Source organism: Akebia trifoliata, chromosome 12 (assembly GCF_017979445.1).
Source record: "Akebia trifoliata isolate Shusen 1 chromosome 12, ASM1797944v1, whole genome shotgun sequence".
Classification (NCBI taxonomy): domain Eukaryota; kingdom Viridiplantae; phylum Streptophyta; class Magnoliopsida; order Ranunculales; family Lardizabalaceae; genus Akebia; species Akebia trifoliata.
The window spans coordinates 16959827-17094015 of NC_141386.1; the positions used below are offsets into that span (position 1 = coordinate 16959827).

General features: G+C 35.2%; 1 protein-coding gene, 2 long non-coding RNA genes and 1 pseudogene across 4 annotated transcripts; 3 read left to right on the forward strand and 1 right to left on the reverse strand.

Annotated features, from left to right (window-relative positions):
* The first annotated feature begins 46884 nt into the window (after positions 1-46884).
* On the forward strand, positions 46885-105137 carry LOC147388964 (GEM-like protein 5). Its single transcript, XM_086418727.1, has 3 exons — positions 46885-47032; positions 103505-103779; positions 104723-105137. Exons 2-3 carry the CDS (start codon positions 103546-103548, stop codon positions 104936-104938), a joined length of 450 nt encoding a protein of 149 aa, XP_086274853.1. The 5' UTR covers positions 46885-47032; positions 103505-103545; the 3' UTR covers positions 104939-105137.
* On the forward strand, positions 97085-101730 carry LOC147388965 (uncharacterized). Of its 2 annotated transcripts, none has more exons than XR_015171031.1 (3): positions 97085-97383; positions 99077-100403; positions 100528-101730. It is a non-coding gene; the product is annotated as an uncharacterized LOC147388965 (long non-coding RNA). The 2 variants fall into 2 exon arrangements; XR_015171030.1 differs by lacking the exon at positions 97085-97383 and adding an exon at positions 97433-98933.
* A 1332-nt stretch (positions 105138-106469) lies between the features above and the next one.
* Positions 106470-110720, reverse strand: LOC147388966 (uncharacterized). The gene is made up of 4 exons (XR_015170830.1): positions 110286-110720; positions 108990-109110; positions 106908-106988; positions 106470-106785 (listed from the first exon to the last, which is right to left on the reverse strand). It is a non-coding gene; the product is annotated as an uncharacterized LOC147388966 (long non-coding RNA).
* Positions 110721-129034: 18314 nt separating this feature from the next.
* Positions 129035-131628, forward strand: LOC147388967 (homeobox-leucine zipper protein HDG2 pseudogene; annotated as a pseudogene).
* Positions 131629-134189: the final 2561 nt, after the last annotated feature.

Consider the following 134189-nt stretch of genomic DNA (forward strand, 5'->3'; position numbering starts at 1 on the left):
ACTGATTATGGGTGTTCCCGGGTTGCTTTATTCAATCCAACCAACAGGTAGGTGGGCAGACCGATCCAGAATAATCAAACAAAACCCACAATATCGGTCCGACCCAATCGATGAAATGTACCGATTAATTTGAACCACTTAAACCAGTTGACCCAATGGACAAATTGATCAAACTGATCAATACCAAATCAGTTGGACTAATTGGTTTCACTTTTAAAAATCCAGACCACTTTGTATAGAAAGATTCGATCTTAGGATCAAATTAATTTGTCTGATCAAATGTTCGATCCCAATCAGGGGTAGACCCGCATCTAACCTTTCTTATTTTCTTGGTCACTATAACTTATAGTGTATTTGGATTCGGTATTTCCCACCAGAGGGCTAATTTATATCAAAATTTTAATCATGTGGTTAAGAGTGAAACCTTCAGAATCAATGATTAATCTTAGGTGCCCCTTAATGTTCTAAACCCTCATCTGTGTTATTTTGGATACGTCAAAAGAGTCATCTAGTCAAAGTATCAATGTTAAGTCCAAGTAGTCCATCCACCCAGAAGGACCTTCTCTCTTTGTAGATAATTGTCCCTTAGTTTTCTTTGAGTTTCAATCTAGTTTTTGTCAGTCTTTAAATCTAGTAGTCGAATTTATCAATCTATGTTTTTCAATTCCAATAAAATATAGAAGCTTTTGATTATCATGCGTGTAATAATGATTTGAGCACAATATCTAACATGAGAAATGACTTAAAGCTCACTAACTGAACTTAATAAATATTGGAATTAAAGAGTACACTCAAGAAGTGCAAATGGGTATTACATTTTCCTTAAAAGAACATGAGAGAGTAGTAAACTTACTTGAGAAATTCAACAATGTTTCTTGCATGATCTAATAAGGATATATGGATGGATTGTATAAAAATATAGATCAAGACATAAAGTCGAGTGATTTCAAAGTCAAAGATTATTGGTCAAAAATGATATAGTTGAAAGCATCGACAAAGACACTAAGACTTACAAGTGGATCTACCAGGTTTCTCACTCAAAAGAGGAGAATTTCATTCATAAGAGAATAAAAGATTTTTCGAAGTTTAGAGTTAGAAAACTCAATCATACTCGATTTCACAAAAGAAGACTGAAGAATATTCATTCTCAAAAGAAGACCTTGCTCGACAGAGCAATTCAGATATCGAATTCTTGAAACTTTGACCAAGTCAAGCAGCATTCACCAAAGGAGGCCTTCTTTGGTCGAACCATTTTCTTGTCTTACCAAGAAAAAGAAAACCTTCTTTAGCCCCTTGCAGCCTCTAAAAAAATCAAATAGCCTATTTCTTTCTAAACCACACCAACCAACCTTGGGAGGGAATCTTATTATGAACTACGTTTTGACCTGATCCCAAAAGGAAAAAAAGAAATATTTGGGGTACGTAGGCAACCTGAGAAGTTACTTCAGGCCCGGTCATTAAAAGAAAAATGTATTCTCTTAAGGAAAGTGTCATCCAAAAGAAAAATCTACTATTGAAATGTTCAAAAGAAAAGAATGCCAAACTAAGGGCATTAGAAAAAAGAATCAAAAGAATTGATAAAAAGAAAAAGAATGCCAAACTAGGGGCATTTAGAAAAAAAATCAAAATAATTGATAGGAAATAGAGAATATCAAACTAGGGGCATTTTGGGAAGTTGAGCCTTATATCTTTTCTTTCTAAACCATATCCTAAGCCCACCTATTAAGTCCTCCTGAAGGCTAATTGACTCGGTTAAGGTGCAGGGAACTGAGAAGTTGTCGAGTTGGTTATACAAGATCATCAAGAAAAAAAAGAGAAGCCCGCTAAGTCGAAAACCTGAAAAAGCGACTTAGGCAAAATTTAGGGCATAACCATAAAAAAGAAAGCCTGCTAGGTTGAAAACCTGAAAAGGCGACCTAGGCAAAAATCAAGGCATCATCAGAAAAAGAAAAACAAAGCCCGCTAGATTGAAAACCTAAAGAGGCGATCTAGACAAAAATTAGGGCATCATCAAATGGGAGGAAAGGTCCCGTCAAGAAGAAAAATTCAGAAGGAAGCTTGTGCAGAAACTGCAGAACCATTCAAGTCACGATATTTATCTTTTAGCCAAGAGCTCACATCCGACAAAGACAATATTGAAGTTGAAAAAATCAGAAGTCATCTTGAACATTGTAGGATCTTCAAAAGTATGTTTACTTGTTCAAGTGTTCGCTAATGGAAGATGTAGAATTATCAACCACTTTGAAGAGGAAGATCTTTTATTCTAATATTTATCAAGATTTTTTAAGTCCAGCTTAAGCATTTTTCAAAAGAAATTCGAAAGAAAATGATCAATTCTTTATTGCACATATGATAATCTTAAGAGTCTTAAATTTAAGAGAATGTCAGTTCTTCTATCCATCATACATCAGAGTTCATATTTTTCAAGCGTAATCCATTTTATCAGTCTCGTAGTCAAGTTCCAATTAAAGCCAACCTTGAAACTAGGGGCATTTTTGAAAGTCATTTAATTCCAAAGTTTTGTTCTTAATCACATGATAAAAATGAAAATCTTATTTAAAAGTCCGATGAAGTCAATGATAATTATGAATCCAAATACATGATAAGCTAATAAAGGCCTGATCTTTCAAACTTTGAGCTCGATTTTGAATCATAGAATCAATTAATAGGATTGTTTAAGTTCCTATAAACTAAGCCCGAGAAATGTGACTTAGTAAGTTCGAGTCTGAGAAACGAGACTCCAATTTTTTGAATCGTAGAATAAATAGGCTTTTTGAAGTGCCTACAAACCTAAGTTCGAGTCCGAGAAACGAGACTCCAACTTTTTGAATCATAGAATGAATAGGCTTTTTGAAGTGCCTACAAACCTAAGTTCGAGTCCGAGAAACGAGACTCCAACTTTTTGAATCATAGAATGAATAGGCTTTTTTAAGTGCCTATAAACCTAAGTTCGAGTCCGAGAAATGAGACTCCAACTTGTTGAATCATAGAATGAATAGGCTTTTTGAAGTACCTACAAACCCAAGTTCGAGTCCAAGAAACGAGACTCCAACTTTTTGAATCATTGAATGAATGGGCTTGTTGAAGTGCCTATAAACCTAAGTTCGAGTCCGAGAAGCGAGATTCCAACTTTTTGAATCATAGAATGAATAGGCTTTTTGAAGTGCCTACAAACCTAAGTTCGAGTCCGAGAAACGAGACTCCAACTTGTTGAATCATAGAATGAATAGGCTTTTTGAAGTGCCTACAAACCCAAGTTTGAGTCCGAGAAACGAGACTCCAACTTGTTGAATCATAGAATGAATAGACTTTTTGAAGTGCCTACAAACCTAAGTTCGAGTCCGAGAAACGAGACTCCAACTTTTTGAATCATAGAATGAATAGGCTTTTTGAAGTACCTACAAACCTAAGTTCGAGTCCAAGAAATGAGACTCAAACTTTTTGAATCATAGAATGAATAGGCTTTTTGAAGTGCCTACAAACCTAAGTTCGAGTCCAAGAAACGAGACTCCAACTTTTTGAATAATATATAGGCTTTTAGAAGTGCCTATAAACGTAAGTTCGAGTCTGAGAAACGAGACTCCAACGTTTTGAATCATAGGCTTTTTGAAGTGCCTATTAACCTTAGTTCGAGTCCGAGAAACGAGACTCCAATTTTAATAGGATTGTTTAAGTTCCTGTAAACCTTAGCCAGAGTCCAAGAAACGAGACTCCAGCTTTGTTTGAAATCATATTGAATTAATAGGATTGTTTAAGTTCCTTAGCCTGAGAAGCTTGGCTACAATAGGCTCCTATCCGATAAACGAGACTCATACTTTTTCGAACTCTAAAAAAGAATTTCAAATAGGATTTAACGAAGTTCCTACATTGTTATGACTCAAATTACTTTATTGTTAAACCTTGCTATGATTGTTTTTGTTGCATAAGCACATTTCAATTTTGAATCCTTATTGTCAGTGAGAGAAGATCTCTAGGACCTGACACATTTTTACTTAGTTTCACACAGTACACACACTCACACTTGCATTTTTTAGTCAAGGAGAATTCCTTAAAATTCAAGGATCTGACACTGTCAGTGAAAGCTCACGCTTGAGGACCTGACAACCTTTTAGTTCGGGGAGAGTTTTACGCTCAAGGATCCGAACACCCTGACGAATTGCTAAATCAGGCTGCAAAATGAACTGTCACTAGCTTTGGCATTCGGATATCGCACTATCTACCAAAATAGATTTGCTATCTAGTTTGCTTCAACCCTCTACCAAAAAGGGGCATCTGTAGACACCCCATTTTTGCATCCGCCTGATTAATCAACTCGTCAACCCGATCGCAATGATTCCCAATGATGGATGTGTATTCCATTGCTTTACTTTGTTACCAGATATGTTTCAGAAATCCGGATGAGGTATCTCAAATTGACAAAACCTTAGAAATCACGCTACGCTAGGAAAATACGACCCCAGAAACATAGAAATCATCATCTTGCAGACCAAAAAGAAGCTTCACGATAAAAATCACTAAAAATGATCAAATTACTAAAATACCCCTAATCTCAAAACAACCCTAGAGCCTACGTTACGCTTAGGAAAACTCTCTCGAACACATAAAATAACAAATCAGAACCAAATAAATCATTTCACTAATTTTAACAGAATTCGACAAAATTACGAAAATACCCCTCATAAAGTTCACAATCATTTCACATAAAAATTTTCATAAATGATACAAACCAACATTCTCATTGAATTCCTTACGAAAAACCGATTCTAAATCATCCTAGAACATTAAAAACCGACTTAAAACGTGAAAAGTCCTCTCTGGGGGCAAAACGGTAATTTCACAATTTTCATAATTAAAAAATTTGAAATTAATAAATAAAACATTAAATAATTAAATTTAAACATTAATGAAATTAATTTAAAATTTTGAACCTAAAAAATCGATTAATCGGACTCTCAGGCAAAATTGTTGAGGGTTCGTGGGATATTTCTTTAAGGACCCCTCCATTTGGGAGTCCAAAGAATTAAAAATATTTTAGAAGGGGGGTTCTTTAAAAATCAAAGTAAATCAAGCAAGACTAAGGTCAAGGTATTAAAGTCAATCAAGTGAGACTGAAGTCAAAATTAAAGTCAATTAAACAAGACTAAAGTCAAGATATTGAAAGTCAATCAATTAAGACTAAAGTCAAAACATTAAAAGTCAATCAAATAAGACCAAAAGTCATAATAGAATTATAATTGATTAATAACTCTATCTAATAGAGTTCTAACTTAAAAACAATTCTACCTAAAACAATTCTAATTAAAACACAATTCTACCTAAAACAAGTCTAACTAAAACACAACTCTAATTAAAAGAACTTTAATTAAATACTAACTCTATCCAAATCAATCCTTAAAAAATTCTATAAATAGAGGTGCTCACACCCTATTTTCGTATCAAATCATAAACCCTAAGAGAAGTAGGTCTAGAAGTTCCCCTAGCCCCCCATAAACCCTAGTTTTGGAGCCCCAACTCCTTACCTAACATCCCTCCTTCAATTTTAGTCTAGAAAACACCTAAAATCCCTCCAAAAACACCCCCAAATTCGCAACAAACTTGAAGAGTTCAGATTCAAAAATAAGGAGATACCTTGATCTAGGAGATCCGAAGTCAAATCCGGAGACAGAACGAAGTAAGGGAATACAGTACAAGGAGCTCTTTTGTCAGATCTGAGGGAACAAAATCCTTGCTATCGGAAAGGTATGTAATTTTTTTATTTTTATCTAGGTTTTTAGCAATGTGATATATTTGAGAAGTTAGTAGAGACCGGCTTTGGCCGGGCGGGGTTGGTGCCTAACACCTTCTAACCCCGTAACATGATCCCCGAATTCAGATTTTTTGTGGTAGATTAGTTCTTTTTATCCATGTTAGAGTCAGTTTGGTTCCTAGACCATAATAACTAGGTGGCGACTCCCAAACCTCAAGAGTCAAAAGCGGATCCGCGCACCCCGCGGATCGAGGGCGCTTTCAAAGAGAAAGGCGTAGAGTGAGAGTGAGAGTGAGAGATTGTTCGGTGCTGTCGAATGTCTCATTTGATTGATCGGTGTTCTCTAATGCTCGTTTGATCGATCGGGCTTCAATATTGACGGATTTGTGAGTTTTTGATGGAAATGGGAGATTGAGAAGAAATTCTTGTTTTCCTTGAGAAAGAAAATCGAATGGGAGATTCAGACAGGGATTTGTGAGTCTTTGAGAAATCGGAGATCGAAAGAGGAGGATTTGTGAGTTTTCAAGAAAATTTTCGTCTTTTTATTTTGTTAAAAAATGAAAAATCCGGTGGTTCGTTGGGCTTAGCCCGTCGAATAATTTTGTTGGGCTTCCATGTGGATTTTGGGGCGGCCAAAATAAACGTGAGACTTGGGCCGTCGAATTTAACGCTATATTAATAACGAATTTTAGCTTTTTTGAGGGAGTGATAGAGGATGAAATTAAGTGATCAATAGTGTGCATTTTCAATGTAAATAGATGGGGCAAATGTTAGATTCAGCATTTTGTGCAGTAATATACTATTGCTGGAAGGAGCGAAACCAACGAATATTTGTAGAAATTATATCTCCAAAGAAAATAGTGTTGAAACAGGGGGAGAGGCTAGAAGAATTGTTTTGATGGGGCAGCTATTGAAGATGACTCCTGAGGAACTAATGTGCAGATTATGAGAAAATGGAGCTGTGGTTACATAGTTGCAAAACCAGAGATTAAACATATCTTTTGGGCAACTACGGAGGAGAACGTGGTGAAAATCAATACAGATGGGGCTAAATCTCAGCATGTTTCAGGATTCGGGTTCATTGGCAGAAATTATGTGGGAGAAATTCTTTCTACGGGATGGAGCAACACGTTTGCAGAAGATATAATTCAGATCGAACTTCAGGCTATCCTAGAGGCGTTGAGATATGCAAGATTAAAGAGTTTGCAAAGAATCATTATCTCCTCAGATTCCTTGTACTCAATCAAATGCATCAAGCAAGAGATTGGGCCCTCATGGAAGTATTGTGAAATACTGCTGGAAATTTTTGAACAGGTCCAATTCTTTGTTGAGTGTTATTTTGAATTCTTTTGGGAGAGAGAATTCTGGTGGCAGATTATTTTTGCCAAATTGGGGTCCTATTCAGATAATTTTTTAGTTATTGAAGAGCAGTGCAATGTTCCACAAGAACTAGTAAGAATTGTAAAGGAAGATTTATCTTGTAATTACACTCGTTAGTAGTATTTCCAGGGCGGGGTCTCTTTAACTCCAACTTATCAATCAAAATTTTTGTTTTTTATATAATTTGAAACTCTATTTCAACGTGAAAGATGTAGTATTTATTAGTAAGACTTTCAATAAAATTTTAATTCCCTTTAAAGAATTCTATCTCTTATTTATCTTGTGGTAGCAAAGATATGGTGTGATTGTCATATGATTACAATAAGAGATTTGGTATTTGTTTATGAGACATTTTATTGCCACACCAATTTTTGTTAATGCCAACCTATTTCATATGGAAATAAATCACCACAGAATTAGTATATTTGTCGTGGCATTAGCAAATGTTCGTGTGGCAATAGAAGCTCTCTTGATTAATAACTCAATTTTTATATTATATCTCTTCTTTACACCCATTGAGCACAAAATAACCAAAGGCAACCCTTATTTTTTTTCCCCAATAACTCTAGCTTTCAAGGGTTTAAGAGGTTGAAAATGGGGAGGGAGGATCAAGGGTTTTGCCAAGTTGTTTGCATATAAGTCGTTTTTTTATTAACCACTCATAGAAGACCATGCTCAAGGGATCTGTCATCAATTTGAAATAGAGGGCTATCTAAAATATTCAACAAAACCCCTGGGATATTGTTCCACATTTCACTTACAGCTTTGCCGGTCTCAGTTAGATTGTTCCACATTTCACTGATCATCTTACTGATTTTCCAATCTTTCCCTAGATGAAGAGGTTTTTGCCTCTCATCCTTCCATGAAAGTTCAAGGCAACGAAGAAAGTGGGATGACTGCATCGTGATAAATAACTCCGGGATTATAGGTGGAATTCATGGCCAATTGGAAACCTCATATAGAAGAAACATTTAATGTCTAGGAAATATTCCAGTTTGTATCAAAATGCTCTAAACAAGATATATATATATATATATATTTTTAATCAAAATATTACCTCAAAATGAAATTTTAAATTTAATTATGTGAAATAGAAGGCTTTGCCACCCTATCACTTTGGGATGAGTGCATCGTGATAAATAACTCTAAATAGATTCGGACTTACAAAATTTATCACGGCCAGGATCTTCTTTGATCTAGGGATCATATTGAAAAACATCGTTGGTGTTTTGAAAAAATTGTGATTTAATCGTTAAATTCTCGTCTACAAATTAAATTACGTTTTTTTTAAGAAACCGGTAATTTTTTGAAGAAAACGGTGATTTTTTTATTGAAAACACGAATAATTGCGAAGAAGCGTGGGAATTGCAGGTTTTTCAACTTCCCGCCTCGTGGTTTCAGTTTTCACGCAACTTTGTTAAGGGACTTTTTAAGCAATATACTATTTTATTAGAAAAACACTTTTCTTACTAACTTAGTAAGATTTCAATCCTACTGTGGGTTGTTGAGCTTAAATGGATTGCCAAATTTCCAATCCAACACTACAAACCTCTAGATTTTGTGGAAAAAATTTCAGATAAAACAATGAAAAACAATTTATTTTGGATTTAATCCAAGGTTTTGAAAATGGATGGCTACTAACTCCTAATCTTAAAATGAAAATTCCGTTCTCAAAAAAATATTTTTTTGACTTTTTTTTTTTTTTTTTAAGTTCATAAAATTGTGTGAGCTTTATGTCATTTGCTTATGCTGAAAATTTTTAGAATGACTGAAGAAGATTGTGGGCAAACCTTAGCAATTTATCTACAATAGATCCATGGATTATAATGGGCGACTTTAATGCTGTTAGATTCCAAGAAGAAAAACTCGGAGGGAGACTTGCTTCATGGAGATCAATGCAGGATTTTAATGATGTTACAAACTTGATTGGAGTTCAGGATTTGAGGACTACTAATGAGTGGTTTTCATGGAGTAATAAATCCACAGGAGCTCGTCGAATTCTATACAAATTAGATAAGGCGTTAATTAATAAGTCATGGATGGTTAAATTTCCGCATATGACGTTGAATTATCTGCCTTACAGAGTGTCGAATCATGCCCCTTTAAAATTGGTGTTTCCAAAGAATTTTGCTAGAGGTCCAAAAAATTTCAAATTTTTTTCTTTGTGGATAGGGAAACCAGGTTTTAGAGAAGTAGCCTATAATACATGGAATCAGGAAGTAAGGGGTACTCCTATGTTTAAACTTACTAGGAAAATTCAGTTAATTAAAAATTCTATCAGAGAGTGGAATAGGAATTCCTTTGGTAATATCTAGAGTCGGAAAGAGAAAATTAAGGAGAACATGTTTCGAATTCAAATTCAGATTCAGAGACTTCCGATGTACAACAATCTTCAATGTCAGGAGGTAGAAGCTTTGAGGATCTATAATGCTGAATTAGAAAATGAAGAAAGTCTGTATAGGTAAAAGTCGAGAATTCAATGGCTTCGGGAAGGAGACAAAAATACCGAATTTTTTTATTCTTTGGTGATGACAAATATTGCTAAACATGGAATTATGGAGCTAGAAAGGGATCAAGGAGAATTACTTAATGATGAATAAAGTATGGGAGCATGGGCAACTCAGTATTTCTCAACAATGTTTTCAAACCTGAATCCTACTGTAAGTTTGCAAGTGCTTTTTATTTCTAAATTTTCTAAGGCAAATGTGCAAATTTTATCGAGTCCTATTACTGAAGAGGAAATAAAATTTGTTCTTTTTAACTCCCCAAAAAATAAATCTCTAGGACTGGATGGATTTGGGTGTGAATTTTTCATCAAGTTCTGAGATATTTTTGGAGAGGATGTTTGTGTGGTAGTGTTGGATTTCTTCAAGAAAGGGAAATTGTTGAAGGAAATGAACGCCACATTAATTTGTTTAATTCCTAAGGAAGAGAATGTCAATCGTTTAGACCAATTGCCCTTTGCAACTTTATCTAAAAAGTTGTCTCCAAATAATTAGCTAATAGGCTAGCCGGCTGTCTTTCTAAAATTAGTTGGATTTTGTTAAGGGGAGAAAAATCCAAGATAATACTCTCCTTGCCCATGAAATTGTTCATAATTACCATAGCCCAAAATCTCCAGAGTCTTTTTGTGTCAAAATTGATATTAGAAATGCCTATGGTTGTGTTCTTTGGGGTTTTTTGAAATCAATACTTATTCAACTTGGATGCCCTCCAGGTTGGACAGATACAGTTGAGGAATGCATGTCCACTGTAAGTTTTTCGATCCCTTATAAATGGCACAGCATATAGGTTTTTCAGAAGTGGATGGGGTCTAAGACAGGAAGATCCTTTATCTTCTTATTTATTTACTTTGGTTATGGAAGCTTTTTCCTATATTCTAACTTAGACCAATATCTCAAATAATCTGAGTATTCCTAGCATTTTGGGCATTTCAGGAGTGTCCCATCAGATTTTTACAGACGATGTTCTAATTTTTGCAAATAATGATATTTCTTCAGCTTTGTCTATTCGAGATGTTCTAAATCTATTCTACAATATTACTAGTCTTCAAGTAAATGAATCAAAGAGTCAGTTATTCTTTAGTGAATCTTGCAAAAATCAAAATATTGTTCTTTTTATCTTATGACTTTCAAAAGGTAATCTCCCTATCAAATATTTAGGCCATCCTTTATTCTCTTCTAGATTAACCCATACTCTTTGTCAACCTTTGAATGCTAGAGTCATTAGAAGGGTTGAGGGGTAGAGGGCAAATGTGTTATCTTATGCACGAAGACTTGAATTAATTAAATCGGTGTTATCTAGCTTCCAAGTATATTAAATCGGTGTTATCTGTCTTTTTAATGATTTTTTTTCCAAAGCTTCTTTTTGTCTCAAAAGGAAGATTTCTGTGTTTTGAGTTATATTTTCCTAGGTTAGCATGATTTCTAAAATTTTGTTTGCTTGAGATATCTCATCCGAATTTTTAAAACATATCTAGTAATAAATAAAAAACATTTAATATTAAATCTGCCATTAGGAATCGTCGCAATCGGATTGACGAGTAGATTAATCAGGCGAGTATGAAAATGGGGTGTCTATAAATGCCATTATTTGACAGAGGGTTGAAGCAAACAAGATAGCAAATCTACTTTGATAGATAGTGCGACATACGAATGCCAAAGCTAATGACAAATCATTTTGTAGCCTGATTTAGCAATTCGTCGGGGCATTCAGATCTTTGAGGGTAAAACTCTCCCCAAATTAAAAGTTGTCAAGTCCTCAAGCACGGGCTCTCACTGACGACGTCAGATCCTTTAATTTTAAAAAATTATCCCTAACTAATAGAACAAATGTGCAAGTGCATGCATGGGTCTTGCCAAGTTGTTTGCATATAAGTCATTTTTTTATTAGCCACTCATAGAAGACCATGCTCAAGGGAGCTGTCATCAATTTGAAATAGAGGGGTATCTACAATATTCAACAAAACCCTTGGGATAGTAAAGCTAAGGTGTTTTCACTTACAGCTTTGTCGGTCTCGTTAGATTGTTCCACATTTCACTGATCATCTTATTGATTTTCCTATTTTTCCTTGCATGAAGAGATTTTCGCCTCGCTTCCTTCCCTGAAAATTCAAGGCAACAAATAAAGTGGGATGACTGAATCATAATAAATAACTCTGGGATTATAGGTGGAATTCATGGCCAATTGGAAACCTCATCTGGAAGAAACATTTAATGTCTAGGAAATATTCTAGTTTGTATCAAATTGCTCTAAAAAAGATTGTTTTTTTTTTTTAATCAAAAGATTACCTGAAAATGAAATTTTAAATTTAACTACATGAAATAGAAGGCTTTGCCACCCTATCACTTTGAGATGAGTGCATCGTGATAAATAACCTTAAATAGATTCGGACTTACTAAATTTATCACGGGCAGGATCTCCTTTGATCTAGGGATCATATTGACAAAAATCGTTGTTGTTTTGAAAAAATTGTGATTTAAATTTAATCGCTAAATTCTCATCCACCAATTAAGTTCCATTTTTTTTTTTTAAGAAACTGGTAATTTTTTGAAGAAAATGATATTTTTTATTAGAAACACGAATAATTGCGAACAAGCGTACGAATCGCCGGTTTTTCAACTTCCCGCCTTGTGGTTCACGCAGCATTGTTAACGGACATTTTAAGCAATATATTATTTTGTTAGAAGAACACTTTTCTTACTAACTTAGTAAGATTTCAACCCTTCTACAAGTTGTTGAGCTTAAATGGATTGCCACATTTCCAATCCAACACTACAAACCTCTAGATGTTGTGGAAAAAATTCTGATTAAACAATGAAAAACAATTTATTTTGGAATTAATCCAAGGTTTTGAAAATGGATGGTTACTAACTCCTAAACTTAAAATGAAAATTTCGTTCTCAAAAAAATGTTTTTCTGACTTTTTTTTTTAAAGGTCATAAAATTGTGTGAGCTTTATGTCATGTGTTTATGCTAAAAATTTTGACAATGGCTGAAGAAGATTGTGGGCAAACCTTAGCAACTTATCTACAATAGATCCATGGATTATAATGGGCAACTTTAATATTGTTAGATTCCAAGCAAAAAAACTTGGAGGGAGACTTACTTCATGAGATCAATGCGGGATTTTAATGATGCTATAAACTCTATTGAAGTTCAGGATTTGAGGACTACTAATGAGTGGTTTTCATCTCTTTGATCTCCTCTCGAGTCAGACCCCTTACAGGCTCCACTCAAGTAGTTGTAGTTGCAACTTTTGTCTCTCCTTTTTCTGTTGGGATCAACGGTTAAGCTCTTCTTTCTGTATTCGTAGCAATATCATTTTCAATAGGAGGCTGAGGATCTCTCGGTGGGAGATCTTGTCTCACTGACTACTGGTTCTCGAGACGCAGACTTAGGTTTCAATTATGTTTGGTTATGTCATCCATTTTCTTCTGCATCTCTTCTTGGTATTTTCTCCTAGCTTCTAGTATTGCCAAGAGCTGAGCATCTACATTTGGTTCCATGGGTAGGGGTGCATTAACTTTGGTAGTTCTTGTGGGTCTCACAATTTTTCCGACTGAAATCAATATGCTATTAGTTTCCCACAGACAATGTCAGTTCTATGCAGTCAGAATCGAGTGGACGGTGCTGATGGACTTTGCCTCACTGATTCAAAATTAGTCTTGTTACCTTCCTCCACATGTCAGCGTGGTACCTACCAAAATCACTCCGACTCTCAAGTTAGAAAAGTAAACGAAATAATATAAAGAACTAGTTAGACGTACAATCCGTTTCTTTTATGCTAATTGTGCTATTTATGGACCCTTGTTGCAAATCGCAGTTTTCCCCTCTCATGGGTGATGATCTTGGGGAATTCCCTAATTCTATGGATCCACAAATGGAATGAGGACTTTTTAGATTGGTCATACTATACTAGAAAGATCTCCTTCGAGATTTCTAGGCTTGTCGTGCACATATTAAGATTATAGGCATCCTTTGACTAGGTCTCATCTGCTTGGTAGACCATGTCTTATTTAGTATTGTACTGCCCTTCTAGCCAAACTAGGGAGATTTTTGTTTTGACTTGCCCTATTATTGGGTAGCGCCCGTGTGCTGATATACATATGATACCACTTAACCAGCCTGGACACGTATATGGCTCAGATAATTGTGTAGTTATTTCCCTCTACATATATAATAATAAATAATATATTATATAACAATATTTATATATTTTTTAATTACATTCTACCCCTTTTACATTTCGATGATTTCAAAATCTAACATTTTTATATAAATAATTATAATTAAACCTAATTTTTAATAAAATAATTTATTTTAATATTTTAATAATTAAATATTATTTTTTCTTATATTTTTCTTTTTTCTGTTATGTCCATTACACTAATACCAATTCGAATTGTATATCTTTGATTTTCGAAATTCCTCACTGATTTTTCTCTATTGACAAAAATATCCTTTATGCCCTAAGTTTTCTTGATAAAATTAATATTTTCATAACTTACCATATTAAACTCGAATTTATGCATGTTGACAGTTTAAACTATATTTTTTGTTGCTTTTGAATTCAACAGTTTTGTTTTTCTAAAAGAGCTTCCTATAAAATTTTGATTTTATCTACTTCGACTAAATGTTTTAATTTTTTGATAATAATTGTGATAAGGTTCTCCAAATTGTACATTTCATTTAGCAAATTCTCCTTCTAGATATTGTTATTTTAGATAGACAATTTCATGATTTATTTTTTAATAATTTGTTTATTTTCTAATAAGAAAATAAGTGAATATAGTTGACTTAATTTCTTGATATACACAATAAATTTCATGACGTTACACTGTATGTTTTATAAAAAAAATAAAAAATTAAAAACTAAAAATGTATAATTTGATACTAAAAAACAGTTAAAGGTTCTTTAAACATGCTCAACAGTTTTTTACTTGTTTTCTTTGTTTTTATACTCATCAAAAATTTTTTAATTAATGAAATAATGTTCATTTTGATACACAATTTCGACGTTATTTATATTTAAAATTAATGTGTGCATTTAGCCTTTCAACCTATCTTCTTTTGGTCATGTCATTATATATAACTATATAAGGAAAATGCTAAAGTGATTGTGCAAGACACTCCATTAGACATTGAGCTGTTGTGGAAGTGTGCATAGAATTATAGATGTTTTTCCTCGAGAGACATGAGAAAAACTCATATTTGACAAACCAAAGCATTGAATTTTTCATTGTCTACTATTTTTTCTTAACGGGCTGAAAGTGGAGGACGAGAAACATTTGACAGCTCCAAACCGTTGAATATCAAGAACATCCAAATTTCAACGGCTCTAGATTGACAAAATTTGATTTCTATGATTCATGGGCCTTGGTCCATCAAATTTTCATGTTGAATTTTCCAATTTTCACATAGGAATGAAAAGCATATACAATTAAGTGGTCACCTCCATGTTATCCCAATGTCTAATGCAGTATCTTATGCCGTCACTATAGAATGATTTTATGTATGATCACCACCTTCTCAAACTGGATGGTTTTAACATCATGAGCAAGATGAGATGCTTAAATAAATTGGGGTTTATTTTCTTCTTATTCTTCAGTTTTTAGTTTTTTAAGTTCAAATATCTTAATGAAACTTAAAAATCGTTGGAAACCCAAGGGACTCAACTGAGTCATATTCGTGAGGTAAGAGTAGAGAGAATCAAAACAGGAATTTACAACTTATGGATCCACCATAACCCTAGCCTACACCTAACATCTAACACCTCAGAGTTAGACCTAACTTTCTCCATCAAAACCACTACTCACTTCTTCCAAGGTTCTTTTTTTTTTTATTGATAAGCTGGGGTTGAAGGGTCCCCCTCTCTAAAAAGCACTACTAAAGAGTATAGATACAAGCATTATCTTCTTCAACAATTCTTAGAAGATCATGAGGAACATTAGAATTATTCTGAAATATTGAAAATCCATCCGAATCAGCCCCCAATGTTGATAAACAATGCGCTACCTTGTTTGCTTCTCTCCATTGAAATTCAAAAATACATTCATCAAAGTCTCGGGCTATGACTGCAATCTCCATCAGCATTTCAACATGCTTCCAGGAAGGACTAGTCTCACCATTTATGCACTTAATAGAATACAACGAACCTGATGAGATCAGAATTCGTTTGAATTCTTTCATTTTTGCAAAACGCATTGCTTCAAGTATCGATTGGATTTCAATTTGAATTATGTCTCCTCCCTCGCTATTACTCCAAGCAGCAAAATGAATAACCCCATTTTTATCTCTCCCAATGAATCCAAAACCAGCCCCTTGACTTGATAATTATCCATAAGTATTTATCTTCAACATGTTGTCCACTGGGAGAATCCACGAGAATCGCTGTACTACATTTGGTACCAAAGAAAACCCACATGACGAGTTCTTCAAGATTTGCCGCGTTACATCTGTATTTTTATTGACAACTTTCATCCCATCAAGCGAAGCCTCACTACCTATTCCACCTGTTTTAGAATTACCTCCTTTGGAACAAATAATTCAGCAAAAAACCGATGATTTCTTTCTTTCCAGCTGAGGTAGATCACTGCACAAAACGTTAAATACAACATCTGTTTAATTAGTTTTTCCTGAAATAAAATGATGTTAATAACCTGTACTTCTTCCTCAATTTCTCCCATACCAACTCTTATTATTCCAAACCTTTGCAAACATTGTTTCCATCTCCATCTAGTATATGGACATTGAAAAAAGATGTGATCATTCATCTCCTGATTGTTATAGCACAATACACACCTAGATACCCATTTAAAACCCCTCTTATTAAGGTTTCCACAGTCAATAATTTCCTCTTGATTGCTAACCAAGCAATAAAAGAATATCGTGGAATGCCCTTATTACTCCATATAATTTTTCTCCACCCCACTGACTCCCATTCTTCATCCAACACTTCATAGGCTGTTTTTAAAGAAAATAGACCATTTGTTGTTAATCTCCATACTATTCTATCTTGTAATAGCATCTTAGAGACTTGAGTAGCTGAAATAATATCGATAATTTCTACCATACGATCATCATATGGTCTCGGAAACACCCATCTATTCTCTACAATGAAATCACGAATCACTGCATTCTTATGGCTATCGAAGTGATTAATAATTCAATTTCCAAATCTGGAAATAATACTCCCTTCATGCAACCAAGGATCTCTCCATATTTTAGTGTCTTCACCATCACCAATCAAGAATCGAACATGCTTCCTAAAAAACTCTCTTTCTTTCAAAATACCCCTCCATGCCCAAGAAGCATTATTTGGAGAAAGACATCCCCAAATATCCTCATCTCCTACATAACGAGCTCTCATCTATTCCGCCCAAAGAGAATTATTTTCCAACAAGCGCCAAAATAATTTAGCCCTACCAATTTTATTGATATCCTCAAGTCGTCGAATGCCAATACCTCCCTTATCAAAGGATTTGCAAATTTTTCCCCAACTAATAGGATGGATAGAACAAACCAGGGAAGGACCACTCCACAAGAAATTGTTAAGAATAATCTCAATTTTTTTCAAGACACTCACTGGATATTGAAAGAAGCCAACCAATATATTTGGAAACTCGATAGAACCGATTTAATGAGCTCTAATCTCCCTGCATAAGATAATAATTTAGAATTCCACCCTTTTGGTTGACAAAGTGAATGAGTTAATCTAGAGGAAAATAAGGGGAGACCCAAATATTTAATAGGAAAGTTCCCCTTCAAAAAATCAAGAAGTGAAAGAATATGATTCTGGTTTTTGCAAGATTCACGAAAAACACTTGACTCTTATCCTCATTAACTTTAAGACCGGAAACATTATAGAAGAGATTCAAGACATTTCGAATAGAGGAAGTTGAAGATACATCATTATTTGTAAATATCAAGACATCATCCGCAAAATCCAAATGGGACACTCCTAAAATGCTTGAAATAGTAGGAATACACAATTGATTTGAAACACTTTTTTGATTTAGAATACAAGAAAAGGCTTCCATAACTATCGTAAACAAATAAGGAGATAGTAGGTCTCCTTGACGCAACCCTCTCTCACTCCTAAAAAACCCATGGGAAGATCCATTAATAAGAATTGAAAAACTTGGAGTGGAAATACATTCCATTACTCTATCTGTCCAAATAATTGGACAACCTAATTGATTAAGAATCGACTTCAAAAATTCCCAAATGACACAATCATAGGCTTTCCTAATATCTATTTTAGCACAAAAAGACTGCGAAGAAGATGGACTGTGATAATTATGAACCATTTCATGGGCTAGCAGAATGTTATCCTGAATTTTTCTACCCTTGACAAAAGCCGATTGGTTAGAAGAGATTATCTGAGGAAGACAGGCTGCTAATCTATTTGCTAACAATTTGGAAATGATTTTATAAATGAAGTTGCAAAGGGAAATTGGTCTAAATTTTTCAAGGCGATTGGCATTCTCTTCCTTAGGGATCAAACAAATTAGCTTTGCATTAATCTCCTCTAGCAATTTCCTTTTATTGAAAAAATCAATCACCGCTGTACACACATCATCTCCAACAACATCCCAAAAACGACTGAAGAATTCCACTCCAAACCCATCCGGACTTGGAGATTTATTTCTTAGGGAATAAAAAATGATAGAATTTATCTCCTCCTTACCAACAGGTCTGGATAAAATATTCACATGATCCATAGAAAACTTAGAAATAAATGGCACTGTAGTACTTACAAACTGATTCGGATTGCTGAACATTGAAGTATAATACTGTGTTGCCCAACCTCCAATATTATCTTCATCTCTAAGCATAACTCCTTGATCTGTTACCAACTCCACTATATCGTTCCTTGCAATGTTTGACGCCACTGAAGAGTAAAAAAAATCTGGTATTTCTCTCCCCCTCTTTGAGCCACTGAACCCTCGACTTCTGCCTGTACAATTGTTCTTCCGTATCGAGTTCCTCATTATAAGTCTTCAATGCTTCCACCTCCTGATTCTGCAACAAACTCTCCATAGGCTATTTCTGAATTTCTTTTTGAATTTGATACAGCTTCTCCTTAGCTCTTTCTTTTTGGTCATGAATAATAGCAAAATATTTTTTGTTCCATTCTCTGATCGAGTATTTAACCATCCAAAGCTTCCTAGTGAGTTTAAACATAGGAGTACCCCTAATATCGTGATTCCAAGATTCAAGTATCATCTCTCTAAAACCTGGTTTTCCAATCCAGAAAGTGAAGAATTTAAAAACTTTGGGACCTCCCAATGAATTATTTGGAAACATAAATTTTAGTGGAGAATGATCTGAAACACCACAAGGCAGATAGCTTAACCTCATCTGAGGAAATTTAATCAACCAAGGTAGATTGATTAAAGCCCTATCCAATCTACATAAAATCCGTCGATCGCCCACTGATTTATTTGTCCATGAGAACCAATCATCATTTATCATTAGATCCTGCATTCCAATCCAATTAATAAAATTATTAAAATCCTGCATTGCACGGCACGAAGCAAGTCTACCTCCAACCTTCTCTTCTTGAAATCTGACTATGTTGAAATCACCCAAAATAATCCATAGGTCTTGAATGACAAGGAGACTAAGATCATTCCACAACACTCTACAATCAATCTCATAATTTCCCGCATAAACAAACGACATACAACTCACAAATCCATCCCTCAACCAAGTTACTTTGCAATGAATAACTTGATTTGATTCGAATAATTTTTGAACAAAGAAATTCAATGGATTCCATCCCACCCAAATTCGTCCATAATAATGAGATGCATAATTATCGATGAATTTCCAAGATCTACCCAACCGTTTATGAAATTTCAAAGTATCTACCTCCTGAACTTTGGTTTCACAGAGACCTATCAGCTCAACTTTCTCCTCTCTAATAAAATCACAATTTGCCTTCATCTTTCAAGAAAAATTTAACCCTCTAACATTCCACATTATAACAGTTTAATCATATTTCCCTCAATAGGGGTGGGCCTTGAACGTGTGGACTTACTGACAGCCTCAACCACATGTTTTTTTTTGGCGTTTTTCATACTCTGTTTTTTTCCAGCTAACAAAGTCATTCTACAGCCAAGCTCATTGTCTTCACTCTGTAAATCTATCACTCCATTGATGTTCTCTTCAGCCATCAGAATTGGGTTAGCCTGCTATGTTACATCTTCTTCTCCTAAAGCCTGGAAAGCCTTTGAGATCCTCATAGGTTGGACGTTTGAAATTACCTCGAGATTGGTATCATTATTTGCATTCTCCTCAGCCTTATCCGCTTCAGCCTGAGTGCCTAGACCCAACCCAGATTTCTTAGTATTGGAGATCGACCCAAGTCTGCTAACCACGTTCCACCCTTCTCTCGTTGGAGAAAAATCAGGCTAGAAATCTGTGCTTTTGACCACCAACACCGATTATTCCTCTTCAATCGACCCAACTTTTGAATTTGAATTCAAAACACCTAAATTTTCGTTATCTGTTTTTGCCATGTCATCGTCTTCTTCCCCAATAATCTCAGCTATGCCTACGCCTTCTGTCATGCCTGCACCTTCTCCTTCCACCACGCCTTCACTAGCTTCCTCAGTCAAACTTTCACCTTGCTTTGGTTCTTCTTCCACAACTTTCTCCCCCAGAACACCTTCAGTCTCACCCGTTATCTTAGCTGACTTTGCAGCCCATGTCGTATGAATTCTAGCAGGATTAATCTTCTTTTATTTCGGACATCGATCATGATTATGAGCAAAAGTTGCACAGACCTTGCAAGGTGTAGGCTGCCATTCATAATTAACTTTTTGATTAAATTTCTCCCCATTCTCCCTTCCTAGAATGACTATCTCCGAAAAAACGCTAGAACAATCAATCTCTACACAGAGACGTGCAACGCCAAGTCGAGATTTGTTAGCAGTTGCAAAGGTATTCCAATTCGACTACCTATTTTGCCCAAACATATCAGAGACCAATACTAAATTGGTAACTAAGGAAGTCGAATCCATATAGGAATTGAAGAGAGCATTTCACGCATAGGTTTGACATTCACCGACCATTTTCTCATAATTAATGGCCTACCTCCAATGCTCCATATTGATGAATTCAGCACCATATTACAGTCCTTAGAATTACTAAACTTAAATAAGAAGAATCCATCTTCCATAGATAACACCTCCATGTTACCCTTAATTTTCCACATCCTTTGAACCGCCATTTTTAATCCTTGGAAATAAGGACGTTTCGCCAAAAGATATCCAACCAAAGAGTTTTCCCATCTTAATCCTTTAGAGATAATTTCATCCTCTAGAAGTACAATCGTATCCCCCTATAAAGATTGAGGAAAAAAATCAAGGGACTTATCAATCGATGAATGATTTTTCCCTTTTAAAAGATCTTTCCAAGAACCAGCTGAGAAAGCCGGCATGCTCTCCTAAAGGAAAATCTACACACAGAAAGTATGGAGATTCTTCTATCTTCTCCCACAAAGGGAGATGATTGAATCTTCCTAAACCTTTCTTTTGGTAGTTTCTCTCTCTAGAATTGCAGACTTTCTCTCTCTTTCTCTATCTAGAATTGCAGACCTTATCTCACCCACAAACCCTAGCCCATATCTTGATCTGTCTCTATCTCTAATGTTAACCAAGTTATCAAGAAATCTTAAACTCTGTGAAAGGCTTGGGTGAGGATCGAGTGATTTTTCCGTGGTGAGTCAATTTTCTTGATCCGATCTATAGTTTTTCTATATCATTAAATGTTTGGTTGTTGTTTTGTTAATCAAAAGCTTCTTCCACGTATTTCTTAATTCTTGTACTACCAATGAATCCTGAACCTGATTTAGCCTATCAAGTGTTCAAAACAGGGTGAAACAGAAGAAATTTGATCGTTAAAATATAATTTAACTATCGATTTGGTTTTTAATAATTTTTCTGTAAATTCTATTTTCTTTTATCCCCAAAATATGATGATCTCACTAGTTTAAAGTAGTTAAAAACTGAAAAATATGAGATCGTCACTTTTATAATCTGTGAGTTTGTCAATTTAAAAAACCTACAAAAGTTGATCATGGTTATGGAAATTTCTCAAAATGTTATATATGAAGTTAAAAGTTGCTCTCCATGTCTCAAAATCTTCTTTCACGGTTTTCAGCCTAGATGTGTGTATTTAATTGAACTATTTCTTAATTCCTGTATTACCAATAAATCTTGAGCCCGATTTAGCTGATTCAATTGTTCAAATTAGGTTGAAAAACTAGAACTTTGATTGTTAAGATATAATTTAACTCTCAATTTGGTTTTTAATAAAAGTTTTTTTTTTTCCTGTTAGCTATATAAAAAAAATAAAAATATCTTTTTATTCTGATAAATTAGTTTATCGGAGACAAACATTGTGTTAAATGTCTTTAGATCTTGAGATATCTAGCAAAGATGCCTTTTAATAATGCCTATGCTATCTAGTTCTTTGGATCCTGACCTTAGACACCAATTTTAAATTTATTTACTTTTTCATTGCTGAAAAGTGTGATCTTTATTAAATTTTGTGTTTGTAGGTCAATTGAAGGATATTTTCATAAAGTCCTTCAAGATGATAGAGCTAAATTGGATGATTTGCACTGCAATCATGAGGTCATTAGTCCGATCCAAGGTCCATAGGTATTCTCGGATCAGCTGTTACAGCTAAATTTTTAAAAATATGAATATATTATGTTCTTTTTGTCATTCATGCATTATCATAAATCATTGAAACATATCGAAAGTTACATTTAAATATTTGAAATTCTAAGTATCTCGTTTTGCATTCTATATTCATAATCATCAATTGTTTGACTGGATCATAATCATTATGCAAAAACTCAAGTAAATTACAAGATTTGAGAAAATGGAACTGAGGAAGTTGAAGAAAATATAATTTAGAGAGGGTTTTCAAAGAAAACACTTGGTCAGGATACTTTGGCATAATATTATGTTTAACTATAGCAAATGGTTCATTTTGATCTATTACTTTTATTTCAAGTTGCTTAGGGGATCAACTAACAGTCTTGAGATATTTTACCATTTATAAAAAAAAAAGAAGAAAAACACTAGTATCATTTAACATTATTATTTTCATTACTTAAATTTAAAATTCAATTTTTATTTTAAAATAATTTTTTAATTGTATGCAGTGAGACCCAACCCCTTTTGAGGAATCCAAACAACTAAGAAAATATGAGAGAGAGAGTTCTCCTAATCTTGAAACTCTCATCGTTGATTTTCATGAGCTGTCAACTCCCATCCATGCCTTACATGTTCAAACCTTCGTAAGCTCTTAATTTGTTTGTTGATTAGTCATGTTCTTTTAACACTTTGAACTTTTTAGTCTTTAAACATGAAGGGGGAATATTCAAGATCAAATAAGATGATATTATAGTTCCCAATTGACCATGTGAAGATGGTTGAGATCCTTCACTTTGGTTGATCAACAAAGACTATTGGGTTCAGGCATCTATGCATTTGGGATCAGATACTCTAGTTTTCATTGAAGTCTAAATTTTAAGGATAGACCTCCAAGCTATAATTAGAAAAATCAAATTGAAGTAGTTATCATCATTGAAGAGAATGCCTCATTTTGTAGATATAAATATCTGTAAGTTAACCATTTTCAGTTAACATATCTGGCCTGGTTCTACCTATAGGAGGGGTGCATTGACTTTTAATCCCTAGCATAGTGACAAAGTACCAATTCAGGAATAATTTGAAAAAATTAATAATAAAATTATAAATTTGCAACAATTGTAAAAGTAGAAAAATAATTAATTGAGATGAATAGCATGATCGGCGAACTGTGGAATAATCTGAAAGAGACAAAGAAAGTTGTAAGTGAAAATAGCTTTACTAATTTGATATATATCGCACTTGTCAAAACCATAAACCACCCCCCACTCACCCTTTTCATCCTTATAAACCCTTGAAAGCAAGATGTTTAAGGGAAAAAACAAGGTTTGTTTTTGATTATTTTGTGCTCAATGGGTGTAAAGAAGAGTTACAATATAAAAATTGAGTTAATAATCAAGAGAGCTTCCATTGCCACACCAACATTTTCTAATGCCACCATATGTACGCTAATATACAATTGATTTTAATATCAGCTGATCCGAGCTATCCATCTAAAAAAGTTGGAATCACAACATCACTCCATCATGGACACGTACGATGTTAATTCAAGACATTGAAGAGCTTAAAACTAGTTTCTCTAGTATTAACGTTGAGTTATCTTGGCACGAATCGAATCGGGCTGCAAATTGATTAGCAGGAAAGGGTGCTTTACTATTAAATGACTTGGTTGTGTTAGATGTCTCAAATACTTCTCATGATCTATCCCAAATTTTGTTAGAGGACTCGTATTGTACATTTTTGAGATGTTAGCGCCTTTTTTAATGAATCAGGTGGGGGCCTTCGTAACCTCTACTTACTAATAAATAAAAAAGTACGCTAATTTTGTTATGATTTAGTTACATATGAAATGGTTGGTATTAGCAAAAGTTTGTGTGCTAATAGAATGTCTCTTAAACAAATATTAAATTCCAAGTTGAAGATAAATGATTCTTGGGTAAAAAAATCAAGGGGTATTTGGTAAGAGGTTGACGAAGGTAAGTCTAACAGATATTATTGCGATTGGGCAGGACGGCATTAGTTTTAGAATTGATTTGGGGGGAGGGGGTTACGTCATTGGTTTAAAAAATCAAGGCCATCTCAAATAAGCACAATACTAAGTGTGGTATGTTAAAATTGTCCTATATAACATTTAAGCTTAGCGATGTATGTTTTACTTCAAATATTAATCCCATTCAACTTGTATTCTTCTGTTGGTGGATACTGGTTTATCAGGAAAAAGGGTTGAAAGAAAAGGAGAAATAGACAATAGAGATGTTGTACCTATTTAGGCTGCTGAAGGATGGAGGAGATGAAAAGTTAGAAACTAAAGAAGTTGAGATTGGAGGAGATGAAAAGTTGGAAGATAAAAGTTTAGGAGTCAATGAAGTTGTGTTGGATAAATGTGGGATTCATCCTAATGTTTGAATGCAAGTGGAAGTAAAAGTAACAACAAATGTAACAATAAAAGTAAAAGTTAAAGTGAAAGTGAAAGTAAAAGTTAAATGATTTGTTTCCAAGTTGTGGTGCAATATTTTAGTCCCACATTGGATAGAAACAGCTAAAGAGTATAAGTCTTAGATATAAGCTCTCACATAGTATAGTAAGAGTGAGAGAGATAGGGGCAAAGCCCATGCGCACATGAGGGCCCATGGATTCTAAAAGAGATTTGGACCCATTGGTCTGAAAAAAACCTTAGGTGTGCGTGAAAGGCCACTTTTGCTAAAAATTTGTTAGACCATTTACTTTAATTAATTTATCCATAGAGTTGGACTCAATAAGTTCCAACTTGTGACTATTGTAGGGGACACAAGTGGTGTCAACTCATGATTCTTCTAGGAGACACAAATGGTGTCACAACTATACGTACATGTGTGTCTATTCGAACGGTCACAATAAAAAATTGCTAGCACTTCACAGGGGTGAAATCTATCGTAAGCCTATTGTGTCAAATACAGTCTTACTCATTTCAATATTAAGATAGTAATTTACGACATATATAATTTATTTTCTTATTTTATTTCACATCATTTTCTGTTTATTTTTTCTAATCTAACATCATCGATATAACAATCGTAAGACAAAAAAAAATTAATATGTCTACGTGGAATAGATTTTCAGAAATGTTGAATCCTATAGTGGACCATCCTCTAGTGAAGCGTCATGAGATACTCGAACAGTTCGATGAGTCTAATTTCAAGAGATGACAATAGAAAATGTTGTTATACTTATAGACACCCAATTTTTGCATCTGCTTAATTCGACAATTCGTCATCCGATTACCGCTAATTCCTAATGTTGATCATAAAGAACTCGAAGGCTTGTGATTACTATCCCTGATTCCCTCCATTTTCAATCCTTTCATCTCCCCTACTCGTTACGACTCGAAATTGAAAATTATGCACGCTTAGGATCGCTATACCTTACACCCGATTTAGCAAGCATGTACGTTTAGGTTCACTACATAGTTCGATAACCTAGAGACCTCGCTACACTTGAAAAACATACTCTGAAATTTTGAAATAATCATATCGGGACTGAAAGAAACCTCACGCTAAAATTCGTAAAAATGGACAAAATGACGAAAATACCCCTCATAAATTTTGGAATTCCGAAAGATCTCGAAAGTACCTCCATTGCAATCAAAACATTATTTCGAGTCTAACGAGATCCAAACCAATGAAAACAGAGAAATTTAGGAAAAATTATAAAAATGACCGAAATGCCCTTCAACATCCAAATTCAATTTAGAGATCCCGATCCTTAGGAAAATGTAATAAAAATTGAAATCCAGTAAACAATCCAATCTAAACTAAAAAATAAAATTCAAATTAAAAAATTAAACAATTCAAATAAAAAATCCAAACAATTAAAACTAAACAATTAAAATTAAAATAAAAAAAAATCAAAATTTAATCAAGCAATCAAACTTAATAAAAAAACAAATTAAAAATCATTCAACCAATGAAAATCAAATCGACCAACATTGACCAACCGATCAAATTAAAAATCACTCCATCAACTAAAATCAATCAATTAAAATGCAAAATCGAACTCAAATTCTATCGAAATCTAATTAAAATTCAAAATTAAACTTAATCAACCAAATCAAATTAAAACCCGAAATGAAATACAAATTAAAATTTTTAACCAAACCCAAAAGAAAGCTAATCAATTAATAAAACTCAAAATTAAAAAATCAACCAATAAAAACTCGAAAGAAAACCAATCACGACGTATTAACAAGAGACCACTAACGTGGTACGAGTAGCGGGGAATCCCCACCATCATTCTCCAAAAGGGAATAAAAAATCAAGAAAGAAAGACGTATAAAAATCAGCAATGAAAGGCTTGGAGGCCGAAGGAACGATAGGGAAGAAAAGGGTTTCTTTCCTTTGATTTAGGGCAAATGAATTAGGGATATTGTCATAGAAAATTAATAAAATTATGAGTATTTTGGTAAAATGAGCTATTAGATTTTGACTCCCCGCAAGATGAGTTTTGAGAAATAAGTTTTCTCGACTTCTTCACAAAGAGTAATTTCTTGCTCTTGAGCGGAGTAATTCTTCGAAGGAGTTGCTCATCCAAATGCATCCAAATGACTTCTAACTCCCCACAAGAGTCAAAAGTAGCAGAGGAGTCCTATCCAAACGCCTACTTAGTTTCTATTTAAGAGAGAACGCCCTCTCCATCTAAAAAAGATGTTTTGGCTATTCTCCTCTCCACGTTTTCTTCTCACAGCCTCTCTCTGTGCTGCACATCCACCTCACCTCCCTCACTCCATTGCTGCTACTCTCATCTTCTTACAGCAACAACTCTGCTCTCGTCTCCTAGCACCTACAACGTTCCTTTACCCAGCCAACCTTCCCAGCACTTATCTCTTTCTGCCCCCTCTCTTACCCATCTCTCTCTGCCCTCTTGCTGCCCCCTCTATTAACTCCATTAAACCTACTGCAACAACCTCTTCTTCACATCCTCCATTGCTACCTACAACTCTCGCCATAGCCATTGCTGCACCTCTTCTCTCATTGTCTCTTCCTGCCCCACATCTTTTCACTCCTCTCTTCCCCCACTCTCTGCATTACAACCCCCTCTTGCTGTACTCGCTTCTCTCTGTCCTCATCTCCCTCCATGATTTCTGGGACGACCCACACAGCAGAATAAGTGAAGAACGATAAGAGATCAAACAGAAGAATAAAAGAATAAGAAGAATAATAGAAGGAAGATGACCTACCTATGCATACCTACTGCCCAAGCAACAGCCCCAAATACCTCCTCTCCTCTTCATTTTTCTGCCACTAAAACCACCCACATACCTTCATTTTTTCTCCACCACTGAAACTAGCTCAAAGACTAACGGTTTAGCCTCCCATTAATATGTTCACCTAATGGTTTTAGTCTCCTTCTAACATCCTTTAAACCTTCTAGTAGCAGTCCTCTTGCCTCCCATTTTCTATTCTATCCTAGCAGCCGTTAACGTCTAATACAACCTCTCTGTTCTCCTCTCTATCACATCGTTTGCCTTCTTCTCCAATTTACCCCAACAGCAATAGCTCTCTGCCCCCTTCTCTCTCTCCATGTTATCTTCTACAAGGTCTTCTTGGACGGATTCGGATTATCATCCTTGCCCTCACACCCATCACTAGCGCCCATGCAACACTTCATTATCAATCTACCTCTCTGCCCAGTCGCCACTTTCTGTCTTCTTTTTCAATCGATATCCTTGTACTGCGTATTCATAGCCTTTGGGTCCTCCCTGAAGGAATCAACTCGTCATCTTTCTCTATTAGGTAAGTTTATTTTAGTTCATTTTTATTTTCATTTTTTTTGGTGCATAATTTATTGCATGTTGATAGGATTAGAAAAACATTTTTAGGTTTTTTTTTATGTAATTATTTGTTTGCGTTTCAATAGGGTTAGGAGAATGTTTTTATTTTTTTTATTTTTTTATTTTTTATGTTTCTATTTGTTTTTTGCATATTGATAAGGTTGGTAGAATATTTTTCTTATGCCTTTGTTTTATATGTTTTTTTTGTTTTACGTGGGTGTCATTTTCTATTTTATTCTTTTTGCATAATAAGAGGATAGGATAATTTTCTTAGGCATTTTTCTAGGTTTTATTTGTTTTTGTATATTGATAGGATTAGGGGGATATTGTTATATTTTTTTTTTATTACTTTTTCTATTTTATTTTTGCATGTTAATATTAGGAGATTGTTATTATTAAAATGTTATGATCATTGAGCCTGGATTTGATTCGTATGACTCATGATGATGTTCGATTTTCTTGTAATGGGGATGGAAAATATACTTTTGTGATAAGTTGGTGATGAGTTTAGAATTAGTCCATGAATTAATGTACCCCTTAACTTGATAAAAATGCATGTCGTTGAATGATCGCTATTTCGATAAAATCGAAAATCATGTATGCATGCTCGTCTTGGTTAGTTTAAGGATTGGATGAACATGGAATTTTTCTTGTGGAATTTTCTTTCAAATTTGAAAATTTTATGCAATGATATTTGTCAATCTCCAATTTGGTAAGTATGATATTCTAGATTCTTTGTTATTTGGTAAATTTCCAATTTGGTGATTCTTGGCAAATCCGTAAGCTTCTAATTTGAGACTTCATTGTTCATATAATTCTTTTTTGGAAATTATTTGTGGATCATTGGAAAATTCCTATTTGGAAACCTTATATTGGGAGATTGCATAATTTTTATTTTGGGGAAAACACATAGTTATAAATTTCCATTTTAGGAATTCACATTTTAACAATTTACCAATTTAATAGATTTTGCATTTTTGGATTCAATTTCATGTCCCTAAGAATTTGAGATTTCCTAAGTTAGAAATTTGGTATCTTTCGGAAACTTTTCATTTTGGGGAATTCATTTTGTAAACTTCCAATTTGGTAACTCATTATATTTTTTCAAATTCTAGATTGAGAAAATGCAAATTCCTAATTTAGAAACTTCACGAGTTCCAATTTAGCAATTTTGGTATTTACGATCTTTCTTACTTGGAGAATGTTGAAAGAGTTTTCTATTTTGGGTAATTTGAAAATGTTGCCATGTGAATTCTAGAATGTGAGATGTGATACAAGGCTTTTTCAAAGTTCATTTTTTCAAAATTCAAGGAACAATCATGTAATAATTGAAGGATTCTAGCCATAGGATTTGTTTGGCAAACCCCACATAAATTGATGATGACAATTGGACTGTAACCTTGACCGTAGTCTTTGTATGTTCACTATAGGATGATTTTGGATCGTAGTAGAGACCGATCATCTTGATCGGGCGGGTTCGATGCCTAACACCTTCAGAAACCCGTAATTTGACCCCTTACCCATTTCTCTGATTCATGGACCGATCCATATTCATTTGGAGTTATTTTTGGTTCCTAGACCTAAACTAGGTGGCGACTCCCAATTTTCGAAAGTCTCTCATTTATAAATCAGATTCCTATCAACTATTTAGTGAAGAAGGGTCGAGGCGATTTTAATACTCGACAATACTAAATTTGGTCAAATTTCTAACTAATGATGCCTTGGTTCTATAATAGAACAAAACAAACAGGACTACTACTATCGTTGTCGAGGCTTAGAAATACTTTGATTTCCTATGCAGAAATTAAATTCTCAATGGATTGGAAAACACACTATGTAATGTATATAGTACAATTCAAACTATAAATTTGCAACAATTGTAAAAGTAGAAAATAATTAATTGAGATGAATAGCATTATCGGCGAACTGTGGAGTAATCTGAAAGAGACACAGAATGTTGTAAGTGAAAATAACTTTACTAATTAGATATATATCCCACTTGTCAAAACCATAGAGCCCCCCCCCCCCCCCAGTCACCCTTTTCATCCTTTTAAACCCTTGGAAGCAAGAGTTTTTAGGGAAAAAACAAGGGTTGTCTTTGATTATTTTGTGCTCAATGGGTGTAAAGAAGAGCTACAATATAAAAATTAAGTTAATAATCAAGAGAGCTTCCATTGCCAAACCAACACTTTCTAATGCCACCATATGGCATATGTACGCTAATATACAAATGATTTTAATTTCAGCTAATTCGAGCTATGCTACTAAAAGTTGGAATCACAACATCACTCCTTCATGGAGACGTACGATGTTAATTCAAGACATCGAAGAGCTTAAATCTAGTTTCTCTAGTATTAACTTTGAGTTCTCTTCGCATCAATAAAATCGGGTTGCAAATTGGTTAGCAGGAAAGGGTGCTTTACTATTAAATGACTTGGTTGCGTTAGATGTCTCAAATATTCCTCACAATCTATCCCAAATTTTGTTAAAGGACTTGTATTGTACATTTTTGAGATTTTAGCTCCTTTCTTAATGAATTAGGTGGGGCCCTTCAGAACCTCTGCTTACTGATAAATAAAAAAGTACACTAATTTTGTGATGATTTATTTACATATGAAATGCGTTGGCATTAGCAAAAGTTGGTGTGCTAATAGAATGTCTCTTAAACAAATATTAAATTCCAAGTTAAAACAAGTGATTCTTGGGTAAAAAAATCAAGGGGTTTTTGGTAAGAGGTTGAAGAAGGTAAGTCTGACAGATATTATTGTGATTGGGTAGGTACGTCATTAGTTTCAGAATTTATTTGAGGGGAGGGGAATACGTCATTGGTTTGAAAAATCAAGGATATCTCAAATAAGAACAATACTAAGTATGGTATGTTAAAATTATCCTATATAACATTTAACTTAGCAATGTATGTTTTACTTCAAACATTAATCCCATTCAACTTGTATTCTTCTGTTGTATTTTCTTTTGGTGGATGCAGGTTTGTCAAGAAAAAGGGTTGAAAGAAAAGGAGAAATACACAATAAAGATGTCGTACCTATCTAGTCTGGTGAAGGATGAAGGAGATGAAAAGTTAGAAACTAAAGAAGTTGAGATTGGAGGAGATGAAAAGTTGGAAGATAAAAGTTTAGGAGTCAATGAAGTTGTGTGGGATAAATGTTGGATTCATCCTAATGCTTGAATGCAAGTGGAAGTAAAAGTAACAGCAAACGTAACAATAAAAGTAAAAGTAAAAGTGAAAGTGAAAGTGAAAGTAAAAGTTAAGTGATTTGTTTCCAAGTTGTGGTGCAATATTTTAGTCCCACATTAGATAGAAACATCTTAAGAGTATAAGTCTTAGATATAAGCTCTCACATAATATAGTAAGAGTGAGAGAGATAGGGGCAAAGCCCATGCGCACATGAGGGCCCATGGGTTCTAAAAGAGATTTGGACCCATTGGTCTGAAAAAAACCTTAGGTGTGCGTGGAAGGCCACTTTCGCTAAAAATTTGTTAGACCTTTTACTTTAATTAATTTATCCATAGAGTTGGACTCAATAAGTTACAACTTGTGACTATTGTAGGGGACACAAGTGGTGTCGACTCATGATTCTTCTAAGAGACACAAATGGTGTCACAACTATACTTACATGTGTGTCTATTCGAACGGTCACAATAAAAAATTGCTAGCACTTCACAGGGGTGAAATCTATCATAAGCCTATTGTGTCCAATACAGTCTCACTCATTTCAATATTAAGATAGTAATTTACGACATATATAATTTATTTTCTTATTTTATTTCACATCATTTTCTGTTTATTTTTTCTAATCTAACATCGTCGATATAACAATCGTAAGACAAAAAAAAATTAATATTTCTACGTGGAATAGATTTTCAGAAATGTTGAATCCTATAGTGGACCATCCTCTAGTGAACCATATTGAGAAACTCAAAAGGTTCGATGGGGCTGTTTTCAAGAGATGACAATAGAAACTGTTGTAATACTCGACAATACTAAATCTGGCCAAATTTCTAGCTAATGATGCCGTGGTTTTATAATAGAACGAAACAGACAGGACTACTACAATCGCTTTCGAGGCTTAGAAATACTTTGTTTTCTTATGCCGAAATTAAATTCTCAATGGATTGGACAACAGACTATACAATGTATGTAGTACAATCCATACTACAAAGAAGTTGTGGGATTACTTAAGTAAAACATACAAAATAGAAGATGCTAGAATGAAGAAATTCATTATTAGTTGATTTCTTGATTTTAAGATGGTGGATGACTGTTAGAAGTCAAGTCAAACATCTTCAAATTATCCTGCATGAAATTTATACAGAAGGTATGATAATTAATGAAACTTTTCAAGTGACATGTATAATTGAAAAATTATTGTCATTTTAAAAAGATTGCAAAAATTATTTAAAACATACACGTAATGAAATGAAATGGAAGACTTGATTATAAGATTGAGGATTGAAAAAGATAATCGTATGAGTGAAAAAAAATGTTGGGAATCACTTTATAGAATCTAAGGCCAATGATGTGGAGGATAAAAGGAATAAGTCAAACATTAACAAGTAAAAAGGAAATTCTCCAACCAAAATAGTTAAAGTCCTAAAGGTAGGGATTTTAAAAAATTGAAGGGGAATTGTTATATGTGCAACAAACCTGGACATCGAGCAAAAGACTGTCACAAATTCAAGAAGCAAGATTCATTGAAACATAAACCTATTCAAGCCCAATTGATTAAAGTAGAACCCCTTGTGGTAGTTGTTTCTGACATCAATATTAATCTTTTTACAGTTATCTCTGAAATTAACTTAGCTGAAAATAGTAGGGAATGATTGGTAAACACAGGGGCCATTCGACATATATATTATACAAGAATTTCTTTTCAGAATATAAGAAAGTAGAACATGGAGAAAAGTTGTTTATAGGCAATTCTTCAAGTTCAACAATTGAAGGTCAAGGAAAGGTTGTGCTGCAATTTACTTCAAGAAATAATTTGACTTTAAATGATGTGTTGCATGTACCCGACATCTGGAAAAATCTTGTATTTGCATTTTTAGTAAGGAGGGTTTTAGGTTGATTTTTGAATCTAACAAATTTGTGCTTAGTAAGAATGGGATATATGTCAAAAAAAGGTATTTGATCTATAATGTGTTTAAAATGAATGTAAAGACTATTTTACCTAGAGATTCTAATATTAATAAAATTAATTCTTATGCTTACATACTTGAGGTACCTTATGTTTAGCATGGTAGATTAGGGCATGTTAATTATGGTTATTTAAGAAGGTAGACTAATTTAGGATTGTTGCCAAAATTTATTTTTGACGCTAATCATAAATGTAAAATTTGTGTGGAATCTAAGTTTTCAGAATAATTTTTCAAATCTATTAAAGAAATTTGGAACCTTTAGATCTGATATGCGGTGATCTTCATAATATAAATTTTTTCAAAGTTGAGTAGATAAAAAATATTTTATCATCTTTATTGATGATTGCACTCGATATTGGTATGTGTATTTACTAAGAGGTAAGGACGAAGCTATGAAAATATTTATCGAATATAAACATGAGGTTAAAAATCAACTCAATAAAAGAATAAAGATCCTAAGAATGGACAGAGATGGTGAATATGATTCATAACCTTTTGATGAGCTTTGTGCTCAACATCGAATTTTCAACATACAACAACACCATACACGCCTCATTAAAATGGAGCTACTGATAGGAAAAATAAATGTTCAATGCGATGCTAATTTGTTATGATTTACCACAGAACTTGTGAGTAAAGCTTTGCTTTCTGAAAATTACATTTTTAACAAGATACCTAACAAGAAAACTAATAAGATGCCTTATGAATTATGGAAAAGGCAAAGCACCTTATGAAGTTGAGATGGTGATGGTTTGAGGAGATAAAGAGTTAGGTGCCGTTGACATTAACCAAAAATTTGTGAGGTGATGTACATCCTTGGATTAACTAGAGAAAGTGTCATTAAGCTATTACCCTGTATTTGTATTGTTATGATTTTTTATTTTTTGGCTATGCAAGGGAGTGGTGTTAAAAGTAGAAATTGTTTTTGAAACTTCTTAGGGCATAATCATGTCTTATATATCTTATATGTATGATTAGTTTGTGTCTATTATAATTTTAAAATCCATCATGTTCGCTTTCATACTCTTCTTTATTGCTTAAGAAAAGAAAAAAGGAAACTAGATGTTATTTTTATTTCTAAGAGGAAGAGAGGGCAATGCATCAAACTTCTTCATATTTTAAATTCTTGAATTCAATTTCAAAGATTTGAATTGGACTCAAAAATCATCTATGATCAAGATAACTCACCCAAGTCATCTAGATATATGGAAAGAAACATAATCTAAGAATCATTCATATTTTAAATTATAATGGTCAAAATTAAGGATAGATTACTTACGATGGGTTCTTTGTAGTACTTTTTTACTTGTAGCTCCCAGTAGTGAACTTTAAATGGTAGAGATTGAAAAGTTGAAAAGAAAATCTTACGTGTAAGTATCATAGGACTCCTCTATGTTTATCAGACATTCCTTGACTGGAACGTTGGTACTATTATTATATGTTGATGACATTATAGTTACTTGCACTCAGTCTTGGCTTATTACTCGGTTCGTCCTTTGTCTTGGGAATTAGTTTGACATGAAAGATCTTGATGATCTTCATTACATCCTGGGAATCGAAGCTTATCAGTCGCCTACAGGTCTACGACTCTCTCAGTCGCAGTACGTTATGGGAGTTTGATCCCAAATTGACTTAGTAGATGCCAAATTGTGTTCCACTTCAGTGTAGATCAGATTTAGAAAAGGAAAATAGAAAAAAAAAATTCGTCTGGTCAAAAGTTTTGAAAATGAACGGTCCTTGAACCATTTTAGGAGGGTGCTTTGACTTCTAATCCTTAGCATAGTTAGCATATTGACAAAGTCGCAATTCTGAAATAATTTAGGAAAGAAAAACTCCAAAAAAAAAAAACAGTAAAGTTGAAAACATTTCTTCTATATATTGGAAAAAATAATTTACTTTTACAATTGCTAGAAAATATAGAAATATATATTTCATATATTAATAATAAAATTATATTAAATAAAATTATAAGTTTGCAATAATTGTACAAGTAGATAAATAATTAATTAAAAAGCAATTGATAGTCGCTTACAATTTGAGAGGACAAAATTCAAATAGAAAAAAAAAATAGAGGACACAATTTATTATATTTTTTATTTTATTGATAAGCTGGGGTTGAAGGGACCCCCCCCCCCCCCCCCCGCCGAAGGACACTACTATTGAGTGTAAAAAGAAGTTAAATCTTCCTCTACAATTCTCACAAGTTCTTGAGGAACATTGGTCATATCTTCAATAACATAAAAACCATCCGAAAAGCACTACGTGAAAAATGGAAAATTCGACAGAAAAAATTGACGTGCCGAGGCCCATGAATTTTAGAAACTAAATTTTGACAGTCTAGGACCATCGAAATTCTTGATGTTCCCAGATTTGACAGCTTAGAGTTGTCGAATTTCTCTCATCCTTCATTAATTTGAGAGTTTCGACCCGTCGAAAAAAAAGAATTTGACAACGAAAAATTTGACACCAATTAGACTTATTGGTCCGTCGAATTTTATGAAATTTGATGGCCCAAGGCCGTCAAATTTGAGTTTTTTTCACATTGTGAAGGTCCCAATTTTGCAAGAAAATGAGTTGGCCTGTTTGTTTGTCTCCACAAAAATTCAAAAGAACATTCCTCAAACCATTGGATTTCATTTGCAATTTCCAACAACACTTCCTTGTACTTCCATGATGGCTTGATTTCCTTCTTAATGCACTTGATAGAATATAACGAATTTGAAGAGGTCAAAATTCGTTTGAAATCCTTCATTGTTGCATACTTCATTGCTTTTGAAATTGCTTGAGTCTCACTGTAAATAACGTCCTCTACCACCATTTCGCTCCAGCCTGCAAATAGAATATTCTCATCATTATTTCTACCAATGAAACCAAATCCCGCACCCTGCATCGACCTTGCGCCATCTGTGTTGATCTTAACCACATTCTCTTCTGGCCTTACCTATATTAAATGTTTAATAATTGGGTTTATCACAATATAGTAGCATTTCCAGTTATTAAAAATATGAACATTTACTTGACTAGCAACATCTTCAATATTTGCTCCATCATACTAGTTCTTAATCACCTCTTCTACTTGTTTCAACACCATTTCCTTTGGAGATTTAATTTCAGCAAAAATTCTTTGATTTCTCTCTTTCCAGCAATAATAAACTACTACATAGAAGGATGAATAGAACATTAACGTTATCTCCATTTCTTGGTATCGCACACTCTTGATCACTTGCACTTCATCCTCTATACTTCACATTCCTTCTCTACTTATCCCAAACTTCATCAAAAATTGCTTTCAGATCCAGCAAGTATAAGGGCATTGAAAGAATAGGTGGTCGTTGGTCTCTTGATGGTTGCAGCATAATATGCATTGTGACACCCATTTGAACCCCCTATTGTTTAGATTTTCTACTGTTGATAATTTCCATTGAATTGCTAGCCAAGAAATAAAATAAAATCTTGGAGTACAATTCTTACTCCATATAATTCTTTTCTATCCCACAGAAGCTTGTCTTTCATTTAACATTGCATATGCTGATTTCGTGGTAAATTGACCAGTTGATGTTAAGCTCTATATTATTCTATCCCTCAAGAGCATCTTAAGAATTGGTTTGGAAGATATAAGCTCAATAATAGCTTGCACGTGTTCATTATACGACCTTGGAAACACCCACCTTCTACCAACAATAAAATCTCAAATCATTGCATTCGCATGACTCTCAAATTGGTGTACAATTTGATTTCCAAATTTGGAGATAATGCTTCATTCATGTAACCAAGGGTCTCTCCATATATGAGTGCCTTCACCGTCACCAACTAAAAATCACACATATTTCTGCACAAATTTTGTCTCCCTTATGATGCTTCTCCATGCCCAAAAGGCATTATTTGGAATCCCTAGTTATCTGTTTCCCCCACATATCTCTTCCTCATCCAATCTGCCCAAAATGTTTTATTCTCCACCAATCTCCAGAATCATTTTACCATACAAATTTTTTTTACGTTCCTTAGATGTCGAATGCCAAGACCTCCTTTGTCATAAGATTTACAGACTCTTGTCCAACTAATTGGTTGGAAACAACGATCAAAAGAACGACCATTCCACAAGAACTTGTTAAGGATATTCTCAATTTTTTTCAAGACACTCACCGGAATATTAAAGGATGCTAACCAATATACTTGTTAAATCGCATTGATCTTTTTTCACTAAAAAGTTTGGAGTCCAACATAAATGGCATTGAGATGTATAGTAATCCCAAGTGACACGAGCACGAAGATCTTCATAAATGTTGAAATTGAAATGGGAGGGCATTGTTTCATGCATTGCACTTATAATCTTAATCAAAATAAGCTTCCAGCCCTCAAGCGAGAATCCTTGACTAGGGCCTTGGCATAGTGACATACAATCCTTGACTTAGTACAGAGTCAACATCATCTTCCTATCTCAACTTTATTCTCCTTTGACATGCCTAATAATTGATTTATACAAAAATAAATATAAATATAAATAAAATAAAATATTTAGTAGAAAGAGGCCACCCATAGCAACCCAAACCCTAAACTTGGGATCTCTAATTGTTGGGTCTTACTAGTCTTCTTTCCTAATAAAACTTTCATCTTAGACAAGGAAAAAAAAAAGTATAGTTTTCTTTTGGAGCCTAAACTCATTATCTCAAAGGAAGAAATTTCAACTTCATAACTGTAAATGTATTTCTAATATATTTCCTGCAATTGTTAATGTTTTCGCTTGAGTTTGGAGATAACTATACTTTTATCAGTGCATTTTACTATGAAAATTTCATATGCATTCTTAAAGGATACTTTCAAAAACAAGTATGCCCAAATGTGGAGAAGGTTGATTTGATGATGACAGTTATCTGACTTAACAAAGGAGTAAGACGACCTCTATAGAAACTATGTCTCTACTCCACCATTAATTTACCACCATAACTTTCCCCCAACATTTCTTAGATTCCTCTTGCTTGGTGTACATTACAAGAATTATTGGTGCCATAGGTACTGTTGACAAGTGATTTATTAAATTTTGAATTTATCAACCACTTTGGGGGTTTCGGGGTTGTCACCATTCATATTTGAAATGGGTGTGAATTGTCACCTGGATTGCATTTTTTTTTAAAATCATTTTTTTTGGCATTTGATGACTCTCATACGAATATGGCTCATTTGGTCCAACTTTTGATTCAAGGTAAGAGGGTCCATTTTATGGAGTAGGGAAGGTGTTAGGCAACCTACTCCATCCACTATTGGTGGTAACCTCGAACTCGATCCATTTTTGAAAATAACAATAAAATAAAAAATAATCGGAAAGATACGATGTGTCCTCAAGTTTGACGAACTTTGATGTAGGTTCAAGCCATTAAGGGCACCTTTATTGAAAAAGGGGTTCTTTCCGATCTTCTTCTTGTTAATATATTTTTCTCATTCATTTTAATGCTTCTCCTTTTGTTTTATTGGAATTTTGAGGGGGTTGATCTCTTTTTCATTTTTTTGGGAGTATAATCAATATAATTTTCTTTCTGATCTTCTTCTAGTTAATATATTTTTCTCATTCATTTTAATGCTTCTCCTTTTGTTTTATTGGATTTCATACTTACTATAATTATTATTATGATTATGATTATGATTAGTTAAAACTCAAATTGTAAATCCTGGTTGTGGCTAGTTGGGCTTCCAGGTTGGTTTGTTTTAATTGATCTTTTAAAGGTACATTTTGAATAGCACGACAAAGAACTAGTGTATCGTTGCCTTACATGTCAATGTTTTGTACGGAATTGTAGACGTCTATTGAATTAGGTCATCAACTAGGATGCTTACTTGATTTGACAAGGGAGGAGGAATTGATTTTGACGTTTTGAAAATGAGATAAAATGATAATGCCCCTTGCAAAGAGAAAGATAAACCTAAACCAACGAGAGGGACTACCACATCTGCTCCACCCAAGATGACTGTATAGAAGAATGTAGAAACTGCAGTCCAGTCGTGAGAGTCCGTCGGTAAGTTATTCAATTTAGAAAAAAGACAGGTCTCGCATTGAAGCGAGGGTGGAGTGTTATAGGGTTGAGATTTTATTTTTTTATTTTTTGTGTTGGTTAGTCACTGACTCTTTAAGTATGCAAGATTGTTTAAGGAAAAGAAAGTGCCAAATCATCTCATTGAAAAAGTGTTGCCATTATTTCTTCTATTAATAGACTGGATTTTTTTGTCCTCATTTTTTCCTTTCCTTTAGTGTTCAAAATGCAAAAGCAGATTTACTACTCAGAAAAGGGAGCCTTGTTTTTTTCCCCATTTTGTTAGAAGTTGGCAATACTCTTTTTGCTTGTGTTTGATTTTTTTAGAGTTGTCATGAATGCATGAGGTGGTTGGAAGCCATGCAACCAAGGAATTTCAAATCTCAAGTACAATTACACACAAGGCCTATGTACATAGAACATCACAGGTTCATGTATGCAAAATATAGATGCAAACTAGTACTAAAAAATAATACAGAAACAGTGTTCCTTAAATAAGAAAAGACACAAACAGCAAGTTTTAGGACATTTTTAATTTTTTTTTAACTTGAGGCATGTCTCAGAGATACAAGTTTCATATGAATTTAAAAATACTGGTTCCAACAATTAGATCCACATTTAAACATAATGTATGCACTTCAAACCTATGTTTTAGAACTTGAATGAGTTGGGCTGATTGAATATTTTGACTTGTCTGACCAACTCACCAAGTGGACCTGAGTTGGATTAAATTTCCCATCCACCAAGAGAACAAAAAGTGTGCCACACATGATTTTCATGGGGACTAGGACCCACTTTGAGTTAGCTTTGAAATCTCAGCATGTGACCAAATAAAGTTAAGAAAACCTAGCCCCAATGAGGCCCAAGGACGGTTTTGGGTAGTTCGGGCTCAAGTTCATCCTAGACTTTGGTTATTTTACACATTTAATACCCCAATTTATAATGCATAGTTATATTTTGCTTTTATATAGTTAATTAATAATTAGTTGTTAAGAATATCATAATGCTGTATAGTTATACTATCATACATCAATATGTTTTTCGTATGGTTACTTTTCATAGTTTGATGGTTCTCCATCTAACAGTTGAGAAGGGAGAATACTCCTAAGGCTTCTAAAGATTGAAAAATGAGAATAGCAATGTCGTGTTGATATGTAAAATACTTGCTTACATGAACAAACTATTAAGTACAACATGCACACATTATTACTTTTAAAACGTATGAATAAAGTACTAATCTATCCAACTAATTGGTAATATGTGCTTTGCTTATATGAATTATGAAGTATCTAAGATACTTATAATACATCAACTTTTACTATGTATCGAAATAATTCTGTCAGATTTTTCACCAAAATTTTTTGAAGAACATGCAATTATCCTATGAGCAATTTGCTATGCACAGCCAGCCTGTAGCAAATGAAATCAATTGGTGGATTTCTATTATTCTAGTTGGTAAATTCTTCTATTTTAGTTGCATCAGTTATAGTCACGCATATTAACAAACTGCACTGTTAAGTGATTTATTATATGTATTATTTCTTCTATAGCAGTTTCAACATCTTATTATGTTTTACCCAACGTTTGGCTTTGCCTTGTCTTACCAATTTGATCTAAATTGTAAGATAGCCGATATAATAAGCACTGTCAGTCCTCACAGTTAAATCTGATTCTGAATGGATATCAAGCAGCACATTGTAATATTTCTAATATGTTTCAATGGTTCTCATTTATTGGATTACTTTGAGTTATATGCTTTATCAACCTCTACTCAAACTCGCAGGGGATCATGGTCTCTGTGATGAGACTATAATAGCAATTTGTTGTGCCTTGTAGAATTATGTTGCAATTAAATGCTTTTTATGGATGTATGCTTGTCTACCAAAATTATCATTATGATATATAGTTTGATCACAGATCCATCAGAAAATCTGCAAGTGCAGAGTTTTTTTATGTGTTTTTCTAGCACAAAATCTGACCTGTATGACCAGTTCTGTTTAGCCTAATTGATGGGCTAAGGCTTACGAATTTTAGAAATTGAATTTTGACGGTCTAGGACCATCAAAATTCTTGATGTTCCCAGATTTGACGGCTTAGAGTAGTCATATTTCTCTCATCTTTCATTAATTTGACAATTTTTGCCTCTCGAAAAAATAAATTTGACAATGAAAAATTCGACCTCTTGGTCCGTTGAATTTTATGAAATTTGATGGCCCAAGGCCGTCAAATTTGTGATTTTTTCACATTGTGTAAAGAGAGTAAAGTAACATGTTGTGAGCTCCTTGGTTGTAGCTATTACTAGTTATGGAAGGTTCGGCCTTACATTTTGTGTTCGGATCTTTGGAAGGAACTAAAGCCCCAGATTTTCAAAATAGACATTCATATATTCCCTCCTAGCTAGAAAAAAGGAAGTATTAAGATACTCTAGTCCTATCTTATTGACTTGGCATCAATAAGGAATGATTTTAGTGAGGTAAATTTTACACTTCATTGATAATTGGAGTTACTTAATTCAGGATTAAAGTATGCAATGTTTTTGGGTAGACTGTGATTGTGGTCCATTCTTATATTTTATTCTTTACATTTCCTTCTCATTTGGAAATCTCTTCCCTCCATTGTAAAAGTTAGTTTTTCTAATAAAGTTTGTGTAGACTGAATATATATCGGGTATCAACGTATTTGATAAGTAATCATGCTTATCATCTGTATAGGATAGTATGTGAATTTGATGATACTCTCATTGTGATAGGAGATGCTCTTGGCTCATTTTATGAATGTTTGTACGAGATTGGACTAATTTTTTCTGGACTTGCTAGTGATGGTGATATATTTCCCTAAACCTGTTTTTTTGTTGTATATCACTTGAAATTTTCATACCCACTGCTTTGTATTGTTCAAGTTATTCGAATATCCTCCTGAAAGGGTTCCTTTTTTTCTTGTTTGAAAAACAAGTTGAAAGACTTATAATTGAGCTAAATCTTTCATTCTGTTATGATTCTGTGAAGCAATTTTGTGGGTGTATTGTAAAGAAATTTTCAGTCATGCAAAAGGAAAGGTATATATAACACTACCACTTCAATTCCTTATACAAGTGGTTGCATGCTTCATTTTTTTTTTTTTGTACTTATTACTCCATTGCCATATATTTGAAGATATAAAAATATTATGTTAGTGTTGTAAGCCTTTGAACTCTCATTGATCTATGAACTTATTCACGCCTCCAAAAATAATGACATGTTTTTGTATTTAATGTATTATATACTATTCAAGGAATACAAATATATCAACTTTATTGGATTTTGTAGTGATGAAAATACAGATATAGATCAGTGCAGACAGGTTTCATCTTTTTAGATGAACTTCTTCCTTCACTTTTCTCTTCTTTATGATGAGATTCAATCAATAGTGGATTTTGGGTTTTCTGTCACTCTTAGTAAGGATAGATTCGTATATGGTGAAGAAAAATAAGAGAAGATAGGATAATGGATGAAGAGACTTGGTGGTTGTTTAGTCACTTAAAACTATGTAACAAGGACACTATATTTTCTAAGAATTTATCGTGCTTGAAACCATGTTATAATCACATTCCTGGCACATGCTAACCCATTTTTTCAAAAAAATATTGAAAATTACTTTTTAGAGATTGATTATGTCCTTTTTTTTTGCTTAGTCACTTAAAACCCGTGTTTTCCTAAAGCATCTTCATCCCTTGCAATTGGTGGGTGGCTATCTATTGTCATGATTCAACAGTCACGGTTACGGGAAGTTGGGAAGGTAACACTTCATGTTGCATAACTCATGCAAACTTAACAATGTTATGGTACCCCCAAGCAAATAACAGAAAAGAAGAAACAAATAAATCTGAAGAAGAAAGGAAAGAGGCTTCTGTTTAGTTCATCTGTATGTTGTAGAAAAATAAGAAAGAACAATATAGATGATAAGAAGCATCTCTTTTATTTATTCTTTTTGGTGGGGTTTAGCAAAGTAGGTGAGGATGGGGTTTTTTGTGTTCCTAAAAATTGGGAATTCTCTTTTGGGTTCAGGAAGGGTGAGATGATGAGCTTCACTTTGCAATGGTTGTTCATGAAGGGGAATACGAATCTGTTCTTGGATTAGGCAATGGGGGCTCGCATATGTTTGCTTTCCATCTGCAACAGAGCCAACCCAATCTTCAGAGTGGAGGTGGATTTGGCATGAACAATCTATGCCTTGCTTGAATATATATAACTTGAGGTTAATTACATGACACTTACAGACTTTTCCTCATCAGTATGTGTTGATAGAGATGACATATAATTGAACTAGTAAACAATATATTACAAAGTTAGAACATGTACTGGGCTTTAATTACTTATATTTGAAGTTTGGGTTTTAATTACATTAATCTCTTACTAATTTCTAGTGTCAGAATAGATCTATCTGTGTGCGTTTCCCTGTTAAACAGATCAAGTCCCCCACACTCTTCATAACTTTGACAAAAATTCAATAACATAGGACTGGTGGTGTTTACTGTCAGCTTAAACCAGTTAGATCGTTTCATCACTAAACAAGTCTCCCTTTTAATACATTTTCAAATGAATTAGCCTAAATTCTAATGCAAACCAAAGTTGGTGGATCCTGATTATAAGAACGGGACACCATTCTGGATCCTGATTCTTGTATAAATTCATCAAGTTTTCCTTTTAATCTTGCTCTCCCTTGTTCACATCCTTAAAATACATGGGTAGAGACTTTTTTTTAATAGGCTATTGACTAAAGGAAACGTACAAATGGTTTCGTTATTTAAAATATATGAGAAGTTTTAAGGTCTCAATAATACCATCTTATCATTAAAACAAAAGAAGGAAAATCCTTAGGACCCTTCCTAGATGTTTACACCATTATTTGCTTTGCTTCACACAAGCTACCACTTTATGGAATTAAAAAATCTCTCATTTTTTATCTCCGTCACCTCATATTACTTTGAAAAGTTACAATTGAAGTTCATTAAGTTGCTAATTTTTTGAAGCCTAGAGATTGTTGTCTTACTTATTGTTGACAAGTGAGGAATACAAGAGATTGTTGTCTTACTTATTGGTTCAGATGGATATCAATATGAATAAGAAGCATGGGACTAGAACTTGCAATAAATAGGTTGAGAATTCACAAGACATGTTTAGAAAGAAGTGAATTTAAGGGTGCAACTTAGATTGGGCCCAACCAAAAACCTATTGGTCCAGCCCAACAATTGGTTAGGAGTGCATTTGGGTTGGGAAGGTAGTAAAATTCAGGTTGGAGGAGTGGACCTGGCTAGCTCGTACACAATGGATAGAATGGAGATGTCAACCTGAGGCACTACTACCCTATTGGGAAATCTGTTTGTTGGGATGGTACACATGAACTACCCAACCAAGTTCCTTTTTTTGCCTCACCAACCATCTTTTGCCCTCAAAGTCATCATGCTAATTTGAATATGATAGTGTCTTTTGCCCTCAAAGTCATCATGCCTCACCAACCATGTTCTCTATCTTGAATGAAAATCTCCTGTTTTAGGTCCTTAGATTTCGATGATTACAAAGAAAAACCATCATTGGTTCATTGAGTCTCCATCCAAAAGGAATTGGACTTTTTTTTGTGAACCTTTTTTGTAGGTGGGAGGCAATTATTAAAGGATACTTGTAATCTTATAAAAAGTTTGTGGATTCAATGTTTTGGGGTGTTGGTTTTATTCTCTCAAATTATGTTTATCCTTGTATAATTGGGGTCTCTAATCCCCCTTTTTTCTAATATAACTCTTAAAAAATGAAACAAGGAAAGAAATTGTCTTAATTGTTGTTCATACTACAGAGCAAATACTATGTGCTTGATGCTTGGGAAAATTTCTAAACTTCCATGCTACGTAACTAGACACACTGTCCACAAACCCGATAGGTTGGCACATCACTAGAATTTATCGCATATGCAGATGATTCTTATAAAGAGTTGTAGTTCAATATAGAGAGAACGTATTTTCGATTAGCACCTACATTAAACAATATGTATATAATAACTAAAAATAAAATATTTGTAATTGAGATGTGTTTTAAAGTATGCCGGCATGTATTTGACACTTAAATAGGATACGGTGTCTCACATGGCATATTCTGCAAAGTAGTCTTTGTTTCATATTAATTACAGACAGAAATTGGCAATCTATTGATCCAAAATGCTAGAGATATATGTTCAATAATAGTTCGCACCGATCCTAAAACAATATTAGAAAAATAGTTAGGAACTCTAAATGTGTGTAAGTTTTGGGTTTTCGCTTGAGGGGTGACCCACAGGTTCAATACATTGGATGAAGACAAGGTATGCCAAATGGAATGCGGGTCTCATACTCATCATTTCATAATCTGGCTTTCTTATGTTTAAGCATTTTTTTATTAGTTTAATTTAATTAAGAAAAAGGAGGTCAGAAGACCTGCGTAAGAACTAAATTTACAACAAAACTACCTTGGGACTGAGCACATAATGTCCCATTTGAACAAAAAGTACACCATTAAAGTCATCGAACACCTTATACCTGTAGACACCCCATTTTTGCTCTCGCTGGATTAATCAACTTGTCAACCCGATTGCAACGGTTCCCAATGATGGATGTTTATTTCAATGCTTTATTTGTTACTAAATATGTTTTAGAAATTCAGATGAGGTATCTCAAACTAACAAAACTGTAGAAATCGTGCTACGCTAGGAAAATATAACCCCAAAAGCCTAGAAATCATCATTTTTCAGACAAAAAGAAGTTTCACGATAAAAATCACTAAAAAATGACCAAATTACCAAAACATCCCTAACCTCAAAACATCCCTAGAGCCTATATTACGCTTAGGAAAATCCTTTCAAACACATAAAATAACAAATCGAAATCAAATAAATCATTTCACCAATTTTAACAAAATTTGACAAAATTACGAAAATGCCCCTCATAAAGTTCATGACCATTTTGCACAAAAAAATTTATAAATAACAAAAACCAATATTCTCATTAAATTCCTTATGAAAAATCGATTCCAAAACTTCTTGGAACATTAAAAAATGACTTAAAACGTAAAAAGTCATTTTTGAGGGTAAAATGATAATTTTATAATTTTAATAATTAAAATAATACTTAATGTAAAATGAAATCCTAATTAAAATTAAATTCAATAAAGTAAGACTTAAATCAAAATCCTAAAGTCAAGTCAATCAAGTAAAACTTAAGTCAAAAATTAAAGTCAATCTCATAAGGCTTAAGTCAAAACCCTAATCAATCTAATAAGACCAAAGTCAAAACCTAAACCTAATAGAATTCTAATTAAACTCTAAAACTATCTAATGTAATTCTAATTAAATACTAACTCTATAATTCTAATTAAACAGTAACTCTATCTAAAATGCACTTAAAAAATTCTTTAAATAATGGTCCCTACAACCTATTTTCGTATAAAAAACATAAATCCGAAGAAAAGTAGGTCAAAATGCTTCCCTACCCTCCCATAAACCCTAATTTTGAAGTCCTAACTCCTTATCTATCATCCATACCTCAACTTTAGCTCAAAAAACACTTAGAAATCCGTTAAAAACTCCCAGAAAATCCATTAACAAATCAGAAATATTCAGATCTAAGAAGGAGGTAGTTCGTCTTGGAGGTCTAAAGCAAATCTGGTGACAGAACAAAGTGAGGAGTACTATAGGAGGAGTTGTTCTATCAGATCTGAGAGAACAAAATCGTTGCGTTGCAAAGGTAAATATTTTTATTTTTTTTTATTATTATTATTTAGGTCTTTTTAGTAATGTAATCGTTTTTAGGAATTAGTAGAGACCGGCGTTTGCCTGGCGGGGTTGGTGCCTAACACCTTCCAACCCCATAATGTGATCCCTGGACTCAGTATTTTTTAGTAGATTAGTTGTTTATTTATCCGTTTTGAATTAATGTTCAGTTCCTAGACCGTAATAACTAGGTGGCGACCCCAAACCTCAAAAGTCAAAAGCGGATCCGCACACCCCACGGATAAAGGGCGCTTTCAGTGGCGACTTCGCTGCGGATTATTGAGGATCAGACTTGAAAAACCCCAAGTATGGGAGCATTGCCAATGACCTAGTTTTTTATTTATTTATTTTTAGTTAGTTTCTTTTTATTGTTTTTTTATCGGTTTTTTTTTATTATACTTGTTGGTCCAATCATTAATTATTTGGTTCGATTTTGAATGCGTTGATTCGGTATATGGTTTTCTGTGGTTCAATCGAAAGTTACTTAAGGTGACCCTAAATGGTGAAGGATTTCAAGAAATCGGTTTGTTCAAGATGGATTAATGATTGTTAACGCATGGAGGTTATCGGTTTTTTTTTTTTAAATAAAAATAAAAAATAAGATAATTTTTAATGTTTTTTTTCTCTCTTTTCAATATTCATTAAGCATACAATGATCTATCCTTTGATAGTTATTTTTTTTTTTAAGAAAAAAAGGGGTTGGTATGTTAAATTTTTGTAATGTGCTGTTAAAGGGCAGCAACATTTTTTTTTTTTTTAAAAGGAGGGGTTGATGTGTGTTAATTTTTTTTAATGTGCTGTTAAGGGCAGCATTGTTTTATAAAAAAACAATAATAAAGAATTTTTTTTTTTGTGCTGTTCAAAGGTAGTAGCGTTTTTACAAAAAAAAAAAGGCTGGTATTCCATAAAAAAAAGCATTTTTTATTTCTGTTATCTTCTTCTTCAATAAGAACAAAAGAAGACAGCAAGAGGGAGACGCCTCTCTCTCTCTCTCTCTCTCTCTCTTTCTCGCTCTGTGATGGGTCCTCTCGGTACACCCAGGTCTCTCCAGCAAAGACTCAAACCCTTTTCTTGGTTTTCTTTAACTCAAAGAGCGATTTCTACAGATCTCATTGAAGATCACCTTCTTAAATCAGATTTGAAAGCGTTTTAAACCAGCCGATTGGTGTTGCTTGTCATGAAGGAGTAAACGAGTTTTTATCATCTCTCTTTTATATGTTTGCCATGATTCCTCTTGAAATCATGTGTTGCAGCCAAGTTGCTGCAATTTAGAAGCTTTGAAACGGCTTTTGTTATTGTTGTTGAGCCTTTTCGTTGGTTGAAACATCGATCTGGTGATGAAGACAACAAGGTTGTTCATGGTGAGGGTGAGTTGCAACGAAGAAGATAAGAAGAGAGGGAAATAAATTTTTTTTTTTCACTTTTTTGACTCCTCCCTGATTCGATCTATCGGTTTTCAACATAAAAATCGATTGGGTTGATCTAACGATAAAGATGACAATGATGTGTTGTAAGTAAGAAATGGGTGTGCCAAGAATGTTATTGTAAAAAACCTGTTGGCAGCCCTCTCTTTGTTGCAATGGTGTTAAGGAGAGAATTTTTCGAAGGTCACACCAATTTTTATCTACAACACACCATCGGTGTTTGTTAATTCTTTATTTGATTGTAAAAGAGTTGGGGTAGCAATAAAATCTTTCTCTTTGATTTTTATTTTTATTTTTTTTTCGGAATGAGTTTTTAGTTTTCTTTTATTTAGAGTTTTGTTTTTTAAATAGGGTTCATCACTCCTCATCTCAACAACTATTGTAGGCATCGAAATTTTGAGAAGGCTTTTACAATTTTTTTTTTTATAAATAAAAATCCCTAATTTTATTAATGGGCCTCAAATCCAAATAGAGTCCATTAAATGGGAATGTGCCTCTTACAAGCTTGGGTTTTGGGTTTTTGTAGATAAAGGCCATGATCTATATAAAAATCAAAGTCATCCACACATTAAGTATTGAGCTCTACACCCAAACAAATGAGTTCGACCCAATAATGATCCATTAAATCCTTAAAATTGGATTTGGACAAATTTAGCCTTTTAAATAAATCAGTTAAACCTTTTTTAAATTGGGGGTATAATTGGAAAGCTAAATTACCTTTAAGTCTATAAATACAAGAGCCTCTCTCATTGAGAGGGGATCTGGATCACTTTCTCTCAGAAGACAGAAGCTCTCCCTCTAGAGAAGAAAAAGTTCCAAGCCCTCCTCTAGAAACAAAGCAAGGTTGTTTAGATATCCGGACTCCGACTAAAGAAAAGATCAAGCATATAGCCCTTCTTCGAAAGCCAAGAAAACCTTTTTAACCAATAAAGAGGGAAACCCGGAGAGAAGAAGATCTACAGAAGCCTCTACAAAAGATTAAGCACAAAACAAAGCCAACATCAAAGCATCCTTCTCAACGGATAAAGCACGAAGCTCGGAGAGAAGAAAAACTACGTACATCATCATCACTATTTTTTTACTTGACTGTTGATTAGAGGAAACATTGAGATCTGTATCTACTTTTCATCAAAAATCAATAAAATCATTTGCAACTATATTTCACAAATCTCGAGGTAGATTCATTGAAATTTATTGTCAACAAATTTCTAGCACGCCCGGTGGGACGATCTCAACCCTTATCTTTCAGTCAACTGCAAGAACATCAACTAAAGCATCGATGGCATCTCGTAATGTCAACCCTATCGCATCTGCCGCTATTGAGAAAGGTAAGAAAATCTTTTTTTCCAATCATGAATCTACTCAGGTTATTAGTCGCGATCATCATGTGACACAAACACTAACAAAGACTGGTGGATCCAAGCTAGTGGAGCCTCTCCAGCATCACTCAAAGAAACGTGTCACAAAAACGCCACTTACCATGAAGGAATCGTCGGCGGACGTGGTAGAAGACGACTCGTCAGATTCTAGATCTGATTCGAAGTCAAGCGAAGGATCGTCTAGATTTTTATCGATCACTTCTCCGTCACAAACTCACACATCCATCAGAGCAGTAATGACAGTTGGAGCGCTAATGATGGCGGAACAAGTTGCTCAGATGGCAAACACCATCAACAAGTTAACAAAAGCAATGGAAGACAAAGATATCCAAATCGCAACTCTCGTCAGCCGTTTGGAACAGAAAGACAAAGAGAATGAATCAAGTGTTGGACTCTCACATCCTTCAGGATTCACCCCTGAAGCATATGCGACTCCGCACGAAGAAGAACAACGAGCAAACTATTCTAGTTCACGAAAAGCTACTCGAGATCCACCACAGGTGTCTACTGCTTCACTTTCTATTCAACAACTGTAAGCAATGATTACTGACACCATTTGTGCTCAGTATGGGGGCATGCCACAGTTCTCATTGGTCTACTCCAAACCTTATACTCAAGTCATCGAACAAATGCATCTTCGGGTCGGAGGCAATCTAAAGCAGCGTATTGCCCACTTCATCGAAACTTGCAACAACGCCGGTACATTCGGAGACTTTATGGTGAAACAATTTGTTCGCTCCTTTCACGGCAATGCATTTGATTGGTACATTGACTTGGAACCCAACTCAATAGACAGTTGGGATCAACTTAAAAGAGTGTTCCTTGGCCGCTTCTACAGCACTAGAAGAACAGTGAGTATGGTGGAACTCGCCGCCGTCAAACAAAGGAAGGATGAACCAGTTATCGAGTACATCGAGCGATGGAAAAATCTTTCCCTCGACTGCATAGATCAACTTTCTCAGTCTTCTGCTAACGAAATATGTGTTCAAGGGATGCACTGGCAACTCCTTTACATCTTGAAAGGAATTAAACCACATACTTTCGAAGAGCTAGCTACTCGACCCCACGACATGGAACATAGTATAGCTATGCATCAGACTCCACGACCAAGCGAGTTTCGAAGGCAAGAAAAGAATGAAGGCAAGTCATTCAAAACTAAAGAAGTCTTATCTACCACCACCAGTAAACCTGTCAAAATCACAGGTAAGAGAAGAGAAGATCAGCCACGAGCTGATTCAACACAAAAAAAAGAAAAAGCTTGGAAAACTCTCAAAGAGCTTGAGGCAAAAGGGTACCCTTTTCCTGATGCTGATGTCTTGGGCATGTTCGAAGAGTTGCTGAAATTAAAGTTCATTGAATTCCCAGTACCAAAACGACCCGAGGAAGCAGGTCGCGACAATGATCCGAAATATTGTCGTTATCATAGGGTGATTAGTCACCCAATTGAAAAATGTTTCGTCTTCAAAGAAAAGATTATGGATTTGGCACGTCAAGGGAAAATTGAACTTGAATGTGTCGAAAATGTTGCTACTTCCAACATGACCTCTGTCACTTTTGAATTTTTTGATCTAATATTATGGGCAAGTCAGTATGCTACGCAGACTCTATCTTCTCAGATCACCAAAGTTTTACCTAAACCATCACAACTCATACCCGTACATTCCGATGTTGAAAAGGCCCATCCCACGCTGGGGGCAAGGCCAAATCAAAGAAAAATCATCACATTTCCCACTTCACTTCAACAAGGACCACAATCTCATTCGGCTTCAAATTCAAAGTCAGACATCTCAGAGTCTGCTTCAGTTGATGACGAAGGGTGGACAGTTGTCACTCGTCGAAAAAGATGCCCTACATATGTGCCAACTCCTTCTATTTCGAAGTCAAAGAAAAAGAAAAGAAAGTCAAAATCATGTACAGGGTCAAAGAAACGAAAGTGAATAACAAAGAAGAAGGCTTTCCAAGTTCTGCCCGCAGACCCCAAAGACATCCTTAGCAACCGTCCCGTGTGCCGTTACTCTTCTAGAATTCTTACCCAAGAAGCTCTTGAAGGAAATCTGCACGGTGTCATGTCATCAAGTGAAAATAGAAGAGTGCTAGAAGATAATATTGATGATAGGTCCAAAGAACATCCTACTACTTCCAATGATGGAAATCAACGACTTGAGAAAGACAATAGCACCTCGGAAATAGAAGATTCGCAGGTCAACTCGGATTTGTCCCGTGAATTCCAAAAAGTTAAGCTTACTTCAAAGCAAAGCTCAACTGATTCAAAATAAGAAGTTCAACCTAACATAGATCCACGAGAAGACGATCTGTATATGGCCACAATCATCTTCACTAATAAGGATCTCCAATTAGGGTCTCGACCTCACAATAGGCCCTTTTATGTTACAGGTTATGTGAAGGAAACTAAAATTCAAATAATCCTCCTGGATTGTGGATCTATGGTCAACATCATGCCAATTCGTACTATGAAACAAGTTGGCATCTTATCGAATCAACTTGCTCGCAGTAAGTTGATGATTTAGGGTTTCAACTTAGGAGGTCAAAGAGCGATCATCATGATAAGAGTCAAGCTCTCTATTGCAGATTTGGAGTCAACAGCGCTCTTCCACGTGATTGATTGTAAAACTTCATATCACTTGCTTCTCGGCCGACCGTGGCTAAATGAAAATGGGGTGGTACCATCCACATTACATCAATGTTTCAAGTACTACCAAGATGGTGTGCAAAAATGTGTAATAGCCAAAGATCAACCATTTGACAAGGCAGAAACACATTTTGTTGATGCAAAATTCTATTTTGGAGGCGAGGTCATTCAAGAAGCGCTTTCAGTTTCGATACCCCCTTCTAGTAAGCAAAAACCTGACAAAGGAAAGTATACTATGAATTATGCCGCGAAGATTTCTGGTTCTCAGCTTTAGGAAGAACAAGTAAAGAACCAAGAACCAGAAACTCAACGAATCAAGGTGAGTCAATCAATAGTGGACGCGTCACCCACAGTTCTGTTGCCAACCCCAATGCTTCGTTATGTGCCACAATCGCGACAAAAATCGGGATAATCACCTTTCGAAGAGATTTCTTCAAACACCAAGCCTTTTGTTTCTAAAGTCAAATTGGAGATACTGAAAGAAGAGTTAACCCTACTAGTTACACCACTTCAGAAATCTTACGTCGTAAGGACACCCGTGAAAAGTATTATCCTACCTACATCAATCATGAACAACATCGCAAAGGTTGAGTCTGAAAGTTGGTTCGGCCCTAAAACTTCAAAGTTACTCGAAATTACCAGTTACGGAAAAGGTAAACCCGTACGATTGGGTGAACTACTACCAACTGATCAAATTCATGGTTTAACTGCAACACAAGTCAAACTCGTTCGAGCTAGAGAAAGAGTTTCATTCACACGAGCGAGGCTAGGGTATACGCCAGAAGCTCCAATCAAAATTTCTAAGATGAAGACAGCTGCTTCACAACATATTACAGTAGAAATCATTGATGAGCCTATAAAAACACCAGTTTCACGGACATCAGTCTTTGATCGAATTGGTGGCCACATCTCGACCACGTTGATATTTTATCGATTGGGTACTTTAGATGATCATCATGATGTACAAATTAATAAACCTCGTGCGTCTGCTCTATCTAAACTTGGTCAGAATGTTAGAGTAAAAATACGAAGAAAATCACGACATCGACCTAAGCAAAGAGATAAACATGTGGAGCATCAAGATAGTAGTGGCTTGCATAGTATTATTCCATCTCGCATGAAACGACAAGCAACTTTAGAAGTTTCGATATCAGATGGATTGGTTGTGAAGCAATGCACCATCATCCTCACAAACCAAACGAGCAACAGCCAAGCTTCAACTATTGGAACAAACAATTCTAAAGACGTCGTTTCGGTAAATCATATTACCATTGAGGAATTTCCTGAAGAAGATTCTACGTCGTCAGATGAAGAACTCTAAAATGCTCCACCGATCTTTGAAGAAGGCGGACAAGCAACTGTCGAGGACTTGAAATAAATAAATCTTGGGACAATTGAAGAACCATGACCCATGTTAGTCAGTACTCTTCTAAACTAGCATGAAGAAGCCAAGTACCTCAAGTTGCTACAAGAATACAAAGATATATTTGCTAGAGTTGATACCACAGATTGAGATAGAGGTCAACACGTTGATAGAAGCTAGCTTCATCCGAGAAGTAAAGTATCCAACTTGGATTTCCAACATAGTCTCAGTAAAAAAGAAGAATGGACAGATTCGAATATGTGTCGATTTTTGCGACTTGAATAATGCATCTCCAAAAGACGATTTTCCGCTTCCAATCATAAAACTTATGGTTGATGCGACTACAAGACATGAAGCTTTGTCTTTCATGGATGGATCTTCTCGTTACAATCAAATTCGAATATCACCAAAAGACGAGAAGCTTACAGCCTTTCATACCCCAAAAGATATATATTGTTACAAATTTATGTCTTTTGGAGTTAAGAATGCTGGTGCCACTTACCAGTGAGCTATGTAGAAAATCTTTGATGACATACTACATAACAAGGTGGAGTGTTATGTTGATGACCTAGTAGTAAAGTTTAGGAAAAGAGAAGATCACTTACAACATCTACGTGATACCTTCGATAGATTACGACGGTACCAACTCAAGATGAATCCATTAAAATGCATTTTTGAAGTTACCTCGGGTAAATTTTTGGGATTCATGGTTCGGCATCGTGGTATTGAAATCGATCGAAACAAGATTGAAGCAATTCAAAATATGCCGGTACCAAAGAACATTCATGAACTCAAAAGTCTACAAGGTTGACTTGCTTACATTCGTAGGTTCATTTGAAACTTAGTTGGGCGTTGTCATCCCTTCAGTCGATTGATGGAGAAAGAAACATCATTTGAATAGGATGAAGCTTGTGAAAATGCTCTGAAAAGTATCAAGGAGTATCTGCTCAAGCCTCCTGTTCTTTCTGCACCAATTCTTGAGAAGCTACTGATTCTCTATATTAGTGCGCAAGAAATGTCACTAGGAGTATTGTTGGCTCAAGAAAATGACGAAGGAAAAGAAGGTGCACTCTATTACTTGAGTCGAACTCTTATTGGAGCAGAAGTAAACTATTCACCCAATGAAAAGACATGTTTAACACTCATCTTTGCCATAAAGAAACTCTGGCATTACATGTTATCGCATACAATCCGACTCACTGTGCGAGCTGATCCACTCAAGTACATCATGACAAGGCCAATCTTGTTGGGAAGACTAGCTAAATGGGCCCTTCTCTTATCAGAATTCAAGATTATTTACATCCCGCAAAAGGTTGTAAAAGGGCAAGCGTTAGCCAACTTTCTTGTTGATCATCCTATTCCGACGGAATGGAAATTGTCTCACGACTTGCCTGACGAAGAAGTATTCTCTATTGATGTACTTCCAGCTTGGAAAATATTCTTTGATGGGGCCACTAGAAAAGATGGAGCGGGGGCAGGTGTAATTTTTATCACCCCACAAAATGAAGTATTGTCATTTTTGTTTGCCTTGACGAAACTATGTTCAAACAAGGTTGCAGAATACCAATATCTGATCATTGGTTTAAAACTCAGGCTAGAGATGAAATTACACCAACTCTATGTATATGGGGACTCACAACTTGTCATTAACCAACTCTCAACAGGGTATGACGTTCGAAAGCATGAGTTAGTGCCTTATCACTACTATGTTGTACAACTTGTAAGCCAATTCGAAGACGTCATCATTACGCATATACCAAGAGTTGAAAACAAGCAGGCTGACGCTTTAGCTAGTCTTGCTGCAAGTTTGGCTATGTTAGAAGGAGAGAAAATGAATATCCCTATCTACCACTACCTCCTTTGATAGATGAAAATTGCGAGTCGCACGAAGCAAACATTGTCGAAATAGTAGAAGTCAAAGATTGGAGACAACCACTCATTGATTATCTACAGAATGGGAAGCTGCCAAACGACTTAAAGTACAAAATCAAAATACGTTATAGGGCACCTCGATTTTTATATTTTAACGATAAATTATATCGTCGCTCTTTCGACAACATCTTAATGAGATGTCTCGAAAATGATGAAATTCAAGATGTTTTAAAAGAAGCACACTCTAGAGTGTGTGGTTCACATCAGTCAGGGCCGAAACTCCATCATAGTCTGAAGAGGATGGAATTTTACTAGCCTACTATGGTCAAAGATTCTTTAGACCATGCGAATAGGTGTAAAGTTTGCCAATTTCATGGAGATTACATTCATCAACCACCGGAGCCATTGCATCCTACAATCGCATCTTGGCCCTTTGACGGGTGGGGACTTGATGTCGTTGGACCACTCCCAAAATCATGAAGACAACATCTTTTTATCCTTGCTGCAACTGATTACTTTTCTAAGTGGGTTGAAGCAGTTCCCCTTCGAGAGGTCAAGAAAGAAACGGTAGTCGACTTCATCAAAAGTAATATCGTCTTCCGTTAGGCATTCCACGATATATCATGATAGATAATGGGAAATCTTTTAGCAATACGCTGATGGATCAATTCTGCATAAAGTTTGACATTAAGCAGAGATGTTCTACAATGTACAACGTTGCAGCAAACGGACTCGCCGAAGCCTTCAACAAAACTCTTTGTAAGCTTATTGAGAAAGTTGTTTCAAAATTGAAAAAAGATTAGCATGAACGAATTGGGGAAGCACTATGGGCATACAGAACCTCATACCGTACCCCCACGCAAGCCACACCTTACTCATTGGTTTATGGAACTGAAGCTGTTCTCCTTTTGGAATGTTAAATACCTTCATTAAGGATTACAATCCAAGAAGGTCTAACTTGCGAAGAGAATGTCAAATTACGTTTAACAAAACTCGATACATTGGACGAAAAGAGATTGAAAGCACAACAACGACTGAATTGTTACCAAACTCGTCTATCACGTGTATTCAATAAGAAAGTTTAACCACGTTCCTTTCAAGTTGGTGATCTAGTCCTAGCCGTACAACGACCAATCATCCTCTTATACCGTTCTGAAAAGAAGTTTGATCCAAAATGGGATGGACCTCATGTAGTAAAAGAAGTATACACTAATGGTGCATACCTTCTTGTAACACCGGAAGGATTACATCTTGGTCCAATCAACGATAAATTCCTCAAACGATACTATACTTAAAAGAATGATGCTCCCCAACATAAGCCTAAACTGTTTGATAATGCTCCCCAGCACGAGCCTAAACTGTTTGACAATGCTCATTATCATTCGAGTTTAAATTACATGATACTCCTAACTCGCATAAGTTAAAACTGTGAACGGTCCAAAAAAATAAAAAAAATTTGAGCTCGCTAGATTGAAAACCCGAGAGGGCAATCTAGGCAAAACTTAGAGCATTATCAATTTGAACTACGTTATGGTTTGATCCCATTTTGGGTACGTAGGCAACCTGTAATGTTACTTTAGGTTCAACCACATCAAAAAATAATAATAATATACTTGTATAAGGAAAGAAAGGAATTTTATTAATTTCAAATGAAATAAACAATGCTATAATTTCCTAAGTCCTATACAGTGAAAAAATAAAAAAATAAAAAAATAAGCTTAATATAAAGAAGTAAGGTTCCAAAACTTCTTCTTCAAAGACTCTTTCTCTACTTCACAAGCAGCTATTTCATGATCATCAATGATTGGAGCATTAGATAGGCGAGTACACTCCGCTTCAATAGTAAGTAGAGCCTCCTCCTCTTCCTGAACTTGAGTACTAAGAGACTCTTTAGAAGCAGCAACTTGTGGTAGCATTTATCTGATTTGAGTCAACTCGATTTCTAACTCAGCTTCTCGTTTAGTCAGTTTAACTTCTTTCTCTTTAACTTCAGTCAGTTGTATATGTAAACTATCCACTGATTGACATTTTAACTGAGCTTCCTGATCTAAGACAGATAATTGAAGATCCCTATCATCTGTTGACAAAGATGATAAAGCCTTCTCTCGTCTTGAAAGATACGCTTCTACTTCGACTATAAGCGATTCGAAGAAATTCACAAAACGCATAGGATTAGTTCTGAAAGCATCCTTGAGAAAAAAGATGATGGCAAGCAAATGAAGTGATTGCCATTCTCTGAGGTTGGAAAAGCCAATATTGAGCATCAACTCAACTCTAGATCGAAGGAATTCATCACAAGCTCTATGTAATGCTTGTTGAACGCATAAGTCGATATCACTATCATGCAAGGAAGATTGTCGAGTTTGGGTAGAAACAGTAAGCATTCCACGTGACTTCGGAACAATCACAAATGAATCAACTAACTTATTAGAAGTAGGTAACGCCAATGCGATTGGAATCGTATGCGTAGTTGAAGTTGATGGAGTGCCACGAGAATTTTGACGAGGACATGAGGAAACCTCGTCCCCATCACTCTTTGATGGGTCTTCAATATCAACCAATTTCGAAATCCCCCTACTAAGATGACTAACATTCCAAACATCTCCCATACCCGAGAAGGCAAGGAGGACTACAAAATCCTCTGAGATGAACAAATCGATAATGGAATGTATATTGGTTGATGATTCTGCGAGAACGATTAAAACACAAAGGATTATGTATATATATATACATAAAAAATGTGAAATTTCTAAGAAAGGAAAAAAAAGTGTATAAAATTACCTCTCCTAGGAGACACATCATTCTCAACTTCACCTTCTTGTCCATCTGGAGTCACACTCGTATCTTTAGGCTCAATCTGAGCAACATGCTTCAAAGAATCCACAGGACTTGATCTATGAATAGCTTGTTCTACATTTACCCCAAGAATGTTGGCCTGCTCCATTTGAGTAGTCGCTAGAGTCGGTAGTATTTTTTTGAAACGCAATGTCAATCTAGGCTCCGCAATGACATTCTGTGTTTCATCAATTCGAGTGTGTTCTATTCTTCTTTTTTGAGAAGGTTTTTACGTGGCAAGCAAAGTACGACGTGTCTCACGATCTTCAACTCCTTTTCTTTCATCAAAATTAAAGTTCGGAACGAAGATGTTATCTTCAAGAAGACAGAAATCAAGGGCATCCAAGTGAGGCACTACGTCTTGAACCTATCAATCCCTATAACTCTTACCAAATTGTCGATTCATGTCTTGCACTTTTGGAAGAATAAAAAAGTTGACTCGAATTTTTGTCTGAATCAAAGACAACCAAAAAATGTATAACTTTATCCCATCCACGGATCTTGTGAAAGGAATCGGAGTTCCAGGGATACGTTGATGAAAGCCTTGTTGACGAGCAAACCTGTGAGGGCTATACATTTTCACCTCGCAACCATTACCACATCAAAACATAACAAATCCAGGACGACAGCTTATCATGAAAACTTGAACTTCAGAAGGATCATCACCATCATCAGTCCGTATCCTTTTATAACCTTTTGGCAGTCAAATCTCCTCAAGATGCCATTGAAAATTACTAGAATCCATGGTGATGATCAGATCCCTCGCATCTTTAGCATTATCTTCCCAATAAAAATATGAGTTGGAGACACCAATTGTGCGAACCAAATACGGAGGTCCAAAGTCAGCATCAATGCTACCAAATACTCCCCGATGAAAATGAAGTCCGACCCACACAAACAAGTAATGAAGGGGACAATAACTCGTGGAAGCACCTACAACTTTCTGTGTTTTCATACCCCAATAGGTCTGAGTTAGACCTTTGTACAAACAACACAGAAGTGGAGGTACCAAGCTGAACGTAGCACCTTGAGCCATCAATGCTGCTATCTTGAAAGTACCTAGACGAATAATATCACCATTCTCACAATGGAGAACAAAACGACACAACCATAAAGAGAGGTATGCAGCTGCCATAGCTTTATCTTCAACATTCTAATTTGCAAGAAAATCAAGCCTGATAAATAAATTTTTTCCCTCTTTATGACCCTCCTTAGCCAAAGTAACTTGAGAAGAAAAAGGTCTACGTAATTTTGTTCTGGGATGCTGACGGCCACTACGATCAAAGTAAAATGATCTTGCCCTTTCTTTATACTCTACTATCAAACGAGGACTAGAAATTCATTCAGATTTGGTATACCAAAAATCAAGCCATTCACTATGACTAACACAATCACTCCCTTTTTCAAAAATCAGTAAAGCATACGCTTTGAACAGATATTGGCAAGAAAGAGGAAGCCGTGAAACACCGTTGCAACCCATGAGCTCATCAAAACTAGGTACCACCTCTTCGTAATACTCACCTGTGATAGAAAGCCCAGAAATCTTCTACATTTCCCGTAAAGAAATGCCAACTTCACTACGACCCGTCACAAAAATGTTAGTCTCGGGACACCAAAACTCACATAAAGCTCGATACATGCCATTAGGATAACTGTACTCCTTACTAGCTGCAAATATAGCTTCACCAAGGGAAGCTGTCGACTTTTTGCTCTGTAGTTTATGGCTCACATCCAAACTCCACTTTCAAAAATCATTGAGATATCGAATGTCGCCTCGAGGTTCAATATCTGAACCCCATCGAGTAAAACGTTACATGATTTTCTATGCCAAAATAGCCTGTGGACAATTGCGAGTTTGATAATAATGTGGTAAGATAGCTAATGCTCTGTATCAATCTCATCTCCAGGGAGTAAGTCAGTTGTTAGAGGATATTCACTTAAAACTGTCATATCTAGTGATGTGTCCCTTTCTGTATCCTGCGCATTCAAATGACCGATTATCGATGTGTGCACAATAAGCTTCAGCTCTACGATGAAATGTTTCCTACTCTTGAATGACCAACTATTATAATATGGGAAAAACAAAGCCATTTTCCCTTTTGAGAAGGATCTACAGGATCATCTACCCAACCTTCACTTGGTAAGTTCCGTTTGGAATGGTTCTTATTCCTTGAACCTTTGGAAAGAATATCTCTAGCCATCTCGGAAAAAAAAAAAGACCAAATACACTTATTCAAAAAAAAATTAATAACATTTCTCATTAAGTACTAGGGTCACATTGATTAGAGATATAGAAGAGTATGAATAAAAAAATCATCATACTCAATAAATCTTTGGCGCTAGAGTTTGGCCACCTGACTGTACAAATAATTCGTCGCATGGTTCTTTTATTCAGTTGACGTTTGTCAGCCAATTGACGTTGTGCACTCTTAAGCACTACTGATAAATAATTACTTTAGAGATTGGCCAACTAGTTGGACAAATAGTTCGTCGCATGATTTTTTCTAGCCAGTTGACGTTGTGATGCTGCTAGCCAGTTGACGCTTGTCAACCAATTGACGTTGTCCACTCCTAAGCATTATTGATAAACAGTTACTTTAGAGGTTAGCCAATTAGCTGGACAAATAGTTCGTCGCATGGATCTTCTACGTGCATAAAGCTTGCGTATCGCGATTCTTTTAGCCAGTTGACATTTGTCAACCAATTGATGTCATCCACTCCTAAGCATTACTAATAAACAGTTGCTTTAGAGGTTAGCTAATTAGTTGAACAAATAGCTCGTCGCATGCATTTTCTACGTGCATAAAGTTTGCGTACTGCGATTCTTTCAGCCAGTTGACGTCATCCACTCCTAAGCATTACTGATAAACAGTTGCTTTAGAGGTTAGCCAATTAGCTGGACAAATAGTTCGTCGCATAGATCTTCTACATGTATAAAGCTTACGTATCGCGATTCTTTCAGCCAGTTGATGTCATCCACTCCTAAGCATTACTGATAAACAGTTACTTTAGAGGTTAGCCAACTAGCTGGACAGATCTTCTAGATATACAAATCTTGCATCCCCTGATTCTTCTAGCCAGTTGACGTTTTCCATTATTAAGTACTATTGATGATCAGTTGCCTTAGAAATTGGCCAACTGGCTAGACAAATTTCTCGTCGCATGGTTCTTCTACGAGTTCATCTATCATTATGCAATTCTTTTGACAAGTCAACAGTGTTCATCCCAAGCATGATATAGATATTATAAAATTTAATGGACAAGATTAGTTCATAATTTCTTGATCAATGTACCCTGTTGCAAATCATTGTATACAAGAACAAAAGGTATTAAAAATTTCAAGTTTGGGAGATTATTTTGTTTTGGTAATAACAGAAACTAAAGCTTTAAGTCATCGAAAAACTCTAAGTGACTGAGAAGCAATAACAAGGATTAAAGCTCTTAGTTGCTGCTCGCGTTCCAAAAATCAAAAGAGAACCTGAATAAAAAAAAAAGTATAAACAAAGTGAAAAAATGATGATGCCCGGAAAGTTTTAATTGGAAAAGAATATATCTTACCAATAGAAAGGTTCAAATTCAAAGTAGCAAAAGATTCTGATTCAAGAGTTTTACTTAAATCAATGAAGAACCCTAAAGGTTTCTTAAGCAAAAATAAATAAATTATGTTGTTTGTTGCAAGCAAAAGTCGGTGTGTAAATAGATATCCATTTTGGTGTGTTACAAATAAAGATGGGTGTGTTAATATAACTTAAAAAAAAAAAAAAAAAACCCTTGTCAAAGGGTTTACAGATTTCACTCATCTTCTTCGATCAATGATTTGGGTGAAAATCTTGAACCATCGCAATCGGCAGAAGATGATGCTATTTGAGCTGTTGAAGCTCTTAATAAAAATCTGAAGGGAAGAGGGTGTTCGATTATTTGTTTATCAGATGAACAGATTCGATTTAAACAGGACAAGGCTGCACATATCCAACAATAAAATCCAATTTACTTTTAAATTCTTACCTCTAAATCGCCTGAAATTGATAAGCCGAGATGGTTCTTTTGAAAGCAATAGTAGCCCAATCATGGTTCTGAAATCGTAAAGAACGGTTAAATTTCTGATAAAGACGAGTTTTCTTTATTTCTTTTTGAAGAATATTCGCAAACAGAAAGAGGGGTGTTCTTCTTCTTTTAATCAAAATCAAAATCAAATAAAATCCCTAACAATATGAGATCTCTTGAAGATGACCTCTTCCCATCAACACCAGGAAAGGTTAAAAATCGAGAAAACAAATATGTTAAATCGTCAATTTTATCTATGTTTCACTATGTTCTTATGGGTCTGTTCTTGATCGCTTTAATGACATCGTCAATACAAAAAGAATGCAGTCTTGTCCAACATTGAAGAAGAAGAACCGAGGCAAATTAGTGATGAAGAAACAAGTGGAACAGTAGAGGAGAATTCAAGGTATATCATAGACAAGGTTGAGGAACCGAAGAAGTCCTTGTTCTCTTGATCAATTCCTTATCTCTCGATGGATAAACCTTGATGTTGATACTTACTTTGAAAAAATGATCAAACAACACTGCAATTTCGTAATTCGATCTTGAAAAGAAATGGATCATACCTTTGAAATCAAGACATTCTGATCTCTATCGTTTATGTTATTCGCATTAATAAGCGAGTTGAAGGTTCCATCTCGGAGAGTTCGATGTTGTTGCATCAATAAGTAAGATGATGTGAAGGTTTCCACAACATTTTCTTGAAATCTCGCTCAACTCGCAAGATACGTAGTCATAAATTGAAGAGCTCGGTCTCTCTGCTGATTTTTGCCTAAAAGAAATAGGAGATTCTTAAAAAAAAACTCAAGAACGAAAACAGGGAAGATATTTGGGTTTTTCTTTTTTTGGAAACTCTCTATATTGCCACCCCTGTTTTAAATTGTTAAGCCTCAAAGGGTTTACACGAAGGCATAAAAAAAAAATGATAGTAAGCTAAGCTTACTAACTTAGTAAGATTGGAATCTTACTAAGGGTCCTTGATTCACCTTCAATAAACTTGAAGCCCATTGTAAGTCCATTCAAAGTGGGTTAAAAATCGGGAAAAAAAAAATCATTTTTCCCAAAGCTTTTCCTTTTGAACTGCTAGAGGTCGAGCTTTGAGGTCACCACATGAGGACATCATCACCATCAACAGCAACAATCGTTGAATAAGGTTCAAACTGATCAGTTGGTGTGCAATACTTAAAATCCCCTTTCATGGCCGCTACTACGATCAACAAGGACAAATGAATTCTAAAAGGAAATGGATCAGAAAGGATGCAATATGATCTTCATGGATAAATCCCCCAGTCGTATTGTCGTCCACCATCATAGAAAATCCGATTTTGTTAAACCCTGTTAGTATCTGAGTTGTAGATTTGGATTGATCATTTTCGAATTCTGTCAGCACTTTTATTTACCAGAGCCCCTCCTTTAGATCGGTTTTCAGTGGAAGAAAAGAATAAAAAATTGGAAATTTTCATTCTTTTACACCCCAACTCCAATGCTGTATTGCACGTGGCAAAGCCCATCATCATGTTAAGAGATACAAAATTTTCTTGTGTGGCTCATATTTTTAAAGCTCAAATACTTCAATATGTTTTGTCTCTTGTGACAAAATCTTATCTCTTCTAAGCTCCAACCTTCAAAAAGGCTAGAGTCTAATTTCATAACTTGCAACCTACAAGTACTACAGACTTTAAAGCCTTCAAAGAATACTGAGTGAAGTTGATTTTAGTTGTTGTAAAGCAATCAAATGGGTTTGATCCCATGCACCTAGGGTGCATCAAGTTATGGATCTAAGCATTTGAATGCAATGGGCCTTTGTAATTCTTATCCAACCACAACAATTGAGGTGAATCAGCCCCTAATACCAAAACATTTGAAGTTTGAAGGTTTAAACAATTCTAAGCCTTCGTTTCCCTTAAAGCCTCGAAAGATTTTGAATAAAGATTGCATATTGTTAGTTCTTCTGGGATCGGATGTTCTCAATTTTCCAAGTAAATCTTAGAGAAGACCAAATAAAAAAAAAATACGAATCATAATATTTGACTTAGATGGAATGGTCATTAAAAAAAAATTCCATTTTGGTTGCCACATTCGTAGTTTGTCAACATGATCAATGAGGCACCATCAACAGCAGTCGTGCGCTCTGTTTATTGAAGGAGAGTCCTTCTTGAAGCCGCCTCTCCTGGTGTTTGTGATTAAGTGAAAAAGGTCCACGGTTTCAATCGAATTCCAAAATACTCTTTGAATAAGTCTAGACTTACTAACTTGTAAGATTTCTTATCTTACTAGCTTGTTGAGCTTGCCAATGGCATCTAAAACCATGATCAGATTGAGTATCTCCAAGCCTCTAAAAGAAGGTGATCGGTATCTCATGGGACAACCTCTATTAATTCAGTCCATTGTGAGTCCATATCAACTCAACTCGGATGAATATTAAGGCAACTCGGTTACAAAGCCTGTTAGAAGAACACGTCGGATCAACAAAAAAATAAATAAATATTGACACATTCACCAAAACATATCACATACTAGTCAAGGTGATCAAGAATGCATCATTGCTAGCTACACATCTAATAATGCATCCTTGAGAGGGCATTTGTAGGCATCAAAATTTTGAGGAGGCCCTTACAATTTTTTTTTTTATAAATAAAAATCCCTAATTTTATTAATGGGCCTCAAATCCAAATTGAGTCCATTAAATGGGAACGTACCTCTTACAAGCCAGGGTTTTGGATTTTCGCAGATAAAGCCCATGATCTATATAAAAATAAAAGTGATCCACACATTAAGTATTGAGCCCTACACCCAAACAAATGAGTTCGACCCAATAATGATCCATTAAATCCTTAAAATTAGATTTGGACAAATTTAGCCTTTTAAATAAATCAGTTAAACTTTTTTTAAGTTTGGGGTATAATTGGAAAGCTAAATTACCTTTAAGTCTATAGATACAAGAGCTTCTCTCAATGAGAGGGGATCTGGATCACTTTCCCTCAGAAGACAGAAGCTCTCCCTCTAGAGAAGAATAAGCTCTCAAGCCCTCCTCTAGAAACAAAGCAAGGTTCTTCAGAGATCCGAACTCCGACTAAAGAGAAGATCAAGCATAAAGCCCTTCTCCGGAAGTCAAGAAAACCTTCTCAACCGATAAAGCGCGGAGCCCGGAGAGAAGAAGATCTACAAAAGCCTCTACAGAAGATCAAGCACAAAGCAAAGCCAACATCAAAGCATCCTTCTAAAGCGCGAAGCTCGGAGAGAAGAAAAGCTACATACATCATCATCACTATTTTTGTACTTGACTGTTAATCAGAGGAAACACTGAGATTTGTATCTACTTTTCATCAAAAATCAATAAAATCATTTACGATTATATTTCACAAATCTTGAGGTAAATTCGTTGAAATTTATTGTCGACAACTACTATCCTCTCCTCAATTCAATATTCTTTGAGAATCTCGATGTTTTTAGGGTCACCAAAGCGACTTTGATTAAATTAATAAAAAAAATTTAGACTAAAAAAAAACTATGTGCTTGTTTCGATGATTGATTCTAATTATTAGTTTTATTGTGATTGCTTATCTAACATGCCATAAATTGAGATATGCGTACTTATTTTAATCCTAATATTGATGTGATGGGATGTGATTGGTTTGTGTATTATTGGGATTAATATTTCAATGTTGTAATGATATGATCAGGCCCATGGGCTCTTTGATTTGAAAAAGGCCCGGGGCACACCCCACCCTGTTTTGTACACACCACTAGCACATTTACTGTTTTACATGCTTGCATGTCCCAATATAGCCAAAGTGGCACTAGTGCGTGGCTCGAACTCTTCAGCGATGCGACGTCATTCATGAAAATCATAACTCCAGTCATGTACCTTAGGGTATATCAAACTGGGGCATCAGTACAATATGATCTGGTGACTCTGAAAGGTATATCGATGCACCCAGGTTGGAACAACCTGTGCCTTTGACCTATTGTAAGCCGCACAATCACATGTCACATTTGCCAATGTAGTACTAGTACGTGGTCGGTCCCCTCGTGAGATGCCAAACCATTTATGAAAGCTACAACTCTTGACTCGTACCCATATACATCAAAGATAATATAAGTATATCAATTGCACTTCTTGGTCAAAACAAGTGCCTAAGTGAGATCCTACTCTGATGCACTATGGTAGTAGGAGGATAAACTACGTCTATTCTAGAGAAGAGGTGATTTAAGAGTATCTTTGCTCAAGCATCGTGCGCCACCTCTAATCTGGGGATTAAATTGGTTGCTTCTTACTTCAGAGAAGTGGGTTAAAGTTTTAGATTATCACCTATACGGTATATCAAACCAAGTCACCATGTACCGTCTGATTGAGCATGCTCGAGAGGTATTAGGTGTACTTGGGCAAGGGTGGTCAGATAAAAATGCATTGCACGTAGTAAGCTTAGAGTCTAGAAACCTCCCCTGTAGGTCACGACTCGAACTTCTCGTGGGTGTTCCCGGGTTGTTTATTAAATGAAGAATATATGTGAATGATGAATGCATGTGAATAATGAGATCAGAATGAATGGTTGTCCTTAAGGATTAAATTTTTTTGTTTTACCTGATTAAAATGGGTACACCGACCCAATAAAAAATCCATTTGTTGCAATAATTCATAATGACCGAGTCCATCTCGACCCAACTGTAGACACCCCATTTTTGCATCCGCCTGACTTGGCGATCCGTCACCCGGTTGCTGTGGATTCCTAATGATGAGTGCGAATAACTTGAAAGTTCATGAGAAGTCTCCTTCTAATTCCTTCTGCCTTCTAATTTTATTCTATTCTTTCTCCTTGCCACGCGACAAAGAATTACGCACGCTTAGGATCGCTACACCATACGCTCAACTTAGCAAGTACGTACACTTAGGCTCGCTACACATTTGGACAACTTAGAGACCTCGCTACGCTAGGAAAACATGACCTCGAAACTTAGAAATAATCACGTTGCGATTGAAAGAAACTTCACGCCAAAATTCACCCAAATGAATAAAAATTGAAGAAAATGACGAAAATGCCCCTCATGAATTTCGGACCTCCAAAAAGTCTCGAAAGTACCTTTATTGAACTCAGAATAGGATTTTGAGTCTAACGGTACCCAAATCGATGAAATTGGAGAAATTTATGAAAAAATTGAAAAATAGCCAAAATGCCCCTCGACCTCCAAACCCAACTTAGAGATCTCGATCCTTAGGAAAATGTAATAAAAATTAAAATCAAATTAAAATTAAACAATTGAAACTTAAAATTTAATTTAAAATTAAATAATTAAAATCTAATCCAAAATTTAAAAAAATAAAACTTAAAATTAAACAATTAAAATATAATTCAAAATTAAAAAAAATTAAAATTTAAAATTAAACAATTAAGATCTAAAAAAATTGAAACTTAAAATTTAATTCAAAATTAAATAATTAAAATCGGATTCCAAATTTAAACAATTAATTTGAAAACTTTAAACCAAAATTTAATCAACCCATCAACATAAATAAAAATCCAAGCAATCGATAATATTTAAATCAAGCTCCAATTAACCAATCCGAATTAAAATCTTAATTTAATCAACCAATCAAGATCGAAAAGTGAAACACAATTAATCTATTAAATTAAAATCAAACCAAAATTAAAACTTATGACTCAATCCATCAACCAAAATTACAAATCAAAATTCAATCAACAATGATCCACCAATGTGCCACGTATTGCGAAGCGTGGGATCATGGTCCCATTCTTTCTAAATTTTAAAAGAGAGATATTCTCTCTATTGGTTCGGTCAAAGAAGAAGCAAATAAAATAAAAAAAAGAAAAGAAATTAAATGTAAACATAAAAAAGGAAAGAGAGAGAAAGAATTGAAAAATAAAGAATAGAAACTTATCTTAATATAAAGGCCATGTTCTCTAAAAGGAAAAGGAGGAGGAGAAGCTGATATTTTGAAAGGAAGAAGAGGGCTGACGTTTTTTTGGACAGCAATTAAGGAAATAATAGAGAGAAAAAATAAGGAAAAAGGAGAAATAAAAAAGAGAGAAAAGGGATTCCACTGACTTCATCTTCTCCAATCACCATAGCCCATTGCTACCCTTTCTTCTTCCCAAAAAAAATCAGCAAACCACTGTTCAGAACAGCCCCTATCATCACCTCACACAGCCATTGAAATCAGCCCCCGACCTTCACATTCTATTCTTCATTTTATCCCTTCTTCAACCCCAAACGGCCTCCACCTACAACCTTCATTACAACACCCAAGTCCCCTCTTGAATGCCTCTATTTCAGCCCCATTAACAGCCCCAACGGCAGCCCCAAACACCCTCTCTCCCAGCCCTCTTCTTCTTCGTCATAACGGCCTCCATTAACAGCCACCACACTCTCTTCAACCATATACAACAGCCCTTATTCTCACTTCTCTCTCAGCCGAACTCTCACGGTCCATTCCTTCTCATCTTCAACCTGCAGCAACACGACCAACCATTGATTACAGCACCCTTGCTGCCCTCTCTTCTCCTCCATTAGCAACCCCTCTGTCCCATTCAACCATGCACGACACCCCCATCACATGCCCCTCTCCTACTGTTAATCGTTGCTGTCCCATTCACCATTAAAACACTCATCTCATATAGCCATTGAAACCAATCTTCAGACCTTCCTGTTACCCACGTTAAAGCCAACCTCTTATCATATTTCCCATTCGGCCATGCAGTTTTCTTAAACTCACCTTCGATTTCTATTCTCTCCTCTTGAAGCACCTACAGCAGTCACCTCTATCCGTTCCCTGCACTCCCCACATCAGCCCAGAATTATCGTTGTTGAAGCTCTCATCCGTGGATTTTGAAGCAATATTCATACAACCGAGTCGTTGTTCAAATACTCTGAAGGAATCCCACGGAACTCGACCCTTGCAAGTGGTAAGTTCGATTTTTCTTTGTCTCTTCTTACGGCTATATAATCGTTATTCTATGTGTGGGTTCCATTCTGAGTCTTAATTTGTGAATTCCCACGAGTCAACTTGTTGTTTCTTCTTATGCACTTAGAAGTTTCAAAATTATTTTTTATCAAAGGGATACGGGTCGACTCGCTGTTTTTCTGTGTGCCTAGAAGTTTCAAAATTGAATTTTTTTTATCAAAGTAATATGGGGGGCTAACTCACTGATTTTTGTATGCATGAGAGTGTCAAAATCGGATTTTGATAACATTGGTATATGAGTTAACTCGCTGATCTGTGTGCACTAGAAGTTTAGGATTGATATTTTTATTAACTTGCCATGCTAGTTAACTCACTGATTTGTGTGCTCATATGGGTTTAAAATCGATGTTCTTTTTGATAATGGATACTGAGTTGACTCGCTGACTTGTGTGCATTAGAAGTTTAGGATTGACATTTTTATTAACTTGCCATGCTAGTTAATTCACTGATTTGCACGTGGGCATAGAGGTTCAAAATCACTCTTTTTAATAATATTGCCGCGTGAGTTAACTCACTGATTTGCACGTGGGCATAGAGGTTCAAAATCAATCTTTTTAATAATATTGACACGTGAGCCTATTCACTGATTTTTAATGTACATAGGAATTTCAAAATCGGATTTTTTTGACGAAATGGACGTATGAGTTGACTCACTGATTTTGGTGGACATTGGGGTGTGAAAACTTATTTTGCTTTTCAAAATGTCGTTAATGGGTCGATTCGCCAATTTATGTTCACGTGACAAAAATGGATTCTTGAAAATTCACAACTTGCTAATTTTGGGATTTGTGGATTTTTCCTTGATTTGGTGATTTTCCTAAGATCAGGATTTTCTATTTTTGGAAAGTTGATGTTTGTAAATTGCTAATTTGGGAAACCCAATTTTTAATAATTCTCTAATTTGGAAAACTCCTTTTTCAAATTTCTAATTTTGAACTCTCAATTTAGGAAGTTTCTAATTTCTAATTTGGAAATTTCGTAAGTTCCCAAATTAGAAGTTTCACATTCTCAGTTTTCTACTTTAAAGAGTTTTCACAAATTCCTAGTTTGGTCGATTTGGAAAATCTTCACATATTTGGATTTGTAATCGGAATATCTTGCCACGTGAGAGTTGAAACATGATCTGAAATTTAGGCTTTTTCAAATATTTTCACTTTGATGCGGAATTCAAGAATCATATGATACTTGGGGGATATTGGCCTTGAGATTCGTTTAGCACACTCAATATAATTTGATGATGATGGTGATGATGATTGGACCATAATCTTGACTTTAGTCTCTACCCGTTGACCGTAGGATAGTTTGGATCGTAGTAGAGACCGATAATCTTGATCGGGCGGGTTCGGTGCCTAACACCTTCCGAAACCCGTAATCTGACCCCTTACCCATTTATCTGATCCGTGGACCGACCCGATCCGTTTTGGAGTTATTTTTGGTTCCTAGACCTAAACTAGGTGGTGACTCCTTACCTTTCAAAATCCCCAATTTACCAATTGGACCCCTACCCACAAATTTGGTGGAAAACGGGTCGAGTCGATTTCACCAACAATCATGATGGGCCGAGCCATTTAATTCAAAGTGGAAATCAAATTCATTTTTAAATTCGGATTTCAACCCATTTTCAAAGAAGAAAAATGGTTAACAAAAGGAAAGTATTTTCCAAGAGAAGTGTTCTTTAGAAAAAATTATTTTCCAAGAAAAAGTGTTTTCTAGAAAATATTTTCCATAAGAACAAGATTTTTCAAAAGAAAAAGTAATTGATATTTTACATAGACTTTGGAAGTGTACTAAAATACCATTTTGTGTCAAACCACGATGCTAGCCACAGGCAATAACCCGATCGACCAGTTAGTCAAAACAACCATCATCGGGATGCACACTGTAGAGAATATCAACTTTGAAAAATTCATACTAAGATGTGCTCTCTACTTCCACAAGTTTGAAATAGATTGGAACCTGTTACGTGCTATGGCTAAACGTTCGAACCCCTACCTTCTATATTCCATATTGGGCATATGCACTTGTGCTCCACTCACAAGGATTACTGTGGCATTATGGGGATATCCACTTCAAGACCTCTAGTCAGGTCCTCATTGAAGACAAGATATTCTGGTGACCTCGTCACAAGATTGAACATTTCAAAAGAAGAAGCCAAAGCCCTAGTCCATAACAGGAGATTGGACTTAGTACATTTACTGGGTCCGCATCACTCCCGCAATTATCCAGTCAATGTAAAACCAGAAGCCTGACAAGCCACTAGATACCATCGATTGTGCCTAGGAATCCTAGCCCAATACATGCTGACCTCCAAAAGTAACGGTAAGACTGTCCCTGAGTCCTTAATAGATATAGCCTCTCAACTCTCAAGAAAAGCCAACCTTGTACCTCTCATCCTAGCTAAAACCTTCTCAAGTATAAATGCCATAAAAAATGATGAGCGGAAAAACTTCAAAGGAAGCCCCCACTTATTTTATATGTGGTTGTGTGATCGTCTCAAAATCGTAGATGTCCCTTCAAACCTCAAGTATGGGCCTGAACACTTTTCCAAAGAAATCTGTTAGTGCATCACAATTTAGTCAAGGCTTTGAGCAAATGGTTGGATTCTCGCCTTATCCGTCATATCAATTTAAAATGCCCTTGGTGAATGACTGATCCCCCTATTCTAGGAACCAAATGATCCTATTATGTTCGTTTGATTGGACTAGAAGAAACATCTTTTTACCAACCTGCATTGATCCCAGAGCAATACGACGTACCCATAGAGTTATCTTTACTTCAGCACAAAGCTTTCTTCCTTCCCGAGCCATTGACCAAAAAGTTATTACATCTTATTGAGAAGACTTGGAACAAATGCACCTTAGGGTATTCAGACGGACCAGCAGAATTCAAGAAGCCAGTTGTTAGAGCCAAAAAGATCAAGTCTGATAGCAATCCTCATGACCATCAAGACAAAGTCAAGCGCCCATGTAAAAAATAGTTTAAGTCAAATTTGTTGAAAGATGTTTTAATGAGAACGTTTCTTTGTTAATCATTTTCAATAAAGTTATTTTTCTTTTGAATAAGCATTTATTTCCCTCTTGAATGATCATTGCGTGAATGGATTATTTAATGAATTGGTGCACAAACTTCAATAAAATGATTCATTAAAATGTTATCAAGGGGGTAATACTGAAATTGTTTAAATTTATCTTTAATGGGATGTATAGGATTATCATTACACCCAAATTCAAGCGTCCACCTCCTAGTTCGTAAGTCCAGTCGGTTAGAACTAGCAACAACACCAAGTCAACAGGCAGAAATGGCTTCAGAATCTGAGCTTACAGAGATCCGTAAGATCTTGACAGCCTTTGCCAATGATATCAATAGTATAAGAGGCAAAGTAGAAGTCTTAGAATAGATTTCAGAATCAATGGGCAAACCCCTTGACAATCCGAAAGGAAAAAGGGAAGAAGAAAATACAGTGAAATGTGCAGATGAGGTCTTTGAGCTTGACAGAGATGAAGAACAGTTTAATGAAAATCTGGTGTTAGCTAACAGAATCTCTCAGTTAGAGTCAACTATGAAGAGTATAAAGGATGTCGATGAAATCGCAGCAGACATTGAAGCTCTGAACAGCATCCCTAGAATTCATTTGTCAGAGAAGTTTGTAATACCTGAAATGGACAAGTTCAGTGGGGTAGGTTGTCCAAAAATGCATCTTAAAGTGTGTGTTACTAACATGCGCACTATGGGGCTCAACGATGAACAGATGACATTACTATTTCAACGAACTCTATCCGGGTCAGCTCTGCGATGGTTGATGTCTCAAGACCCAACTATAGTAGGTACATGGGAGAACATGTCAAAAGATTTTTGGCATCAGTATAAATATAATACTGAGATCGAGATTTCAAGAAGGGATTTGAAGTCGACTAAATAGAAAAATGGGGAGACATTCACTGATTTCATTGGTGGCTGGAGGGCCAAGGCTGCCCAAATGTGGAATAAAATCTCGGAGAAGGAACAAGTAGTGATTATCCTAAAGAACCACTCACAAGGATATGCTCAGTACCTAGTGGCCCAATATCTTGCTACTTTTGAGTCCTTGTTACAAGTCGAAAGCCAACTCGATGATGTTTTTGCCTTTAGAGTACTTTCTAATCCCTCGGACAATAAGTCTAAGAAATCCTATGTTCCCAAACCTACTACCAACCATGTTTACATAGTCAACACATCAGCTACCCCAGCTCAACTCCCAGCCCAGACTAATAACCAGGTTCATCCAAGTCAACCTCGAACTCCACGTCAGTTTACTAATTTAGGGATGAGTCTTCCTATAGCTCTCCACAAATTGATGAAAAAAAGACTTCTTACCCCTATCCAACCTCTACCTTTACCAAATCCCTTGTCAGTTGGACACAACTCTAACTTGTTCTGCGAGTTTCTTCAAAAGTGTGGCCATCACACTGATTGATGTATCATCTTACGTCATGCCATTCAAAACCTTATTAACAACAAAAAGGTCATAATCCCTAGCCCAACATCACGAAATGTCACCACTAATCAACTACCCGCCTATCAACCTCCACCAACCCTGAACATGATTCCCATACCCCATTACTATTTCATCCCGTCTCTCTCATCCATCCAATCCAAGTCAAACTACCTAGTTACCCCCTTGCCAGGATAGCTTTCACTAATAAAGTTTTCACCACAAACTATGAACCATTTGATTTAACCTTGGATGATACGTATTGTCTATCCCCACCTCATTATAGGAGCCCCACATTCACTAGTTATCTTTTGGCTCAAATGAACCCAAAGAGTCTTGTCTCCTTGACAGATGAAGATCCATACTTGTTGACTGAAGAAGATGAGCATTTCTCCCTCTCTTGTGATGAAGTTAGACATATGACTCGATGGGGAAGAGTTTTTAAGTTGCAAAAACTCTGTGTTGATAACCCTGTAGCCTTGGCAAGAAAAGAAAGAGAAGATCCTATCAAAAAAATATCTAAGAAGATAACTCCGTGATCAAGCAATTGAAGAAATCAGGGTCAACATCTCAGTTTGGGGTTTACTCATGGCTTCTACTGCTCATAGAAAGGCTGTTCTCAAAGCATTAAATATAACCCACGTTTCCCTGGATACTTCTCCAGATCAGCTAGTCAATATAGTAGGGACAACCTATGTATAGAATATTCTGTCATTCTCAGACTCAGATCTCCCAAAGGAAGGAGCAAGCCACACTAAGCCTTTGCACACCACAGTCGATTGTAATGGGATGAGGGTACTTCTGGATTTAATTCACAATGGAAATGCATTGAATGTTTGCCCTTTAAAGACTGCTACCTACCTCAGGTTTAAGGCTGAAGATCTCAAGCCCACTAATCAAGGTGTTAGGGCCTGTGATAATACTAAGAGGGATGTACTAGGAATTTTACACCTTCAATTGTCCACAGGCATAGCTGAATTTCCTGTGGAATTTCAAGTTATTGATATCCAGTCGTCTTTAAATTTACAGTTAAGGAGACCATGGTTACACCAGATCAAAGCCATACCTTCCACACTACACCAAAAAGTTAAATTTATCAAAGATGAACTAGTAATTACCCTTTATGGAGATGCTGAGATTGTGGGGATTGTAAACAGTACCAAAGCCAAGAATGAACCGTTACTTGAGATTCAACAAAAACAACAGGGGATAGAGCTCAGTGGGTTTGAATTTGAAAAGATATGCCTTGTCCAATGGGATCACTCAGTGAAAGAATATTTTCCTATTGAGAATACCTCTAATTGCTACATGGCCAATATGTTCAAAAAAATCAGATTTTTTTTCGGTATGAGCCTAGGTCGCAAGCAACAAGGTATTAAAGGGGTACCAGTGATTAAAGAAGTCATCGGCACATTCGAACTAGGATATAAGCCTACTAAGGAAGATTGGGCCCAATATTGAAAGACAAAGTGGGACAAGGCAATTACAAAAAGACAATAGCACACCATGAATCCGATTAAAATGAAGTCTTATCATAAAACCCTTAGTAGTTATTTCGTGAAAGAAGGAGAAGATTTTCGTTATTGTGGGTTCCCAGAGCCGTTCATTGATCATATCACAGGTACTCGACTGCATTGGTTTGAAATATTCTTTGGCATGGAATGGCCTGAAAAGGAAGCAAACACAGAAGCTGAAGAAAAGGAAGTTGAAGACTGGTAGCTCAATCTGGACTCCCTCAATATTGATCAATTATTCATTAAAGATCACAATGTCCTGGTATTGTCAGTTGAGAAGGGGATCCCAAATCCTCAGTCAGTAATCAAACCCGCTGTTGGGTGTCTATCTAATTATCATGTAATTAGTCTTGTGCTGCACGTCAAGACTAGGTCTGTCAGTCCTATTACTCCTATTCAGTCTGACGTGTCTGATGAGTCCTTTATTTCTGTTGAGTCAAGTAAGTTAGTTGTTTCTACTGAGTCTGTTATTTCTAGTAAGTCTGTTATTCCTACTGAGTCAAGTGAGTCTGTTAAGTCCGTAATGAGTTCTGTTACCCTATCTCCTTTTAATGAAATGAAAAAAAAAATTTATTATCCTGAGCACAATGATAATTTAACAAATAATCTGGTTGGAGAATCTTCTGATGAAGAATCTAACCTTGAAATAATCAAATTACTTGAACAAGAAAATGAACGTCGGGTTCAACCTCTAGTAGATAGCATGAGTCCGAATGTGCGTGGACTTTAAAGACCTAAACAAAGCGAGTCTGAAAGACAGTTTTCCTTTACCACACATAGATGTTCTAGTAGATAGCATGGCAGGGCACACTTTGTTGTCCTTCATTAATGATTTTTCAGGGTACAATCAGATAAAAATGGATCATCGAGATATGCAAAAAATGTCCTTCATTAGTTGATCGATTTTTAAAATTTTTGATTGGGTTCGATTTTGAATTTTAACTTCGTTGATTAGTTCGATTTTATTTTCATTGTTTGATTTTTAATTTTAATTTTGATTGTTTAATTTTAATTTTAATTGCTTTATTTTAAATTTGTTTGATTTCTTTTCTTCATTTTTAATATAAGTTTTATTTTTCAATTGTTGGATTGGATTGGGTTTTGGTTTTTATTGCGTTTTCCTAAAGACGTAGGTTTCTAAGTTGAATTTGAAGGTTAAGGGGCATTTCGGTCATTTTTATGATTTTTTTCTAAATTTCTCTGTTTTCGTCGATTTGGGTCTCATTAGACTCGAAATCATGTTCTGAGTGCAATGGAGGTACTTTTGAGGTCTTTCGGGGATCCAAAATTTATGAGGGGTATTTTTGTCATTTTGTCGATTTTTGTAAATTTTTACGAATTTTAGCGTGAGATTTCTTTCAGTTCCAACGTGATTATTTCTATGTTTGAAAGTCGTATTTTCCTAACGTAGTGAGGTCTCTAGATTGTCGAACGATGTAGCGAACCTAAGCGTATGTGCTTGATAAATCAGGTGTAACATGTAGCGATCCTAAGCGTGCGTAAATTTCTATGTCGAGTCGTAACGAGTAGGGGAGATGAAAAGATTGAAAATGGAGGGAATCAGGGATAGTACTCACAAGCCTTCGAATTCTTTGTAATCATCATTAGGAATTCACGGTAACCGTGTGACGAATTGTCGAATTAGGCAGATGCAAAAATGGGGTGTCCACAGATGCCCCTCTTTGGTAGAGGGTGAAAGCAAACTAGATGGCCAATCTATTGTGATAGATAGTGCGACATCCGAATGCCAAAGTCAGTGACAGCTCATTTTGCAGTCTGATTCGACAATTTGTCGAAATGTCCAGATCCTTGAGGGTAAGCTCTTCTTAGACTAAAAATGTCAAATCCTTGAATTTTGGGAAATTCTCCTTGACTGATGCAAATACATTGCAAGTGCGAGTGTGTGCGATTATGTAGTGATGATTTTGAAAAGGCGCATCTCCATTCAACGCATTCATGCTGAGAGGATAACAAACTTATTGATGAAAAACTGCGTAATAAAATCTGAGGAAAACCTGAGGAAATTATAAATTACAAATTGAGTAAAACTGAGTAAAATATGAGCATACACTAAGCATAACTGAACATAAGGTCTAAGCATAATTTGAGCATAATCTGAGCAAAAGTTGAATGTCTTACTCTACCTACCCTGGGTGAAAGAGTAATAAACTTTTTTTTTATTTTTTTATTTTGGGAGTTCTACTCTACCTACATGGGGTGAAAGAGTAATGACCTATGTTTTGATAGTTCTACTCTACCTACTCAGGGTGAAAGAGTAACGAACGATTTTCTGGGTGTCCTACTCTACCTACTCAGGGTGGAAGAGTAATGAACTATTGTCTGGGAGTCCTACTCTACCTACGCGGGGTGGAAGAGTAATGAACTATTATCTGAGAGTCCTACTCTACCTACTCGGGGTGGAAGAGTAATGAATGATTTTCTGGGAGTTCTACTCTACCTACTCGGGGTGAAAGAGTAATGAACTGTTTATCTGGGAGTCATACTCTACCTACTCGGGGTGGAAGAGTAATGAACATTTTTCTGAGAAGTTCTACTCTACCTACTCGGGGTGAAAGAGTAATGAACTGTTGTCTGAGAGTCCTACTCTACCTACTCGGGGTGGAAGAGTAATGAACTATTTTCTGAGAGTCCTACTCTACCTACTCAGGGTAAAAGAGTAATGAACGATTTTCTGAGAATTCTACTCTACCTACTCGGGGTGAAAGAGTAATGAACTGTTTATCTGGGAGTCATACTCTACCTACTCGGGGTGGAAGAGTAATGAACTATTGTCTGGGAGTCCTACTCTACCTACTCGGGGTGGAAGAGTAATGAATGATTTTCTGGGAGTTCTACTCTACCTACTCGGGGTGGGAGTTCTACTCTACCTACTCGGGGTAGAAGAGTGATGAACTGTTGTCTGGGAGTTCTACTCTACCTACTTGGGGTGAAAGAGTAATGAAGCTTTTCTTGGAGTTCTACTCTACCTACTCGGGGTGAAAGAATAATGAACCTTTTTTGGGAGTTTTACTCTACCTACTCGGGGTGAAAGAGCAATGAACTATTGTCTTGGCAAAACAATTAGGAGATTAACAATACTTTTTTGAAAAAGTTGGATTTTGTGAAAGTTCGGTCACCATTTTAATTTTCTTTGAACCTCGGGGGTTTTCAAAAATTACTATCAAGAGAGTACTTTTCAATTTAAGATTAACCTTATATTTTGGGATCGAAATTGATCAGACTTCAGAACACAATGCCCCTAGTTTGATAGGGAATGTTGCATTGGGGATAATCGAACACGTTTAAAAAAAATGCCCCTTGTGTAAGGGGGGAAAGTGAACTCTTTAGAAAAGGGAAGTTCCCCTGTTATGAAAGTTGGAAATCTTTGATTACTGCAAGCACAATAAAGTTTTAACTTTTAATTTTGATTTCATTGAAGATTTTGAGTCAGGCTCAAAAGAAATTGGAAAAAAATATTTCTTTTTTAAATTCATCAAAGAATCTGTTCTTGCTCCCCATTGGTTCACTTAAGGACGTGAAGCTCTTCAGATCAATCGTAGACGAGGCACTTGCATCCATTGAGTCTATAGTTAGTTCAAACTAGGTATTGATTGTACGATGATTAATTGTTCACCCCAAAGTCGATGCAGTTGTCCCTTTGGACTTTCAAGATTTTATCTCGGACCGCTTTTTAGATTCTTCAACTTGACTGAGATTTTCCCTTGATTGCTCTGATTTTTGCCTAGATCACCCTTTCAGATTTTCAATCTAGCATCGCCTTTTCAGATTTTCAATCTAGCGAGCTTATTTTTTTTTTCTTCTATTTCTTTTCTCTTTACTCTAATTGTTGCCAAGACCGTCCTTTCAGATTTTCAACCTTGCGAGCTCGCCTTGATTTTTGCCTAAGTCGTCCTTTCGGGTTTTCAACTTAGCAGGCTTTATTTTTGCTTTTCTTCTTTTTTGAACTTCTGGAATTACTGTTCGATCACATTTTGTTTCCTTCCTTGACTTTTTCGCACTGTACTTAGGAGGACTTTCATAGGTAAGCTTAGGATTGGGTATAAAAGAAAAGAATTTCGAGGCTCAAAAACCTAAATGCCCCTGGTGTGGCAGTTCTTTTAAATTTTTTTTCTTTTTCTTTGAATTTTCTTCCCCATTTTGACAATATCCTTTTTTTTATTTTTTGAATTTTTTCTTCGTGGGGGAATCAATTTTTTTATTTTGATGTGGTCGGGCCTGAAGTAACTTCTCAGGTTGCCTACGTACCCCAAAATTTTGGGATTAGACCAAAACGTAGTTCGAATACATTCCCTCCCCTAGGTTAGGTGATCTGGCTGAGAAAGAAAACGGTAATATTTTTTTTTAGGCTACGAGGCGCTAAGAAGGGAGATATTTAACTGGGTAATAGGAAAATTGTTTCGGCTAAAGATGACCTCCTTAAATACAGTACCACTTGGTCTAGTCAAGGTTGATTGATTCTAGCATTTTGGCATCGTGATGATCTTTGAAGTTTGACAGCTTTTCCAAATAGTCTTGTCTTGGTGACAGGATGACCTTCCTTGTTGGATTTGTAATTTTCTTTAAAGGCTCGATCTTCAACTTGCATGTCCCGCATTTTCATTTTCATATCAATATACAAATGATTAATGACGATAAATCAAATTCGCTTCTAACGATGGGTATTTTATTCGCACTTTAAGAAATGAACTTTCCATTTCAAACTGCCTTTCATGCCACATAACATAGAACCCTGAAGTAGTTCGTATAGAAAATTGAGTCGAAGTTTGACATGTTGAAGGCATGAACTATGATTTCTCTTGTCAATCTCATTGTGTCTAACACATTTGTGATAGAAGCTTCAAGATTCTTATTAGATGCCTTGACAGCGCTCCACTTGTTCATTTTTGAGAAATTCAGTAATGATGTAACTCGTCCTCTGATTATGTGATTTCGCTCTAGTTCGTAGGACAGGTACCTAATTTTTGTTAAACAACACCCAAGCTTACCCAACATATCCTCATAGGCCCACGTGAACAAGTCTTTTGAGTTTTTTAGAATAAATTCATCATCTCCTCGTGTTCCTCTGGGGATAAGTTAGTTTCGATCTGAATTTTTTGAGAATTATTTTTTCCGAGGTCAATGACCTTTGCTTCCTCGATTAGAGGTTGAACTTGACCTTTGTCTTCTTGTTTAAATAATTTGATTGATTCGGGAGGGGATTCCTTGTTAGAGGATCCTCTCCTAAAACAAGATTATTAGTTAACTCGTTAATGCGCTCGAGGTATTCAGAAATTCTTTTTATTCAATTAAATTCAGATGGGGCGACAGACACCATTGCATACTTGACAAACTAACTTGACTTAACAGAAATAAAAGGCTAGACTCGATCTAACAAGAATAAGACATTACAAAATAAATAATAAAAAACTAAGACCCAAACTAAATCACATGACTCATGAAAAATTAAAGACAAGTACCCACAATTGATTACAGACTGAGGACTCAAGTCATTACTTTCAACTAGTAGGACTGAAGCATGATAATCTTCAAGGAACAACTGAGCAATGTTGAGAGATTCTGCAGTAATTTGCCAGTCTTGAACTTCTTCAAATTCTTTGTCCTTTTCTAATATTTTTTATTCAAACTTGATTTTTCTCCCTTGGCCAAGGTCATATCGAGTTCAGATATTTTGAAAGTTCTTTATTCCCGAGTCACATATTCATGTTCATTGCAATAGAGAGAGAAAGGTTCGTATTCTTGGTTCAATAAGTAAGGATTTTCTTCTTTTAAGAAACTAGATTCTTCAAAGTCTATCTGTGTTGAAGCATAAAGGATCAGAATAGAGCTGTCACGATGAGGTGGGGACAAGCAATAGATTTCATCTGAAGTTAAGTTGAATGGCTCACAACCAGTAGTGAAAACTTCCTTGGGGACTGTCATTCCAATAAGCGGAGGGCTAGGTGATTTAGGATTGACTGGGTAGATGAGGAGGACTGGGTCAAATGAGAGATAGGCATCAGACACCATGTTTAAGGTCTGAGAAGGTTGGTACGTGGGTAAAGGGTTGGTGGTAACATTCGGTTGCGCAGGGGTAGGGACAGTAACCTTTTTGGTATCGATGAGGTCTTGCACAGTATGTCGAAAGATGACACAATGATCAGTAAGGTGACTAGGATTTTGGTGAAACTCACAAAATAAGTTGGGATTGTGAGAGGCAGGGAGTGGACTTGGTAAAGGTCGAGGTTGAAGAGGTGTAATGAGCTCTTTACTTAATAGTTTCTGAAAAACAACGCTCAAAGACATCCCAAGATTAGTGAATTTCCTACGCGGCCGAGGTTGACTAGAATTAGCCTAGTTAATAGGTGAGGTAGTGTAATGGATGGGTATAGCAGATGTATAGGCTACATAGGCATGATTAGTACTTGACTTGGAATTGGGGAAGGGCTTTTTGGGTTTATTGTCAAAAGGGTTGGAAAGGACCCCGGAAGCGAAGGCATCCTTGATTTGGCTACCGGCTTGCAACAGGGACTCGAATGTGGGGAGGTATTGGGCGACTAAATGCTAAGCATACTCTTGTGAAAGATTTTTCAATATGATCGCCACTTGTTCTTTCTCTGATGGTCTATCCCACATTTGTGCAGCCTTAGATCTCCAACGGCTGATAAAGTCAGTAAATGTTTCTCCGTTCTTTTGCTTAGTTGACTCTAAATCCCTTCGAGAAGTTTCGACCTCGGTACTATATTTGTACTGGTGCTAAAAAAGCTTTAACATATTCTCTCATGTCCCGATTGTAGATGGATCTTGAGACATCAGTCATCGTAGCACTGATCCCGATAGGGTTCGTTGGAATAGTAATGTCATATGTTCATCACTTAAGCCAAGAGTGTGCATGTTAGTGACATATACTTTGAGGTGTGTTTTTGCACAACCTACCCCATTGAATTTTCCATCTCTGGCATTACGAACTTCTCAGGCAAACGAATTTTGGGATTTGATTTAGGGCCTCGATGCTTACTGTGATTTCATCAATCCCTTTTATACTTTTCAAAGCTGTTTCCAACTGAGACATTTTATTAGCCAGTACCGGATTTTCATTGAAGTGTTCCTCTTTCCCATCAAGCTCATAGACATCTTCTAGATTTCTAGCAGTACTTCCTTCTGATCCTTTGTCCCTTTGATCATCAAGGGGATTTCTTGTCGATTAAGAGATATGTTCTAACACTTCTACTTTACTTTTGATGTTGTTTATATCCATTGCAAAGACAGTCAAAATCTTACGAATTTCTACGAGTTCAGATTTAGAGGCCATTTCTGATGGTTCACTTGGTGCTGATGTTCGCTCTAACCGACCCGACTCTCAACTCCAACTAGGTGGTAGATGCTTAAGCTTAGGAGCAATGATATCCTAAAACCCCATCAATAGTGGATTATTCGTTGAAGACCCGAGGGTAGGTTTTAACAATTAAAACTAAAGGTCTCTCTTGATAGTATTTATTAAATTTACCCCTTAGATTCAAAGTCTCTAACCAATGAAACATTCCGAACAAGGGATTACATGAAGATGATTTGGTGATTGATCAAGAATCTTAGAAAATTTTTGAATCATAATTAAGAATTGCACGACCTTCAAAAATCGAGATCTAGATTGTACCAGTCGATACATCCCTTAATATGACTTTTTACTAATCTCGATCTTGTTGATTATAAAATACTCAGTCCATTGAATTAAATTGGCCAAAAAAAATAATTTGGACTACGTACCCATTTGAGTTTGGGCCAGTTCCACCCAATGGATTTGAATATTTACTTGAATTATTTCATGTACTACTTTTAAGCCAATTAGTCCAATCGGTCTGTGTTGATCCATAAGATCAATTTACCAATTGGATTAACTAGTTTAACTTGACATTGATCGGCATGTTTCATCAGTTACATTTATTGGGTTGGACCGGTATTGCGGGTTCAATTTGAGCGGTGTGGACCGGTCCACCCTCTTACCTTTTGGTTAAATTAAGTAAAGTAACCCGGGAGCACTATTGATCGATACGAGTCGTGGCCTAGTAGGACCGTACTTATATTCAAGGTTCTAAGCTCACTATATGATTGAGGCTAGGTTAAGACAAAGCTTAGGTCACTTCAGCCCGGAACACCGATATACTATCCCAGTTTCACTTGGTCAAGCAGTACGTGGTGCTCCAGTTTGATATATCCGAAGGTACTGTACTGAAGTTGTAGCGTTCACTGTCATCCCCTGTGTCCCGAAAGATAGAGTTAGCTTTGATCTGGCTACGGGGTTTGGAGGGACATGTTTGATGCAAATATGAATATGCATGCTTGTGAGTGTGTGCAAAGGGACAAAGTGCGCCCAGGGCATTTTTGAGAATATCCAATCATACAAATTACATTCATCCCATCATCAAACCAATCACAATGAATACAATAATTTATTACATCTAATCACAACTCAATGAAAAAAAGGACAAAATCTAACCTAATCTGAGAGTCTCATTGAGTCAACTGGGTTGACTCGAGTAAAAGGTCAACCTACGGATAATCTTGGATTGGGTCAAGTTTGACCCTAAAATCCCCAGTGGAGTCGCCACTGAAATCGCCTCGACCCTTTTTCCACTAAATAGTGGATAAGGGTCCGATTTATTAATGGAGGACTTTTGAGAAATGGGAATCGCCACCTAGTTTAGGTCTAGGAACCATAAATAACTCAAAACAGATATGGATCAGTCCACGAATCAAAGATATGGGTAATGGGTCAAATTACGGGTTTCGGAAGGTGTTAGGCCCCGAACCCGCCCGATCAAGATGATCGGTCTCTACTACAATCCAAAATCATCCTATGGTCAACATACAAAAATTACAATCAAGGTCACAGTCCAATCATCATCATCAATTTATGTTGGGTTTTTCAACCAAATCCTATGGCTAAAAATTATCCCAATTATCACGTGATCCTGAAAGCGCCCTCGATCCGCGGGGTGCGCGGATCCACTTTTGACCCTTGAGGTTTGGGAGTCGCCACCTAGTTATTATGGTCTAGGAACCAAACTGACTCTAAAATGGATAAACACTAATCTACTACAGAAAATCTGAATCTGGGGATCATGTTACGGGGTTGGAAGGTGTTAGGCACCAACCCCGCCCGGTCATTGCCGGTCTCTACTTATCCCAAATAAATCTACATCGCTAATGACAAACCTAGATTAAAAAATAATAAAAAAAACTTACCTTCGATCTGCAAAAGTGCTATTCCCTCAGATCTGGTGAAAATGGCTCCTTGTACCGTATTCCTTACTTCGTTCTATCTCCGAATCTGATTTCTGATCTCCGAGGTAAGGTATCTCCTTCTTGGATCTGGGTGCTTCGAATTTGTTGTGGATTTTTGGGATGTTTTTGAGAGATTTTTGGGTGTTTTTTAGGCTAAAATCAGAGCAGGGGTGTTAGGTAAGGAGTTGAGGCTCTAAAATTAGGGTTTTGGAGAGGTTGTGGAGGCTTCTTCACCTACTTTTCCTAGGATTTTTTCTTTGATACGAAAATAGGGTATGGAGGCTCCTATTTATAAAGTTTTTAGAAGCATTAGGGTTTGATTAGGGTTTCTTTTAGAGTTTTAATTAGGGTTTTGACTTTGGTCTCATGAGATGGACTTAGTCTTTAGGGCTTTGACTTAGGATTTTGACTTTAGTCTTATGAGATTGACTTGATTAGTTTAGGTTAGGGTTTTGATTTAGGGTTTTGACTTTAGTCTTATGAGATTGACTTTAATACTTGACTTTAGTCTTACTTAATTGACTTTAATTTTGACTTTAGTTTTATTTGATTGACTTTAATATCTTGACTTTAGTCTTGCTTGATTGACTTTAAATTTTTGGAGAACCCCTCTCTATTATATCTTTAATTCTTTGGACCTCCAAATGGAGGGGTCCTTAAAGAAATATCTTGCGAACCCTCAACAATTTTGCCTGAAAGCCTGATTGATCGATTTTTTGTTCACATTTTTAAATTAATTTTATTAATGCTTCACTTTACATTATTTAATGATTTATTTATTAATTTCGAAATCCTTAATTATTAAAAATGTGAAATTACCATTTTGCCCTCGGATAGGATTTTTTACGTTTTGAGTCATTTTTCCATGTTCCAGGATGTTTTGGAATCAGTTTTTCGTAAGGAATCCAATGGGAATGTTGGTTTTTGTCATTTATGAAGGTTTTTTTGTATGAAATGGTCGTGAACTTTATGAGGGGTATTTTCGTAATTTTTGTTAGAATTCTGTTAAAATTGGTGAAATGATTTATTTGGTTCCGATTTGTTGTTTTATTTGTTTGAATGGGTTTTCCTAAGCGTAATGTAGGCTCTAGGGTTGTTTTGATGTTAGGGGTATTTTGGTAATTTGATCAATTTTTAGTAATTTTTATCGTGAAGCTTCTTTTTGGTTTGCAAGATGATGATTTCTATGTTTCTGGAGTCGTATTTTTCGAGCGTAGCATGATTTCTAAGATTTTGTCAGTTCGAGATACCTCATTCGGATTTCTGAAACACATCTGGTAACAAAATAAAGCAAATGGAATACACATCCATCATTGGGAATCATTGCGATCGGGTTGACGAGTTGATTAATTAGGCGAGTGCAAAAATGGGGTGTCTACAGATCCTTATTTGAATTTCACAAAATACGGAAGGGTTTGAAAAAGCCTTAATTAGCTCCATGACCTGAAATCAATTAAGAAACTCCACCTGCAAGTATTCCTCAAACTATAGAAAAATAAAAGAAATGATGAGAGTTGATTCCTTCAGGTACGACGCCCAAAGCTTGTGAGTGTTGGTTGTTGCGGGTGTGCGAAGGATGAAGACAGCGAGACAAGCCTTGTAGTAATGGCATGAAAAGATTGGGTAGCCAAGGGGCTGTGTTACAGCGCTTTGAATGGCTGTGCTACAGTGCTGTGAGTGCAGCAAGAGCGTTGGAAACGTTGTGGGCTGAGAGAGATGAGTGTGCCAAAAATGATGGTCGAGATGGACAGAATATCCCTGATGCAGCAGCTAGGTAAAGAGGAAAGGAGGCTGAGAGGGACGTTGGGCAGCAAGGGGACTATTAGGAGATAGAGATAGAGAAAGGGGCATTGGAGATTGGAACGTGCGAAAGCAAGGGGCTGTGTTAAAGGGCAGATGCTTGCAGGCTGTGTTGTAGGTAAATAGAGGTGATGTAGGGGGGTAGCAAGGGAAAGACGTGGAGAGGTGAACAGCTGCTTTTGTAGTGGAGGTGATGCAAATTTTATTGGAGAAGATGAAAGGGGCAGCAATGTAAGTCTCTCTTCTTCTTTGTTTGCTTGAAAAAAAGATATTGAAATAAACTGTAGATGAACAAGAGAAGAAGAAGAAGATAGAGAGGGGTAGAGGACGTCCAAGAGCAGAAGAGAGTTGGGCTGCTGGGGCATGAAGAAGATGGAAACAGTAAAGGTGTCGGAGATGGGGTTGAAGGCAGGGATCAGCGTCCAAGTCGTTTGGAGCAGACCTTGTATAAGAAGACGTGGAGGACTGCTGCAGAATTTTTCTCTTCGTCCTATTTTCCAAGAGAGAAGACGTTCTCTCTTTATAAAAATCTCTTTCTGTTTTTGTTTTTCTCCTTTTTAATTCTTTTATTTTTCTTTCTTTTTTTGAATCCACACGTCCTTACTTTCTTCTTTGGTTCGTTTTTGTTTAGGAAAATGTAGGTGGGGATTCCACGCTACTCGTAGTACGGCGGTTCTTCTATAACCAATTAGATTTTTAATGTTTGATTGGAAATTTTTTTTGTTATTATTTTTTATTTGATTGGTTCATTTTGATTTTATTGATTGGATTTACAAAATTATTTTTATTTTGGTTAATTTAATTTTTCTCAATTGTTTGATTGGTCAATTTCATTTTCGTTGGGTTAATTGATTAGTTTTCGTTTGATCGATTGATTTTGATTGGATTGGATTTTGAATTTTTAAATTTGGTTCCATTGGTTGATCGATTTTTAAAATTTTTGATTGGGTTCGATTTTGAATTTTAACTTCGTTGATTAGTTCGATTTTATTTTCATTGTTTGGTTTTTAATTTTAATTTTGATTGTTTAATTTTAATTTTAATTTCTTAATTTTTAATTTGTTTGATTTCTTTTCTTCATTTTTAATTTAAGTTTTATTTTTCAATTGTTGGATTGGATTGGGTTTTGGTTTTTATTGCATTTTTCTAAAGACCTAGGTTTCTAAGTTGAATTTGAAGGTTAAGGGGCATTTCGGTCATTTTTATGATTTTTTCTAAATTTCTCTGTTTTCGTCGGTTTGGGTCTCGTTAGACTCGAAATCATGTTCTGAGTGCAATGGAGGTACTTTTGAGGTTTTTCAGGGATCCAAAATTTATGAGGGGTATTTTTGTCATTTTATCGATTTTTGCAAATTTTTACGAATTTAGCGTGAGGTTTCTTTCAGTTCCAACGTGATTATTTCTATGTTTCAAAGTCGTATTTTCCTAACGTAGCAAGGTCTCTAGATTGTCGAACGGTATAGCGAACCTAAGTGTATGTGCTTGCTAAATCGGGTGTAACGTGTAGCGATCCTAAGTGTGCGTAAATTTCTATGTCGAGTCGTAACGAGTAGGGAAGATGAAAAGATTGAAAATGGAAGGAATCAAGGATAGTACTCACAAGCCTTCGATTTCTTTGTGATCATCATTAGGAATTCACGGTAACCGTTTGACGAATTGTCGAATTAGGCTGATGCAAAAATGGGGTGTCTACAACCGATCAATATCATATTAGACTAATTAGCCCAATTGGTAAATGGATCTTATAGATCAGCACATGGACCGATTGGATCAATTAGCTTAAAAAAATAGTTGATGAAGTGATTCAAGTAGAATATTTAATATCTATTGGGTCAAACCGGCTCAAATTCAAATGGGTATATGGTCCCAATCACCTTGTATTGACCAATTTAATTCACTAGATTGAATATTTCATATTTAACAAGATCAGGATCAGTAAAAAAATCATATTAAGGAATGTACTAATTAGTACAATCTGGATCTTACTTTTAGAAAATCGTACAACCCTTAATCATGATTCAAATTTTTTTAAGATTCATGATCAATTGGCAAATCATCTTCATGTAATGTTTCATGATCGGAATATTTCATCAGTTAGAGTTTTTGAATCTAGGGGGTTAACCAATGCCATCAAGAAGGACCTCTATTTCTAATTACTAAAAGCCTACTCCACCTTTGATAAGGTTTCAGGATTATCATTGCACCTAAGCTCAATCAGCCATCGTCTAGTAAGGGTTGTAAGTCCGGTCAACTAGAAGAAACGTTAGTACCAAGTCAACAATAAAAAATGATCGCGGAATCCTTCAAAATTACACAGTTGTTCCCTGAAGATCACATTACCTCAATCCTGCTGGTTGTAAGTAATATTCAGAGTCCTCAGCCCATAGTCAAGTCCGTTGTGTGTGGGTAATTGTCTTTCAAGAGTCTTCAATCAAGTTTTTTTTTCAATTCATCAATATCATGTTTTCTTTAGATCGAGTCTACAATTTTTCTGTTGAATCGAGTTAGTTTGTCGAGTCATAAAAGTGTTGTTGTCCTATCTGAATTTGATTGAATAAAGGAAATTTTTGAATACCTTGAGCGTATTAACGAATTAACTAATAATTTGATAGATTTCTCTCCTGAACAAGAAGATAAGAGTCGGGGTTCAACCTTTAATCGAGAAAGCAAATGTCATTAACCTTAGAATAAAAAATAATTTGCAAGAAACACTCAAAAATTTCAAAAGACTTGTTCGTGTGATCATATGAGGGTATGTTAGGTACAAGTTTGGTTATTGTTCAACACAGAATAGATACTCATCTATATCGATGGAATCAAAGAAGATATTAGAAAATATATTAGCACTCTCCCCACTGCATCTTGAGTTGCAAATCACATATTATTAGCCAATATGGGGGTACTTTTTGAATTGATTATCTAATAATGGATCTTACTTCAAAGCTTAAGTCATTACTTTATGTTCAAAGTTCAAAATTTCGCACAATAAATCATCTCCTTATCGTCCTCAAACCAATGGAGCAATTGAAGCTGCCAATAAGAATCTGAAGACACTCATCAGGAAAACATGTCAATCACATCGAGATTGGTCAGAAAAATTATCATTTGCACTATAGGCATATCGAACTTCAATTCGATCTTCTATTGGAGCTACTCCCTATTCCTTAGTGTATGGCATGGAAGTAGTCTTGCCAGTTGAAATGGAAATCCCATCTCTCGGGGTCTTGTTGGAAAGTCAGTTGTCAGAAGTAAATAAGGTTTGTCAATGGTATGAAGAATTAAATTTGATTGAAGAAAAACGACTAAGAGCTTTGTACCATGTGCAGGCTTATCAAAGAAGAGTCGCCTGTGCATTTGCCAAAAAGATCAAAACCTGTCACTTACAAGTCGGGGATTTGATACTCAAAGATAATCAGGTATATATCATTGACCCTAGAGGAAAGTTCAAACCAAATTGGGGAGGTCCGTTCATCATCAAAGAAATATTATCGAGAAAATCTATCAGACTTCAAGATCATGATGGAATCGAATTACTAGAACCAACCAACCTTGACTTGATCAAGCGGTACTACATTTACGGATGCCATCTTTGGCCGAATCAATTTTCCTGCTACCCAGTTCAATATCTCCTTTCTCAATCCTTTGCAGCCTTTAAAAAAAAATACATTTTTCTTTATTAGCTCGATCACCTAACCTAGGGGAGGGAAGAATTCGAATTACGTTTTGGTCTGATCCCAAAATTCTGGGGTATGTAGGCAACGTGAGAAGTTAGTTCAGGCCTGACCACATAAAAAAAAAACAATATAGATTCCCCTACGAAAAAAAATTAAAATATTGTCAAAATAGGGTAGAAAAGTCAAGGAAAAAGGGAAAATTTAAGAGAAAATGGCATACAAGGGGCATTTGGATTTTTTAGCCTCAAAATTCCTTTATTTTTATAGCCAGTCCTAAGCTTACCCATGAAAGTCCTCCTAAGTACCGTACGAAAAGTTAAAGGAGGTAGTAAAACATGATCAGACAATAACTCAAGAAGTTCAGAAGGAAAGAAAAAGAAAAAATGGGGCCTACTAGGTTGAAAATCCGAAAAGGTGATTTAGGTAAAAATCAAGGCAAGCTCGCAAGGTTGAAAATCCGAAATGACAACTTTGACAATAAATAGAGCAAATAAAAAAGAATAGGTTAAAAAAAGAATAGAGCAAATAAAAAAATAAGCAAACTTGCAAGGTTGAAAATCCGAAAGGACAACTTTGACAACAATCAGAGCAAAGTAAAAAAGAAAAATGCTCGCTAGATCGAAAATCTAAAAAGGCGATCTAAGCAAAAACTAGAACATGTTCGCTAAATTAAAAACCTAAAACGGCAATCTAGACAAAAGTTAAAGCAACAAAAAAGAAAAATAGAAGAAAATCTTCGTTGAGTTGAAAAGCTAAAAAGGCGATCTGAGCCAAAATATTAAAAGTCCAAATAACCAAATTCAGTACTCAGCTTAAACCAAGCAAAGTCTCAGAAGCCACAAGTATCTTGTCTACGATTGATCTGAAAAATTTTTACTTCCCTAAGTAAACCAAAGGGAGAAGGGTTAATTCTATGATGAATCTCAAAAGAAAATATTTTGTTTTCTTGAGTTTGACTCAAAATCTTCAATCAAAATTAAAAGTTAAATCTTTATTGTGCTTATAGTAATAAAATATTCCAAACCTACATACAAGGGGCACTTTCTTTATTCTTTGATATGTAGTTTCCCCCTTATACTAGGGGCATTTTTACAAGATGTGTTCAATACAATGTTTCCTATCAAACTAGGCACATTTTGTTCTCAAACTTGATCAATGTTAATCCTAAAGGATAATAGGAACCCCAAATTTAAGGTTACCCTCTTGATAGAATTTTTTTTTGGAAAACCCTTGAGGTTAAAAATGAGTTAAAATTCATAAAATTTTAAAAGACTTCGAGGTTCAAACATAAGCGTTTCTTATCTCATATTTGGTTGTGCCCAGAGATTAACTCATTACCTTTTCACCAAGAATAAGAGACAAGGCATTTTTTCTTTCCGAGATTCAATTATTCTTTTCTAGATTCATTTTCAAACATTCTTCCATAGATCTATTCATTCCCAGATTCAATCATTCTTTTCCAGATTCATTTTCCATCATTTTTTTCCAGATCTATTCATTCAAAAATTCAATCACTCTTTTCTAGATTCATTTTCGATCATTCTTTCCCAGATTCATTTCATCCTTCCCAGTTTTATTCAACCAGATGCCACCGAGGGTTTCTCGGAATTACGCTCAAATACTGCCGAGGGTTTCTCGGAATTATGGTCAGATACCACCGAGGATTTTCTCGGAATTATGCTTAGATGCCGTCGAGGGTTTTCTTGGAATTATGCTCAGATACCGCTGAGGGTTTCTCGGAATTATGCTCAGATGCCTTTGATTTTCTCGGAATTATACTCAGATACCACTGAGGGTTTCTCGGAATATGCTCAAATATCGTCGAGGGTTTTCTTAAAATTATGCTCAGATACCGTCGATGATTTTCTAGAAATTATGCTTAGATACCACCGAGGATTTTCTCAGAATATGCTCAAATACCACCGAGGGTTTCTCGAAATTATACTCAGATACTACAGAGGATTTTCTCAGAATTATGCTCAGATACCGTCGAGGGTTTTCTCGACATTATGCTCAGACCACCGAGGGTTTTCTCAAAATTATGCTCAGATGCCGCCGAGGGTTTTGTCAGAATTATGCTCAGTTTATGCTCAATTTATACCCAATTTATGCCCAGTTTATGCTCAGATTTTACTCAGTTCTCACTTAAACTCTTTGAAATTTATCTTAGATTTTAAGTGTACGTACTAGCACATTTATTTCGTTAGTCAAGGAGAATTTTTTAAAAATTCAAAGATCTGACGCTGTCAATGAGAACTCGTTCTCAAGGACCTGACAAATCTTAGTTCGGGGAGAGCTCGCCCTCAAGGATCCGAATGCCATGACGAATTGCTAAATCAGGCTGCAAACTGAACTGTTACTAGTTTTGGCATTCGGAGATCGCATTATCTACCGAAATAGATTTTACTATTTAGTTTGCTTTAACCCTCTGTCAAAGAGGGGCATCTGTAGACACCCCAATTTTTGTACTCGCCTGATTAATCAACTCGTCAAACCGATTGTAACGGTTCCCAATGATGGATGATTATTCTAATGCTATATTTTCTTGCTAGATATTTTCAGAAATTCGGATAAGGTATCTCAAACTAACAAAATTATAGAAACCGCACTACGCTAGGAAAATATAATCCCAAAAACATAGAAATCATCATCTTGCAGACAAAAAGAAGCTTTACGATAAAAATCACTTAAAGATGATCAAATTATCAAAATACCCCTAACCTCAAAACATCCCTAGAGTTTACATTACGCTTAGGAAAACCTTTTCAAAAACATAAAACAACAAATCGAAACCAAATAAATCATTTCAATAATTTTCATAAAATTTGACAAAATTACGAAAATGCCTCTCATAAAGTTCACGATCATTTAGTACAAAAAATTTCATAAATGACACAAATCAATATTCCCATTAAATTTCTTATAAAAAATTGATTCTAAAACATCTTGGAACATTGAAAATGACTTAAAATGTAAAAAGTCCTCTCCGAGGGGAAAACGGTAATTTTATAATTTTAATAATTAAAAATTCTGAAATTAATAACTAAAACATTAATTAATGTAAAATGAAATCCTAACTAAAATTAAATTTTTTTTACGTTAAGCAATCAAGTAAGACTTAAGTCAAAATCCTAAAGTCAAATCAATCAAGTAAGACTTAAGTCAAAATCCTAAATTCTAGTCAATCAAGTGAGACTTAAGTCAAAATCCTAATCAATCTGATAAGATCAAAGTCAAACCTTAACTCTAATAGAATTCTAATCAAACACTAACTCTATCTAAAATAATTTTAATCAAATACTGACTCTATTTAAAATAATTATAATCAAATACTAACTCTATCTAAAAGAATTCTAATTAGATACTAACTCTATCTAAAAACACCTAAAAATATCTATAAATAGAGACCTCTACAACCTATTTTTGTATGAAAAAATAAATCTTAGAAAAAGTAGGTAAAAAAGTCTCTCTAGCCTTCCCCAAACCTTAATTTTGAAGCCCTAATTCTTTACCTAACACCCAAATCCCAACTTTTGCTCAAAAAACACCCAAAAACCCTTATAAAACACTTAAAAATCCATTAAAAACTCAAAAAGCACTCAGATCTAGGAAGAAAATACTTCATCTTAGAAGATTAAAAGCGAATCTAGTGACATAAACGAAGCAAGGAATCTCTCCACCAGTTTTGAGGGAACCATTGTTGCGATCATCAAGGTAATTTTTTTAATTTTTTTTATTATTATTTTTATTTATTTTAGGTCTTTTAGCAATCTAATCTTTTTTGAGAAATAGTAGAGACTGGCGTTTGCCGGAGTTGGTGCCTAACACCTTCCAACCCCGTAACGTGATCCCCGGACCATAGTTTTTCTATTCGTAGATTAGTTATTTGTATTTTTGTAGGGTCAATGTTCTGTTCCTAGACCGTAATAACTAGGTGACGACTCCCAAACCTCAAAAATCAAAAGCGGATCTGCACACCCTACAGATCGAGGGCGCTTTCAAGGCCTAACACTAGAACAGATCAAGAGCTCAAAAAAAAAAAAAAAACAAAAAAAAAAAAAAAAAAAAAAAACAAATCTAATGAACCTCCAGCTTGAATAGATCGAGAGAGAGTATGATTTTGAGAGATAGAGCTCCCTAGCAGATTGAAGTAAGAAAACTGGAACAGATCGCGCGAGAAAAGAAAACAGATTAAAATGAATCACGCCAAAACACAAAAAGACTTTTCCTTAACAAATGGCATGTTGATATGGATTTTGTGGCTTTTTCCAATAAACACCCTCTCTAATCTGGTTTGTGCGGTGTTTTTTGAAAAATGTACCTATTGGTCTGAAATTTGAGGCATTTTCCTAGACCCGTCGGTGTGAAAACGCCTCCAATCGATCTACCTCTTTGTTCTTCCACAACGTTTCCAACGAAACTGCCTCCAAAAGCCCTTTTCATTTTCTTATCCCGACCCTTCAAGAAAATCACCCAAAATAAGAGGCCTCTAAAAGCCCTAATTTTCGTAGTGTTTTAAAAGTATTTGCACATGTGGATTTTTAATTGAGCAATAACATACGATAGGAATAGGGCTTTTTCAAAGTCTTTTCCATTTTATGTGAAATTCGAGGAGTTATTTAAATGATTAGAGAATTTTAGCCATAATATTTGTTTAGCAAATTCGATATAATTGATGATGATTAGACCTTAATTTGACTTTAATCTTTGTATGCTGACCATAGGATAGTTTTTGATTGTAGTAGAGATCGATCATCTTGATTGGGCTGGTTTGCTGCCTAACACCTTCCAAAACCCATAATCTGATCGGGTTGGTGGTGACTCCTTACCATTTCTCTTATCTGTGGATCGGTCCAGATCCATTTGGAGTTATTTTTGGTTCCTAGACCTTAACTAGGTGGCGACTCCTTACCCATTTCTCTCATCCGTAAATCGATCCAGATTCATTTGGAGTTATTTTTCGTTCCTAGACTCCCAATTCTTAGAAAATCCCCTATTTACTAATCGTACTCCTCTTCACCATATATTGGAAAGGGTCTAGGAAATTTCATAATGGGATCAATAGAAGATGAAGTATAGGTGATCAAGAGTGTGATTTAAGTGTAAACAGATAATGCAAATGCTTTATGTATCCTTTTGTGCAGTGGTTTACTATTGTTGAAAGGAAAGAAATCAAAGAATTTCGCTAACATTAAAGGCCCAAAAGAAGTTGTATTGAAGTAGGTTGGCGAGGAGATAAAAAATCGGTTTGATGGTTTATCAATTGAGGATAAATTTATGCAAATATATGTGCAGATTTTAAACAATTGGAGCTATTGCTATTCAATTGTTAACTCAGCTACAAAACAAATATGTTGGTCAAATCCATAGGAGAACTTGGTGAAGATTAACATAGATGAAACACAATCATTGCAGGGGTCGGGATTTTGATTTGTTGGCAAAAGTAACGTTGATTCAATGCTTTTTGCAAGTTGGAGTAATATTTCTACAAATGACAATATTCAAATAGAGCTTCAAGAAATATTAGAGGCGATGAGATATGCAAGAGCGACAGGATTGAAACGAATTCAGATTTCTTTAGATTCGTTATATTCAATCAAATGCATAAAAAATGAAATCGTTATGTCATGGAAATTGCAGAACAGAGATAACTCTTTGTGGACTACACGTTTGAATTTTTTTGGAGAGAAACAAATTGGGCAGCGGATTATTTAGCGAAACTAGGTACTTAGTTAGATGGTTTTTTTGTTATTGAAGAAATGTGTAGTGTACCTCAAGAACTTTTGACAATTGTTGAGGAAGATTTAACTTGTATCTACACTCGTTAGTAGTGTTTTTAGGGTGGGGTCCCTTTAACCCTAGCTTATCAATCAAAAAGAAAAAAAAAACTCTAATATCATCTTATTCCCCTTTCATGTTGAAAGCCTAAGAGAAAAATACAAAACAAAAAGTTAAGATGTTAAAAGAACAACAAACAAATTAAGAGCTTAGAATTGGGAAAGTTTGAACACATAGGGCATGAATGGGAGTTGACACCTCATGAAAATCAATGATGAGAGTTTCGAGATTAGGGGAATTCTCTCTCTCTCTCTCTTTCTCTCTCATATTTTGTTAGTAGTTTGGATTCCTCGAAAGGGTTGGGTCTCACTGCATACAATTAATAAATTATTTAAAAATAAGAATTGAAGTTTAAACTTAAGTAATGAAAATAGTAATGTTAAATGATACTATTGTTTTTTTTTTTCTAAAAGTGGGAAAATATCCCAAGACTATTAGTTGATCCCCACGACAACTTGAAATAATAGTAATATTAAACCAAAATATTAAACCTAATATTAAACATAATATTAAACCAAAATATCCTGATCAAGTGTTTTCTTTGAAAAACCCTCTCTGAATTATATTTTCTTTGACTTCCTCAGTCCCATTTTCTCACATCTTATAATTTACTTGAGTTTTTGCATAATGATTATGATTTACTCAGACGATTGATGATTATGCACTACAAGAAAATGTCGAATTAGGAACAAAACTTTGAGACGACTTGCAGCCGTTTCAAATCAAAAACGATTTAAAGCTGTTTCTCCATTGAAGACCGTTTCTTAATATCAATTTTAGATCAGCAACCTCGAGAGAAACCATTAGATCTCACATTCGAACCGGAATGAATGGTGAGACAGATACCCTAACGAAGCTCCATCTTCTATTTCCATCGTGTGTTGTTCGATTTCTTACATCTGGTTCTTGTTTCTCACACTCTAACGAAGCTCCATCTTTGATTTCCATCAAGGGATCTTTGACTTTTCACATCTGATCTCTATTTTTCAAACCCTGACGAAGCACCATCTTCGATTTACATCAAGTGTTCTTCTATTTCTCAAATCCTCAAACCCTACGATACTCCATCTTTATCTCGACCAGCCTCAGTGCACAAGTGTAGAAGGAACTTTTTCTAGGGTTTTGTTGCAGGGCTTTTCTCAAATTGGTTTCCTTTTGAGATTTCAAAGTTCTATTTGAGAATTTCTACAAATCTTCAAGGTACGGTTCTCTAATTGTGAAAATCTTTCATATAGTTTTCTATTTTTTAAAATTTTTAAATTTTTTTGGATAGAATTTTGAGTTTCAATTGTTGTTCTTGCTTTATCATTAGTAGTGGAAAGCCCAATTTGAGTAGAATTCATTAATTTTTTTTACGAAATTGAAGCTCTTCGATGTATTCCTATCGATTTTCGATGTATGGTCCTAATTTCAAGCATTTTACCTTTTATTCTCTACCTTTTATGGTTTATATCTGAAAATCAAACATTTTTAGTTGTTTTGTTCTAAATGAGACATAAATTTATCTTTTGTGGTTTCCTTTGGATGTATGGTCCTTTAAACTAGTGTGTGAGGATGGATTTTTGGGAGGAAGATGACAAAAAAACTTATCATTCTCTAGATTTCCATGCGACAAAGATTTCATTTAGTGGGTGAAAAAGTTCTTTGAAGAGAATGGAAAGTGGTGAAAGTAAAGAGGCCAAGCTTTGAGCTTGGGAGCTTGTTGACCCTGATTGTAGCGAAGTCTTGGGAACTTGTCCATTGATTTCAGGTGGAGCCAAGAACCAGCTTTCAATATTTTAATTCCTTGAGTGCTAAGACCATTCTAAATTTCATGTCTATTTATTTCATCAGAGTAACATTAAAGTAGTGGATGAACTTGTATCTAACTTGTACCCAAGAGATGCTCCGTCGATTATTGGATCTTACTTGATGTGCGATGAGTGGCACATGTCTATTGATTTCAGGTGGAGCCGAAGAACCAGCTTTCAATATTTTACTTCCTTGAGAACTAATACCATTCTAAATTTCATGTCTATTTATTTTATCAGAGTAGCATCAAGGTTTTTTGTTTTTTAAATTCTGCACTCGGTTAGATACATAGTTTGTATTCTGTTGTACGCATTCAAGCTGCTATTGCTTAGATGCCTCCATGTTCTCCATGTGTGTGCTGGCAACAAAGTAAGGGTGTGAGATGGGGTTGCTGTGACCAGCCATATGGCATGATCGGAAAAGAAAAAAAAACAATGGCAGCTGCTATAGTGGACATGAAATGGCAACAACTGGCTACTATTGTATGTGAAAGAAGTTGGTGGCAGTGTGGACTGAGCATATGTGTGTGCTGCTGTGGGTAGTGAGAAGTGGCAATAGCTATTTTGGCTTACTACATTGACAACAGATGGCAAGCACATCTGAAAAAACACTTCAAAGGAATGTGAGCAGCAGCTGTGCTTGTGAGCAAAAGGTGCAAGACATCTAAGAGGTGGCATAAGCAAGAGGGAAAGACAAATGGCAAGTGGGACAGCAAGTATGCGTGCTGGGTTTTAATGAAATGGAAAAAATAGAAAACAAATAGCTGGGCTATTGTTTCTCCTTTACTTTTATTATATGAATAAGTTTGAATTTCAATCAAAAACCTCGGTTAGGCCATAAGGTTAGTAACTTAAAAGATAAGTTAAAAAAAAAATGCAGTGAGATAAGTTGGTATTTGATACAGCATGCACGCATAATAGTGGGGAAGTCTCAGCTTTTTATAAATTCTTATGCTTGAGGTAGGATTCATGATGCTTCCATGTATTCTTCTTTCCTTATTTTATTTCATGTATGTTTTCTTTATATATTTGTAATAATAGTTTTCCTTGATGATGGATACTGGTATTAATTTATGGGGTTGACACTATTATTTGTACAACAGATCAATTCAAGGCAATTGATGACGAGGGAATGCTGATGTATCAGAGGCCCTTCATGAAGGGGAAGCTCTACATCCACATCACAGTTGAATTCCCCGAATCACTGACAATGGAGCAGTGCAAGATGATGGAAACAATGCTACCACCAAGGACATCAATGCAGTTGATAGACATGGAGTTGGATGAGTGCGAGGAGACGACTCTCCACGATGTGAACATTGAGGAGGAGATGAGGAGGAAACAAGTACAAGCTTAGGCTCAGGAGGTCTATGACGAGGATGAGGAGGGCCATGGTGGTCCCCAAAGGGTGCAGTGTGCTCAACAATAGAGGATACGAGAAGAGAAGCACCTGGGGAGGAAATTTATTTAGTTTCTCATAAGAAATGATAATTTAAAAACCTTTCTATCATTATTGTTATGGTATCATTACGGAGTTAGTTAAGCATCGTGGTGGTGGTACCGGAATTGGTGGCCGTTCATGCTTCTCTACTACCCTTTTTCAAAGAGGACCATCTTGAGATTGACAGAATTTAATAAGTAGCACATTCAATTGATTAGTCGTTGCCGAGAAGCTGTAAACCTATGTCTATATATCATCCTGTATAGCAGCTTGGGATCCTTCTTTCATTCAAGGACATTATTAAGATATTCTTCTTCCAGACTTCATATGGGGCATTGAATGAAGAGTTCAGCTCAAAAATTCTAAAGTTCAAGTTCTGGTTTTAAATCTCGTATGTACGAGACCCAAGACAAGTTGGGCAAAGTTTGAGAGGATTCCCTCCACTGGTTTGCATGTCACACAGACTTATCTAATATTCTGAAAATTTCATTTGACTCATCTCAGACTAGTGCAAGTTTTAAAATCAACTCTTTCAAAACTGTCTTTGTTAATGCTTCCACATTCACCAGCCTCACCAAGTATATGGGGACCCATCCAATGCATCTATTGTCAGAATCTGCTGTCTTTGTTTATGCAGAGCTCCAGCTCAGATTGTCTGTCTTTGTTGATTCATCCGAGCCATCTTAGTCACAGAGATATATTTTTTAGTAAACCAATTTGACTCATCCAAGTCATCTCAGGATGCTAAATTCAAGTAATTTCAGTCAGCTCTATAATCTGAGACCACAACCACCGTGGTGTGCTAGAAAATGCTACCCTACCCTTTACACCTATTGAAGGAAGCTGTGACACAAGAACATACCTTGTTTAAATGATCAACATGTCATCCTATTCCATCGGTTGGTGCCTCAAAAGCGTCTCTTGAGCTTGATGGAATCCAAGGGAAGAGAGGAATATCGTTTTGTGGAGCATACCTAGATGGATTGAAGGTAATGTTTATTGGATATATCCTCTGTATTATTTCTATTGGAACAATGATATGGTATTAGTTCTCCGTATGTTTCTCAAAGATTAATTGAAAATGACTTTCTAATATAGTTTTTTTCTGGTCAGTGACTGGAATTTCTATGCATAAGGAAATTGCTCAAGCACAGGTCTTGACGGGAGTTGGCTCGTTGGCCGGATCCACGATTTTTCTTTTGACCATACTATGGGGAACTTGTGTCATTGTCGGAAAGTGCGATTTTTTAGAGGGGTCAACTTCTAAAGAACCAGAGAGCTCAACTTTGATCAATTCACAGTCTAGAAAACATCGATCATGCTTAACTGGTTTGTTCTCTTTCCACACACATTCCATGAAAATATGAGAATGCATTAATTAGAGCATTCGACAATAACCTCAAACAATTTTCTTCGAAGAATCAACTATAAAAGGCGCCATAAGTTGTGCATAAGCCCTACCAGTGGATGATGATATAATGTTCTCACAATGGTCATTAAAATTTCGTATTATAGTTACCTTGAGCTTCTTATATTAAACTTGAACATTTTTTCCTAATGTGTGTAGAGAAATCTTAAAAATGAGCTGATTAAATTATCAACAAATCAGGGTGCATGTTTTGGTAAATTAGCCATTTTTAATTTGGTCTGATTGTTTGGTAGTCACCAGGAAATATTGGGAGAGGTGCTACAGCCTACGTGTGCTATAGTTGTCATCAATTTGGTCTACTAATGGCTTCCACTTTTTTTTATTAACTAAAGCATTGTATCATCAAAACAAGACAAAGAAGATGAGCTAAAGGTTGATGCTAAGTAAGAATAAAATTTAATGTTAAAAATTGAGTTTCTAAGATGATGGGCGGTAGATCTTCTCTCACTCTCTAAGATCAGTTTGTTTCTAAAATGAAAGAATGATTGATCTTTTGCAGGCTTGTGGTGGCAACTGTTACCTCACTTATAGATGATGATGATGTTTTGCTTGATTCTGGAGTATTTTGAAACTCCATGGTGTAAGCAATATCGCTATCATTGTAAGTTTTTCCTTTTATTTGTTTAATTTTCAAAAGTTGATAGTAATTTTTTCAGTAAAAATGGGGTTCAAATTGTTTAGGCATCCTCTTTTGCATGTTATTGGTGTCATCTAAACTCGATTTATTTGAACAATCCCTTATGAACCAAAACATATATTACTTTACTTTTCTTGTACATGTTGATAAGGTAGGTGAGTTGTATGAAATCATTGATATTGTAATGGTTAAGTGGGTAAAATCGTGACCATCCAAAAAACGGGTTTGTTTCCTAACTATTTTAGAACAATCAACTTTGAGGGAGACCCTAAGCCAAATCAGGTTCTATGCACATCCCCTAATTAAATGTTGATTTTTCTCTAAATCAACAAATGTTACATTAATGGATATTTAAGTAGAGAAATCGATCTTGACACACACTCAGAGCTATGTTGGTTACTTCCTTTATCAGGTATACAATTTCTGCTTTGTTGAGCAATTCTAAATTTTATTTTTTCTGTTCTTTCATGCACTAAATACTTAACTCATCATGGTAGTTTAGTATAAGATAAAAATACATTCTGATTTAGTTATTATCCCAATAGATTATCTAAATAAGGAATTAGAAATATTCTGAAAACTGAGCTTATCAGAAAAAACATTGATTTAGACTTCTTGTTTTAAGGGTTAATGATTATTTCTAGATTTGTTTTTCTTTGGGGAAATGCAAATCGGGGTCGCATTTTTTTTTGGCATCTGGTGCAACCCAATTTTAAGAATACATAAAATGAAAATAAAAAATTTTACATCGATTATGCTCATGTATGCCTGTAAGAAAATCATATAAATTTTATCCCTAACTATCTAACTGTAAACAGAGAAAGGATGAATGAGTCCATGTCTATATTCTTTTGCCCCAATAACCAAAATATGAGGGGAAAAAAATGCCTCAGTATAGTTAAGGAACGAGGTTAGGGCTAGAGATTCCCTAGTTTATTGCTCGCAATTAATGGGCCTATTGGTATTATGTTTGGTACCATGGCGATAGCTGCAGTCTCAAGCTCGTAGAATGAGTTGCAGATATACCATTCTGCAAGCATCACTTAATTCTTGTTATCCACTCCAAGTTGTTAAAATTCGCATATTTCTAACAATGACAAATGAATTAGTTTTGTTGGATTTCTGGGCAAGTGATTGTTGGAGAAATTCTAATTCTGGTTTGTTGAAACCTTATTTTCTGTACTTGAATAAAACGGAAAAAACTTATTTTATAAACAGCAACTCAATGAGCTACAGTTCCATAGTGCCTTGGGCCTCCATGTGCGCGCGAGGCCCAGTCTCTATCTCTCTCACACTCAAGCATTAAAGAGAGAGGGATCATAAATAAGTTGAGAACTTTCCTTGTATTTACCCGATGTGGGACTAAAGAAATAAGAGATGTTTTTACAACTTTCAAAACCAATAAAGTAAAGTAAAACAAAAAAGGAAAAAGAAAAGAGTTCTTTTATGTTTCACCAAAAAAGGAAAGTACTACTTTTTACAATAAAACACTCAAGAGGTCTTGAGTTCAAAACTTATTCTCAACAATAAATGAATGAAATATTATATGAAAATTAAACTATGAATTTTACAAAACTTTCGGTATAAAAGGGGATTAAATATGAAAAGAAGGATGAAAATCTTGAAGACAAGAGTCCTCTACTTTTGTAGATGAACCCAATTCACAAAAAGATACCTGTTTTGATCCACAATGGAAAACCCATTTGTGAATCTTCCATTATACTTGAATACATAGATGAGGTTTGGAAAGATAAATCTCCTTTATTGCCCAGTGATCCATACAAGAGAGCTGTAGCGAGGTTTTGGGTTGATTACATTGATAAGAAGGTTGGTTATCCTATCTACTCTCACTCTCTTTTGATTTAGTTACTTTGTTTCTTTCTTCCTTTCTCTTGTTTATTTGTTTGAGTCCTAAAAGTCGATAAATTCTTTTGACAAGAATTGAGCCAAATACCGTTGGATCATATTCAAAACTTGCCTTCACCTACTAGTTAACAAGAATTATGTTTTTTTGTTTTTTTCAGTTAAATCGGGTTCATCCGTATCGGGTGCTGCATGGGGGAAGATGGGCCTGACAGCTAAGGCAATAACAGGTGGTGGATTCGAATCTCTTCATAAACAGATTTTTACAACCGACCCGAACGAGAAACTAAAGCGGAGGTTCGCTTGTTATCTGTCCACGTCGACAGGACCAGTAGCTAGAACTCTGTATCTGTCGAACATTCACGTGGCTTTCTGCAGTAATCGTCCACTGTCCTTCACTGCACCGTCTGGTCAGCAGACTTGGGGTTATTATAAGGTAAGATAAAATGTTTTCCTACTACTATCAAATGGATTGGATTCGGATCTAATTCGTACTAAATCGGTACCAATCCGATAAAATAAATTTATTTGACCCAGACCCAATTGGATCTATTATTTTAAGATCCACTCTCGATCCAATATAATATTGGTCTAATCTTGTTCAATCATAATCCGAACACAAACCGAGACACTAAGCTGACAAAAATGATGTGGTGGCGTGCACATAACTGTAGATATGTTTTACTCGTATCTCGAGGAAAGCATCTACATTAATGTGCACAGCACCACATATTTTTGTCACCCTTGTGTCTCCCTTTATGTCACCCTAACACGACTCTTATTTAAAAGATCAACATATCCTTATCTGTTTCACTAAAAGATAAAATAAATAAAGGTATTATTGAAAAGTGAAAGTGTTGGAGAATACAAACCTCCTCATGAGGTATTGTCTTTCTGGATGCTCGCATTCCTCAACATACAATATACATCGTTATATATTTCAAGCACATGTTTGGATCGGATCACCATCACAGCAGGGATGATTTATCCAAAATCAATTTGTTATGTGATTGGGTCCTTATTGGAACTCACATCCTTAATCTGGATCCAGAGTTATTGGATCGAATCGAGTTTTGGATCTGACCTGATTCATTGGTAGCCCTCCTACCATAAAGGTCTGGGTTGTGTTCCCAAACGAGCACCATTTCTGCATTGCTTTTATAGACAAGCCCATTATGATTTTATGTGACCAGTTTTAGATAAAGAAGTTTTAGGGCCCATTATATTCAAAGATGGGCTTGGATAGATACTTACCCAACCCAAATCTGGTCCATAACAACTAAATCAAGTCCATCAGTTTAACAACTCTTGAAAATTAAAATGTATACAACACATTCGGGAAATATTATGTGAAAATGACATTAATTTTCTTTGAACAGGTCATGATACCTTTGGGAAAGTTGAGGGCCATAACCCCAGTGAGCATGAAAGAAAATCAATCAGAGAGGTACATCCAGCTATCAACGGTGGTCAACGATCACGAATTTTGGTTCATGGGTTTCGTTAATTACGAGAAAGCTTGTGGTCATCTCTCAGACAGTAAAACAGAATTCCAAGCACACCAAATAGCAATAGAACCACCAGTAGTTGGTTAACAGAGGAGTAGCTTTACGACCTTGATTAATTATGATCACAGTTTTTTTCTCCATTTTTGTACGACCTTATCTAGTCTCTTCTTTGCTATGACTATATGATTCCATAAATTTTCTGAAATGTCAAATTTACAGATTACACCAAAAGAAGGAAAAAAAGAAATTGCAGCATGAGAAGGAAGAAAAGGTATCCAAATGATGGTTTGTGTATGTAAATGTCAGATCTATAATGCAGTTTAAAAATAATTTACTTCTCCATTGTTTTGTGCCCTATTTTTTTTGACCAATAACAGCTATTTTGGTCATGGCAGAAATGAAAATTAATTTGACCGCTGGTAATAGGTGTGTAGAAAAAAAAATTAAAAATTAAAAATTAATTTTTAAAAAAAAACTTTAGATATCGGTTTATGACCACTGGAGATATCGGTTTGTAACCGATGTCTAAAGTTGCAGACTTAGGACATCAGTCTATCGACATCAGATTTTAAATCGATGTCTTAAGGTATTTTTTTTTTTGTTATATGAATGCAGATTTGGAACGGTTTTAAGAAACGGAATGAAACAGGGACAATACTCACAAGCCTTCGAGTTCTTAGCGCTCATCATTAGGAATTCACGGCAACCGGGTAAATAATTGTCGAATTAAATTGATACAAAAATGGGGTGTCTACAATTTCATATGTAAATAAATCACAACAAAATTAGCATACTTTTTTTTATCGGTATGTAGGGGCTATGAAAGGCCCCACCCTATTCATTTAAAAAGGAGCTAAAATCTCAAAAATGTATAATACGAGTCCTCTAACAAAATCCGAGATAGCTCGTCAGGAATATTAGAGACATCTAACACAACCAAGTCATTTAGCAATAAAACACACTTTCTTGCTAACTAATTTGTAGCTAAGCTCGATTCGTGCCAAGGGAACTCAAAGTTAACACTAGAGAAACTAGTTTTAAGCTCTTCGATGTCTCGAATGAACATTGTATGTCTCCATGATGGAGTGATGTTGTAATTCAAACTTTTAGTAGCATAGATCGGAACAGTTGAAATTAAAATCAATTGTATATAAGTATACATGTGGTGGCATTAGAAAAAGTTTGTGTGGCAATAGAAACTCTCTTGATTATTAACTCAATTTCTATATTGTAACTCTTCTTTACACCCATTGTGCACAAAATAACCGAAGACAACCCTTGTTTTTTACCTAAAAACTCTTGCTTTCAAGGGCTTTAAAGGATGAAAAGGGCAGGGGTGGGGGAAGGGGAGGGGCAGAGGGGGTGGGATCTAGGGTTTTGACAAGTGGGATATATATAGAATTAATAAAGCAATTTTCACTCACAACTTTCTTTGTCTCTTTCAGGTTATTCCACGATTCGCCGATTATGCCATTCATCTCAATTAATTATTTATCTGCTTTTACAATTGTTGCAAACTTATAATTTATTTAATATAATTTTACTATTAACTTTTTCGCATTATTCCCGAATTGCGACATTTTCACTATACTAGGGATTAGAAGTCCAAGCACCCCTCCTATAGGTAGAACCAGGCCAGATATACTAACTAAAAATGGTAAACTTACAAATATTTATATCTACAAAATGTAGCATTCTCTTCAATGGTGATAACTACCTCAATTTGAATTTTCTAATTATAGCTTGGAGGTCTCTCCTTAAAATTTAGACATAAATGAAAACTAGAGTATCAGATCTCAAATGCGTTGATGCCTGAACCCAATAGTCTTTGTTGATCGATAAAAGTGAAGGATCTTAGCCATCTTCACATGGTCAATTGGGAACGCTAATATCATCCTATTTGATCTTGAATTTTCCCCTTTCATGTTGAAAGCCTAAGAGAAAAACACAAAAACAAAAAGTTCAAATGTTAAAAGAATGTAAGTAATCAACGAACAAATTAAGAGCTTAGAATTGGGAAGGTTTGAACACATATGGCATGGATGGGAGTTGATACCTCATGAATATCAACTATGAGAGTTTCGAGATTAGGGGAATTCTCTCTCTCTCTCTATCTCTCAAAAGAGGTTGGATCTCACTGCATACAATTAAAAAATTATTTTAAAATAAAAATTTAATTTTAAACTTAAGCAATGAAAATAATAATGTTAAATGATACTATTGTTTTTTCTTTTTTTTTTTAATGGGAAAATATCCCAAGAGTGTTAGTTGATCTCCTAAACAACTTGAAATAAAAGTAATAGATCAAAATGGACCATTTACTATAGTTAAACGTAATATTATACCAAAATATCCTGGTCAAGTGTTTTCTTTGAAAACCCTCTCTGAATTATATTTTCTTGGACTTCCTCAGTCCCATTTTTTCACATCTTGTAATTTACCTGAGTTTTTGCATAATGATTATGATCCACTCAGACGGTTGATGATTATGGATCAAGAATGCAAAGCGATATACTTAGAATTTCAAAGATTTAAATGTAACTTTCGATATGTTTCAATGATTTATGATAATGAATGACAAACAGAAAATGATATATTCATATTTTTAAAGATTTAGCTGTAACAGTTTATCTGAGAATACCTATGGACCTTGGGCCGGACTAATGACCTCATGATTGCAGTGCAAATCATCCAAGAATACCTATGGACCTTGTTTCTTTTAGTTGTTTACATACCCATTCTCTTTGTATCTAACATATATTATAAGTACTGTCAAAACCATGTTTTTTTTAATCTTAAGAAACAAGGTAATCAATATTTATAAAAGGGAAACTAGATAATCAATACTTACCAAAAAAAAAAAAAAAAAAGAAAGAAAAAAACAAGATAATCAATATCACAAACATCAAATCCAATTTAAGTATAACTAAAATTGTATGACAGAACATTCCAGTTATAGAGAATATAATTTGCAGTTATAGTTAGGTTCTTTACTTCTCATTGGGAAGAAAGAATATTCCTAATTATTGCCTGTAGAAGCTAGCAAAGCCAAATATTCTATCACAGCTTCACCTTGTTTTGTAATTTCAAGATCACGGTCTAATGGATTTTCAATTAGTTCTTGAAGAATTGCATCTTCCATCTCCAGATCCATCTCATCTATTTTTTTGGTATCTGATGGATCTTCTGTCACATTCACACGACCGCTCAAATTAGCCAAACTCTATGCCTGCCCAAGCGTCTTGCTATCATTTGCACGTGTAGGGTCCTCAGTTGGTAGACTTGGTTTCTTCTTTAGCTTACCCCAATCTTTAATGGTTGCTACCACTGCTGACCTAAAGTTTGATAGGATTAATTAGGTCTTTTCTTTCTAAAAAGAAAAAAAAAAAAATTTCTACTTTCGTCAAGGAACCTATCTGAAGAAAATGATAGTTAGCTCAAAATCCTATCAAAGTTCCACTAAATTTTATGTGACTCAATAATTAAGAAAATGATAGTTAGCTCAAAATCCTAAAAACAAAAGCATGGTATTTAATATTGGTAGGAGATACATATGTGTCCTTGATTTCAAGAACCGATTTAGGCAGTCATTTTTAGAGAAATTGCATAGTCGTTTTAAATGCAATATCACTTAGTGTGTCATAGGGTAAGTCATCATTATAAAACAGTGCTGAGATATTTATCTATGTCAAGTTTTGCGAACACTAGAACGAAACCTAATAATTCGGGTTTGGTTATGATTTTTAGAAAAAATCGAAATCAAAACTGAACCAAGTCTGAGTATTTTGAGTTTTAATTGGCTTTGGTTCGGTTCTGGGTTCCGGTTTTTTATAATACTTTGGTAAAAACAGAAATTTTAAAATGAAATATTAGAAACCTATACTTTAAAAATTAGATTAAAAAATGCTTTAAAATACAATTACAGAATATTGACAGAAAATAACAAGAAACAAGAAGATTAAGAAAGTACTCATAATGCATGAGCATCGCCACGAAGTGTAGCACTTGTGAATTCTTTGAGATCCAGGTTCTCATGATCTCATTCAGCTAATGATGCTGTCAGATTCCACAAGTGCATAAAACAATGTTTCAGAAGACATCCACCACACAACAGCAATTTGAATGAAAGGAACAGTACCTGTTGACCTTCTGTTTGTTAATAAATCGGGATCGGAGCAGTGACCTCTTGATTGTAGTGTTGATCATCCAATTTAGCCCTATCATCTTAAAGGATTTTATGAAGATATCCATCTACTGACCTACAAACACAATTTAACAAATATTTCACTTTTCAACAATTAAAAAGTAAATATAGATATTTACAAAATAGTGTTCAACTTTTGACGAATTTACAATTCCAGTTCACTGTTCATATTAATTACCTAAACGTGAGCGATAATGAATTCAGTGGTTTTTAAAGGACTATTTTGCTGGTTTAAAGTGACAATTTCACTTTAAACCAGCAAAATTTTCCCTTTAAAGCTATGAAATAGTCACTTGTTCAGAATTTTTTTTTTAACGAAAATGTGATTGTTCACGTTTAGGTTGTTAAAATGAAAAGTGGCAGGAATCGTAAATAACTCATTTTCAGCTCACGGAATAGTAATTGATCCAAGTAATTTAGAAAGGAAATAAATTTAAAACTGGTGTCTAAGATCATGATCCTAAAAACTAGAGAGCCTACGCATTATCAAACTGCATCTTTGCTAGATAGTTCCACATCTAAAGACATTTGACACTGTGTTTGTTTCCCATAACTAATTTATTAGAGTAAGAGGAGATTTTTTTGGATATAGCTAACAGATATTTTTTTTATTAAAACCCTAATCGAGAGTTAAATTATATCTTAACAGTCAAAGTTCTAATTTTTCAACCTAATTTGAACACTTGAATCTGCTAAATCGGATTCAAGATTCATTGGTAGGACAGGAATTAAGAAATAGTTCAGTTAAACACAAACATCTAGACTGAAAACAGTGAAAGAAGCATTTGAGACATGTGAAGTGACAATCTCACTGATTGTAAAAGTGGCGATATCGTTGATTAGCAGCGATCTCACTACTTTAAACTAGCAAGATCATCATGTTTTGGGGAATTAAAATAATCAGTGGGCCAGAATCGGAATTTCGTCATATTCAGCTCACGAAATGGGAATTTACCCTAATATTTTTCTTTTGAAAACAAATGAGAATAGATCAAAAGGCAAGAAAATCGGCCCATCACCGAGAATGAAAATTTTAAGAAAATCCAAATCTCTTTGTTAAAATATAATTTTGAAAAATCATTGAAAAGTAGACTAATTTTTACACATTATAAGCCAAATCAGGTTTAGCACTAAGGTATTACAGGAATTAAATAACAGATCAATGAAACACAACAATGAGACTTTCAATCACATTAAAAGACTATAGATCCGACCAAAGCAACGACTCACCATGGAAATATTACTCAAAGTGGTTAAGACAGAAGAAGAAGAAGAAGAAACAGGTTAGGGTTTGGGCGTGAGATGTGAATCTTGGAGAAAGTTAAGTCTAAGGAGTAGGGTTAGGGTTAGGGTTTTGTTGGATCCAAAAGTTCCTTATAAAGAAGAAAAATGTAGGAGCTTGGTGGCAACTACCTCCCATAAATGCAACAGGTCATATAGAGTAATTCGGGGTTGGGGAGTAATATTTTGCTCACAGCACTGAACCTGCCATTTGGCATGTGAAAAAAACACAACAATCTCCTGTCTACATGTCCTCTGCCCAGAAATCTTTAGAGTCCGACTAGCTTTTCTAACTTAGTAAGATTTCAACTCTTACCAAAGATTGTTGACCTCACCTTGTGGCATCTAATAACATGATCCAATGTCACATAGTTGTAGAGGAAAAAATTCTATGAACTTTGAAAAATTCATGTAAAATGTTTTGTTTTATTTTTTTTTTTAGTTTTTTTATTTTTATTACTGTTGAATCACAATGTGAAAAAAACCCAAATTTGACGGACGAAGAGGTCGAGTTGGCGTCGAATTTTTCACTGTCAAAATTTTTTTTTTGACGGGCCAAAACTGTCAAATTAATTAAAGATGAGAGAAATTCAATAGCTCTAAGCCATCAAATTTGGGATCATCAAGAATTTCGACGGTCTTAGACCGTCAAAATTCAGTTTCTAAAATTGGTGGGCCTTGGCCCTTCAATTTTTTATGTCGAATTTTTAAGTTTTCACGTAGTGAATTCTAAATTTTAATTTGTGAGTTCCATGGAAGGCTGCACTATAGTAAAATAGGGATATAGTGACGTCGGTGGTCGTTGCTAAAACCTCCGACGCTATATGTATTATCCACGGCCAACTATTTATAAGTCAGTTATTTTCAATTCATCAACCGAATTTTAAGTTATTTTTAGGAAATCAACAATACTAAGATATGAAATTCTATCAAATATAACAAATGGGTACCTAAAAAGAATACAAATAGAAAAAAAATGAACACAAAAATAAAAGAGAGCGCTCTAAATAATAGTGAAAAAGATAAAAATAAAATAGAATTTTCCACATAGTTGAGGCATTGGAAGTAATATATCTCAAAACATGACAAAAAATCAAAACTTAGTTTGTATGAGAAAGAGACGGAGGCTTCACTTTCGAGCTCGAGAAAGAGATCAGCGGAGATGAGAGAGAGAGATTGTCTTCGAGTTTCAGACGAGAGAGAGAGTGACTGATTTCGAGTTTCAGACGAGAGAGAGTCTGATTTCAAGTTTGAGACGAGAGACAGCGAGAGTGAGTCACTGAGTATGTGAGATCAGAATAAGGAGATATCACAAAATAAAGACTCTAGTGACGGTCAAAATAGATCAGAATAAGGAGATGTCACAAAATAGAGACTCTATAGTAACGGTCAAATTTTGACCGTCACTAAAAGTTGTTTCTGTAGGTGATTTTTCCTGTAGTGTCGGTAGCCATCCATTCTCAAAACCTTGGATCAAGTCCAAAAAAAAGAAATTGAATTTGTTTTTGGATATGAGTTTTTCCATGAAATTTAGATGGTTGTGGTCTTGGATTGCTAATGTGGAAATCCATTTCAACAAAACATCCCATACTAGGACTTCAAATCTTACTAAATTAGTAAGGAAATTTTCAATTTTCAATTTTAAGATTTCAAGTACTAAAAAGGGTCATTTGGCCCACATGGATTACCACATTGGACTATTTTGAGATTCTATATATCTCAATTCTTGCCATAGATATCAAAAAAATCTTCTTTTACTAAAGCATGCAGGGGCGGAGCTAGTAAAGAGCTGGTGGGCGCAATTGCCCCCACAGAACTTTGAGACACCCCTATAGTTTCAACTAATTACATGTCCCATTTGTCCCTACTCCCTCACCTCTCTCCCCATTTGCCCCCACACCCTCACCTCTCTCCAATTTTTGCCGCCACAGAACTTTGAGACATACCTATATTTTTAACTAATTACATGCCCCATTTGTCCTCATTCCCTCACTTCTCTCCCCATTTGCCCTTACATCCTCACCTCCCTCTAATTTTCGCTCCCACAGAATTTTGAGCCACCCCTATATTTTCAACTAATTACATGCCCCATTTGTCCCCATTCCCTCACCTCTTTAATTTTTTGTTGATGACATTGTCTCTTGATTGGGACTTCTCAAATATTAATTGGAAATGACTTAAATATTATTTTCTACAACTTCTAAATAAAAATTTCTTAATTTCTCCCTAAAGTCATTCATCTTCACTATACAACTAACCATAGTTTGCCCCCACTACAGGAAAATCCTGGCTTTGTCCCTGTCTTTATCTTATCAATGTTTTATAAGCTTCACCAGAATATTTTTTTAATTAGTTGGATAATTCGAATCAAACTACACATCGAAAAATGCATTCAATGTCTTGGATTATAAGCCACAAATCTGTCTATGGACAATTACATCCCTTTCATTTTTCATTTTATTATTTTTGAAAACGCTAGATTCCAACTCCTCCATCAAACAAACAATTGAGATATGAAGAATAACGAATATTTCCTAAAAATCAATACTAATCGCCTAGGAACTAATACAATTTTTTTTTTCTAAGGGTGCATTTTTCTTGAAAACCTATATCATCTCAACCTTCTATTTGACGGAGAGCCCCAACGTGAGGTTAAATTTTTATTTGAAAATATAAATAACATGCCCCATTTGTCCCCATAGAACTTTGAGACACCCCTACATTTTCAACTAATTACATGCCCCATTTGTCCCCAGTCCCTCACCTCTTCAATTTTTTGTTGATGACATTGCCTCTTGACTAGGACTTCTCAAATATTAATTGGAAATGACCTAGATATCATTTTCTTCAACTTCTAACTAAAAACCTCTTAATTTCTCTCTAAAACCATTTATCTTCACTATATAACAAACCATAGTTTGCCCCCACTACAAGAAAATCTTGGCTCCTCCCCTGAAAGCATGTAACATGAGAGCTATGTGACAAGATTTGTGAAGTGTAGGAAAAGCAGGTATATATGATCTAGCTTCTTTTAAGAGTTCTATCTTACTGTTGCTAGATTATTTTGAGTACAAATTTAATTTAGAAGGCCATCGTTAAGTCCAACTATATGATCTAGTTACTTTGGTGAATTCTATTTTAACGTTATTAGATTATTTTAAGTACAAATTTGATTTGGAAGACCATCTTATAGGATTATAGAGATTTATAAACATTAAAATCTTTACCATTTTTGTAAAGTGGAAAATCCAAAAATGACTTTCTATGACACTGTACTCAAAACTTTACTGACATGGCAGTGTGTAGATAACCATAAATTTAAAAAAAAAATCTATGGCCATCTGTACACAGCTAGGCTAGCACAGTTTTGAGTGTAATATCGTCGGAAGTCACTTTAGAACGGCTCTTTTAAAATTTTACCATTTTGAATGGCTTCACTGATTTTCAATTAAATACACTGATAGTATCAAGTGGAGTAAAATTATATAATTTTAAAATCTATTTCAACGTGAAAGATGTAGTATTTATTTATTATTATTATTTTTTTATTGATAAGTTGGGGTTAGAGGGACCCCACCCTAAAAACAATACTAACGAGTCTAGATGCAAGTTAAATCTTCCTCAACAATATTCAAAATTTTAATTTCCTTTAAAAAATTATTTCTCTTATTTATTTTGTGGTAGCAAAGATAATGGTGAATTTGTCATATGATTACAATAAGAGATTTGGTATTTGTTTATTAGACACTCTATGGCCACACTAACTTTTGCTAATGCCAACCCATTTCATATGTAAATAAATCACCACAGAATTAACATATTTGTGGTGACATTAGCAAATGTTGGTGTGGCAATAGAAGCACTCTTGATAAATAACTCTGTTTTTCTATTGTATCTCTTCTTTACACCCATTGAGCACAAAATAACCAAAGGCAACCCTTATTTTTTCCCTAAAAACTCTTGCTTTCAAGGGGAATTGGAAAGGAGATTATATGTAGAATTCACGGCCAATTGAAACATCATCTGGAAGAGACATTTAATGTGTAGGAAATATTCCAGTTTGTATCAAAATGCTCTAAACTAGAATCAATTTTTTTTTTTAAATCAAAATATTACCTCAAAATAAAATCTTAAATTTAACTACGTGAAATAGAAGGCTATGCTACCCTATCACTTTGGGATGAATGCATCGTGATGAATAACTCTAAATAGATTCGGACTTACTAAATTTATCACAGGCAGGATCTCCTTTGCTCTAGCAATCATAGTGACAAAAATCGTTGGTTTTTGAAAAAAATTGCAATATAATATCTACATTCTTATCCACCAATTAAATTATGTTTTTTTTTTTTGAAGAAATCGGTGATTTTTTTATTAAAAACTTGAATAGTCGCAAACAAGTGTAGGAATCACAAGTTTTTCTACTTCCCGCCTCACAATTTCAGTTTTCACACAACTTTGTTACAGGGACTTTTTAAACAATATATTATTTTATTAGAAAAACACTTTTCTTACTTAGTAAGATTTAAATCCTACTAAGGATTGTTGAGCTAAAATGGATTGCCACATTACCAATCCAACACTTGATTTTGTGGAAAAAATTCAGACAAAAAAATGGTAAACAATCTATTTTAGACTTTATTGAAGGTTTTGAAAATGGATGGCTTCTAACTCCTAAACTTAAAATGAAAATTCAGTTCTTCAAAAAAAGGTTTTTTGACTTTTTTTTTTCTTTCAAAGTTCATAAAATTGTGTTGTCTAGTTTTTTATTTATTTATTTTATTTTAATTTTTTCCTCTAAAACTGTAGGAAGCTATGAATTGTATTTCAATTAATTATTTATCTACCTGTACAATTATTGCAAATTTATAATTTTATTATTAATATGAAATATATATTTCTATATTTTCTGGCATTATAATTTTTTTTCCCGATATATTGAAGAAATGATCTCGACTTTACCGATTTTCTTTGCTAAATAATTCCTAAATTGGGACTTTGTAACTATTCTAGGTACTGGAAGTCAAGGCACCCTCTTATAGGTGTAGACACCCTATTTTTGCACCTGCCTAATTTGATAATTCGTCACCTGGTTTTCGTGAATTCCTAATGATAAATGTAAAGAACTCGAAAGCTTGTGATTACTGTCCCTGATTACTTCCATTTTTAGTTTTTTTTCATCTCTCCTATTCGTTACGACTTGACATAGAAATTTACACACGCTTATGATCGCTACACCTTACACACGATTTAGCAAGTACATATGTTTAGGTTTAGTGCATAATTCGATAATTTAGAGACTTCACTACGCTAAGAAAATATGAAATCGAGAATTAGAAATAATCACGTTGGGACTGAAAGAAACCTCACGCCAAAATTCATAAAAATCTGCAAAAATCACTAAAATGATGAAAATACCCCTCATGAATTTTGAACCTTTGAAAAATATCGAAAGTACCTCCATTGCACTTAGAATGTGATTTCGAGCCTAGTAAGACTCAAATCGACGAAAACAAAGAAATTTATGGGAAATCACAAAAAACAATCAGAATGCCCCTTAATGTCCAACTTCGACCTAGAGACCCCGATCCTTAGAAAAACATGATAAAAAAATTAAAATCAAATTTAAATTGAAATTCGAAATCAAATTAAAAATCCAATCTTATGAAAAAAAAATTTTAATTAAAAATCAAACTCAAATAAAAAATAAATAGAAAATTAAAATTAAAAATTGAATAATTAAAATTTAATCAAGTTATCGAATCAAAATTAAATTAAAAATCACTCAACACATTAAAATGCAAAGTCAAATTAAAAATTAAAAATCAATCAACCAATAAATTCAAAATTAAAATCCAACCAATTAATCAAAGCGAAATTAAAATAAAAAACTAATTGACCAAAACAAATTAAAATTCCATTAAAACCCAACTAAATTAAATCAACAAATTCAAAATTCAAAATCGAACTCCAACAACCAATCAAGATTAAAATAAAATCATCCAAAGTTAAAATCAAAATTTAATCACGTTGAAAATCAAAAGAATAGGAATTCATCAACAAGAGACCATCAAGACGAATAGCATGGGATCACCTCTCCCATTATCTTACTTAAAGATGGTAAGGAAAACAAAAATGGAGAAAACGTTAGAAGATTTTGTTATATAAAAAGAGAGACTCTCTCTCTCAAAAGAAGGAGAGAGACCATTTATATTGAAATTATATTGAACTTGCAATTATATTGAAATTCCAATGTTCTAGCAACGAGGCAGAATATGAAGCATGAATAGCAGGGTTGAAAGTAACACTGGATCTTGAGGTAAATGAGATCGATGTTTTCGGAGATTCAAGTTTAGTAGTCTATCAAACAATGGGAGAATGGAAAACCCGAGAGTAGAGACTAGTCCCTTACCACAAGTATCTGGAGGAACTAAGCTCATGCTTTGACAGGATTTCATTTGCATACATGCCGAGAGCTAAGAATCAGTTTGCAATGTACTAGTTACACTTGCTTCTAGGATTAGTATCTCGGAAGACCTAGTCATCGACCTAATTGAAATTGGAATTCAAAATGAGCCGACTTATTGCTTACCCGTCGAAGTAGAAGAATCTAAAGAAAAGTCTTGGTACTCAGACATCAAGGCATACCTCGAAGATCGAGCCCTCCCCTCAGATGCAACTCCAAACGATTGGAGAACTATTGAAAAACTGGCAGATCAATTCTTCTTGAGTAATGGTATTTTATACAAGAAATTGCATCACGAGGTATTACTATGATATGTGGCTATAGACACCCCATTTTTGCACTTGCCTGATTAATCAACTCGTCAACCCGATCGCAACGGTTCCCAATGATGAATGTTTATTCCAATGCTTTATTTTGTTACCAGATATGTCTCAGAAATCCGGATGAGGTATCTCGATTTGACAAAAACTTAGAAATCACGCTAGGCTAGGAAAATACGACCCCATAAACATAGAAATCATCATCTTGCATACCAAAAAGAAGTTTTACAATAAAAATCACTAAAAAATGACAAAATTACCAAAATACCCCTAACATCAAAACAACCCTAGAGCCTAGGTTACGCTTAGGAAAACTCATCCAAACACATAAAATAACAAATCGAAATCAAATAAATCATTTCGCCACTTTTCACAAAATTTGACAAAATTACGAAAATACCCCTCATAAAGTTCACGATCATTCCACATAACAAAATTCCATAAATGACACAAACCAATATTTTCAATGAATTCCTTACGAAAAATCGATTCTAAAACATCCTAGACCATAAAAAATCGACTTAAAACTCGAAAAGTCCTCTCCGAGGGTAAAATGGTAATTATACAATTTTAATAATTAAAAATTTCGAAATTGATAAATAAAATATTAAATAATTAAAGTGAAACATTAATAAAATTAATTTAAAATTTTAAATTAAAAAAATCGATCAGTCAGGCTCTTAGGCAAAATTGTTGAGGGTTGCCAAGATATTTCTTTAAGGACCCCTCCATTTGGAGGTCCAAAGAATTAAAGATATAATATAGGGGGGTTCTCCAAAAAATTAAAGTCAATCAAGTAAGACTAAAGTCAAGATCTTGAAGTCAATCAAGTAAGGCTAAAGTCAAAATTAAAGTCAATCAAGTAAGACTAAATTCAATATATTAAAGTCAATCAAGTAAGACTAAAAGTCAAAATCCTAATAGAGTTCTAATTAAATAATAATTCTATTTAACAATCCTAATTAAATAATAACTATATTTAATAGAATTCTAACTAAAATAACTCTACCTAAAATAATTCTAATTAAAAAATAACTCTACCTAAAACAATTCTAACTAAAATATAACTCTAACTAAAAGAATTCTAATTAAACACTAATTCTATCTAAACAAACCCTTAAAAAATCTATAAATAGGGGTTCTTACACTCTATTTTCGTATTAAATCATAAATCCTAAGAGAAATAGGTCAAAAAGCTTCCCTAGCCTCCCATAAACCCTAATTTTGAAGTCCCAACTCCTTACCTAACACTCCTACTTTGATTTTAGCTTGAAAAACATCTAGAAGCCCTTCAAAAACACCCCAAAATCCATATAAAAAATTTGAAGAATCCGGATCTAAAAAAGAGATACTTTGCCTTGGAGATCAGAAATCAGATCTGGAAACAAAGCGAAGCAAGGAGTACGGTAAAAGAAGCGATTTTATCAGATCTGAGGGAATAGAATCGTTGCATTCGAAGGTAAAATTTATTTTATTTTATTTTTTCTTCTATCTAGGTTTTTTGTTAACAATGTAGTCTTATTTGGGATAAGTAGAGACCGGCGTTTGCCGAGCGGGGTTGGTGCCTAACACCTTCCAACCCCGTAATGTGATCCTCGGACCCGTATTTTTCTTTCGTAGATTAGTTTATTTACCTTTTAGAGTCAAAGTTAGGTTCCTAGACCGTAATAACTAGGTGGCAACTCCCAAACCTCAAGGGTCAAAAGCGGATCTGCGCACCCTACGGATTGAGGGCGCTTTTATTGGCGACTTCGCTGGGGACTTTGAGGATCAGACTTGAAAAACCCCAAGTATGGGTAGCATTGCCAGCAGGACCTAGTTTTTAGTTTATTTTATTTTGAGTTATTTTATTTTTTTATAATTTTTTTTATCATTCTTTTGGTGCTACTGTTGATCATTGATCGGGATGTTGAATATTTTTGTTTGGCACATCTTTGTTATGATTCAATTTGGGGTCATTCATAATGACCCTAAATAAGAGGATATCGAAAGTTAATGACATGGGGAATGAGCCATTTGTATTATTTGGATTATTGGGTCTGTATTATCCTCTATTAACATCATTCAATTCGATTTTGAGTGCCTTGATTTAGCATATGATGGTTCAACCGAGGGTTATTTGAAAAAACCCTAAATAATGCGAGATTTCAAGACGGATGGTTTTATTGTGGAGAGGATGATGATTGTGGACCATGACTTTTTTTTTTCTAATTATTATTGTTAGTTTTTATTTTTTTTATTTTTAAATTTTTTTTTAGGTATGTATTTGACCAATTGTTTAATCATATTTTATTTTAAGATGTGTTCAATTTTTTAGTATGTGTGCTGTCCGTTGAGAGCAAGAAATATTTTTTTTTATTTTTTTTATTTTTTAGTGCTGTTAACAAACACTCGATTTTTTTTCTTATGAGTGGTGTGCCCTTAGTGAAAGCTCACTTTTAATCTTCAAACCCGTTTGGTTTAAGTGGTGTGTATTTAGTAAAAGTGTTTTTTTTATTTTCAAAACTATTGGTTTTTAAATCGTTTTCTTCTTCCTTCCATCGTCTTCAACAGAGACTTAGGAATTCTCTCTCTCTCTCTCTCTCTGTATGTGTCTCTCTCCTTTTTGTTGAGTTTCTTTTAATTTCAAGCTTCATTAATGATGGACCCAAAGAGAAGAAGAGAACGAAGGTAGAGAATTTGATGATCGAATTCAGCTATTTGTCAAACCATCTTCTATTATTTTTAGAATTTGATGGTAGAGAGTTTGAAAATCAGATCTGTTATTTTCAATTTCTCTCAAACCATCTTCTCAGATATTTTTTTAACTAAAAAAAAAAAACAGCAATTTAAAAGTCCTCTCTCTCTGTATGTGTCTCTCTCCTTTTTGTTGAGTTTCTTTTAATTTCAAGCTTTATTAATGGTGGACCCAAAGAGAAGAAGAGAAAGAAAGTAGAGAACTTGATGATCGAATTCAGCTATTTCTCAAACCATCTTTTATTATTTTTAGAATTTGATGGTAGAGAATTTGAAAATCGGATCTATTATTTTCTATTTCTTTCAAACCATGTTCTCAGATTTTTTTTAACTAAAAAAAAACAGCAATTTAAAAGTCCTCTCTCTCTCTCTCTTTTGTGTGTGTGTGTGTGTGTGTGTTTTATAATAAAACTTGAATCGGATGTTTAATGAGTCGAGTTTGAGTATAAGAAAAAAGAATCTTATTGTTGGATTTAAGTTTTAAATTTCGTGAGTTCACTGGTCTTCCATTTTGAAATACAAAATCTTTCAAGAAAAATAAAAAATAAAAATTTTCAAAATTATTCTGAACTATGAAACCTAGAGGGCTGAGGTGTCATTTTTCATCGTTTTGAAATATAGAACGTTCTTTTCCATATTATTTCTCATGTGTTATCTTAGGATTGAGATAAGATAAGACTTGAAAAGGAGTCAGAGGCTAAAACGGGTGAGGGATTCAAAAGGATACTAGGCTGAAATGACTAAGTTAGAGGATGACTAAGTTGCACTTGCTTTCGAGTTGTTGACATTGGAGGATGAGGTGGTCAGATATAGGGACCGAAAAGATGGTTTTAGTGGCAAAGTGGAGCGTCTTAATGCTGGTAAGAGATATTGAGCAGACAGTTAACCGAGCTTGAAGATGATCTAGATGAGGCAATCTACAAAGAGGAGGTGGCGACGTTCAAGGTTGAAGATGTACAGAAATGAATGGATCCAGCGGCAAAGTGTCACAAGGATGTTCAAGAGATGGAGAAAACCAGTGAGGACATGCTTGTATCCATGGGCCAGCAGATTGAATATCTAGAAGAAGCATTGTCCATGATATCTAGTTATATCAGGGACATGGCTGAACTCGACTTTACTGCTCCTTGAGTTATTCTTGTCATTTCAGTACCTTTATTGTAACTGCACTCTATATTCATATCCATTGTAATCGTACTTGATGAAGGAAATGATGTGTTGCTTTCAAAAAAATAAAATATAAAAATAAAAATAAAAATCATCAATTTCTTTAAAAAGGAAATGTATTTTTTGTTGCTTGGCAAAATAAAAATCAATTTGTTTTAAATAAAAAAGGGTTGTTTCTTAAATCCTCCAATAATCATTCTTATCCTCAATTTAATGTTCATCAAAATCTCAATTTGTTTGAGATCACCCAAAACAACCCTTGATTGGACCATAAAAATTACAAAAATTGTGTCTATTGCAATGATTGGATCTAATTAATTATTATATGCCACATTCATTGATTGATTTGTCATAATTGATGTATGCAGGAGATGTGCATATTTTAATCTTAAATTGAATCATATGAATATGTTTCTGATCAATGTATGCCTTTACCTGTATGGTTTAATACCTCTGCTTGTATGATTTAATTAGGCCCATGGGCCCATTTGATTGAAAAAAACCCCGGGCACACCTAGCACGTTTATATTATTGCATTGCACGTTGCATGTCCCTTATAGCCAATGTAGCAGTAGTGCGTGGTCCGGTCTCTTCGGAGATGCGACGTCATTCATGAAAACCACAACTCCAGTCACGTACCTTAGGATATATCAAACTAGGACATCAGTACCGTCTGATCAGGTGACTCTGAAAGGTATATTGATGCACCTAGGCTGGAGCGACCTGAGCCTTTGACCTATTGTGAACCACATAGTCACATGTCCCGATTGCCAACGTAGTACTAGTACATGGTCGATCCCCTCGTGGGATGCTAAACCATTTATGAAAGCTACAACTCTTGACTTGTACCTATAGGTATATAAAAGATAATTCAAGTATATCAATTGCACTTCTTGATCAAAACCGGTGCCTAAGCGAGATCCTGCCCCGTTGTACCCTACTGTACGAGGGGGATAGACTACGTCTATTCTAGACGAGAGGTATTTAAGTGGGCCTTTACTCAGCATCGTGCGCCACCTCTCAACTGGGGATCAAACTGGCTATTTTTTACTTCATAGAAGTGAGTTGAGGTTTTAGATTATCACCTATACGGTATATCAAACCAAGTCACCACGTATCGTTTGATTGAGTACGCTCGAGAAGTATATAGGTGTGTTTGGGCAAGGGTGGCCAGATAAAAATGCATTGCACGTAGTAAGCTTATAATCTAGAAACCTTCCCTATAGGTCACGACTTGAACTTATCGTGGGTGTTCTCGGGTTGTTCATTGAATGGAATCGTATGATTGATGAGTGTATGTGAATGTAACTGAATAATGAGATCAAAATGTATGTGAATACATGGTTTTTTCCTCAAGGATCAAATCTTTTTGTTTAAACCCGATTTGAATCTACTGTATTATTGGGCACACCGACCCAATAGAGAATCCATTCAAAATGTAACAATAATTCATGATAGGTCAGGCCATTTACATCAAAAGGGAAATCAAAGTTCTTTTCTAAATTTGAGTTTCAACTCATTTAAAAAAAATGCTTTTCCCAAAAGAAAATAAAAGGATTTTTACAAAAGATTTATTTTTTTTGCATGAAATTTGAAAAATTACTGAAATATGCTTTTCTAAAGGAAAAAATTATTTAAATCATATATTTGACAATTCAGTAAGATTATATTTTCCTTTTAAAATGATCATTGTGAAAATGTGTCAATCAGTCAAAGAAGCTACCATTTACGCTATGGGGTTACAAAAATAGTCTTACCAATTGAAAGGGAAGTCCCATATCTCAAGGTCTTGATGGAAAATCAATTACTAGAAATAGATTAGGTTCATCATTGGGTATGAAGATCTAAACTTGATTGAAGAAAAACAACTTAGAGTTTTGTACCACGTGCAAACTTATCAGAGAAGAGTCACCCGCACAAAGGTCAAAGTTCACCACTTATACAAGTCAAGGATTTAATCATCAGACTTCGAAGAAAATTGACCACCACTCCTCGATCATAGGAGGAAGTCTGAACTTAATTGAAGAAATTCATCCATTAGCAAGAAAACACTACTTTGAAAAATCATTAGATTTCAAAGAGAATCAAGTACTTATCTTTGACCCTAGAGGGAAGTTCAAACCAAATTGGGGAGGTCTGTTCATCATCAAGGAAATATTACCAGGAATAGCTGTCAGGTTTTAAAATCATGATGGAATCGAATTACCAGAACCAACCAACCTTGACCAAATCAAACGGTACTACATTTAAGGAGGCCATCTTTGGCCGAATCAATTCTCATATTACCCAGTTCAGTATATCCTTTCTCAACCCCTTTGTAGCCTTTTCAAAAAGAGAAATTATGCCTTTTTCTTTCTCAACCCGATCACCTAACCTAGGGGAGGGAAGATTCGAACTACGTTTTTGTCTGATTCCAAAATTCTGGGGTACGTAGGTAATCTGAGAAGTTACTTCAGGCCCGATCACATCAAAATAAAAAAAATAAATTCCCTAACAAAGAAAAATCTAAAAAGAAAAAAAATTCAAAAGAAAAAAAAATATCATCCAAAATGGGGAAGAAAATTCAAGGAAAAAGAAAATAATTTAAAAGGAAACGCCATACAAGGGGCATTTAGGTTTTTGAACCTCAAAATTCCTTTCTTTTTATGCCTAATCCTAAGCCTACTCATAAAAGTCCTTCTAAGTACCGTGCGAAAAGTCAACGAAGATAGCAAAGCATGATTAGATAGTAATTTCATAAGAAAAAAAAAGCCTGCTATGTTGAAAATCCGAAAAGGGCAACTTAGGCAAAAATTAAGGTAAGCTCGTAAGGTTGAAAATTCGAAAGGACAACTTCGGCAACAATCAGAGCAAAAGAAAAAAAAAAAAAAGCTCCTAAGGCAATCAAGAGCATGCTCGCTAGTTTGAAAATCTGAAAGGGCAATCTAGGCAAAACTTAGAGCAATGAAGGAAAACAGAAAAAATCTTTGGGGAGTTAAAAACTAAGAGCGGTCCGAGCTAAAACATCAGAAGTCTGAATAATCAAGTTTAATACTTAGCTTAAATCAGGCACAGACTAGGAAGCCACAAGTATCTTGTTTACGATCGATCTAAAAATTTTTACTTCTCCAAGTAAACCAAGGAAGAGAAGGGTGAATCATGCGATGAGTCTCAAAAGGAAATATTTTGTTTTCTTGAGCCTGACTCAAAATCTTCTATAAAATTAATCAAAATTAAAAGTTAGATCTTTATTGCGCTTGTGGTAATCAAATATTTCAAACCTTCATACAAGGGGCATTTTCTTATGTAATTTCCCTCCTTATACTAGGGGCATTTTTTTTTAATTTTTTTGCATGATATATTCAATTATCTCCAATGACATGTTTATTGTCAAACTAGGGGCATTTTGTTTTTGAGAAATGTTAATCCTAAAAGATAATGGGAATCCCAAACTTAAGGTTAGCCTCTTGATAACAGTTTTTCGAAGAACCCATGAGGTTAAAAAGAAATAAAAATTCAGGTTTTAAATTCATAAAACTTTTGGATAAAACCTTGAGGTTCAAACAAAAGCACTTCGTATCTCACATTTGATTGTGCCCAAAGATTAACTAATAACTCATTTACCTAGAATAGGAGATATGGCATGTTTTTGTTCCTAGATTATTTTCCAAATCCATTCATTCTTGGATTCGATCATTCTCTTCCAGATTCATTATCTTCTAGATTTATTCATTCGTTCTCCGATTCAATCATTATTCTTTAGATTCATTTTCAATCTCATTCATATTCATTTTAATCATTCTTCTCCAAATTCATTCATTTTTTCTCAAAATTCATTCATTCCTCTGTCAGTTTTGCTCAGTTGTCGCCAAGGGATATCTTTGATTTTGCTTAGTTGCCACCAAGGGTTATCTTGGATTTTGCTCAGTTTCCGCCAAGGGTTAACTTGGATTTTGCTCAGATGCTGCCAAGGGTTATCTTGGATTTTACTCAGTTACCGCCAAGGGTTAACTTGGATTTTGCTTAGATGCCGCTAAGGGTTAACTTGGATTTTGCTCAGATGCCGTCAAGGGTAATCTTGGATTTTGCTCAGTTGCCGCCAAGGGTTATCTTGGATTTTGCTCAGTTGCTGTCAAGAGTTATCTTGGATTTTGCTTTATTGCCGCCAAGGGTTATCTTGGATTTTGCTCAGATGTCGCCAAGGGTTATCTTGGATTTTGCTAAGTCGCCGTCAAGGGTTATCTTGGATTTTGCTCAGTTGCCGCCAAGGATTATCTTAGATTTTGCTCAGATGCCGCCAAGGGTTATCTTAGATTTTCCTTAGTTGCCGCTAAGGGTTAATTTGGATTTTGGTCAATTACCGCCAAAGATTATATTGAATTTTGCTCAGTTGCTGCCAAGGGTTATCTTGGATTTTTCTCAGTCGTCGCCAAGGGTTATCTTGGGTTTTACTCAGATGCCGCCAAGAGTTATCTTGGATTTTGCTCAGTCACCTCCAATGGTTATCTTGGATTTTGCTCAGTCCAAGTTACCGCCAAGGGTTATCTTGGATTTTGCTCAGATGCCGCCAAGGGTTATCTTGGATTTTGCTCAGTTGCCGCCAAGGGTTAACTTGGATTTTGCTCAGTTGCCGCCAAGGATTGTCTTGGATTTTGCTTAGATGCTGCCAAGGGTTAACTTGGATTTTTCTCAGTTGCCGCCAAGGGTTATCTTGGATTTTGCTCAGTTGCTGCCAAGGGTTAACTTGGATTTTGCTCAGTTATCTCCGAGGGTTTTCTCGGAATTATGCTCAGTTTTTACTCAAATTATACTTAGATTATGCTCAGTTATGTTCAATTTATGCTTAGTCTACACTCAGTTTATGCTCAGTCTATGCTAAGTTTATGCTCAGATTATGCTCAATTTATCTTTAATTTATGCTCAGATGTTACTCAGTTCCAACTTAAACTCTTTGAAATTTATCTCAAATTTTAAGTCACACACTTACACAGTTGTTACATCAGTCAAGGATCTGACACTGTCAATGAGAGCTAGCGCTCAAGGACCTAACATTTTTTTAGTTCGGGGAGACTTTACCCTCAAGGATCCGAACACCCGGATGAATTGCTAAATCAGGCTACAAAATGAACTGTCACTAGTTTTGGCATTCGGATATCGCACTATCTACCAAAATAGATTTGCTATCTATTTTGCTTCAACCTTCTGCCAAAGAGGGGCATCTATAAAAATCCCATTTTTGCACTTGTCTGATTAATCAACTCGTCAACCCGATCGCAACGGTTCCCAATGATGGATGTTTATTCCAATGCTTTATTTTGTTACCAGATATGTTTTAGAAATCCGGATGAGGTTTCTCGATCTGACAAAATCTTAGAAACCACGCTACACTAGGAAAATACGACCCTATAAACATAGAAATCAGCATCTTACAAACTAAAAAGAAGGTTTACAATAAAAATCACTAAAAATTGATAAAATTACCAAAATACCCCTAACATCAAAACAACCCTAGAGCTTACGTTACACTTAGGAAAACTCATTCAAACACATAAAACAACAAATCGAAACCAAATAAATAATTTCGTCAATTTTCACAAAATTTGACAAAATAACGAAAATGCCCCTCATTAAGTTCATGATCATTCCACACAAAAAATTTCATAAATGACACAAACCAATATTTCCATTGAATTCTTTACAAAAAATTGATTCTAAAACATCCTAGAACATAAAAAACTGACTTAAAAAGCGAAAAGTCTTTTCCGAGGGCAAAATGATAATTTTATAATTTTAATAATTAAAAAATTTTAAATAAATAAATAAAATATTAAATAATTAAAGTGAAACATTAATAAAATTAATTTAAAAATTTAAACTAAAAAAATCGATCAATAAGGCTCTTAGGCAAAATTGTTGAGGGTTGCCAAGATATTTTTTCAAGGACCCCTCTATTTGGGGGTCCAAAGAAGTAAAGATATAATAGAGGGGGGTACTCCAAAAAATTAAAGTCAATCAAGTAAGACTAAAGTCAAGATCTTTAAGTCAATCAAGTAAGACTAAAGTCAAAATTAAAGTCAATCAAGTAAGACTAAATTCAAGATATTAAAATCAATCAAGTATGACTAAAGTCAAAATCTTTAAGTCAATAAAATAAGACTAAAAGTGAAAACCCTAATAGAGTTCTAATTAAATAATAATTCTATTTAACAATCCTAATTAAATAATAACTATATTTAATAGAATTCTAAGTAAAATATAACTCTACCTAAAATAATTCTAATTAAAATACAACTCTACCTAAAACAATTCTAACTAAAATATAACTCTAACTAAAAGAATTCTAATTAAACACTAATTCTATCTAAACAAACTCTTAAAAAATCTATAAATAAGGGTCCTCACACCCTATTTTCGTATCCAATCATAAACCCTAAGAGAAGTAGGTCAAAAAGCTTCCCTAGCCACCCATAAACCCTAATTTTGAAGCCCAACTCCTTACCTAACACCCCTACTTCGATTTTAGCTTGAAAAACACCTAGAAGCCCTTCAAAAACACCTCAAAATCTAAATAAAAAATTCAAAGAATCCGGATCTAAGAAAGAGATACTTTGCTTTGGGATCAGAAATTAGATCTGGAAACAGAGTGAAGCAAAGGAGTACGGTATAAGAAGTGGTTTTATCAGATCTAAGGGAATAGAATCGTTTCATTCGAAGGTAAAATTTATTTATTTATTTTTTTTTTCTATCTAGGTTTTTTGTTAGCAATGTAGTCTTATTTGGGATAAGTAGAGACCGGCATTTGCCGGGCGGGGTTGGTGCCTACTACCTTCCAACCCTGTAATGTGATCCCCGGACCCGTATTTTTCTTTCATAGATTAGTTTATTTGCCTTTTAGAGTCAAAGTTAGGTTTCTAGACCGTAATAACTAGGTGGCGACTCCCAAACCTCAAGGGTCAAAAACGGATCCGCGCACCCTGCTGATTGAGGGCGCTTTTAGTGGCAGAAGCAAAAGCAAAAGCAAAAAGACTAATTAAGACTGTACATCGTGGAGTCTATGGACCTCATATGAATTGTGACATGCTTACTAAGAAGATGTTGAGGATTTGATACTATTGGTCGACAATGGAAAGTGACTACTATTAGCACGTTCATAAATGTGATTTCTGCCAAATTTATGCTAACAAGATCAATGCGCCACCTTCAGAACTACAAAACATGACCACCCCTTGGCCCTTCTCATTATGGGGCATGGACGTCATCGGGCAGATCTCGCCAAAAGTTGCAAACGGGCATCGTTTCATCCTAGTTGTTATCGACTACTTCACTAACTGGGTAGAAGATGCTTCATATGCCAACGTCACGAAAATCAATGTCTTGAAGTTTGTCAAGAACAATATTATCTGTAGATATGGGCTTCCCAACAGATAAGTAATGAACAATGTTAAGAACTTCAAGAACAAGGATACGATCAAGATGTGCAAAGACTTCCAGATCACTTATCATAACTCTGTACCCTATAGACCTAAAATGAACGGAGCAATCGAGACAACCAACAAAAATATCAAGAAAATTATCTAGAAGATGACAATTACGTACAAAGATTGGCACGACATGTTGCCTTTTGAATACACGCCTATTGAACCTCATTCAGGACTTTGACTGGGACAATTCCATATTCATTGGTATACGGAATGGAAACAGTCTTACCCGTCGAGGTTGAGATTACATCCCTCCGGATCTTAAAAGAAGCAGAGTTGGATGAAACTGAATAGATTCAAGCTCGGTTTGTTCAACTGAATCTGATTGAAGAAAAGTGTTTTGCAGCCATTTACGATGGACAAATCTATCAACGATGAATAGCTCGTGCATACAACAAGAAAGTCAAGCCTAAAGATTTCTCGCCAGGAGACGTTGTTTTGAAAAAGATTCTGCCAATCCAAGAAGACGCCAGGGAAAAGTTTTGACCAAATTATGAGAGACCATATATTATGAAAAAGGTAATGACAGGATGAGCTTTGATCCTTATAGAAATGGATGGACAAGTCTTCCCACAATCGATCAATGCTTACACTGTCAAGAAATACTGCGCCACTAACCCTGAGATGACGAAAGGCCATCTTTGTTATTTTAAACCAACTATCAATCCTAGTCAACCCTTTTGAGCCATCACATTCATTTCTTAAGCCGAGACTGGGGCAAATCAACAACTACAAAACGATATAAAAAGAAAAGAAAAGAAAAAAAAGAGACAAAAAAAATCAAAAAATCAAAAGCATAAAAAAAACTCGGACACTTGATCTTGAGCTTGACCCAAATCTCCAGCATAAACAAGCTCTAGAGACATTGGGAGGAGATATAGATCACCTTTTCGAAATAAAAATATACGAGCCCCATGTCTAAACCACTCTAAATACATCCGGACTTTAACTTTTTTTTGAATATTTTCACTACCCTTTAACCTAAGCCAACCTTTCATCCCACCAAAAACCCTTTTTGATCAGGAAATGTACTAGAGCAACACAGTGACGATGGCAACACCAATGATTTTATAACTTGATATGGTCCTCAAGTCTCATCAGTCGTTGGGAGACTCGAGAGGGGAATCTAAATCGGATATTCGAAAAGAAAAGAGTGTCTTGAAGCGTAGAGTAGCCGATCTTGTGGCTCAACTTGGGTTACCGAGCCACGAAAAGTCGTTGAAAAACTCGAGAGGGGAATCTAGATCGATCACTGAAGAAAGAGCACAACTACAAGACTAAAATCGTCGATCTTGCGACTCAACTTGAGTTACCAAGCCACAAAGACACATAGACTCTGACTAGAATTGTAAAAAAAAAAAAAAAAGTCAAAAAAATACAAGCATAGTTTGAAAAGGCATAGTGAAAATCTGAAAGGACACTATAAATAAAAAATCAGACTATGGTAAGATCAAAGTCACTGGCATGATGAAAATCCCAAAAAGGACGTTGTTGCGCAAAAATGTGGAAACTGAGTCTGGTGAAAACCGTTACTGGCACCAGGGGTAATAAAGATAAATAAAAAAAGAAAAAAAAAACTCTTGGCCCGCAAGAATATAAACTGTGAAAAACGAAATCTTTCTAAATTCCAAGACCCAAATAGATAATAGTCTTCCAATACTAGGGCACTGGCGATGACTCTAAAGGAACCAAAAGAGCAATTGACGTTTATATCCTCTATGGTTGGCAAAAATATCAATATGTCACAACCAAAGATTTTACAAACTCTAAATTTTTCGTACCCATTTGATAAAAATATTTCATAAAATTTCAAAAAAAAAAACTATTATTTTGGCCGGTGATGAAAAATCTAGGACTTATTCAAAGTTCAAGTTTTCAAAGCATTAGATACACCTGAGGCCGGGTAAGTAAGAAACCTATTTTCTTTTCAAAAGTTTCACATTACATTTTTTGTTAACAAAAAGAAAATACAAAATATTTGGTGCCAATCACACGTCTCAATGAGAAATGAATCAAGTCTCTCTTCCAAAGCACGAATTCAGATAGCTTGCCCCATCATCACCATCTCGACGTCCGAAGCATCACGACTCACTAGGTGTAGTAGGAAACTACAATGGAACCCTTCAAGTGATGACTGCAGAATTCCAAGTCCCTTCACCTTTTGTTCGGACTCGAGAGAGTTTCTTTGTAAGGTATTGTAACCATCACTCTGAGGGAATTTGGGTGGTTGTCGATGTGTCCTTGGACCATTTATGTCCTAGCCCGATATTGAGATGCCGAAGAAGGCCATATGGCTATGTAATCCAAGAAATGTCGAATGGTTACTCCAAGGTTGTATGGATTAAACATGTTGAAGGGGATGACGAAGTAGTTCACACTATATATAAATACCTGGTTAAACTCTGGCCTTGGATTTGGGACAAAACGATGGGTTGTTACCTTAGATCAACAGTGCGAATGCCTTGCAAGTGTTATGGCTAGTAAAATTTCGGCTGGAGATATTAGTGTGACAACGAATCAAGAAGGGCGAAAGAGTATGTTGAAGCTAGCTGAGAGAATGGTGATGAGTTTTTATTTTGGTATGAGTGCTTTTACCGCTCACACATGAACCATATTATCAGGAAGTGGAGCTGAAGATGTAAGGGTCATAACTAGAAAGAGCATAAACGACCCAAGCTGACCTCCTGGTATTGTGCTAAGTGCAGTCACTTCTTTTTGGCTTCCTATTCCACCAAAGAGAGTATGATTTCTTTTTGGAATGAGAATTCTCATGATGAGCGGGATATCCTTTCTAATGGTGCTATTGTTCAAGAAATGACACACATTGCTAATGGCCAAGATCCTGGTAACGGCGTATCTCTACTTCGAGTAAATACTTCAAATTCCAACCAGAACAACATGTTGATATTGCAAGAGAATAACATTGATACAACATGCTCTTTCGTAGTTTGTGTTTTTGTTGATATTGTTGCAATGAATGTGGTTCTAAATGGGAGCGACTCAGACTATGTAGCCCTCCTACCTACAGATCTTGGTGGATTCAACTCCAACAACAAAACTCTCTTGAATTTGTGGCAATTGTTAACAACCTTATCGCTTCCACCGTTGAGAAGATCAAATGCGTCATTACAAGAGACAATGCATGAATTGGGAGGATTAACTTATGGTAAAAATAAAGTAAAATCAACAAAGGAAGATAATGAAAAATGGATTTTAGGTTGTAGAAGAAAGAAAGTAAAGAAGTCAAGAACACACCTTACATCTTAAAAAAAAAAAATCAAAAAAATCAAAAAATCAAAAATCAAGAAAATGCCAAAAAAATAAAAAAATCAAAAAATCCAAAAATCAAAAAATCAAAAAAATTTCAAAAGTCTTTTCGAGTTGCACTCAACTTCGATTTGTTAAAACACAATAAAAAATATCTGAATTTCAAAACTTATCAAATTTTCATCAAATCACACGAGTCCGCGCCATCGAAATCAAGGAATTAATAAAACAAGGCTCTATCAGACCCCGTGCTTGAGTAGTCATTTTCTACAAAAGTCATCAATTCAACTGATAATTCGAAGTCGTGTTTCAGCAAAGTTTTTTGTCCCGTACAAATAGGGGTTTAGTATATTCTTTGCAGTTTTTTGCATGCAGTTCCTGCAAAGAAGGGCAGCTGTAGACATTCCAATTTAAACGGGCCCCTACTCGGAAAGGCCCAAAAATACTGATTTTCCAAATAAATGAGCCAATGGGCCTTAAGGGCCCAAGTCATTGAAAAGTGACATTTTGATCGAACCAAGGCCTCTAAGACTTCTTAATGGTTTAAGGGGCCCACAAAAAAGACTTGGCTACCCTACTCTTTATCAATATTCGCCGTTCCGCTTCCAAAATAAAAAATGTCAAATTTTCGATAAAGTTCACCAACGGGCCTAAAAAGTCTGATTTGCCAACACGTGGCATTTTGATTAATATAATAATTTCAAAACCTCAAAAAAATGGATAAAATTAAAATGAGACTTGGGACACCTATCACTTCCTCTACCCTCACCGCTCCATCTCCAAATCCGAAAAAATCTAAGCCCATCTAAGGCCCACGAACCCGCAAGTCACCTAAAATGTATTTCTCACATTATCCCTTAACCTAAATCCAATCCCATACCATCTAAAAACCTAAAATGTATCCATCCTCTCAAATCTAATCCAAAATGATCCCAACCAATTCCTAAAACCCAAAACCTTTCGTAAAACCCAAATCCAATACCCCTAAACCCAAACCCATATCCAATTCATATCTAACCCACAATCCTAATCCATTAACCATAACTCACATCAACCAATCACTCTTTTATCATCAAAAGATGACACATGTCATCACCCCCTCTTACCACTCTCATCAAACCACCCACCCCTTCACCTTTCTTTAAAAATTTAACTACCCACATCACCTTTTCTCTAAAAAATCACATTAACCCACACCCCCTAACCTATCCTCATTACTCCCTATAAACCTTCATTCTCTCAAATCAAATACCTCCAACCCATACCTCCTCCTAACCTACCCTCATAATTTCTTAACCCCTATTCTCTCAAATCAAACACCTCCAACCCACACCTCCCCCTAACTTACCATCATCATACCTCCCCCTAATATACCATCATCATTCCCTATAAATCCATCTCTACAATCTAAACCTATACCCATCCTCTCAAATCAAACATTCATTCTCTTTCATCAATTCATCTAAACCTCTAATCTCCACACATCTTGCCACATGTTACTATCTCCCTCACCCTCCCAAAACCTAATTGAAACTCATTCCTCTCAACTCACCAAACACTCAACCACCATCTTACACCCTCCATTCTCTTAAATCAAACACCACTCAATCAATCAACCACCCTCTTAAACACCCATCATCTCACCTCACCAAACACTCCACCCAAATGATTTGGGAAAGATCCAAATCATTTGGATCAAACACAACCCATTTACCTCTATTACATAATTACTCCTCTCCCAATTCCTAATTTCATACCTCCTACTTTTAAAACATGTGCCATTCTCTACTTTCCCACACTTTATCCCATTATATCCCAAAAGTATCCTCCCAACACCTAAAAATACCCCTTTTCTCTCCTAAAAATGGTTATCAAGTCTCACATAAAAAAATACTTCACTCAATCTATTTTCTACTCATCTCTTATCTATTTTCATATTAATCTTCTAAAAGGAAAAAATATACTTTCACATTCTACTAAGGACCTTAGAAGATATTAAAGAAGAAGAAGAAAAGAAAGAAAAACAAGGTTGAAGTTTCAAGGTGGGTCAAAGCAAATCCCCCCTCTTCCCTCTCCATCTCCCTATTCTATTATCCCTCTCTTCTCTTTATTTTTTATTTTAGAAGAACTTAAGATGCAATGATCGCCCTCCCTTATCTCTGATAGATCGGACTTTGGTCCTGTTGAAAGTATAAAGGTTGTAATCCATTTTGAACATAAAATCGATTTTAATCCCTCAATTGTTTTGAGGCAATTGGTGTTTGGGTTCTTCTCAACTCATGAGAATGAACCCATAACTATTGCCAATATTTTTCAAATCACACTTAGCTCCCGAGGAAAATGATTCAAAGAATCATCTCCTTCAATGGGATGATTTTATAATCAACCTGAAGGCAAATCCCTACTTAGCATTTTCGAAGTTGATTAGTATTTTATCCAT

Excerpts from the sequence above, each read along its gene's own strand:
- LOC147388964 (XM_086418727.1), top strand. The coding sequence starts at position 103,546 with ATGGGCCTGACAGCTAAGGCAATAACAGGTGGTGGATTCGAATCTCTT. Across the intron at positions 103,780-104,722 it reads AGACTTGGGGTTATTATAAG|GTCATGATACCTTTGGGAAA; the intron begins GTAAGATAAAAT and ends TTCTTTGAACAG.